The following is a 125,971-nucleotide window of genomic DNA, read 5'->3' on the forward strand; positions in this document are numbered from 1 at the left end:
CATCTTCCTTCTTTTGAGCTAGCGCGACCACATCTTTCAGTTTCACTTTCACTCCCTCAGATAAGCTCGCCACAATCGCAGCTCTGTACATAGCCTGCACTGGGATCGATCTATCATGTCTAATGCCAGTTTTTGCTTGCCAGGTCTCCTTACATCTGTCTAGGTATGACCTCGGGTCCTCATCTTCTTTTGGTTTGACCCCGGACAAAGCTGCCGTGTCAAACGTGTCCTGATTCTCTAATCTCAGTTGTCCCCACAAAACACCTCTTATTTTACCAAACGGGGTCTCATCGGCCATATGCTCTGTCCCAGCCGCCTTTTCGGCTGTAGACAGCATATTCAAAACTCCCATAGCTTTAAACAACGTCCTTATATCTCCCAAACACAACATATCCCCAGCCGTGTACTGTTCAAATTTAGACAGGAAATACTGAACTCCTTTCTTGGGATTGGGTAATTTATCTATCATAGTGTGCAAATCTCTGTGTGTCCACGGTGCATATGTGTGTGCCTGGCTACTCTCTGGTACTGCTACTGGAGGATAATGACCACCAATGGTCGACCTGCCCTTAGCTTTGGACCGCGTAACCATACCGTGCCTGTCATACTGCGCGGGCTCCCCCACCCATTGCTCCAAGTTAGACAGTGTTCGATATTCGTCACCCACCTCCTTCTCCTCTGGGGGAGGAGTTTTTGCTCGTCTTTTCGCGGTACCCTTGTCACTCTCTATTTCCCATTCTAAATTTTCCCCCATCACAATCAATTTATCTCTACAGTCACACACACCTCTATCCTCCCTCTCATCTCTTACAGCATGCTTTTCTAGCTGGCTTTCTCGCTCCTTCTTTAACTTAGCTTCTTCTTGCCTTATGGCTTTCTCCACATCACATGCCACTCTCTCAGCTCTATCCAACGTCTATTCTAGCCGTGTGGAGCCACTCAGACCCATACTCTCAGCCATTTGCCGTTCAATTCTTTGCAATGCATTATTCAACTCGGTTTCTCGAGTTCCCTCGCGCACACATTCTTCAAGTCTCGCCAGTCTTCCCATCATTTTATCCATAGCCACATCTTTAACAACTTCCATTATCACTTGTCTCCCCTCTTCACATCCGCGCTCTCTCACTGATTCTGGACGCTCCGAAGCCCTGTCCATATCAGCGTCACCCAAATCACTCACTTCTCCCACAGACAAAGGCACTATCAGCGCTACAAGTGGATACTGAGGAGCACTGGGATTGCACACTTTTCTACATAGGGAGGGGGCCAAGGAGAGTCTGCCTTTTTTGGTTTTTTGGACTTTTCTTTGGAGTTAATCTTTAGACTAATTTTTACACTTACATTTTTCTGAATGTTCTTACATATGACAGATAAGTTTCTGCTTTTTCCAGTTGGTTTTTACACTTCTGTTTTGTCAAAACTCCACTAGTTTCTAATTTTCTTTTCTCTTTATTGACTTGTGTAACCAAGTGCTTCTCAATATGTTCCCAATCCATCTTATACATGCTGCGATTGTCCGGGTCTGGCCACAACCCTTCAGATCGCATTTTCTCAAAACATTATTTTACATCCAACACTATCTCCGATTTCGCCTTCAGAACAGAGAGCTTCTCCATTACATCAACCAGATAATCTTCCAAACCGTTAATATTATCCATAATATAACTCCAACTTTTCAAACTACTTCCAATTCACTTTTTGCTTAAATTTTATTCAGTAAACCTTATTACTCTATCGTCGTACTCGCAAGCGCTTTAATGCACCAGCACACACACCCCAAGAACAGACCCAAAGTTAATACCTCAACACTCCAAGCAACTGTAACTCAACACAGCCTGCTCGAGTTTTTCTTCCAACACTTATATCATATGTCTACAAAACGTCCTAAACTAAGTTGTAATTTCATACATGGAAAATCTTTATTTTATTTCACTCTATAACCTCTTATAAAATGTTTCTCTTATGCTTGTGTACACAAATGATCCTCCCTGTTCTGTCCTTCAAATAATAAACATCCTTCTTCGGGGCTCATATAATTTACTCAGGTGTCCAAACGTCCTCTCATTTTATTGAAGTCCCTGGAAAGAGGCTTGTATTTATTTATTTGTTATCCTAAGTCCTCAAACCGAGGCACATGAGTGTTGCCCTAATTTATAAAACCCCTCTTTCCTAAGGCTCATATGATTTAACAGGTTCCAAGTCCTCCTTTTCTGAAACTCATATATTTCATCAGATCAAAAAGTCCCCCAAAGAAAGGCCTTACAATGTTTATTATGCCACATATACTCAACCACCAATTTGTATAGGCCTTTATTCAATATAAAGCCATATAATCCATGGAAATCAGCCCAACACTGCAGATTCACACACACACAGCTGTAATTTCACCAACCACACACAGTAATTTAACAAGACACACGGGTGTGTCCTCTAGAGTTCCCAGAACAGTAGGCTACCTACCCCAAGAAAAACAACAAAGGGGCATGTCCTCCAAAGTTCTCTGAACAATGGGCTACCTACCCCAATTATACTAATAAAATAACAAACGGGCACGTCCTCCGAAGTTCCCTGAACAACGGGCTACCTACCCCTATTATACTAAGTTACTGCAGTTACAGGGCATCCACCTATCGACTTTGAGTCGTAGGGCAATCCTCCTGTCTATATATCGAGTTTGTAACATGTATACAATTTTAATACTAAACTTACAGAGAGTATTTCGCTCGACGATTCAGTGACTGAACTTTAATTTAGCCTTTATATTAACATCAGCCAATAGGAGAGAATGGCTCCTTACCTTTTGACAGCTCGGTTTTAATTCAGTCACTGCACGGACGAATTGACCACCTCTCTCATCCTAATTATAGAATTTGACTCCAGTCAAAAACCATCCTTTGCTACCAATTTGTTGGGATTTTTTCTCCTGACCCAGATGGGCCCCAACACTTCCCCGATGAACCTATTGGTTTTGACTGAGTGACCCAAGCAAAGTCTTGACACCAAAAGTTATATTCAGATCAATTTATATAGAATAAAAGTGAGTACAAAATAACCAAAGTATACGTGGTACAAACTCTCCAGTGCACTGGTGCTAGTTGCCTAGAAGTCTACCTAACTCAAGTGGATCCCAGCAGCGTCCGAGCAAAAAGCCTCCCGTGCTGGGCGATGTCCTCCCCTTTCATACTCTTTCTAAGTTTTGGTGACTCCCCCACCTTCGTTGCTCTCCATCGAAAACCACCTGCTCATCTGTAATTGCCTGCCTGCTTATCTAAAAACTGCTTACCTTTCATTTTGCACTGAGGGAGCTCATCCTGTTCTTCTCAAGGCCACTGTGACCTCTTCACTTCTGCTCAGTCTTTCAAAACAGTAAGTTTCGCTTCACCTTTAAGTTTCTTTTTTTTTGCTACAGCCTTAGTGGCTTATTAGTCTTAGACTGGTTTAGATCACATCTAAGTGGGCGTGATTACTATGTTGCAATAGTACTTCTTCCTCCACACATCAAAAAATAACTTGTGGTGTCCTCCAAGGATCAATTCGTGGGCCTTTACTGTTCAACCTACTGTATATATGCTTCCATTATCACATATCATTAAAAAACATGGTATTAATTATCACCAATATGCAGATGACACTCAATTTTACATTACTCTAAAACTAAAGCCCTAAAATTAATTAGCTCACAGTTTGAGTCCATAGGAAACACACAGACATGGATGCCTGACAATTTTCTGCAATTAAATAAAGAGAAGACAGCGGTTTTTGTTTTTGGTAGTGATTCACAATGGAATGATGTTCAGACTTATCTTAGTCAAATGAATGTGAAGGCCAAAAAATGTGTTAAGAATTTAGGCGTCACATTTGATAACGAGCTCAGCTTTAAATCACAAATCATGACTACATGCAGGACAGCTTATTTTTTACATTTGAAACATCACTATAAGGTCCGAGATATGCTCTCTCCTGCTGATAGTTAGAAACTTGTCCATGCATTTATCACATGAAGGCTAGATTATTGTAACACAGTTTTATCTGCCCTCCCAAAGAGCTCCAAAGAGAGAAATTTATTTATATAATGCTTTTTACAACAGTTGTCATTTTAAGTCATTTTTAATCGTTTTGAAATCTGATTTACTTTATCACATTATTTTGTCTATTATTTTAATAATTTGTAATTTCTTTATCTAATTTTATAATGTTTGTTTCCTTTTTATTTTAGTTTTTTTTTGTTTTTTATCATTACTTATTTTTAATGCTTTGTTTCTGTGACGCGGGGACAGAGGCAGCAGGAGGCAGAGGCTGTGAGTGAAAGGCTTTATTGTCCATTGCACAAAAGCAAACACTCAGGCCTCAAGGCAGAATACAACAGAACACAACAGGATACTTAATGAAATGCAGGTAAGTAGCGAGTCCACAGATAAGCGGCGGGTCCGGTGCAGACCCGTAGCGAGGCAAGGGGTGCAGGCTGAATGCGCAGCACTGAACGGCGCGACCTGTGGGGATTTAAAGTGCTCGAGTCCAATTAGTGGCAGGTGCTAATACTCCGGTGATTGGGAATGAAGGAGTGTCCGGGAATGAGAGGGCATGCTCTGTGTTGGAGTAGGCGTGTGTGATAGGGAAGGAGTGTGTGTGCGCGCCCTCTGGTGGCGTCTGGGCTGACCCACCGTGACAGTTTCATTTATTCTGTTAAGCACTTTGAATTGCATGTATGTATGGAAGGTGCTATAAAAATAAAGAGTATTAATAATAATAATAATAATGTTACAACTCGACATCTGTGACCTCAGGAAGATTATTGCCAAAGAATTTAATTAATGTGTTACATGATTAATTAAAATTGAAATAAAAATTAACAATAAGACTAGGAAAAAAAAAACCAAACAAGGATACAGAATAGAGTAGAATACATATTAAAATCCAGTTTTATTCCTGTGTCTTCGGTTCCTGTGGTTAATCCAAGTCCTGTCGAGTGTCATGTTCAACAGTCTGGGTCATCTTCTTGTCATCGTCAGTTTAATGTTCTGTGCTTTGGTGTCGTGTCTAATTCCGTTCCGGTGTCTACTTCTGTCTCTGTCTGTTATCCTGGTTCTGGTCCCCCATCCTAGTCCACCTGTCTCTGCATTCGGCCTGGTTTCTGTTTCTTCTGTGTGTCCATTCTACCTCATCCATACGTCTATTTATTTGCCTGTTTAGTTGTATGTCTGGTCTTTGTTTTTTTCAAGGGGGGGGGGGGGGGGGGGTCTTGTCATGTCCTGCCCCCTCCATGGCAAAGCATCCTCATGTCTTTACATTTTCATGTCTTTGGTTTTCTTCCTGGGTTATTTTTCCAAGTGTCCTGTGTGTTTGCCTTGCTTCTCCACTCCCTTGTTAGAAATCCACATCCTGTTGCATGTCACCTGTGTCTAGCAGAGTTGCGAATTTCTTCTGAGTATTTAAACCCACTGTGTTTTATTCCTGGATGTTGATTATTGTTTGTGTCACAGTATATCCATTTTCCTTGTGTATTCATCTCTGCACTGTAGTCATGTTATATTTCAAATGTGGCCGGATACTGTATGGCAGAATAGGACAGAATGATCAAACACACACTCATGGAGGAGTGTAAACAGGAGTTTAAACGTAATCACAAACACAACCTGCCTTCAAATTCTGTGCACAAACACAATCAGTGTGAACAATGTGATCATCATATACACACACACACGATGCCCACATGGCATTATTGGCTTTTTTACCAATGAGTTTACATAAGTTTTTATAACACTAGTTAAATGTTGGAATGGAAACTTTGCATAAAAGATAGAGATCTAGTGATAGTGATAAAACACCTCCAGAATGTAAGTGAAACTAAGTGATCACTGAGTTTCTGCTGATTGGATTAGTGTATCATTTCCCTGGTGTATTGGGAAATTAAGAGTGGGGTCATTGAATGCTCGCAGAAATACATCACATCTAACATTGATGTGATGGGTAGAGCAGACTGTGACTGTTAGTAAAAGCATGGATTCAATCATGGAGAGGCTCACAGCTGTACAGGCGAAGTTGGATCAGTTGGGAGACCACTGACTTAAGAGGAGTTTTCTCGTGCTCAAACTGAACATGCACAACACATGGGTAATGATGCATCTTCTTGACTGTGTTCATTTGGTCATGCATTAGGTTTGGTTTAAACTTTGGTTTTAATATTACTGATATTGGACTTTGGATACTGGAAAATGTAGGTTTTTATGATTAAAAGCCTGTTATATTGTTATATGGTCAGTTTTCTGGTGTTAGAAATGTCAGGTGCTGTTATAGATTATATATTTCTTGTACAATAATTACATTTATAAATGCTTTTCTTGAGAATACTCCGTTAATGGGTATGCTGCTAGTTTAAGAGTATACTACCATTGAGCTGATTTAAATTTTTAATTCTACATGAACATTCAGCCTTCGTAGAGAGAAGATAGACCATATTACACCAGTTTTAATTTCCCTTCACTGGTTTCTAGCTCTCATTCTTAATTTGTGTATAAGGCATGACATGATTCAGTATTATATCTCTAACCTACTTGAATCCCTTGGGCATATTTTATAGTAGGTCCTATATCAGTATGTTGACTTTATACTTGTTGTTATACAACATTTTGGTCCTTTAAATACTGAGCACTATGCAGTAAATATAATCTATTCATTTACAGTTTTTTATTACTGCTAACATGCGTTTCCCAATACTTGAGATACATTTTCAAAACTCTAAACACAGCAACACATTTGCCTCATACAAATAGCCAAATAGTTAATATGCTGTTTATATCCATTTTCTTAACTAAATACCAACTCTGCATTTCTGTAACACTGGGTGCGGGCGGAGGAACGAGGCAAGAAGTCCGACGCGAACACAGTCGTTACTTTATTTGGAGTGATAATAGCGCAGACAGCGCACATATAACAAAACACTTACACGCAAGACTCAAATACAAACACAAGACACTGCATGAACGCACGTTAAATAGACAAACTACATAAGCCCCAGGTGATCACGAGACAAGCCACAGGTGAGACGGATGAATACACACACACACACACACACACACACACATGGAACTACATAGACGAACATGAACACACGCCCCAAGGGGAGGGGTCCGGGGCTGTAGCATGACAATTTCACAATGCAAAAAAAAAAGTTTTCTCTTGATACACCAACTTTGTTAAAACACAGCAAACCTGGTTCAGTATTCAATCATTCTTTCAAACACTAGCACAGATTCTCTATTCGAGATGAACATAGTCAATCACTGCACAACCACTGTAAAAAAAAAACATTTGATGGCAATACAGAAACAGTATTACATGTAATTTACTCTCTCCCAGCAAACAACAGACATTTTACAGTAACATTGTCACGGTACGGCAGGCCCCCTACTGGTCGCCTCTGTCCACAGCGGCAGTTGTCCCGTTGTTGTGTTGTTGTGTTCATCCCTCAGGTGGGCGCGGCCCGCGATCCGTCTCACCTGAGGGTCGTTTGTCTATGTAAGGAATGCCACCTGATCTCCACCTAACCAGCCTCACCTGACGCTCATCACCACACCCCCTGTATCTCTACTTAAACGCCCACATTCCACTTCCTAGTCGCGAAGTATTGCCGACTCATGCCGCGTACCAAGCCTTTCTATTACCTGTCTGCTTTCCTGTGTTCCGACCCTCGCTTACGTCCCCGACCTCGTCTCCTGCCTAGTCCCTCTGTACCTCCCGACTTCGGCTCCCCCGGTATGACCCTGGACCGTCCTGACCACGCCAAGACAACGCAGTTGTTACTAGTCATAGTGCTCGTGATACACCTGCCTGTGTTTGTACCAACGTTTCATTTCAATAAAAGCGGTGTTCTTCCGCATTTGGATCCCTCTCTGCCTGTTCAATACGTTACAGTCTATATATGTCTTGTCTTTGTACCAGTTGACCGCTGGTCATTATATCCTTCATTTGGATCGTGACACGGGTTTTGGTTTGTGCACTTTTTCTATTAAACCATACTGAGACTTGGCCTGATCGGTTCCTTTTTTTTTTTTGCTCACCCTGCCCACCACAAACATCTGTTGTTTTCTTAGTTAATTTTGACTGTAATCCGCTTCATTTTGACTTTTTCTTCAAATGTACATTTTTGGCAAAATACTGTCTACACATTGAGTGTCAGGGCTGGGATGCCACGCCTTCTACCTCCACAAGAGGCACCCGAGTCAGTCCTAGACTCGCTGGGCGCAATCAGCGGTGATCCGTTTCAGCCGTTTCTAGGGCTTCTTAAGGAAGCTTGGTGAAACGGATCACTGCTTATTCTTTTTGGTCATGCCAGTACGTTGTCAGCCCTTCTCCGCTTTCTCTGGTGTTGCATTTCGTTGTAAGGTGTCTTGCCACCTTAATCTCTCTCACTTACCTATTACTTATTAGAGTGTCTACCTCCTGCGCCTCTTACTGGCCCTTCTCAAGTTTTCCCCCAGCTATCTCTCTTCCTATCGGTTACTCTTTTATTTTGGGAAGGGTTTTGTTTTGTTGCAGTGTTCGCCTGCTGCCAGTCTTCCCCTGGCGTCCTTAGTTCCATTTTTACGCGTTGAAGTTATTCCGCGTTCTTTCCGTTGTCTTTGTTAGTTTCTCTCCCGTGTGTTCACGGTTTGGTTTATTTTGCGCGTCGAGTTTTCCGCGTCCTTTTAGTTTCGTTTTCGCGCGTTGAGTTTATTCCTCGTCATTTTTGAGTTTCGTTTTGCTACGGTGTGTGTATGCAGAGTGACTTTTTCGTTTTGTTCGTGTGTGCTTATTTCATACACACAGTCCTACTTATAAGCATTTATCCCAATTGGTTCCTAATGGCATTTGGGTTCAATACTCCCTTCATTTTCTTACGCTGTGTGTACCGGTCTGTACACCCCGCGTTACATTGAGTGATATTTACTGTTAGGTACTCTATGGAATGTAGATTTGACAAAAAAGGAGTCAGTATCAGTTTTGGAGTAAAGGTTATATTTTACTGTACTGGGGTCATTACTGTAAATTGTAGCATAACCCAAAAAAGAATTACCATAACTGTAAACATAATTAGCCATGGTCCCATATGTGTAAAAATACACATACAAAAAAGCCACACAAGGGAAAAAAACAGGATACAAAACTGAACAGACTTGTTATGTGTAATCTAAACGGTCTTCAGCAGTTGGCCACATGTTTTCATCCTCATCAAATCTGATGTTGGCCCTTGCCATGCACCTGGGATAGAAAAGCTTGGTATGCCTTATTCACCCCTGGCAGTCTTCAGCTGAAATATCTCTGCAGCCGAGATCCATTGCATCCACAAGGGACATTTGATCATGGGGCCAATGATCATATACCTTCCAGACTGAAAAAAGTTCCTTAGTGGCGTTGAGGAAAGGTGAACAGGGCGGGAGAAAAAGGGACATCACTCTTGGATGGTCTATAAACCAGTTTGTGATGACATGAGAATGACAGAATGCTACATTGTCCCATCACAAATGTCCTTGTGTTTCCTCCCACCTGTTCCCTTTCTGCTTCTGGAACCAGTTGTTAGTAGAGTTCATTCAAAAATGAAAGAAGGAGGTCACTGTTATAGGGACCAATCTGGCATTTGTGAAGGACCAAACCAGCACTTGAGATTGCAGGACAAATTGTTATATTTGCTCCTCTCTGACCCGGTACATTACTGTACTTTATTTTATTTCATTGATATATATGTGCAAAAAACTGTGTATTACAGTAATAGCTTTTCAGCTGCCTTTGTTTTTGCAGAACTTTGCATTTTATACAATATTTAAGGTTTTGACATGCCGTGTGCAAGCACTTGGAAATAAGACAAAAATGATCCAGAATTTTGTTATTGGATAACCATGTTGTAATGTTTGCGAGGGACAGGTGTGACGCAAATGCAAGTTTACGGAGGTTTAATAAAGACAACAAGAAATAAAACAATAACCAACTAGGTAATACTCTTAGAAGAAACACAGAGAGAACAATCATACAAAAGACCACGACGTAACGGAATACAGCACTTAACACAAAACAAGGGGCTATGTTAAACTCTAGGGAGAGGACACAACCAAAACGGACACACTAAACAACCGAGTACATGGATACATGAGAACATACAAACTAACAACCGTAAACACATGAACAGCAATGGATACAGGGGCAACGAGATACAAGAAACACTAAGGCACAACAGCATAACCAAACAGACAACGATAGATGAACCACCTACAAATACTAAAGACAGGGAACACACAATGAAAATACAAACGCTAAATACAGGGCACTAGACTAACGAATGAGAATATGAGAAAGGACAGAAGGAAGCAAGACAGAGAAGCGACGAGGGAATGAAACACTCGGGGTTCTTTATACACAGAGACAAGACGGTGAAACAAGACTCAGGTGTGTGGGTACTAACGATGAGGGCGTGACAGACAGACGGAGGAACGAATGGGAGCGGGGAGCTAGGCGGGACCAGGGAGGAGGGAGGGGCTGGACGTGACACATGTGTATATAAAAAATTTAAGCCTTATAGAAACATGTTAAATGACTGCATTTTGTGCAAAAACAGCATGAATTGTACTAATTGTATAGCCACTGAAGACTGATGTTGTGTTCACTGTGTTTAGAGTTTTGAAAATGTGACTACAGATTGGACAAACGCATGTTAGCAGTCGTAAAAAACTGTAAACACTGGACTACTCTCACATACTGATTATTACACTAGATCACTTTCTTGTACAGTGATTTACTTAAGCACTTGCTATGAGTGGTACTTAAACTTGTGATGTGCTTAAGTGAGGTATTTTGTGTGGCCGTGTCATGGGTGATGATGTTAATTGTGTAAATTTTTGTGTCCATATATATATATATATATATATATATATATATATATATATATATATATATATATATATATGTATGTGTGTGTGTGTGTGTGTGTGTGTGTGTGTGTGTGTGAGAGAGAGAGAGAGAGAACATTGATGGAGATATTTAAAAAATCCAGCATGTGTGTATGTACAAAGTGAGAGTATAGTCAGTAACTCACTGTAGTTTCTCCAGTTTACAGTGTGGGTCCTCCAGTAGAGCAGAGAACTGCTTCACTCCTGAGTCTCCTGGTTTATTCCAGCTCAGATTCAGATCTCTCAGATGTGGTGAGTGGTTTGACCTCAGAGCTAAAGCCAGAGCAGCAAAGCCTTCATCTGTAATACTGCAGCCAGACAGACTGTAGAGAGAAAGAAATGTCACACACACACACATATCATAAGTACAAAAACACAGGGAAAGCACTCACAATATCGCACATAGTCACGTACACCCAAATATGTGCCCACAAACAACACATACAGGTACAGTCCCTGAAGTAAGTTCTGTTGCTTATCCATATTGTGGAAACAAAAGCTTATAACCTGACTTTGAATTCATCGATTGGTTTTTAGAAATGACTCATATGAAAGCGGAAACCCTCCCAAATGAGATTTAATTTACGAAAATAAATTTGCTTCACTGCAGAAATATTGATAATTTAATGAACACAGAAAGGTCAGGTGTGTGAGTGTGTTTGAGAGAGAGAGAGAGAGAGAGATAAAGCTAGAGATGGAAATAGTGAGAATGAGGGGTATATAGTAATATGTGCATGAATGACAGATATCTAGCACTAAAGAGGTATACAGTAAGATTGTGTGTGTGTGTGTCAGATAAAGATCCAGGAACAAAGTCAAATAGTCAAAATGTGTTTGTGATAGATAGGCCTGTCACGATAACAAAATTTTCAGAATGATATATTGTCCCAGAAATTATTGCGATAAACCATAATATTGTCATTTTAAAGTGCCATTATAGATTTTTTTTTCTTGCTTCTGGGCTCCCCAAAGGAGCTTTAAGACAATGTGCCACAATAATAATACAGTAGCATAATAATACAATTACACCAGTTTGCAGTAATGTATTGTAAAGCTCATGTATGGGGTCATATTTGAAATGAAAATGAAATGAACCTTTATTGTCATTACACATTGTACTTGTACATTGCGCAACGAAATTGGTTTACAACCCCCCCTCTTGGTGCAATAGAAAATAGAATTTTTTATAAAATTAAATAGAAAAATCAAAAATATAAACAATTTAAATTACTAAAAGCTATGTATTGCAAATTTGTGTTTTAGCATATAAACAATTTAAATTAATAAAAGTTATGTATTGCACATTTGTGTTTTAGCAGCAATGTAGTGCGCATTTGTAAAAGCAGCATAAGTTTATTTCACTTGTCTCTGTAGGCAGACAGTGCATCTGCCTACCAGTGAACTGTATGGTCTTTGTTTAACAGGGATATGGCCCTGTTATAAAAACTGCCCCTCAAGCGGTTTGTCCTTGTTTTGAGGTGTCGGTATCGTCTGCCCGAGGGCAGAAGTTCAAACATCTTGTGTCCTGGGTGTATACTGTCCTTGGTGATCGTGTGAGCCCTCCTGAGACACCGAGTTCTGTAGAGGTCTTCCAGGAAGGGGAGAGAGTGTCTGATGACCTTCTACGCCGTGTTTATGATTCTCTGTAGGGCCTTTTTGTGTGCGATGGTACAACTGGAGAACCACACAGAGATGCAGTACGCCAGGGCGCTCTCCATGGAGCAGCGGTAGAAGACAGTCAGCAGTTTCTTTTCCAAGTTCAGCTTTTTAAGGGTCCTTAGGAAATAGAGACACTGCTGGGCCTTCTTCACTACTGCTGAGGTGTTTGAACCCCACTGGAGATCTGCATCCATGTACACCCCCAGGAACTTGAAGTGTTGATGATCCAAGTTGTTCTCCGAGCACCACTCCACTAGCCGTTGAACCTCCTCCCTGTATGGCCTTTCATTGCCATCAGAGATCAGTCCGACCAGAGTGGTGTCATCAGAGAACTTGATTGTGACGTTGTCCGAGTGGCTGCTGACACAGTCATAGGTGTACAGAGTGTAGAGGAATGGGCTCAGCACACAGCCCTGTGGAGAGCCGGTGTTAATGCTGAGTGCTGTGGAGAGATGTGAGCCCACTCTGACTCCCTGTGCACGGTCTGAGGGGAAGTTTCTTATCCATCTGCAGATGGTGTAAGGAAGACCAATGTCCATAAGTTTGACAATCAGTCTGTCTGGGAGTATAGTGTTAAAAGCAGAGCAAAAATCAACAAAGAGCAGCCTGGCATAGTGTCCCTACAGTTCCAGGTGGGAGATGGTGGCATGGAGCGCTGTTGTTATGGCATCTTCTGTTGATCTGTTTGCTCTGTACGCAAACTGAAGTGGATCGAGGGTAACTGGGAGGCAGGACCTGATGTGGTGCCTCACCAGATGACTGGTGTCAGGGTGACTGGTCTGAAATCATTTAGGCCGCCGATGCTGGCCTGTTTTGGGATTGGCACAATTGTGGCTGATTTCAGACATGGCGGGATGAAGGACTGGGATAGGGATGCATTGAAGATCTTGGTAAAGACTCCAGCCACCTGGTCTGCACATTCTCTGAGGACCCATCCAGTGACGCCATCTGGTCCAGCAGCCTTCCTGGGGTTCACCGCCTTCAATGTTCTCGTCACCTCGTGTTCCTCCACCGTGAAGCTATAATCGCTGCAGTCGAATGGTGTAGCTGCTGCTGTTCCTGAACTTTCCTTGTCAAAACGTGCAAAGAAGTGGTCCAGCCGCTCCGCCAGAGTTGGGTCATTGTTTGCCTTTGCTGTGTTGCTGGTCTTGTAGTGGGTGAGATGTTGGACCCCCTGCCACATTTGCCTTGCGTTGTTGTTGTTGAAGTGGTCCTCTATCTGCCTTTTGTAATCCAATTTGGCTTTCCTAATCCCCCTCTTCAGGTCAGCTCTGGTGGCGCTGTACTGTGCCTTATCGCCTGACCTGAAAGCTGTGTCACATTGCCTCAGAAGGACCTGGACTTCTTTATTCATCCAGGGTCTCTGGTTGGAGTAGATCCGGCAACGTTTGTCCACAGTGACGTTTTCTACACAGAAAGCACATAATTGGTGTACACCTCCAGATCCTCATGCTCGAATACAGTCCAGTCTGTACTCTCAAGACCAGCTTGTAGCTGCAGCAGTGATTCCTCAGGCCATGTTTTCACTGTATTTGAGCTTGACCACATATCTGTAGTGGCAGAGTAAAATGAGATGTCTTTAATCTCCTTCAGAATGCCATCTTTCACTTCATTATATACAGTTGGAATGGCAGTTTGGGAGATATAGGTTTTCTTTGGCAGTTCATACTGCTTGTCAAATCTTTGCAGCATGTTTATAAATTTTTTTTTTCAACCGTATTTAACGGCAGACTCTCTTTGGCTATATAGCAAGTTAAGCCTGGTTTATACTTGATGCGAGTGGCGCGAGGGTCCGTGCAGCGAAAATGACGTAATCACGGTGGCTCCGCCCTTGCGCGAAGGCCTCGTGTGCTGTCAATTCGCGAGGTCGTGCACCTCTCGAATTTTGTAACTTCGCACCCACCGCGCCTCAGCGCAATGAACAAAGTCATGTTTGCAGGGTTCATACATCTTTACAAGGTGGAATTCAAGCACTTGTACGACACTTTAAAGGTCCATTTCAATATTTCCCAGCACGTTAAACTTAATTAAGGTAAATATTTATACATATACTCAAAATGATTTGAAATAATTCGTTTTTTATCACATTATTTAATGGTTGTTTATTTTCAAAACGCTCAATCTTAACGTCTTCACGTTCTCTCATGTTTCGTCCTGAAATTACAAGAGGCTCGTATTTTGTATAAGAGAACTGTTCAGTCAGATAGCTATTGGCGCATTTCCACACGGGCCTGCTTGGTGCGGTATGGTTCGATTCGCGATGGTTTGTGAGTGTTTCCATTAGTACCAGGTACAAGTTTGCCGATACCTTCAGGTACTTTTTTCGTACCTACTCGCTCGAGGTTCTAACCGTTCCAAAGCGGAAAACTTCTGTGACGTGGAGGAACAGCATGACACTGATTGGCCAGGGAGTGTTGTCACAGGTTGCGTCACAGGAGAGTGACTCCTCTGCTATCGCCAACTTGTCCATTGTTGTACGGTGTTGTGGTCGCATACAAATGATGTCACGACACTACAACCCGCGCGCTAACAGCGACTCCACCCACATTGTGGTGGTCCACCATTGTAATGGAAATACAACGCTACCGTACCGCTCCGTATCGAACCGTACTGCGCCAAGCAGGCCCGTGTGGAAATGCGCCATATTTGTTGTGAAACAAACAAATTGGAAATTGGACTACTGTTGGGACAAGGAGGATGAGGAAAGGGAGGAAGAGGGTTCTGAAGCTGAAGGAGAGGAGGCAGAGCAGGAAGGTGGAGGTTAGAGTTGGTTACGTTGAATGTGGGCTCTATGACTGGTAACGGAAGAGAGCTAGCTGATGGAGGTGATGGAGAGGAGGAAGATAGATATACTGTGTGTACAGGAGACCAAGTGGAAGGGGAGCAAGGCCAGGAGCATTGGTGGTGGCTTCAAACTATTTTATCATGGTGTAGACAGGAAGAGGAATGGAGTAGAAGTAATCCTGAAGGATGAGTTTAATAAGAGTGTAATGGAGGTAAAGCGAGTAAGTGACAGGGTGATCTGTGTAAAGTTAGAGATTGATGGGGTAATGATGAATGTCATCAGTGCTTATGCTCCCCAGGTAGGTTGTGATTTGGAGAAGAAAGAAGATTTCTGGAGAGAGTTAGATGAAGTCGTTTTGCAGGTTCCTAAAGAAGAGTGGTTATTGGAGCAGATTTAAATGGACATGTTGGTGGAGGGAACAGTGGTGATGAGGAGGTGTTGGGTAGATATGGTGTTAATGTAAGGAATACGGAAGGACAAATGGTGGTAGATTTTGCTAAAAGGATAAAGATGGCTGTAGTTAACACTTAATTTAAGAAAAAGGAAGAGCACAGGATAACGTATAAGAGTGGGGGAAGATGCACACAGGTCGACTATATCATCTGTAGGAGACGATACCTGAAAGAGGTTAGTGATTGCAAGGTGTTTCCAGGGGAGAGTGTAGCTAAACAGCATAGGATGGTGATATGTAGGATGGTTTTGGAGGTGAAGAAGAGGAAGAGAGTGAGAGCGGAACCTAAGGTCAGGTGGTGGAAGTTAAATGACGAGGACTGTGGTGTAAAATTCAGAAATGAGGTGAGGCAGGTACTGGGTAATGGTGGTGTTCTGGATAGCTTGGATGAGACTTCAAATGCAGTGAGGGATGTGGCTAGGAAGGTACTTGGTGTGACCTCAGGACAGAGGAAGATAGACAAGGAGTCGTGGTGGAATGATGAAGTTCAGGAAAGTTTGAGAGGAAAGCGGTTGGCTAAAAAGAATTGGGATTTTCAGCAAGATGAGGAAAGTAGACAGAGGTACAAGAAGATGTGCCGTAAGGCAAAGAGAGCAGTGGCAGAAGCTAATGAGAAGGCATATAGCAAGCTGTATGAGAAGTTGGACACTAAGGAAGGGGAAAGGGATCTGTACAGATTGGCCAGACAGGGAAACCGTGATGGGCAGGATGTGCAGCAGGTTAGGATGATAAAGGATAAAGATGGAAATGTGTTGTGTGGTGAGGAGAGTGTCTTGGGAAGGTGGAAGGAGTATTTTGAGGAACTGAGGAATCAAGAGAATGAAAGGAAAAGAAGGTTAGATGAGGTAGAGTTTGTGAATCAGGAAGTTCCTCAGGTGAGCAAGGAGGAAGTAATGGCTGCAATTCGGAGAATGAAGTGTGGTAAGGCAGATGGACCAGATGATATTGCAGTGGAGGCATGGAAATGTTTGGGAGAGACAGCAGTGGAGTTTTTGACTGGGTTATTTAACAGAATCTTGGAAGGTCAGAAGATGCCTGAGGAGTGGAAATGAAGCATAATGGTGCAGATTTTCAAGAATAAGGGTGATGTTCAGAGCTGTAGTAATTACAGGGGAATAAAGTTGATAAGTCACAGCCTGAAAATCTGGGAAAGAGTACTGGAAGCTAGGCTTAGAGGAGAGGTAGAGATCTGTGAGCAGCAGTATGGTTTCATGCCAGCTAAATGCACCACAGATGCTATGTTTGCTTTGAGAGTGTTAATGGAGAAGTATAGGGAAGGACAGAAGGAGTTACATTGTGTGTTTGTTGACTTAAGAGAAAGCTTATGATAGAGTACCGAGACAGGAGCTGTGATACTGTATGAGGAAGTCAGGAGTAGGGCTGAACGATTAATTGCATTTGCGATAATCTCGCGATATTTTAAAACGCGATTCTCTAATCGCACAGGCTGCGATTTAAACTGGTCACGTGACTTGGGAGCGAGCCGAGCCGAGGACAAATGGAGCAAACCCGAGCAGGAGGCAGGGAGGTGGAGAAGTGAAGTTAACACAGCGCACTTTAACTTGTTGCACAATGGCTTCAGGCTCGACAGAAGCTGACACAACTGAAAGTCTAATACCAAAGAGGGGCAGCACATCAGTTGTGTGAAATTACTTTGGCTTTTAAAAAGATGCTGTTCAACGTCAGGTACTGTGTAAAACGTGTCTTGCTACTGTTGCTACGACGCGAGGTAACACTACAAACCTTCTTCAGCATTAAAAAAACACCACAAAGCCTCGTATGATATTTGTAAGGCTAAAATGCCAACGACCAGTGCTGCATCTTCAAATACGCCAAAGTGTTTCTCTGCGCTTATACAGCCTTAGTATGCGGTGAGCAGCTAAATACCGTAAAATCACGCATATAGGCGCAATACGATTTAAAGCACGGATGAATCGCGAAAGCACGGATAGCTTGACCGTGGTCCAGCAGACAGGGTTCACTGATCGAACCATTTGAAAGTGTAACTCCTTATGGATGTAATTGGAAGCGGCACGCTGAAATAACTCGGGCAGTAACGGAGTTCATAGTGAAAGACATGATGTCCGTTAATATAGTGAACAAGCCCGGCTTCATGGCTTTGTTAAACACACTGGGTATGCGCTACCAAATGCCCTCACACACATATTTTAGCCAAGTTGCTATACCTGCAGGGTTGCCAACTCTTACACATTGAGCGTCTTAGACTAAAAAGTTACTAGTTCGCTCTGGCGCCAACCACAGGCGATCGAACGATCACGATATAATAATAATACTTAAATTTAGTCCATTTTACCCCCCCCCCCCCCCCATCATAACAACAAATTACGTTCGCCACCCACTCCAGATTCATCCAGATTCAAGTCTCACTCCAAGCGATCTTGAAAAGTTGGCAACCCTGTATCTGAGCTGTATAAAAAATGCCGAAACAGAGTTTCCTGAAAACAATGGAAAAAATTGCGATTTTAAATCGCAATCGCAATTTATAGATAAAAAATTGCAATTAGATTATTTTCCAAAATCGTTCAGCCCTAGTCAGGAGTAACAGAAAAGTATGTGAGGGTAGTGCAGGATATATATGCAAACAGTGTGACAGCAGTGAGATGTGCGGTAGGAATGACAGATGGGTTTAAAGTTGGGGTAGGGCTACATCAGGGATCAGTCCTGAGTCCCGTCCTGTTGACAATTGTTATGGACAGACTGATGGACGAGGTTAGGCAGGAGTCCCCTTGGATTATGATGTTTGCTGATGACATTGTGATCTGTAGTGAGAGTAGGGAGCAGGTGGAGGTGAGCTTGGAAAGATGGAGATATGCTTTGGAGAGCAGGGCAATGAAAGTGAGCAGGAGTAAAACAGAGTACATGTGTGTGAATGAGAGGGCAGACGGTGGACAGGTCCAGTTACAAGAAGTTGATTTGGTGAAGGTTGACGAGTTTACCTACTTAGGGTCGAGGGTACAGAGTAATGGAGGAAGTGAAAGAGAGGTAAAGAAGAGAGTGCAGGCAGGGCGGTGTGGATGGCATAAAGTGTCTGGGGTTATCTGTGATAGAAGGGTGTCTGCTAGAATGAAAGGAAAGATGTATAGGGCAGTAGTGAGACCTGCTATGATGTATGGACTGGAGACAGTGGCACTGACAAAGAGACAGGTGAGGGAAATGGAGGTGTCTGAGATGCAGATGTTGAGATTCTCATGTGGAGTGACAAGGAAGGATAGAAATTAGTTTCTTAGAGGATCAGCATGTGTAGCATGTTTTGGAGATAAAGTTAGAGAAGCGAGATTGAGATGGTTTGGACATGTACAGAGGAGGGAGGAGAGGTATATTGGTAGGAGGGTCTTGAGGATGGAACTTCCAGGCAAGAGGAGGAGAGGTAGACCTAAGAGGAGGTTTATGGATGCAGTGGTAGAGGATATGAGAGTGGCTGGTGTGTCAGTGGAGGACACGCAAGTCAGGGCCAGATGGAGGAGTTTCATCCACTGTGGCGACCTCTAAATGGGAATTGCCGAAAGAAGAAAAAGAAGAAGAAGAAGAAGAAGAAGAAGATGCTCTCCGTGTACTTTACTCATTTCCTAAACGGTAGATGTCGCTCTCTGATCACAGATTCGTCTTCCCCATAAGGGGGGTGGGGTGCGAGAGAGCAGCACTGCGTGCCTTTCAGAAATCTAACGTAGTTGCGGTTTATTCTCATGTAAACAATTTTGCACAGAAACCCAATGGCCAATTATCGACATCAGCAAAAATGATCGTGGTCAAAAAAATTATCGTACGATAAGTCGATAATGTAATTATCGTGACAGGCCTAGTGATAGATAATGCTTGTGTGAGAACACTGTAAGTGCACATGTCCGAGTCAGCATGTGGTACAGAGACAGAAACAGTGTTTTTGTGAGAGTGTATATGTACGCACAAACACACTAATGCCCATTCATTTGTCCACTAATGCCCATTCATCAACAGTCAGTAACTTACTATAATTAAAAGTGTTGTATATTGTTTGTTTCTAGTTTTGATTCAATTGGTATCAAATACATTCACTCTAGATAATGCATGTGTATCTGTAAGTGTGTGTGAGTGTGTGGACACACGTGTGTATGTCTGTGTGTGTGTGTGTGACAGAGACACTAATACCATTGCAATGTGTATGCAGCTGTGTGTGTGGAAAAGAAACAGGAACAGAGAACATAGCATGTGTGTGCATAAATAGACAGTAACACACTGAAGTTTCTCCAGTTTACAGTGTGGATCCTCCAGTAGAGCAGAGAGCAGCTTCACTCCTGAGTCTCCTGGTTCACTGAGGTTCAGATACAGCTCTCTCAGGTGTGATGAGGGGTTTGACCTCAGAGCTGAACACAGAACAGCACAGCCTTCCTCTTGAATACTGCAGTTAGACAGCCTGCAAAGAGAAGGAGAAAAACTTAGATACAACTGTTCATCCCCCCAGAACAGGCTCTCTAATGAACACATACACCCACAAACACACTAACGCCTATTGGTATGTCCCTTGTCTAGGTGAAAGCCATAACAAAATGTATGTGTATAACCTGTGTGTAACGGGCGCGAGGGAGTTGAGGATACAAAGACGAGGTGCGTTCAAATAAAGGCTACGTTTATTAAGCTGGACGCAGGACATGCTCACGGCGTGCTGGAACAGCAGTCAAACACAACTTTGAAAGACACACTCACGGCGTGTTTCATTAACAACAATCACTAACGTTAAACACACAGATCACATTAAAGACGAGCACCAAATGATACACACACACACACTATATACATGTAGCCTAACAAGCACCGCGTGAAACACATTAGTCTAACAAGACAAGTGAACACACACACACACCCAGCCACACCCACGGACGTACATACAGTGAGTCCAAGAAGTATTTGATCCCTTGCTGATTTTCTTCGTTGCCCCACTAATAAAGACATGATCATTCTATACTTTTAATGGTAGATATATTCTTACATGGAGAGACAGAATATTAAAAAGAAAATCCAGAAAATAAATCTAAGGAATATATATTTTGATTGATTTGTATTTCATGGAGTGAAATAAGTATTTGATCCCTTAGTATTCATTAGCAGTTCTGGCTTTTACAGACCAGTTAGACACTCCCAATCAACTTGTTACCTGACCTGAAGCCACCTGTTTTCACTAATCACTTGTGTGAAAAACACCTGTCCACAGAATCAGACAGATCACACAGATTTCAAGTCTGCAACATGGGTAAAACCAAAGAGCTGTCACAGGACCTCAGAGTCAGAATTGTTGACCTTCACAAAGCTGGAATGGGCTACAAAAAGATTAGTAAGGTGTTGGATGTGAAAGTAACAACTATTGGTGCAATTATCAGAAAGTTTAAAGAGTATAACATGACAATCAACAGACCTCGGCCCGGTGCTCCAAAGAAGATTTCGCCTCGTGGGGTGGCAATGATGCTGAGAACGGTCAGAAATCGTCCTGCAACCACTGAAGGCAGCTGGGACCACAGTTTGCAATGAAACAATTGGCAACACTTTGCGCAACAATGGATTCACATCCTGCAGTGCCCGAAAGGTACCCCTGCTGACGAGAGCACACGTGGAGGCGCGCCTCAAGTATGCCAATGATCATTTGAAAGATGAACCAAGTTATTGGGAGAAGGTTTTGTGGTCAGACGAGACCAAAATTGAACTTTTTGGCCTCAACTCCACCCGCCATGTGTGGAGGAAGAAAAATGCTGCCTATGACCCCAAGAACACTGTGCCCACCGTCAAGCATGGAGGTGGAAGCATAATGTTTTGGGGGTGTTTCTCTGCCAAGGGTACAGGGCTACTACACCGCATCACTGGGAAGATGGATGGAGCCATGTACCGCACAATCCTGAGGGACAACCTCCTCCCCTCTGCCAGGGATCTGAAAATGGGCAGTGGTTGGGTCTTCCAACATGATAACGACCCTAAACATACAGCAAAGGCAACAAAGGATTGGCTCAAGAAACATCACATTAAGGTCATGGAGTGGCCCAGCCAGTCGCCAGACCTCAATCCGATCGAAAATCTATGGAGGGAGCTGAAGGTCAGAGTTGCCAAGCGACAGCCCACCAATCTTCATGATTTAGAGAGGATCTGCAAAGAAGAGTGGGCCAAAATTCCCCCTGGTGTGTGTGCTAAACTTGTGGTTAACTACAACAAATGTCTCACCGCTGTGCTTGCAAACAAAGGCTTTGCCACTAAGTATTGAGTGTGTTTGGCAAGAGGGATCAAATACTTATTTTCCTCATTGAAATACAAATTAATTAAAATATATTCTTTAAAATTATATTCTGGATGTTTGTTTTGATATTCTGTCTCTCCATGTAAGAATATATCTACCATTAAAAGTATAGAATGATCATGTCTTTATTAGTGGGCCAACGAAGAAAATCAGCAAGGGATCAAATACTTCTTGGACTCACTGTATAAAGACATGGACTACATTAACACACGCCCGAAGGGAGGGGTTCGGGGCTGTAGCGTGACACTGTGCAGGTATGGGTAATGGAATAAATGAGAATAAAGGGACCAATTTATCTGAATATATATATATATATATATATATATATATATATAGTATATATATATATATATCTATAATTAGAGCTGAGCGATATGGCCCTCCAAAAAAATCTTCGATAAATTTTTTTTAAATCTGTAACGATCCAACATCTGAGGGATCAGGAAAAAGACACGACTGCGAGGAAGATGAGACCGGAGAACGCTCAGGGACCTCAGAGAGAGGAGATAAAGACATTGTGCCTAAACACAGACTCGAGACTCGTTTACGAGAACGACGAGGCATGCTGATCAAAACCTCCTTTATTCAGACATTAACAGGACACAAGACTCAAGAATAATCTACTGACGCTCACGCCACAAAACAAGAAACAAGATTAACAAAACTAGACCAGACTTGAACAACTAATCCAGATAAACATTTTAGGTAAGAAGAAACTATCACCATGTAGAACACAAGACGTACATAATATGAACTCTTACTTCAACACATCACTACTCGACAGACAAACAAACAAGCACATTATCAATACATGATCCTATCAAACATCCAGACGTACGACACGATAAAACAAAACTAAGAAACGTCAACGATCATACACACCATCAATCACTGAACACATACATAAAATAATCAAATCACATAAACCAGACAAGACGTTCACAACTATATCAGGAGACAACTCGCTACTTGCATCAGACATACCACGGAGCAGGATTACGGTTTTACCAGGAAGTTACAAACACACAGAAACTTCTAATGATCAAACCTCTAACGCAATAACCTAAAAAACTAGCACATAAGGACGCAACAAGAATAACCCACAACTACTGAATGAAAGACTGCGTTTAAATACATACCAAAGAAATTGAAACAAGACACAGGTGAAATCAATTACAACCAAAGGGCAGAACAGGGCGTAGAATTAAACATAAAACAAAACAAAGAGACACAGAAAACATGGAAAGGAATGCAAACTGATCAATCAATGAAGGACATGGTATAACCGTGACAAAATCCGATTTTCGATTTTAATAGATTTATTTTCCTCTACTAAAAAACTGGTAAAGGAATGGTAAATGATAAAGGAATGGTTTAAAAAAAATTAATTTATTTTTCACTTAAATTTCCCCTTTGGGGTTAAAGTGCAACCAGAAACAAGCAAAAAACCTGCTTCTCACCCGTCTCACCTGAGGGTCGTTTGTTTGCCTATATATGTCTTGTCTTTGTACCAGTTGACCGCTGGTCATTATATCCTTAATTTGGAGATATTGCATGGGTTTTTGGTTTGCACACTTTCTATTAAACCATCCTTTTTCCCTGAGACTTGGCGTGATTGCTTCCTTTTAGTTGCTCACCCCTGCCCATCACAAGAACATTTAGTAACTTTTAGAAGGCTTTCTACAACATAGTTTAAGCACTGACAATGTACCCTCAAATGTACTGACAAAGTACCCTCAAACTTAAAATAAATAAATAAAACACACCCTCAAAAAATAAATAGATATAAATAATTTGGTGCCCTTTTAAATAAAATGGAAAACAAATACAATTTAACAATTGTTGCATGTTGCGTACTGACAGTCACGCTGTCTACATTCTGATTAAGAACAGGGCTGCCCTCACTTTAGCCTAAATTCACTTTTCAAACCTGGAATACAAAGCAACATTAAAATTGGTCAGGTAAATGTTCATTCCCCTGTTTTTGAGGGGTGTTTCTTTATACTACCACATATTGTTTCGGACGCCTCCACCACCGTTTGCGCAGATTCGCGCGAGGTGTGCGGAGCCGCGCGCTACGGTCACTCGCGAAAGTATAATCCATTGAAGCGGGTTCGGTAACTGAGGCAGAAACTGCTTAATCCAAAATATCCCGCAGAGGGAAACTTTATTCACAACGCAACTAAACAATAGTACTCTTCGCTCTCTCCCTCTACGGTTTCAAACACACCTTACAGCGAGGACTTGTTTGGTCTACATCTGACGTCGCAAAACCGAACCAACTCCAGATCACGGAGCTAGTTGCTCTTTTCTTGGGCACAAGCTCTGCCCAAGTGTGTGTGTGTGTGTGTATTGAGGGCGGATGGGTGGGAGGTGCTAAACTCACTGAACTATGGGAGCCTACAGTGCAGCGTCGGTGGTGAAAATTAAAACTTAGAAAATCGATTTTCTTAAAAACACATCGTCCTTAACTGTAAATTTGAATTAATAAAGGCGGCATGGTGGTGTGGTGGTTAGCACTGTCGCCGCACAGCGAGGCGGTCTGGGTTCGATTCAGCGGTTCGGATGATGGATGGATGGATGGATGGATATACAAATACACTGGCAATCGTCAGGAGTGGTAGTGCCAAAATAAACAAAATCCTCCCCTCTAGAAAACAATCTCTGATCCAAAACAAAAGAGTACCATCCTATCCTTTCCTGCAAACAGACACAAACCCACAGTAAAACAAAAAGGCACCACTCCCTACACCCAGTGACTATGTACAGGTACTCATCAACAACTCCAACAGGGCTCACACAAGACTAACAACGGCACTGTAACAAATGGAGACAACACACATAGAGACAGGAGAGGTTATCAAAGATACACAGTCTACATTCAACATACAGTAGGTCCTCACTCCAAGGTATCAGCACAGCACAACATAGACACAAAGTCGTTCACTAAACTGTCACACACTAATGAGCCGTCTTGCATCTCTCTCTGTCTCTGGGGTGTTCCCCTGGCCTGAGTGGATGGGCGGAGCCAGCCACAGGCGTAAGGTGTTAGTCAAGTACAGGCTCAGGAGGCATATCTGCCAGTACAGGATGTAACACCATGCATGCACGCACACACTCACACAAAAGTGACACACAAAATATATGTCAATCAAAACCACACACTATGACACACACCCACACAGTCCTTCCCTGATTCACAATTAGTTTTGTTAGTGACCACAATTAGTGACCATGAACATAGTACGCTGTGATTCTGGATCCTTGCCGAGCCAGTATCAGATTGTAGCTGTTGTTGTGTTCTGCTCAAACAAGTGGTGTGTGTTTAGGATGTCGTTGTTGCTTTGTTTGAAGGTCAGTCCAGGTTGATGTGATGATCTGAGTACTTGGCAGTTGAAGCAATGGACCATGAACATAGTACGCTGTGCTTCTGGATCCTTGCCGAGCCAGTATCAGTTCGTAGATGTTGCAGTGTTCTAATAGTGGTTGGTTGGTTAATAATATGCACGGTTATGGTTGTTGGAGAGAAGATGGGCGGTAGGGCCTTGTGAGGAGTATGGGAGTGGCATAGGATATTTCACCATCTTATCCTGTGTTTAAGTATAATCTATTCTCTAGGCTACCTAGTGACCGCTGCGAACAGGGCAGTTGACAACAAAGGAAAGTCTTTGTGGCAGCTTGGAGAGACAGCTGACAAGGGGGAATAGACCCCACCGGGGCTGTCATGGGCTAGCTACTCATGATGGCGGCACTTGCGGAAATATCCGTGTGCGTACAACCTTAAGAGCTACAAAGAGACTTAAGAAAACAATACCCCTTGAGTCTGCGAGAGCTGGGGTGGAAGATGACTCACAGGATGGTCACATGGCTACGAACTCTGGAATGGAATCGACAATGAGAAAAAGCTCTAGCACAAAGGTATCTGCCGCGGTAGGAGGTGAGATGCAGGAGTGTGTCTGTGGATGGAAGAAGGTTACGTCACTTAGAGGGCTGAGGATTCATCAAAGTAAGAAGAGATGTTTGGAGGTGGTAGTGCAGGGGCACCGCATTGAAAAGTACTTCTTACAGAGTAGTTCGAATCAGTCGGTTGAAGTCCAGCGGCAGGTTGTACACCACAGCCCGCAGGATATCAGTACCTCTGTTGCTAAGGAAGTGAACTGCAGTAAAGACATACAGGATGATAAGTCTGAGGTTCATCAGATGAGAAGCAGAAGGCTGGCGAAGGAGAAGAGTTTTGTCCAGAGAAATAAGGTAAAATGGCCCGCAGCAGTAGATAAAGCAGGCTGGAGGAGCGTAAATGATGATCTTAGAGGTTTACTGGCTAGTCTGAAAGGGTCAGCGGAAAGTAAATTGAATAGATTAGGTGGAGTCATTTATGAGTATGGATTGGCTAGGTTTGGGAAAGTACAGGTGAGGGAAAAAAAGCAAGAGTCTGTGAAATCTAGGCGACAGGTAGAAATAGCTGGGCTTGTCCAGGAGTTGAGAGCTCTGAGAAAACAGTGGAAGAGGGCAATGGATAAGGATAAAGAGGGTATCAATTGGCTACAGAGAGATCTGAAGAGTAGGTTAGCAACTTTAAGGAGGGCAGAGGTGTTAAGGAAAAGGAGAAGGAAGAAGGAACATGCTAGGGCAGCCTTCTTCAGAAATCCCTTTGGGTTTGTAAAGACTTTATTTAGCAAAGAGAAGTCTGGTAGACTAAATGTGGAAAGAAAGATATTAGAAGAGTACTTTGAATGTATGTATAGTGATAAGGATAAGGACAAGGAGTTGGAGCTCCCAGCAGACATTCCACCAGTGGGCACAATGGGGGGCTGCATGGATGTCAGCCTCCCAAAGTGGAAGGAAGTGCAAAATGTGGTTCGCCATGCAAAGGCTGGATCTGCGCCAGGGCCTAATGGTGTGACGTATCAAGTGTATAAGAATGCACCTGATGTCCTGAAGTTTTTGTGGAGAATGATGGTCATAATGTGGAAAAAAGGGACTATCCCAAAAGAGTGGAGGAGAGCAGTGGGCATCCTGATTCCAAAAGAAAAGGATTCCAAGGAGATTGAGCAGTTTCGACCAATAAGTCTCCTTAATGTAGAAGGTAAAATCTTCTTTAGTGTAGTAGCAAGGAGATTAGTAGAGTACCTAAAAGTAAATAAATTAATTGACACCTCAGTTCAAAAGGCAGGGATTCCTGGTTTTGCAGGTTGTTTGGAACATAGTAGTATGATCTGGAGTCAGATCCAGGCAGCGAAGAGAGAGGGTAGGGACCTACATGTGGTGTTTTTAGACCTAGCTAATGCTTTTGGGTCCGTGCCGCATAGCCTAATATGGAAGGCGTTTGAATATTTTCAGGTGCCAGCAAATATTACTAGGCTGGTTAAGGCATACTTTGAGGATATTCAGTTATGTTTTAATACAGGAGAATTTGTTACAGCATGGCAAAGGTTGGAAATGGGTATAATGGCCGGATGCACCATTTCGCCTTTGGCATTTACTATGGCCATGGAGGTGATAATTAGGGCCTCAAAGTGGGTGGTAGGCGGTGAAAGACTGCGAGATGGGTTACGGCTACCTCCAATTAGGGCATACATGGATGACATGACAACACTAACAACGACAGTACCTTGCACTCGGCGGTTATTGGAAAAAATACAGGGAAATCTTAGGTGGGCTAGGATGAAGGTAAAGCCTAATAAATCTAGAAGTATATCAATAGTTAAAGGCAAGTTGGTGCAGGAGAGCTTTTGTATGGAAGGGGAGTGTATACCATCGGTACAGGAGAAGCCAGTTAAAAGTTTGGGCAGATGGTATAGTGCAGCATTAAATGATAAGGAGCAGGTGGCGATCTTAAAGACAGAATTGGTGCAGGCAATTAATAGAATAGAGAAGTCGCTGTTACCAGGAAAATTAAAATTATGGTGTATCCAGTTTGGCTTGCTTCCTCGTATTAGATGGCCACTGACAATTTATGAGGTACCTATCACAGAGGTTGAGAGGTTGGAAAGGATTTTGAATAAAACAATAAGGAAATGGTTAGGTTTGCCACGTTGTTTAAGTATTGTAGCATTATATGGAAAAGGCATACTAGAACTACCTATGACTAGCTTAGTTGAGGAATTTAAATGTGCGAGGGTGAGTCGAGAGGTGATTCTATTAGGATCTAAGGATAATGTCGTAAGAAAAGCAGCATCAGTGGCTAAGGTAGGGAGGAAGTGGAATCCACGGGTAGCGGCGCAAGCGGCCGAAAGCGCGTTAGTGTTGCGCGATATAGTAGGCTATGTCCAATGTGGAAAAGCGGGCTTTGGATCAGGTGACTCATGGAAAACATTTAATAAGGCCATGTCACCAGAGAGAAGGCGAATGGTAGTGAGTTTTATAAGGGAACAGGAAGAAGATGCTCGACGTGCATTAGCAGCGTCTCAGGCAAAACAAGGCCAATGGCTTCGTTGGCAGAGTGTAGAAAATAGGCGGCTCACCTGGCAGGAAATTTGGGTGATGGACGCGGGGCGCATCAAGTTTCTACTTGGAGCAACATATGATGTCCTTCCAACTCCTCAAAACCTCGCACAGTGGGTAGGTGAAGATCCTAAATGTAAGTTGTGCACGGGAGTTGGCTCGCTAAAGCACATTTTGTCCGCATGCCATGTTAGTTTGTCACAGGGGCGATATACATGGAGGCACAATCAAGTTCTAAGTGTGCTAGCGTGTTTATTTGATAAGAAGCGCTTAGAGGTTAATGCATTGACTAGTGTTGGTAATCGGTACGCAAGTAGGTTTGTGAGGGAGGGTAAATGTGCAGGAGAACGCGATTGTGCCGTTGATGTTGGCAGGTGGGGTGAAGCACGAGATTGGAAACTTCTAGTAGATATAGGGAGAAAACTACAGGTTCCGGAGTGCATAGCAGTAACTTCATTGAGGCCCGATATGGTGTTGTACTCGGAAAGTAAACGGATTGTTTACTTTATCGAATTAACGGTTCCGTTTGAAGACGCGGTTGATGAAGCATTTGAGAGGAAAAAGTTAAAATACGCTGACTTGGTGGCTAATGTGCGAGAACGCGGATGGCAGGCGCACATAAGACCAGTAGAAGTAGGTGCTAGGGGCTTTGTGGCTAAATCTATGACATCGTTGTTAACACAGTTCTGCCTTAGAGGGAGAAAGTTAAGATCAGCTGTGAAGGAGCTGTCGGTGGTAGCTGAAAGAGCTAGCCAATGGCTGTGGATTAAGAGGGCACAGACTACTTGGGGGCATGCCCCATAAAGGTGGCTTGACCGGTCTTATGAGTGAGACGTTGGGAAGGTGAAATGGGTAACATAAAAGGTGGTTGAACAGCAAGCTTTGAGGGGGGTGAGGCTGGGACGCCAGCCCTCACCGTTGAGCCTCCTGGAGGTGTTGTGGGCTCAAATCAATGAAACACCAACGAAGGGAGGTGCCCACCTGATGACCCCAGTGAAGAGCTTGTAAGTGGTTGTGGGCGTCGCTGTTACTTTGCGTGAAGGTCTGTCTAGGGCTGTGTTGTGGTCTGAGTACTTGGCAGTTGAGGCAAGTGACCATGAACATAGTACGCTGTGATTCTGGATCCTTGCCGAGCCAGTATCAGATTGTAGCTGTTGTTGTGTTCTGCTCAAACAACTGGTGCGTGTTTAGGATGTCGTTGTTGCTTTGTTTGAAGGTCGCTGATACTTTGCGTGAAGGTCTGTCTAGGGCTGTGTTGTGGTCTGAGTACATGGCAGTTGAGGCAAGTGACCATGAACATAGTACGCTGTGATTCTGGATCCTTGCCGAGCCAGTATCAGATTGTAGCTGTTGTTGTGTTCTGCTCAAACAACTGGTGTGTGTTAAGGATGTCGTTGTTGCTTTGTTTGAAGGTCAGTCCAGGTTGATGTGATGATCTGAGTACTTGGCAGTTGAAGCAATGGACCATGAACATAGTACGCTGTGCTTCTGGATCCTTGCCGAGCCAGTATCAGTTCGTAGATGTTGCAGTGTTCTAATAGTGGTTGGTTGGTTAATAATATGCACGGTTATGGTTGTTGGAGAGAAGATGGGCGGTAGGGCCTTGTGAGGAGTATGGGAGTGGCATAGGATATTTCACCATCTTATCCTGTGTTTAAGTATAATGTTTGTGGTTCTGTTTTTTCTGGTATTGGTGCAGGAGTCAACATTTTTTGATTGGGTATTTGTGTGAGTGAGAAAGACACTGCAAAGGTCTGTGTATGATTGTGTGCCTGTGTGTGTATGTATATAAAACAGTAAGTCATTTACTCACTGTAGTATTTCCAGTGTACAGTGTGGATCTTCCAGTAACGCAGAGAGCTGTTTCAGTCCTGAGTCTCCTGATTTATTCCAGTTCAGATTCAGCTCTGTCAGGTGTGATGAGGGATTTGATCTCAGAGCTGAAACCAGAACAGCACAGCCTTCCTCTCTAATACTGCAGCCAGACAGACTGCAGAGAGAATAAAAACACCTTACTTACAGCTCAACACACGCACTTCCCCAGAATATGTTTTGTAGTTGTTTTTGTTGTTTGTTTCTGGTTTTGCTGCAAGTGGTATCAAATCATTTCTTCATAGATACTGTGTGTGCATTTGTAAGTGTGTGTGAGTGTGTGGTCATGCGAGTGCATGTGTGTATGTACGGGAGAAACACGAACACCATTACAATGTGTGTGCATAAGTGCAAAGGTGGTGTAGGTATGCACACGTGTGTGTATAACGCGACAGTCAGTCCGTAACTCACTGAAGTTTCTCCAGTTTACAGTGTGGATCCTCCAGTAGAACAGAGAGCTGCTTCACTCCTGAGTCTCCTAGTTCATTGTTGCTCAGATACAGTTCTTTCAGGTGTGATAAAGGGTTTGACCTCAGAGCTGAACACATAGCAGCACAGCCTTCCTCTATAATGCTGCAGTTATACAGACTGCAGAAATGAGGAGACAGACTGACACTTAGAGCTCAACTCACTCACACATAAAGAGAAATAACACTAAATACATAAAGCTTTGATCTGCTAGAAAATAATCTTGCAAAAGAGAGTTCAAAAGAGATATATGTGACACTGCTCAAACTCACACCCAGTTCAGTTGTAAGAGTGTCTCTCTAACAGACACAAAAATGCACAGTTGTGTGTGTTTCTGTGTGTTAGAGGGAAACAAGAGTTTGTGCATTTGTGTAATACAGAGTCAGTAATACAGAAAGTCAGTAACTCACTGTAGTTTCTCCAGTGTACATTGTGGATCCTCCAGTAGAGCAGAGAGCTGCTTCACTCCTGAGTCTCCTGGTGTACTGGAATTCAGATTCAGGTCTCTCAAGTGTGATGAGGGATTTGACCTCAGAGCTGAAGCCAGAGCAACACAACCTTCCTCTGTAATTCTGCAGCCAGACAGACTGTAGAGAAGTGAAAAACTCCTAACACGTACTGCTCAGCATACACAGTCTCTAAATCTTACACAAAATATCTCTTACACACATAGGCACAAAGAATAACAGTAGTCTATATGCATAAACATTGGATTTACTGGAAAACAATCATATTGTATAGAAATGAAATTAGCAGAACACTGCTCACACACACAGACACAGATTTCAGTTGTGTGTCTCTCATATACACAAACACAAATGTAAGAAGATTACTACACAAACTGAAAACATTCTTTAGAAGCACAAACTTGATGTCACAAAACTCACAAGAATAAGTGAATATCAGAATCATAGTCATATTTGTTGCTACACAAGTCTGAAGGCTCAAACACACACAAACAGACACAAACATGCACTTAGACAAATTTACGTACACACAGAAAAAGAAAAACAGAAAAGGAGAATAGGAATGCACACCAAAAAATTAAAAAGGCCAATACACAGACATATGGTCAAACACGCATGAGTACACATATAGACACATAGGTAAACTCACAAAAATGCAGACAGATCAACACAGAAACTGATAAACACAAAGATGCATATACCTAAGGACAAAACACTCCTCACAACTCAGTAAGCACTCAGAATTTGTCAGTGATGCACATACAGGTATATGCACACACACACACACACACACACACAGTGATGGGGTATGCATATAAAAAGACATTTAATCAGTAACTCACTGTAGTTTCTCCAGTTTGCAGTGTGGATCCTCCATTAGAGCAGATAACTGCTTCACTCCTGAGTCTCCTGGTTTATTGTAGTTCAGATTCAGCTCTCTCAGGTGTGACGAGGGGTTTGATCTCAGAGCTGAACACAGAACAGCACAGCCTTCCTCTGTAATACTGCAGCCAGACAGTCTGCAGAGAGGAGAAAAAATTCTCAAACTTAACCTTCAACCCTTGAATAACTGAACATCATGGCTAAGCTGGGTACCAGTCGTAGCACACTACAAAGACCACGTGGAGTACACATCCTGTGTCATATCAAAGACTCGGGCTGCTGGTGATGGTGTAATGGTTTGCAAGATATTTTCTTGGCACACTTTGGGCCCCTTTTGAGTCCTTCATTTATGCCTCACGTTGTACAGCTAATCGCCTCATCCCTCTTACTGAAATGGTAAGTACTCACTGTCTGTATCTATTCTGTGTGTGTGTGTGTGTGTGTGTGTGTGTGTGTTGATCTCTAGATAATACTTCTAAATCTACTGATTCAGATGAACATGTTCATATGAGCAAAGTATGCACCCCACAAACACAAAGCTCCTTTGTAACAGGTGTTTGGTGGGCACTGCAGTGAGTCAGAGGAAAGACAGGACAGAGACACTTTAGGATTAATGATTTGGTCATAATGATTACATAATGATTAGGTACATATTACATTAGTAACAAAAGTGTACAGACACACTTTACAGCATATTTTACAATGGAGTTAATTTTGTGCTGACCCCAAAGCAGGAATGTGTTTATGGAAAATACTCACACAGCTTTTCTGGATGTTTTAACCACTGGCAGCAGGCGCAGTAGACATTCCTCTGATGGTTCATATTTCCACAGGTCAAATTCATCCAGATCCTCTTCGGAGTTCAGCAACACAAACACCAGAGCTGACCACTGAGCAGGAGAGAATCTCGTTCCATGGAGACGACGGTTACCTCCTCTCTTCAGGTATGTTTGGACTTCCTGCACTAGAGAATGATCATTCAGTTCATTCAGACAGTGGAAAAGGTTGATGGATTTCTCTGGAGAGGGATTCTCCCTGATCTTCTTCTTGATGTACTTGACTGTTTCCTCTTTGCGGTGAGAGCTGCTTCCTGTCTGTGTCAGTAGGCCTCGTAAGAGAGTCTGATTGGACTCCAGTGAGAGACCGAGCAGAAAGCGAAGGAAAATGTCCAGATATCCATTTTCACTTTGTAAGGCCTTGTCCACTGCATTCTTGAGAAAGTCATACATAGTTTTTGATCTTTTAAACCCAAGTTGTGGGGTTTGCTGTTTTAACACATTTCTGTTTGATATGAAGGATATAAATACATATAAAGCAGCCAAAAATTCCTGAACGCTCAGATGTACAAAGCTGAACACCTTCCCCAGGTGCAGCCTAAACTCTTCTCTGAAAATTTGCGTACACACTCCTGAGTACACTGACACTTCATTCACATCAATGCCACACTCTCTCAGGTCTTCCTCATAGAAGATCAGGTTTCCCTTTTGCAGCTGTTCAAAAGCTAGTTTCCCCAATACCTCAATTCTCTCTCTATTCTGGTGAGAGTCAGAGTCAATTTTTCCATGGTACTTTCTGTCCTTGTGTTTGATTTGAAAGATCAGGAAGTGTGTGAACATCTGAGTCAGAGTCTTGGGGATCTCTCCACTCTCTGCTTCACTAAATATTCTCTCTAGAACAGTGGCTGCAATCCAACAGAAGACTGGAATGTGGCACATGATGTAAAGACTTCTTGATGACTTCATGTGTGTGATGATTCTATTGGCCAGGTTCTGATCACTGATTCTCTTCCTGAAGTACTCCTCTTTCTGAAGGTCACCGAACCCTCGTACCTCTGTTACCAGGTCAACACACTCAGGAGGGATCTGATTGGCTGCTGCTGGTCTAGAGGTGATCCAGATGAGAGCAGAAGGAAGCAGTTTCTGCTTGATGAGGTTTGTCAGCAGCACATCCACTGCGGTCGACTCTGTTACATCACATAATCTCTCATTATTCTGGAAATCTAGAGGAAGTCGACACTCATCCAGACCATCAAAGATGAACATAACTTTGTAAGCATCAGAATCTACTAATTGTAACTGTTTCGTTTCAGGGAAAAAAACATGAAGCAGATCCATCAGACTGAACTTTTTCTCCTTCATCAAATTCAGCTCCCTAAAAGGAAGTGGAAATATGAAGAGGACATCCTGATTTGCTTTTCCTTCAGCCCAGTCCAGAATGAACTTCTGCACAGACACTGTCTTTCCAATTCCAGCAATTCCTTTAGTTAGCACTCTTTTGACTGGTTTGTGTTTAAATAGGTCATTGTATTTGATGGGTGTCTCCTGCATTACAGGTCTCCTGGATGCTGTCTCAATCTGTCTCACCTCATGTTCATTATTGACCTCTCCACTCCCTCCCTCTGTGATGTAGAGCTCTGTGTAGATCTCATTTAGAAGGGCGGAGGTTCCATGCTGTGAGATTCCTTCATGAAATTCCTTATACTCCTTTACTAGTTTGGATTTATGGAGATTAGATTTTTCAATCCATCCTGAAAAGTACTCTAAGAACAAATAACAAACTTCAGTTATAACCCACGATTATTAGTTTTCACACACACCTGTTCCTTGTTGGCTTTCTTTTGTTCTTCATTATTTAAAGAAATGTTTCTGAGTTATAGGGACTTTAGTTATCAGGGGAAAGGGCTAAGTACCGGTAGATCTGAGTGTTGTCTGCATAGCTATGGTACAATAACCTAGAATCTTGTATTTGTTCAAGTGTACACATATTTAAAGTAAATAGCCCTATAATTGCACATTGTGGAACACCACAAGTCACTGCCACAGAAACCTTAGTTTCTATTTCAACAAAATATTTGCTGCCTTACAGGTGTAACGACCCCTCCATATAACTAGGCAGAAGGAGAGGCGGGAACAATATAGAAATGTTGGCAGAGTGGCAGAGTAAATTCATCAAATAATTTAAACACACTACAAAGACATAAGTGTAGTGAATTATATATTAACGGCTGTTAACCGTGACACAATCTGACATATATAGGAAATAAGGGGAAACTGTGTGATGACGGCACCAGAGAAAGAAAAAAAGAAAATAAATACCTCACAAAGTACTACACTACTCTTTCCTAACATAAGCAAAATTATAAAGATTACAAAATTACAAAAATTAGCCCCCTTACCTAATGTATCTGTACATTCAATACATGTAAAGGGCGCCCCATCTTACCTGCCCAGAACCCACATGTCACTGTCACCAAGAAATCACTATGAGGTAATTTGTCACAAGCAGATTTCATAATCTCCATATGCGGTGGAAGGTGAGGACTCAAACCAACATAGACTTTTATTTAATTAGCAGTGATTTGTATAAACAGACCTTCACTGAGAGCAGGAGTCCCTGAAGAGCCCCCAGTTTGAACTGTGCTGGTGCTGGAACTGGACTTTTCCTGAGCTGGCAGAGAGAACATTGGAGAATCAGAACTTAATTATTGATAATAACTTTATTCTTATCTCTCTCTGTTCAATAATAATGGAGGAACCCTGGATCTAGTGTGGAGGATTCACAGACTGAAAAGTTTGGGCTGTTCTAGTCATAAACCATGTATGTATATAAAGCCAAACACACATCTCTTACTTCCGTATGTAATGTTCAGTGTCACTGGTGCATTAATGTGATTCCCATGCAGTACAGGAGCAGAGATGTTCCCTCCTGTCTGAGCTGAGATGTTGGTCTGCATTAATTCATCCATTTGCAACATGTGCTGCTATTTCCTATCATCCACACATCAGAAGACATAGAAGCCTGAACAAGGAGCACACAAGGTTGTACACACACACACACACACACACACACACACACACACACACACACACACACACACACACACACACATTTTATTATCTTAACAATGTTATTATATTAAATATTAAAACAATACTAAATAATAAATATTACTAAATGTTGCATGGCTCACTAGAGAGAGAAAGGAAAACTTTTTCTGGCTTGATTTTTACAGTTTAAACAAAACGTAGTTCTTAGTTTGGCTACTGTTTACAAGCAAATGTAAAATATCATCCATTAAGAAAGTTGATTCTATTAGGTGTGAACAACTTAACTGTTCCTTGTGTAGTCCAGGTTCACGTAATTATTCAAGTCCAGCTCCAATTCAGAAAAGTACAATGTTTTTTTTGCTTAAATGGATCTTTATTCATCAGATCCGATGAGAGTTGTACTTCCACTTTAAACCAGACTGAACTAGTTCAGCCTCCAGATAAGGAAGTGCAAGGTTAGCTTTCAAACATTAATCCAGGAAATATTTCCTACTGGAACATGGTGTAAAGTGAAGACGGACATAAACAGTGAAAGTTTTTTTTATTGAGGGCACACCTCATCGATTCAAGAAAAATAATTAGAGTAACATGGAAACATAAACAATGTGTGTAGGTGTATCCCCATGACACCTTTACCAAAAGATTTGAATGTGTCTCCTTTTGGCCATACCAATACCAGAACATTGATAGGACATTTTAACGGCCCTTTATCGATGATGTCTGTCATTGAAAACTTCTTTTGAGTATATATAGTACTCACTTGTGCAAGTTCACAGTGCTATGTGCATTGTGTTTCTAAGATTTTGAGGATAGATAAAAAATTTGTAACTTAATTCGTAGTGAATATCACTATAATTAACTTTTTTCGTAGTGAATATCACTATAATAAAGAGAATATCACTATAGGGAATATCAGTAAAACCCATCCTACGCGTCCTCTGATACGTATCTATAATAAGGAGATTCCTCTCTGTTAAACGTATAAATACATGTTGGATTTAAAGTGCAGCCTTTAAAGTGAAACATGCTCTTCTTGAGCCGCTGTGACGTCTGTGCAAAACACCTCAACGTCTGCCGGCAGGTCTCCTGATACCTCTACCTATCCCCCAGCGGCCCTGGTCTCACCTCTCCATTGATTTTGTTACTGATCTCCCCAGGTCTCAAGGAAACACATGTATCCTGGTGGTAATCGACCATTTCTCAAAGGGTTGCCACTTGATCGCTCTCCCAAAGATTCCCACTGCCATGGAGACGGCGGAGGCCATCTTCTCCCAAGTGTTCCGGCTGTACGGGCTTCCCGAAGACATCGTGTCGGACCGGGGACCCCAGTTCACCTCAAATGTGTGGCAATCTTTCTGCAAACTGTTGGAACATCTCGGTGAGCCTGACGTCTGGCTACCATCCCCAGAGCAATGGGCAGGTGAAGTGCCTGAACCAGGAGATAGGCCACTTCCTCAGGTCCTATTGCAGTGACAGGCAGGGGGAATGGAGTCGTTTCCTGCCCTGGGCTGAATATGCCCAGAACTCCCTCACACACTCATCCATGGGTTTGACCCCTTTTCAGTGTGTTCTAGGGTTTCAGCCTCCCATGTTCCCGTGGTTGGGTGAGCCCTCTGATCTACTGGCAGTGACTGACTGGTTTTGTCGGAGTAAGCGGCCCTGGGAGGGACCGCGAGACTTCGGATGGCTATCCGTCACCAGAAGATACAGGCTGACCGCCACAGAAGGGCGGCTCCCACATACTCACCAGGTCAGATGGTGTGGCTCTCCACCAGGGACCTCAGCCTGAAGACTACGTGCCGCAAGTTAAACCCCCTCTATGCGGGTCCTTTGAGGTCCTGAGTCAGGTTAACCCCGTTACTTAGAAGTTGAAGCTGCCGCCTTCTTACTGTATATCGCCCACCTTTCACATCTCCTTGCTTAAGTCCGCACAGCCCTCCAGTTTGTCTCCCGACCAGCAGTCGTCCCTGCCGCCTCTGTTGGACATAGACGGTGGCCCGGTCTACTGGTTGAACAAGCTCCTGGATTCCCACAGGCGGGGATGTGTGTTACAGTACTTGGTGGACTTGGAGGGATATGGACCAGTGGAGCGTAGCTGGGTCGATGCCCACAAGGTCCTAGACATCACCATGATCCATGATTTCCACGCTGCCCACCTGGATCGCCCTGCGCCATGGCCCCGGGGCCATCCCCATCGTCGTGTCTCTTATCGTCGTGTCGTGTTAAGGGGGGCCGATGTCAGGAATGGCAATCACGCCCGTGACCGCCAGAGGGCGCCATCGCCGGAATATTAACCAGCACACCTGACTCCAATAATCCACTCACCACACCCTAATTAAGGACTCTGTACATAACACACCAGTGCAAAGTATTGCCTCTCCGAGTGTCTCTACCAAGCCTTATTCTTGTATTGCTCTGACTGTGATTCTGGTTTTTTTATCCTTGCACTGGCCTTTTGATATCCTCCTTTTTGCCGAGCCCTTTTTGTACCTCTGCCTGCCGTTCGGAAGTCTTTTCTGGTTTTGACTATTAGCTGCCTGGTTTTTTGACTCTCCCTTTTGCCTCGCCCTTATGTGCTGCTGCCTGCCTTCCCTACAGGGTTGTCCCCTTTTGGGACCGCTGTTAGGTATTTTTCCATATTAAAACATGTCTTAAGCCTGCTTATGGATCTTTCTTCCCCCCCCTACGATTTGAAATACAGCATTTTCACAGCTGATGACGGAGTTCCATTTTCGCATCAACAGGCCATCCTACAAAAATAATGCAACCTGTTTATCTTTCAGCTCATCAAGGCTACACACAGACTGAAAACACTTGATTAAACTGGCGTCTTGTTTCTGAGCAAAAACTTCTCTGGTAAAATTACCTTGATTTTCAACTAACTTATTTTTGCGGTCAAGTTTAGTTTACGCATTGAGTATTTCTGCGATCTTTCTTTTGTTTTCTTAATTTTTGTCTTTTCTTAATTTTTGAGTTTATATATAATTTTATTTTTTCTACGCGTCGAGTTCTGTTATCACATGTATTCTGTTATCGCCTTTATTTCTCCCTCATTTATTAGAGTATTTCTGTTTCCACGCATTGTATTTATTCCGCATTATTTAAGTTGGAGTTTTTTCCCATTCCACTGTGTCTGTTTGCCTCCCTCACTCTACAGCAGGAGTGACCAACCTGCGTCTCGCGAGCCGTATGCGGCTCTTTGCCTGGTTTCATGCGGCTCCCCAGCCGGTCCACACTCTCACCTGCACTAACGGTTTGTGTTGTGGCCCGGTTACCTCATCAGTTCTGAGGGCGACATACTGCTACATCTTCGTGGTGCGCGGTTTGTTTACAAGCCTAGCGAGCCGCTAATACTTTAAAAACTGGGGTAGTGGAAAATGATTTTTTACTTAATACTTAATTTGTGTCCATTTTACATCCCCCCGCTAATAATTTACATTCGCCACTCCCCCCGTCAACAATTTATAATCGCCGCCGCCACCCCCCCCCCCCCCCCCCCCCATCTCACTCCAAGTGATCTTGCCAACCCTCGTGATGTTCAAGCATGCCCATGTATGTTGTGGCTCTTTGCAGTGACACAGTAAAAAAAAGTGGCTCTTGGTCTCTGACGGGTTGGCCACCCCTGCGCTACAGCATTCATTGTGGTTACTCATGGTGCAAGCCAGCACTTGGATCTCAGTGTCCTCACACCGTGGTTACATCTTCTGTAACTCACCACGTTACAGGCTTGAGAGCATGTGTGTTCTCTGCTTCAGTGCTTGTGTTGGTCTTCCATACTGCTGGTGTCCTTATGTGCCACCAGTGATGTCATTCAATTCTCCTACGTCTTGCGAGTAACCCCAACTATAAGAAGTCTGCCGGGGATGCTGCTTGACATGCCTTGCAAGGTATTGGTCTGGTTGGTGTTGACAAAAAGCTGGTATTTTATTGGCATAAGCACATGGGTTTGAGAGATAAATGGTCACATAGGAGTTTAGTATGAGTAAATTTTGTAGCCTGTGAAGTGCATCTCCTTTTAATGTTTTCTTTGTGGAATGATTTTCCTTTACAGCAGAATGTAATGTGAGTGAATGTAGCTACTAATGCTACGAATATTGGTAAGAGAAAATAAATGAACAAATGTCATTTGTCACGTGATCGAAATTTTTATTTACAAATACTAGACGTGCTGCGTTTGAGTCGGATACATAAGATGTCTGTATGGTGCTGGAGACCATACAGACAATAGAATCATTTTTGCTGGTTTTGCATGTACAATGTACAACCAAAGAATGGGTGTGTGAAATCCATGGGATAGTGAAATTCAAACACTCCCTATATACAATCCCTACTCCCTTACTATTTGCACTCCCTATATACGTCACGTCTACCAGCTATCCCACATCAGGCCACCAGAGGTCCTCATCTCCAGAATATTAATCGAGCACCTGTTTCTCATTGCAGAACCCTACTTATGTCATCCCAGAGTCCTCTGATTTCCCTGGCTTACATCATACATTCCTGTGCTGTCCTTGTCAGACAGACAGCCAGTTAGTTAGATGGGGAGTACACTGCCAAACTCATTGTCTCGCATTGTCCTGTTTAACTACGAGTAGAAAGCTCTACAGTATTGTCTCAGGTTTATCTCCCTTCAGAATACGTAGATTTTAGTGATGTGTTTAACAATTCCCAATGTGTTTAGCAACTACCTCCTCATCATCCATGGGATTGTGGAATTCAGCTATTACTCCCGCTAAAAGTCTAGTGTACCCTTTGTCGATTCCCGAAAAAGATGCGTTAGAAAACTACATACAAGGCACACTTAACAATAAAACAGCGGGTTACATCAATTGACGCACATCAGAACTTTTCGTCATGACTACTTAATACGCGTTTGTAGGAAAAATCTGAAAAAAATTTGACTTATTTATTTAGCATGCTTAGTTGAAAAACAAAGACAATAGTTGTGTGCATTATACAGCAGTATAAAGGACAAGAAACATGTGCAGTCGTCATTGTAATGCACAAAAATGGCCTAACGGAAAAGTATCACAGCTAGAAAGATTGCACCTCAGTCAACAATCTATCACATCATCAAGAACTTCAAGGAGAGATGTTCCATTGTTGCCAAAAAAGCTCCAGGGTGCCCAAGAAAGACCAGTGTTGTATAAAGTATTAGAGACCCATACTTGAGTAAAAGTACAAGTACTCAAGTAATCAAAAAATTGACTTGATGTCACGTAAGGCCGCGCCCCCCTCCCTTAGCTGTCGCTCCGGATTCCCTCGTGTCTGTGTTCCTTGCCCGTTTATCCCGCCCTGCTCGTTTGTCTCGATAATTCCCTATTGTCTACCACGCCCCTGTGTCATTGCCGTCACCTGTTCCTTGTTTAAAGTTCTGTGTATTTATAATCCCTGAGTATCCCTTGTCCTTTGTCGGTTATTTTGGTTGTCCGTGTTGTTCAAGTTTTTGATTCTGATCGCCTGTTATTCTCGTTCCCTGTGTCTCCCTGCCTTGTTCGCATTTCCCTGTTTTCGTCGTGCCTGTCTATGCTTGTTATTCGGACTGCCCTCCCGTTATGACCCCGGACTGCTTCTCTGACTCCGATGATGGTATGCCCTGTAATAAATCTCGCTCTTCTCAGCATTTGTGTCCATCCCCTCGCTCCGCAGCGCGAGCTGCGTTACACTTGAGTAGAAGTTGAAGTGTTCTTTAAAAACTTTACTTAAGTAGAAGTACTGAAGTATTCAGCATTTTTTGTACTTAAATATTGCAAGTAGTTTTTTTCTAAAATTTATTACTCAAGTAATGAAAGTAAAAAGTACAAGTATTGTGTTTTGAATTAATTAAAGAAAGCCGTCAAAGTTTGATTATCAATTGTTTTTATATATCTCTTACAAATCAAAGATGTCAAAGACCACAAACACTGTATGTTCTGTATGTACAAACAAGTAGCAACTTAAAAAACTGGGCTTAACACCTCGTACACAAAAAACAGATACTATGTCCCTCTAAGTCGTAGGTTTGACGCAGAAGTACAAATTTGCCTTAATTTAGCTGAGAAAATGAGTTGTATTTTGGACGTAAAATCCGTTTGTTGGATTCTAAGGGTGAGCCTACTGCCCTGCGTTTACCCCCAATAAATGCCCTTACCCTAAAAAACACTACACTATCAAAATGGGCACATGATTAGTCAGCATGAAAAGAGACACGGCTTAATGTTGCTAAAAACACAACATCGCCTTTACAGGGTTGCCAACTCTCACGCATTGAGCGTGAGACACACGCATTTGACCGTTTTCACACGCTCTCACACCACGCTTTCGATATCTCACGCCGAAAAAAAATATCTAGTTTATTTACCTCTGATCCACATCTATGATTCAATGAGTTACTAGTTTGCTCTGGCGCCAACCACCGACGATGGATAGATCTTGATATAACACTTAATTCGTGTTCATTTTATGCTGATTCCCATGCAGTACAGGAGCACAGTCGTTTCCTTCTGTCTGAGCTGTCATGTTGGTCTGCATTAATTCATCCATTTGGACAATATGCTGCAGATTCCTTTATTTGTTTGACTCCACAAGTCAGAAGACACACAAGCTTGAACAGGAAACACACACACACATGCACCTGTGTAACGTTCTGCGCGACGCAAAGCATGGAGGTGGACACAAACGCTGAGAAGAGCAAAATTTATTACAGGGAATTCTATAATCGAAGTTGTAGTCACAAGTTGGGGTCAAAACGGGAGAGCCATCCACATGAGACAAGTACATGGGCATGACGAACACAGAACAGAGCACAGAAACAACAGATATAGCAAATACCACGACAGCAGCGAGGGTAGAAAACACCAATCCACAATCGAACATGAAACCACAAGAGAACGAATAAACGACCAGGGGCTAGGGAAACACAGGGACTATAAGTACATGGAACTAACAAGACACAGCTGAGGACGATAACAACACTGGTGTGGCAGACAGAGGGAAACCAGGGCAACAGACAAGCAGGGCAGGGCTAACGGGCCAGGAACAACACAGACACGGAGAACAGAGACACTGGAGTGACAGCAAAGAGAGGGGGGCGTAGCCCTACGTGACAACCTGGTTACCTTAGAGCAGGGTGCTACCTGTGTTTAAATGAACTTACTCAGGGCAAAGTCTTGTTTTTCTAATGTGCATTATAAATGACAACATCTCCATTTCATCCTGGAAACATGAGGTTGAATAACTGGGGCTTATAATTAGAAAACACTAATTAGTCACTGCAGTATTTTTTAGTTGAATCTTTGCAACATAAATTATCTTTTTTTCCTGACTGAGATGCTGCATGACATGTGAAAAAGGAAAACTTTAATGCAAACTGTTCATCAAAAATCCTTGTGAATTAATTTCTCATCATTTTAAGTTTGAGTTTAAATTTTTATAGTAGCAACAAACTCAGCTTAGTTCAGCTCCTTTGTTCATGATGTGAAAATAGCTTTTAACTCAAATGTTTACAGTTAACAAACTTTACTCTGTTAACTGAGACCAACTGGACTGTTCCTTGTGTAGTACGTACTGAGTACTTACCATGTTACTATGTTACCTATATGGTATTTACCAGGGGTGGAAAGTAACTAATTACATTTACTCACATTACTGTAATTGAGTACTTTTTATGAGTAATTTGTAATTTTCTGAGTAGTTTTTGAAATATGTAATTTTTACTTTTACTTGAGTACATTTTGACCCAAGTAGTTTTACTTCACTACATTTGAACGCCCTCACATTACTGAGTAAAAAAATATTGATGGTGAAAAATTAAATGCAGGCAGAAATTTAAACTTCTGAGTCCCAGAACTGAAGGCCAATTGCATGGCCTTGCCTTGCGCGCACCCTTTCCATTGTCTCATAATCAGGTCGTAATCTGGTGCACTTATTTCCAAAAGGATGAGATTGGGATCCTGTGGACATTTTATTGTGAAAAGTGGAATCCTGTGGGCACTGCATTTTGAATAGTTGGATCCTGTGAGCGTTTTAAATAGTGGAATCCTGTGCGCATTTTGTTTTATTTTGAGATGTTGGGTCCTGTGGTCATTTTATATTTTATTTTGAGTTGTGGCAACCTTTGGGCATTTTATTGTGAATAGTGGTGGGCACTGTATTTTAAATAGTTGGATCCTGTGAGCACTTACTTTTAAATTGTGGGATCCTATGAGTATTTTTTAATTTTTGATGTGGGATCCTGTGGGCATTTTATTGTGAGTAGTGGGATCCTGTTGCATTTTAGTTTGATTTGTGGCATCTTGTGGGCACTTAATTTTGTGTGCATTTTGTTTTTTAAATAATTTGTAATTTAAATGTCTTTATTCTTATCATGGTGTTGTCTGTTGGACAATAGGACTGAAAATTGTTTTCACTTTATGGTACAGGTTGTGACTGTCCTTGTGCTGTGAAGAAGTATGTTCCTGAGCCCAGCTGATCTTTTTGCAAGTGTGGATGTGCACTTAAATACACTTTGAAATTGATTAAAACAACTTGTGCTGAATTTGGTTCATGATTCATCCATGCATTAAATAACTGAAAGTAACTAAGTAACTTTTACTCAAAGTACATTTTAAATGAAGTAATTTTGTACTTTTACTCGAGTAAATTTTGAGATGGGTAATTTTACTTTTACTCTGAGTAAATTTTAGGCAAAGTAATGATACTTTTACTCAATTACAATTTTTCATTACTCTTTCCACCTCTGGTATTTACATTCATCTACTCATAAAATGGATCTGCTGAGAGTTTTACTTCCACTGTAGACCAGATTGAACTGGTTCAGACATCAGAGAAGGAATTACAGTGTGAGCTGTCAACAATTTTTTATTTTATTTCCTGCCGTAATGTGGATTGAGATGATGTCAGATGCAAACACTGAGATGAGCGACATCTTATGAGCTCCAGTATAAAAAAAACATTAAAATATGGTCACATGTTCTGAATAAATGTGTTTGGACAGAACAACACCAGAACATTGTCAAGACATTTTATAACTCCTTATGAGGTCTGAAAATCTGGAAAATTTTACTAGTTTTTAATACTTTTAAAATTTCTCTTCATGAAATGCTTTTATTTTCACTCACATTTCACTAAATTGTAAATTTTGTATTTGTAAACTCATTTTATTCTGTAAAATCAGTGCAGTTCAGATGCCATGCCATGTTGCTCATTTGGGCAGAAAAACATTTGTGAATTAATGTTGCGAGTTTCATACAAACTGCACAGCATTGATAAAATACAGTAAATGCACCTGAAATATTTTGCATATTTTGTTGAGTGATACATATTTTATTGTTAATTCTTTTCATGAAGCAACATTGTCACAGTACAGAGGCCCCTGGCCAGCCTCCTCCATCAGCAGTGGCAGTATTCTATGTTGTCCTGTTGTTGTTTGTTTCATGTTTGTCCCATCAGGGAGTTGTCCACTTCAGGGTCGTTTGTCTGTCTACATATGTGTAACGCAGCACCCGCTGCAGAGTGAGGAGGCGGACACAAATGCTGAGGAGAGCGAGATTTAATAAAGGGAATTCCAAAATCAGGGTCAAACAGAAAGGCGTTGGTCAAATCCGAGAGGGAGTCTGAACACGAAACACGTAGAGGCATGACAGAACGAAAACCAGAACCAAAACATGGGTAGAACAAGGAAACAAACGAAACAACCAGGAAATTGAAACACAGAGCGACTGGGCAGCGAAGACGAGAAGTACTCACGAACAGCAACACAGAATCAGGATAACACTGGCATGAGTACAGAAACACAAAACCACCGATACAGACATGGGAGACACAGGGACTAATATACATGGAACTAAACGAGACACAGCTGATAACGATAATGACATGGGCGTGGCAGACAGACAGAAAACAGGGCAACAGACAAGCCAGGTGGGGCTAACGGGCAAGGAACAACAGAGACACAAGGAACAGAGACACCGGAGTGACAGCGAGGAGAGGGGGGCGTAGCCCTACGTGACAATATGTCTTGTCTTTGTACCAGCTGGCTATTGTATCCTTGATTCAATTGTCACGGGTTTTGCGTTGGTGCACTTTGTTAATTAAATCCTCCATTTTCCCTGAGACTGGTGTGATCACTTCCTTCTTTTTTGCACTTTTTTGTCACAGAATAACCAGCCAACTTTTGGAAGCCGCCAGTCTCGTTTTTCTTTTCCCTTTTTTCATGGTCATGTCTCGTGGTGTTTGTTTGCAAACAACAATGTGTATGTTTAAATGTTTTCAAAAAGGGAAGAGTAAGTGTGTAGCCATTTTCACCACTGGCCATGTCTTGTGTTTATGTGTAAACTGTGGTTTCACGATATACTGTATGTTGTCCATTTTGTCGACAGATTGCAACTCCTGGGTTGAGTGGAGTAGTCCACTCTGCAAGGAGCTTTCCTGAAAGGGTAGGTCTCCCAAGGAGGCTGGGGTGACCTCATGCTTGAGGCAGGGATCAGCCCAGAGAAGAGAGGTAGATCCGGGAGGGGGACAGCCACTCCCCGGGGAGGTAGCCTGCACATGCATACTATTGTAGTGGAGAAAGTAGAAGATTTTCCATTCCCTTGCTCTAAGGGCCTACTGTCACAATCACAGGAAGCGCATCCCCTAATAAAGTTTGAAACTAGCCGTCTCGGGTCCTTTACGATTCCTGCAGCACGAAGTAAAACATGCCAAGAAAGGCTTTCTACCCAGCACCCTTCCGCTGGGAACCCGAAGCTCACAACCCCAGCAAGGATAGTTCCTCATAAATTTAAGGAACCAAGCTTCTTATCTGACTCTGCAGAAGACATGTTTCACCACCAACTGCCATCCCCTATTTAGGGCCTCTGTTGCTTAGCATTCCTAACCACAAAGCATCGCTTTTGGAATTTACGAACAGACCTATATCCAAGAATGCTAAAATTGATTCTTATAACTCTATACTCTGGGATAGGTACTGGGTTTTAACCCCTTTTAGAGGAAGCAACTCTTCAAGACCATTCGAAAGACACCAAACTTGGAATTATTCTCATAAAGAAAAGGATAAATTATAGCTAAAGAATACAGGATTATTTGATCAAGGAGCCAGCAGTATTCAGTAACTAGACAACTCTGTACTGTGCTATCAGGACTGGTGTTTGAACATGAAGATTAAATCCTGTCTCATTATTATTGAAATGATTATGTGAACTGTATTCCATATTAATGCATATATATTATTGATCATATTTACCCAACAACCCCCCCATTATTTACTTATGGGACTAATATCACATCTCTTTTAAATGTGTATGTATTAATCTGGTTATTGTTACTACTAAATTGATTACCTCCTCAGCTCCAGTATGGTGAGTTAAGGAAGCCTGATGGCTTTAGAGGAGTGAATACTACTGAAATGCCTTAGCTAATGCACTGACAAACCAATTCTTCTTTATTCCTAAATGATATACCTGCATGAAAACTATACAATCTTCCGTGTGTGTTGATTTGTAATTGAACTTTTCTCTATCTTTGTCATGCAGGTGATAGACCTCGGGTCGTAATAAGCTTTTTCTTTTCTTGTGTAAAGCACTTTTAATTGCCAGTGTGTATGAATGGTGCTATATAAATAAACTTGCCTTGCCTTCTGTGTCTTAGTTGTTGCATTCCTTTTGTCAGAGGTGGACATTCCAGGTTCAGAAAGTAAAAGTCCTCATCAAGATTTTTGCTCAGGCTTCCTGGATTGTGTTGATTCCACTAATTTTACCTGACAATAATTAGAAAATCCAGCAAGTTTGAAGGAGGAAGGAAGACGTTTTACTTTCTGAACCTGGAATGTCTACCTCTGCCTTTTGTTTCCAATTGGAGGGAAATGCATTAACTTTGAATATTCATAGACATGACAGCTAATCCCTCCCTTCTCGCAATGCCATAGGATCAATACTAAAACTTTGTAACCTAGTAAGAAATGTTGGTTGATGGGGTAGTTGGAGTTGGAAAGACATCCCTACAAAAGATGAGCCTGGATTTCCACAGAAACACCAACAGCAAGGGGATCCAAGAATTAAGTATTTAAGTATATTAAGTACAGTCTGACACCTGTTTAGTCTGTGAGTTCATTTAACTTTGGAAAGTACGCGTGGGTTTACTTTGGACCTTAAAATACCACGTATTCCTGCCGGCCCCAGTGGACATCCATCCAAGCCTGGAAGACTCTTGCCCTGAGTAAGACCAACTTCATTCATCATGCCGCTTTGATGCCAGTCTTGTTTGCTGCTATTATTATTCATACTCACTTTAGGATTGGGTATTCTGGCTAAAGTAGTTTGATAAATGCATTTTAGCTAGTTATTTGCTTGCATTTCAGACCCAGCTTTTATCTATATTTAGCATAGATGTAAGACATGCCAGTATCTTCCAACTAATAGTTTCATCTAACCAGTGGTGGACGAAGTACACCAATTATGTACTTGAGTAAAAGTACAGTTACCTTGCATTGAATATTACTCAAGTAAAAGTAAAAGTATTCACCTCAATTTTTTACTTGAGTAGAAGTACAAAAGTATCTGCCTTCAAAAATACTTAAGTATTAAAAGTAAAAGTAAAAACCTTTTTTTTCTTAGCGTCACATCAAAACCCCTAGGCCTACTCGATCAAAAGGTGAACAGGAAACAGTGCCTTACATTTGCCTAGCAAACACAAAATACACAAAACTAGCCTATATTATCCTCACGACATTCATTTCCAAACTTTATCCATATTAATAATTCACACTAGAAAGGTAGACAAGTAGACAAACCGTTTAATATGAAAACATAATTCACCACAAAACAATTTCGAACCGGCCACTTCAGACCTAGCTTGGGGGACTTTTTCTGAGGTATTACGTTGTCCACCACATGGCGGGACAGGGAAGCTAGAAGCTCTAGCACCTAGAACTAGAACTGTGTGCAGCCCAACCAACTGAACTCATAATATTAAACTTAACCGAATAATTAATAATAATTTATATAATAATAATCAGGGTTGCCAACTCTCACGCAATGAGCGTGAGACACACGCATTGACTGTCTTCAACAGAGACCGTCTTCACACGCTCACACGACATACATCCGATTTCTCACACTGAAAAAAACTAGTTTAGGCTATTTACCTCAGATCCATATCTATGATTCAATGAGTTACTAGTTCGCTCTGGCGCCAACCACCGGCGATCGATCGCGATATAACACTTAATTAGTGTCCAACAATTTACACTCGCCGCCACCCCCCGCCAACATTTTACACACATGCTGCCCCCCCCCCCCCGACCCTGATAATAATAATTTTAATAGTAATTTTAATAATTTTTGCTTCGCCTCGCTCATATTTGCTTGCCTTCACCTCCCTCATAGGAATAAATTGCGAAGTTCGTTTCGCTTGGCCAAATTCGTGTGTATGTGTCCCCGGCTTTAATGTTTGATGTGGGACTCTCCTGTGTTAAACTGGCGCTTAGCATCTCCACAGATTGCAATTTGGGTACTAGCACACTGCTTTGGATAAAAGCATCTGTTAAAAGTAGTGTATTTCAGTGTGATATAATTAACCGGGGTATATAAACCACCCTGGTAGTACTCATCTAATGGCGAACTTACTTCGATGTGTTTTTTCAAGTTTGACGGCGAGTTCATAAATGATGACCGCGATGTGTTCTTCGGAATGCAGAGGAGGAATACGAATGACTTTTCTTTTCGAGGAATTCAAACATTTTGGCTAAATAAGGCCAGGGGTGTTGGGGAAAGACATCTGTTGCAGCCATGTCAGATCCTCAGCCATTTAGCATACAAATCTTAATCTCTTACTGAGCGCTGATTGGTTATAGTGTGTGACACGGCACACTTTGACCTGTCGGTATTTTATTAAGCTTCGATTTAAAAATGAAAAAGGAACGAGATGTTTCTGTAAATGTAAAAAAGTTTCGCTTTGAAATGTAGTGAAGTAAAAGTATAAAGTCTTACCAAATAAAAGTACTTGAGTAAAGTACAGATACATGGAAATGTTACTTAAGTACAGTAACGAATTACATTTACTTAGTTACTGTCCACCACTGCATCTAACGGATGAGCTTTTGGGTTGGTGAACATTGCTTTAAATGGTCTGTGGAGTTTTCTGTTTAATAGTTAGTTTGTTTCTTCCTCTGATTCAGGTAATAACTCTCTGAACCTAAACCAAGTTTTCGACCTCATGCGTCGTATGCATTATAACATTAAATTGTTTATCTATGTGATCGACTGGGGTGTGGTTTTTGTCTGTTGACGGCCTAGTCAGTCTAGGACTCTGCCCAGGGTAGTTTGCCGATCTATGTCTTGTCTATGCACCAGTTGACTGCTGGTTATTGTACCTTTAATTTAGACTATGTCACAGGTTTTCCTTCTCTACTTCCTTCTTTTTTACACTCACTAGCACTTAAGAATGGTGACCGGTGTCGGGCAGAGGAGGATGGGTTCCCCCCTGAGTCTTGGTTCCTCTCAAGGTTTCTTTCTCATGCAAAAAAACTAGGGAGTTTTTCCTTGCCACTGTCGCTCTTGGCTTGCTCTCTGGGGGCTAGGACTCGTCACTTGTAAAGCTGCTTTGTGACAACTACTGTTGTAAAAAGCACTGTATAAATAAAATTTGATTTGATTTGAAGAATTCATTGCAAATTGTGTGGTTTGCAAGAGATTTGTATTGCGTCAGTTCGGGGGCACTTCCTCTCATAGAAAGGCAAAACAAGAATGACAGATTAAAAGCATTGTATTGAAGTATTTTTGAAATTTCATATGTACAATCAAAAACCAGATAGCAAGTGTGTTTCCATTTTCTATGTTCTTTTTTTGTGTATGTTGGACTCTTCCCTGTCATACATAGATAAAGTCCATCAGCCCATACCAGAAATGAGTATCATCCACATCAAGGACTTTTATCAGTGGAGTGCGGGAATCTAGCATAAGCCAGGCGGCCAGGCTTCTGATGCTACACTTAGGACTGGTCATTCCCTACCATGAATATTTGTGTTATGTACAGTTGTGATCAAATTTATTCAACCCCCACTGAAATAAAGTGTTTTGGCCAGTTTGACATTGATTTTGATCATTTCAGTCATCTTATTTACAATTATATCAAAGAGGCACTTATAAATTAGACAAACATAACATAATATTTATGATGGAATAACCACAAATGTCTTTACTGTGCTCACATCATTATCAGTTTTATTCAACCCCCTAGTGACATTATTTTTTAGTACTTAGTACAACATCCTTTTCCAGTTATGACAGCTTTCAAGCGTGAAGCATAGCTTGACACAAGTGTCTTGCAGCGACCTATGGGTATCTTAGCCCATTCTTCATGGGCAAAAGCCTCCAGTTCAGTCACATTCTTAGGCTTGCGCACTGCAACTGCCTTCTTTAGGTCCCACCAGAGGTTCTCAATTGGATTTAAGTCTGGTGATTGCGATGGCCACTCTAGAATGTTCCAGCCTTTCATGTTCAACCATGCTCTAGTGGACTTGGATGTGTGCTTCGGATCATTGTCCTGTTGGAAGGTCCAACGTCTCCCAAGCCGCAGGTTTGTGACTGACTCCATCACATTTTCCTCCAAGATCTCCTGGTACTGAAGGGAATTCATGGTACCCTGCACACGTTGAAGCTTTCCTGTACCATTAGAAGCAAAACAGCACCAAAGCATAATTGACCCCCCGCCATGCTTCACAGTAGGCAAGGTGTTCTTTTGTTCATAAGCCTGGTTCTTCCTTCTCCAAACATAGCGCTGGTCCATTGTCCCAAACAGTTCTAATTTAGTTTCCAAAACCTGTTCCAAAACCTTTGTGGCTTGTCCACATGACTTTTGGCATACTGCAGTCGACTTTTCTTGTTCTTTGGAGTCAGCAAGGGGGTGCGTCTGGGCGTTCTGGCATGGAGGTCTTCGTTATGCAGTGCGCGCCTTATTGTCTGAGCTGAAACTTCAGTGCCCACATCTGACAGGTCTTTTTTCAGTTCCTTAGCAGTCACGCGGGGATTTTTCTCCACATTACGCTTCAGGTAGCGCACAGCAGTCGCGGTCAGGATCTTCTTTCTGCCACGACCAGGTAACGTTTCCACTGTGCCCTTTAACTTGAACTTGCGAATGATACTTCCGATAGTGTCTCTTGGAATATTTAACAACTTCGCAATCTTTTTATATCCATTGCCATTCTTGTGAAGAGCAATAACCTCTTCTCTTGTCTTCTGGGACCATTCTCTTGCCTTCACCATGCTTGGAAACACACCAGTAGATGTCTAGAAGGAGCTGAGTATCACAGTCCTTTTAAATCTGCCTAATTGGTGCTTATCATGCTTGATTGCTGCTCGTTGACATCCACAGATGTTTTCAATACCTGATGGAAAACACTGGAATGAACCTCTGTTCTTAGGAGTGGTAGTCGTAAAGGGGTTGAATAATTGTGTCAATGAAGAAATCACAAAAAGGCCATTTAATACTTTATGACAAAAAAAATTGATGCTATCTTAGTTGCATTTAGTTCTTTAACAAGTCCTTGTAAGATTTCATTATGAACACAATTACAAATGTGCACTGAATTCCATAAAACCCTTCGCAGCATTGGGGGTTGAATAAATTTGATCACAACTGTATAATGCCCTAAAGTGTCTCATATGTCTATAGTTATCTGCTATTAATGTGAACAAAACGTGCACTTTGGAGTAGGAGTTAGGTTGTCGGTAATTAAATGGCTATTGAATAGATGTGATTTAAATTATTGTTTTAACGTTTCATGATCCTTTCTCACATTATGTACAAATCAACCTGGGTAGTGGGTTGTTACAAGATGATAATGTTCTTTGGGCATGGACTACCTATACAGCCTTACAGCACCACATATACAGTGACGAATACAGAGTAGATTTGCATGGCTCCTGTGAAAGGATGACGTGCTAAATTATGAAATGTCCATTGTTTTGGGGCCAATACAGTCATCAGAACTCCTATAGAAGGCTCAGGTACTTATCAATTATTAGGGCAGTCATGGCCTGGCGGTTAGGGAACTGGTCTTGTGACCGGAGGGTCATGGGTTCGATTCCCAGACCTAAGGCCATGACTGAGGTGCCCTTGAGCAAGGCACCTAACCCCAACTGCTCCCCGGGCGCCGGGCTAGGGCTGCTCACCGCTCTGGGCACGTGTGATCCACAGCCCCCTAGTAATCACTAGTGTGTGTGTGTGTGTGTGTTCTGACTGCACAGCTGGGTTAAAAGCGGAGGACAAATTTAGATTGGGGTGTAAAAATCACAATTGACAAAATATGGCACATTTACATTTTTACATTTACATACCTCCTCTCATGTGATGATTTAGCCATCTGTGTTCCTTTTCTTTACTCGACCAGGGCCCCTTGTTGAAAGAAGTTTACACAAGAACTCCTCATCATTGTTAGCAGTTGTCTAACCTCCAACTCCTCCCAACCAATCCCCCACTAACTCATAATTTATGATCTACTACAGAAATTAGCAGTAATTTGTACTGGGATGCTTCCCATTACAGTAACGTCTCCACTGGACACAGGTCCAAATCCGATCAACACAAAAACATCAGTAAAAATCCCTAATATCCTTACATTTAATATTTCACCTCATGCTTTAGGCCAACGTGGTTCATTCTGATCTTTATTCTTCCCCCCAATGTAAAGATCATGTAATGTGCATTTTGCATGCAACAAAATAATCTATGATGTACTCAAAATTCCTGCCGCAGACATTTTCAGTGGACAGAGCAGCCAAATCATTAAGTATAAGGTTAGGGTCTTCTGAAGGAATAATTTTGTTTAGGAAGACTGCCTATTTTTCACTTTTGAGCTCTCCTTTTTGTGCTTGAACTTATCTAACATCTTGTAGAAATTATGTAGAAATTATTCCCAAAATTTCAGATTCCACATTAATGAAACATACACTGTGATTGAGTTTCACTGAACAGTGGAGGTTGGGTAGCTTAACTGCTAGACCACACAGCAAAGAGCATTTCTCCACACACGATACACACCCCTCTGCCTCACACTCATTTACGTTTCTAACCACATTCTGATGTAACCACGCTGTAGTTCCTCTTTTCTGTCACTCAAGCAGACAGTGCCTATCTATTGCTGAATGGGTAGTTACAAGGTTTTTACTTTATCATTCTTAAAATGTGTTTAAGCCAGTGTTCAACATCTTGAACTTCCAATATCAAATGTTGTTTAAGCCGTCTTAACACTTAATACAACAGATTAGTCATGTAGTTGGATTAACAATTATTGATAACATACATCTAAATGTTTATACAGTCAAGCATGCTGTTGTAATGCTGGAGGCATCATAAAAGAAGAAACAGTGGGCGAGGATGGCAGAGGGTTACCCTTAATGTCCATACTTAAATATAATACAGAGGGATTTCCATACTATCCATACTTAAATGTAATACAGAGGGATATCTATGGTGTGATTTTTGTTTCAATAGTTCCACAAAAGCAAAAGTAAATCCAAGAGCAGAAAGTATATGTTATGAATGCAAAACTGAAAAAAATATATCAAAAGTATATATTTTTTATATAATTGGTTATTTGAAACTTATTTTCGTTTGCATTTTGACAAGTTTTTGGTTCCATTGTTTTAGTTTTTTTGGATTTTCCCAGTAAAGCCTGCTTTATACCTCCGGACACGGACGAATTTCGTCCGTCCGTACCAAACGTAGCCTCCGTAGGGGGCCACTATACCTCTTTCCGTTTCCAACGTTGTTATGATTTTTTTTAATACATCCTCTAGAGGGCAGTATAGTCAAATTTCCGGCACCAGCGCACCAGCAATCTCCTCCCAGCTGTTTTTGCATCGCTGTTTATCGCGATGACCTGGCACCGTAGCAGAATGTAGCCTCTAACCAACTCGCAAAGTTTCTCTTCTAACTCGAGCGTCATTTTTTAAAGTCCAGTACTCTTCTTCATTGATTTTCCCGAATTGGTGTACGCCCGATGCTTCTGACTCTCTACTGCCCCCTGATTTGCGGATTATATTGCTCCGTTACTACGGATTCGTAAGCGCTCTGGCAACGGACCCACTGACGGATGAAACGACCTCCGGAACCGGACGAAAGGGTCCGTATCCGTAATTACCGTAGGGTGTGAATGGGCCTTAAGGTCTTTTGCTTCTGGAATCTCTCTTTGCTTCTGGTTCGTTTTTTGCTTCTGACTTTTGGAACACATTTCACGTGTGGGAGGGTCTTAGATGAAGGCGTTCCTCTGCAATCTCCATTGGTCACTGATTCCGGACTGACACAGAGCTCTGAGACCGCCTCTGGGACCAAGCCACGCCCACCCCACCAGCCTCCCAGCGTTTTCAAACGTGGCGGAACGCGGTGGTTCTGTTTCACAGTAGCATGTAAACTAAGTTTTACCATAAAAGTTTATACAAAGGTTATAATTAATTGGTAAATGGTCTGTAGATATTGCAAATGTACACTGTATAATAACTACATTAAGCATGGCAGTTAATATTTAGCACACTTCCAGCGCGAGCTTTTTAAAAATTTAGTGAACTGGATGCAGGCATGAAAATCTGTCACCTTGCAGCGAAATTCGCCGTTTTTGAAGTATTTTGCGGTAAAACAAACTCTTATGAAAAATAGGTAGATAGTAAAATAAGAAACAAGATTTTTTTGTAGTTCTAAATGATGAACCCTGGTATTTTTTACACTCATTTTTGCCGCTGATGTTATTTATTGGTTCATTAAGATGTAATGGTTTTGACTGAGCCATCTGGAATGGCGAAAGCGGCTCGCGTTTACGGATCTGGCTCCATATATTGACAAGACAGGTCAATATTTTTCAGCGCGACATTACCGTGAGAGAAGTCAACAGGGAAGAGCGTGTTTAAAGCTAGCCTTTAAATTATTTTTAATTTAATCGCTGCTGTAGCTTCTGTCACCGTTTTGCTACATTCACAATAGTAGCGACTAGTTACTCGCTCCTCCTGGATCATTCGCTAGCGTCCCCGCGGGTCTAAAGTGAGAAGGAAATTAATCCGCACTCTGCGTTTCAATGGACTACTCTTCTTACTCGCACCCCTCCAAGTTAAAATCTTTTTGTTTTTATCTCTGAGTCCGACAGTGTCTGAATGTCATGTCTGACATGTATTATGTTTAGTATCTCTATGTTCAATGGTTCAATGAATATTGTTCACTTCTTAATAAAATATGGACAGCACAAGATGCATGTGATGTGTGTTTGTGTGTGGTACCTGCAGAACACTGAAAAACTGTGAGTGAACAAAGCTGGTTGTATATAGGGTGGCCACTTTTCAGTATTGCTTTAATTTTGGTATTTGGCTTTAATTTTGGTATTTTTTACTATTATGGATTTTACTATATTTGGCATCACCTCTCGTACACCAGCTGCCCCCCACCCCCCGTCCGTCGCCATACCAGATATTGCAAATACTCATATTTCTTCCACACATCAATGTTCTCTCCATCCAGTTCACTAAAATTTTAAAAAGCTCGTGCTGGTGAGCATGCTTAATGTAGTTATTATACAGTGTACATTTGCAATATCTACAGACCATTTACCAATTAATTATAACCTTTGTATAAACTTTTATGGTAAAACTTAGTTTACATGCTACTGTGAAACAGAACCACCGCGTTCCGCCATGTTTGAAAACGCTGGGAGGCTGGTGGGGTGGGCGTGGCTTGGTCCCAGAGGCGGTCTCAGAGCTCTGTGTCAGTCCGGAATCAGTGACCAATGGAGATTGCAGAGGAAGACCCTCCCACACGTGAAATGTGTTCCAAAAGTCAGAAGCAAAAAACGAACCAGAAGCAAAGAGAGATTCCAGAAGCAAAAGACCTTACTGGGAAAATCCAAAAAAACTAAAACAATGGAACCAAAAACTTGTCAAAATGCAAACGAAAATAAGTTTCAAATAACCAATTATATAAAAAATATATACTTTTGATATATTTTTTTCTGTTTTGCATTCATAACATATACTTTCTGCTCTTGGATTTACTTTTGCTTTTGTGGAACTATTGAAACAAAAATCACACCATAGATATCCATACTGTTCATACTTAAATATAATAGAGGGATAGCCATACTGTCCATACTTAAATATAATACAGAGGGATATCCATACTGTCCATGCTTAAATATAATACAGAGGGATACCCTTACTGTCCATACTTAAATATAATACAGAGGGATATCCATACTGTCCATACTTAAATATAATACAGAGGGATATCCATACTGTTCATACTTAAAATATAATAGAGGGATAGCCATACTGTCCATACCTAAATATAATACAGAGGGATATCCATACTGTCCATACTTAAATATTATACAGAGGGATACCCTTACTGTCCATACTTAAATATAATACAGAGGGATACCCATACTGTCCATCAGGCCCGTTGACAGTCTTGCTGGGGCCCGGGACAAGAAAGTTTCATGTGCCCCCCCCCAAATCTTACGTCATTTGAATTTTCTCTGTAGCAGACAATCCTTGTGTTAGGTCATATAGTATATATTATAGCCACACATCAAAGCTGTTTCTGACAGCTGACTGGTTTATACTTGACGCGTCGCGAGGGTCCGCACGGCAAAAAAGACGTAATCGCAGTGGCACCGCCCGTGCGTGAGGGTGTACACCTCTCAAATTTTGTAACTTGGCGCGCACCGCACTTCATCGCGATGTTTGCCGGGTTCATACACCTTTACAAGGTGGAATTAAAGCACTTGTATGTCACTTTCAAGGTCAATTTCAATATTTCCCAGAACGTTAAACTTAAATAAGTTAAACATGTATACTTTTGTATTTTCTTTGTATTTTCTTTTTGTATTTTCTTTGCTCATCTTTAATTTCTTCACTCACTCCAACCCAATTAGCGTTTTAGCGCCCTAACATCACCCAGGAGGATGACTAAACAACAAACTCGTCCTAAGGCGGGGCCCACCTGTGTTCGGGGCCCCCCCGCAGTGCGTGCCTTGCATGCCCCTCCCCTACGCCAGTGGGCGCGGCACTCGCGAAGTTACAAAATTCGAGAGGTGCACGACCTCACAAATCGACAGTGTGTCGACAGCCACAGCGATTACGTCATTTTCGCTCGCGATGCGTCAAGTTTAAACCAGGCTTAAGCCTGTCGTTTTAATGCCTGTTCGGTTTTCATAAGCCTCGGATGTTTAAAACGTTCGTCCCCCGTCAACAAATCACGTCCCCCCCCCGTCTACAAATTACTTTCGCTATCCGTTCGTGGGGCGTGGATTTTCACCTTCTTCTGAGGTGGGGAATGATAGAAAAAGTTTGAGAACCACTGGGTTAGCCTAAAATTAGCTAAAAATCTATCTCAGGTTAGCATAATATTTGCTCAGATGTACCCCAGGTCAGCCTAATATTGCAAGGAACCTGTAGACACTGTTTTATTGATACCAATTGAGTCCTGCTCCCTCAGGTTCAGCTATATCAAAAAGGGATATGGACTGATTTTGACATGCAGCTTTTGTCAAGAGAACATAACCGATCTGCTGGCAGTGTTGTGTTCATTGAAGTATGTCAGTGCTCAGAAGAAAAAGTGATTCCCAGAGATAGGGATGCACTTGTTTGGTAGCAAGAACTTAAACCAACCTTCCCAGCACTGAGCAAACTAGCAGTGAGATACCTGGGAATTACTGCCACTTCTGTGCTGGCAGAGAGGTTCTTTTCAAAGGCAGGAGAAGTTCTGAGCAAAAAATGGAACAGACTAAAGAGTAAATCTATTGTTCCTTAACAGAAACTTATGAATGAGTGAAAGTGTTATTTAAATGTTCAGTGTTTTTCATGATAACATGTTAATCTATTATGAATTAAGATGTAAGTTAATTTTTATAGTTGTTTTTAATAATTAAATTTAATATGGTTTTAATATTTAACTTATTTTTGTGTGCATGAAAGACCAATATATAAATATTTAGTTAGATTTTCTCCTGTTTGGTTTTTCTGTTGTATAAGCTCAGCTATTTTGTAAATGTAAATACCTCAAAATACTTAAGTTTACAATAAAATTAAAAATTACTTTGATGTATTTTTTATGAAGTTATGATTTGAAATGCACTATTTTTTTAGATTTACCAGACACATTAGGTGTATTTGCAGAAAGTGTCTGTACTGGATCGGTATCATCAATAGCTACCAGCCTCAATTTTACTCTGTATAGGTATTGGAAAGGAAATCTGTGATATCAAACATCACTAATGAGTAGTATTGCAGCCTAATACAAAACAAAAATGCTACCATGTGTACTAAAAGCCGGACAGGAAGTTTGATGTTTATATCACATTATTTTACACAAGATTATTAGCTGGTTGCAAAAAATTAATCTGATTATTGCATGACTCATTTAAACCCAGAATTGTCCCATTATCTGATTGTCAAAGTGCAAGCAAATGTTTTGATTGGAGTTACCAGATTATTAAGTACATGTAAATAGACTCATTGCTTAAGTGCTACCTTTGTAGGATCAATTATTCTGCCCGCTGTAAACCTACATGGATTCCAACTGAAAATGCCTAGGATTGGTTCATGAATCTTTACATGTGACCAGAAACTGACATTGATATGTGGCTACCTGTTTTGGACACCAGCAAAATGCACTAAGGAAAGCCTACAAAAACCTTGAGTGGTCATACTTCAGATCAGGATTTGTAGGTGAAAATGCTGTGACCAGGACACCAGTAGATAGACTGGTTGAATGTGAACAGGTTTGTGCAGATGGTTTTATTACATTTTATTTGGCCAACTGAAAGCGACATAGACTGGCTTTGTTTGTACCTGACACTACCACTATCTAAATATTTGTACAGGTAAACAATATTTTTCCAAATATTAAATATAAATTCTTGTGATTTTAATGTACGGTTTTAATGTAAGGTAATTTGGCAATCTATCTAATCTTGGGATGTCTTGAATATGGCCTTTTCTCTAGCTTTTGTGGTCTGTAAAAAGATCCGCATTCATACACATTTATTTCGTATTTGTTTTTGTGTTTCCACAACATTAACACTATATGCTAATACTGCCATTCGTTCTGTTTGTTCAGTGGGTATAACTACAGTGACTCTCTGTGATATAACCTGTGCATACCATCTATTGTGGTGGTAACACTAATATAGCCATGATACAATAGCAAAACTTCCAACTTGTTAGAAGGAAATGAAATCATTTTGTAGAGTTGTATATGTATATATCATGCATCATATTCAGTTTTTTAGATTATTTTCTTGTCAGCTACCTATTGGTGTCACAACTTGCATATTAAAAACTGAAGAAAAAGTGAAGTGGCAGTGAATAGTTTGTGAAGGCCTGCTGGGTACCAGGAGTGCTGCATTAATTTTATAGCACACAATCAGTTTAGTTTCAGGGTCAGTGAAAACAAATACATTTCATAACATTTTAAGTGATATAAAGTGACAGCTGATTTTTAATGGTTTTTTTTATTTTATTGCAGCCCCAGTCTTAGAAATACACACCCACACATTTCACTAACCTGTACTACAACATCCAAAAGAATTATCTTCGGTACTTAAGACTTGACCTCTTAAGTACCCAAAAGATCCACTCAATGTTCTGGTATTGAAGTGTCCATACCACACATTTATATATGTGTGTGTGCGTGTGTGATGTTTCCATGTCTCACTTTAATGGCCTTTTGACCCTGGACCATTTATATATTTACTACTCTCCATTTGCCCTCAATAAAAATAATTTTGAGTTTGAGTTTTTAACACGCACTTCCTGTGATGGCTGAACTAGTTCAGTCTGGTTTAAAGTGGAAGTGAAACTCTCAACGGATTCATTGCGTGAGGAGAAAATTAATCATTTTTGGAGAGAAACACAGTAAGTATACAAACTGCAGCAGGAAATTGTAAATTATATGAACCAGCAATACACAAGAAACAGTTCAGATGATCTCAGCAAACAGATAAAAACTAACATAACTTCTGAGTCAAAAGCTACTTTCAGATGGACACAGTAGCTGAATTAATATATAAAATCAAGTCAGGTCAACTTAAAATAATAAGGAAGCTTAGTTAACAACATTTTTCCAACAACTTGTGGCTCATGTATCCTAGTTCTGCATCTCAGTTAGGAAAAGATTATTTACCTTGAATTAAAGCTAAACTTAATTACCTTATAAGAAAACTGACTGTTCTATAAAAACAACACTTGTACTCTGAGTACATTTAAACACAGATAAGACTTGTCTCTTTATCTAAGGTAAACACCTGTGTGTGTCTGCTCCCTGTTCAGGGTTTCAGTGTATTCTGACATGTGAATGAAATAAAGGAAACAGCAGCACATTGTAAAAATGGATGAAATAGTGCAGACCAACATCACAGCTCAGACAGGAGGGAACGTCAGTGCTCCCGTACTGCACGGAAATCAGATTCAGGGATCAGTGACACTGAACATTACATATGGAGGTAAGAGATGAATCTGTTCAAATAAGCATCTTTCAGCACAGCACACTGTTGATATATATTATGACTTGGTGTGTATGTGTGTGTGAGAAAGAAATATATTAAAGTACACAGTTTCCAGAGAAACAGCACATTTCAGACAGCACGTTTCAAAAAATTCTTAGGGTATGTTGAATTCTGACCTATCTGCTATGTAGGATGCATTCTTTGAGCAGATGTAAGTTGTAAGTTGCTCTGCTAAATAGCCTAAATGTAAATGCAATAAAGTACGACAGGATGGAAGAAGGGAGGAGGAAGTTTAAGGAGAGAAGAAAAAAATACTAAATAGCTTATGTGGATGACTCGTATGTGGATGACAAGCATACACATACAGTAGGATGACTTTGCCGAAGTTTCTTCTAAGGAGAAAGAATAGACTGAAATACCTCTCTGCAGTTCTTGGTTCTCTGCTGTATCAGCATAGGGCTTCCGTTAGCCAGAGGGGGGATGGTTTTGGACCCCCTGAGTCTTGGTTCCTCTCAAGGTTTCTTTCTCATGCTCATAGGGAGTTTTTCTTTGCCACTGTCGCCCTTGGCTTGCTCACTGGGGGCTTGGACTCGGACACTTGTAAAGCTGCTTTGTGACAACAACTGTTGTAAAAAGCGCTATATAAAAAAAATTATTAATTTTTTTGATTGATAGGGCAGATCCTGTAAGCGTAGGGGAGGGAGGGCGCAAAAGATGATTGATGAAGAGAGCATGAAGAGGAAAGTATGTGTCCAGCGAGAGAGAAGAAAGATGGTCCTGGTGAGGAAGGGAAGACAATGTGGTACGGAATGTCACAAGAGTTGATGGACTACAGATTGGGACAGAAGGTAGAAGAATGTGTGGTGCACAGAAGTGGCAGAAAGGGAGAAGGAAAAGGATAGAAAATGATGGTGTGAGAGGTACAGAGTGTGATGGTGGAAGGAGGCAGGCACGACGAACGAAAAGTAGTGCAACATAGAACGTTAAATGTGACGAATGTGAAGTTCAGCGCAGCAGTGCAAGCACTTTAAATAAGCCTCTCACTCAGGCACGAACTTTAGACAAAGACGAGCACGAGACATTGCGCGAACGCACATTAAATAGGTGATGAACACATTCCCCAGTGATCACGAGACAAGGCACAGGTGAGACTAACGAACACGCTCACAAACAACCCACACCCACGGAACTACAAACATGGACATGGAGCTGTCATCGTGACAGGGTGACTGTGATGTCTCTTGTTCTAGAGGCCTAATGACGACAGCAGTGGAACAATGGGGGAAGAATGTAGTTTGTTGTGTGTGTATGTGTGTGTGTGTATATATATATATAGTGGTGGGACTTTAACGCGTTAATTTCGATTAATTTACGCACTAAAAATATTAACGCATGAGACAATGGAAAATTAACGCACTAAGGAAAAATTTACGCACTAAAAATATTAACGCATGAGACACTTTTGCACCGTGGAATGTTTCTCAGTGCACGAGTTCTAGACATACAGATTATATGGATGCACAATAAGATGAGCATGATAGAGATGACTGAAGAGGCTACGCTGGTGGATGGGAAATTTAAATATAAGAAACTTCCAGATGGAAGTACAAACAAAAATAGTGTTATTTGCACTTTATGTAGGAAGGAGTTCGTTATCACAGGAGCACTTTCACCCTTCGTTACCACCTCAACGCAAAACATGTTGGGGCTAACGCGCAAGTCAGTAATGATAACTTATCTGATAAATGTATTCCTAGTACGATAGGGAGAACAAACATCCGTATTTCACATCCTGTCCCGGGCGTCGCGGGTTTTTTTTAAGTGAGAAAATGTCCTGGGGTCAGTTTCCCAAAACGTTCTTAGCGCTAAGTACTTCGTAACCTCGTTCTTACGTACGAGGTTAAGAAGTACTTAGCGCTAAGAACGTTTTGGGAAACTCACCCCTGGATTTTAAATGACCTTCATTGGACCATTAAGACTGGATTAAACTTTCGCGAGTGACCGTAGCGCGCGACTCCGCACGCGTTTATACATGACGCGTCACATTATTTGCAGTGTTGTTCGCTCTCTGTGGTCAAAGATAAAGGCTTACAAGAAGCGCTGCACATTGCGTCAACTGATGCAAGTTACGAACTACCGTCCAGAAAGACAATGTCGAAGAAAATCCAGCAGCTGTATGATGAGGAAAGGGAAGTAAAACAGGTTATTGTGAAGAGCGCCACAAATGTGGCTCTGACTGGGGATCACTGGACCTCTGTTAGCAACAAGAATTATCTTGGTGTGACAGCTCATATTATAGATGATGAATCTATAGATGATGAAGATCCAGTCATTTGCTTTGAGCATGCAGAAGACCACTTCTAGGCACTATGGAGATCCCTGTGGCAGAGGCCTGGGAAATTAAAGAAAAATATACCATCTAAAATGGTATTAAAAAACATCTTCTGATTTAAGCAGCACTGATTGTGAATCAATTTCACCTGATCTTGTGCAAATGGAATAGACAACAGGTAGAAATGAGAGGCAATTAGCAAGACCCCCCCTATAAAGGAGTGGTTCTGCAGGTGGGGACCACAGACCACTTCTCAGTACCTATGCTTTCTGGCTGATGTTTTGGTCACTTTTGAATGTTGGTGGTCTTTTCACACTCATGGTAGCATGAGACGGACTCTACCACCCACACAAGTGGCTCAGGTAGTGCAGCTCATCCAGGATGGCACATCAATGCGAGCTGTGGCAAGAAGGTTTGCTGTGTCTGTCAGCATAGTGTCCAGAGGCTGGAGGCGCTTCCAAGAGACAGGCCAGTACACCAGGAGACGTGGAGGAGGCCGTAGGAGGGCAACAACCCAGCAGCAGGACCGCTACCTCCGCCTTTGTGCAAGAAGGAACAGGAGGAGCACTGCCAGAGCCCTGCAAAATGACCTCCAGCAGGCCACAAATGTGCATGTGTCTACACAAACGGTTAGAAACCGACTCCATGAGGATGGTATGAGGGCCCGACATCCACAGATGGGGGTTGTGCTCACAGCCCAACACCGTGCAGGACGCTTGGCATTTGCCAGAGAACACCAGGATTGGCAAATTCACCACTGGCGCCTTGTGCTCTTCACAGATGAAAGCAGGTTCACACTGAGCATGTGACAGACGTGACAGAGTCTGGAGACGCTGTGGAGAGCGATCTGCTGCCTGCAACATCCTTCAGCATGACCGGTTTGGCAGTGGGTCAGTAATGGTGTGGGGTGGCATTTCTTTGGAGGGTCGCACAGCCCTCCATGTGCTCACCATTAGGTACCGAGATGAGATCCTCAGACCCCTTGTGAGACCATATGCTGGTGCGGTTGGCCCTGGGTTCCTCCTAATGCAGGACAATGCTATACCTCATGTGGCTGGAGTGTGTCAGCAGTTCCTGCAAGATGAAGGCATTGAAGCTATGGACTGGCCCGCCCGTTCCCCAGACCTGAATCTGATTGAGCACATCTGGGACATCATGTCTTGCTCCATCCACCAACGTCACGTTGCACCACAGACTGTCCAGGAATTGGCGGATGCTTTAGTCCAGGTCTGGGAGGAGAGCCCTCAGGAGACCATCTGCCACCTCATCAGGAGCATGCCCAGGCATTGTTGGGAGGTCATACAGGCACGTGGAGGCCACACACAATACTGAGCCTCATTTTGACTTGTTTTAAGGACATTACATCAAAGTTGGATCAGCCTGTAGTGTGTTTTTCCACTTTAATTTTGTGTCTGGCTCCAAATCCAGGCCTCCATTGGTTAATAAATTTGATTTCCATTGATGATTTTTGTGTGATTTTGTTGTCAGCACATTCAACTTTGTACAGAACAAAGTATTCAATGAGAATATTTCATTCATTCAGATCTAGGATGTGTTATTTGAGTGTTCCCTTTATTTTTTTGAGCAATATATATATGTAAAATGTATCTAACAAGCGCAAAGAAATGTTGGGGTAATACAAAAGTCATGTTTAAAAAACTGTAAACCACGGTCAAATAGCCTCTCTTCAGAGCATGCTACCATGTATCTAATGATATTTGTACACTAAACAAATTACAGATATTATTTAAAGTATTCCAGATATACAGTATTTACAAACTATTTCAACATTTTTAGAGCACTTCTTAAAACTTTGTTATTTCTAAGACTGGAGCTAAACTTTTCTAGCTACCTACAGTCTCACCATACACAGAACAACAATGACCAGAACAACGATGATTGATAGATAGCTAGATACCTCGACCCCAAGAATTCTACACACAAAGTCAGTACACATCAAACACAACATTTAATCTGGTCAAGTTCTGATTCTCCAATGTTCTTTTGAAAAAGTTCAGGAAAAGTCCAGTTCCAGCACCAGCACAGTTCAGACTGGAGACTCTTCAGGGACTCCTGCTCTCAGTGAAGGTCTGTTTATAATATACATTAATTTACATATGGAAATTAGCTGCTAGTTTTTTGTAGTCTTTCAAGTCAAATTTGTCCTTAATATAAATTGTTCACCCTGGAATATAATGTAATTTATCCCTGACCATGGTGTGTGACAACTGGTACATGTTACTTCGCAGACAAGTATTATTTAGGAGAGGAGGAACTGATCAGAAAATAACTGATATTTTTCTAAAACACAATTGAATTATATTAAAATTATTTTTGCAGAATGGATAAAAAAATCCAAACTCCACAAATCCAACCTGAAGAAGGAGTATAATGAATTTCATGAAGGAATCTCGCAGCATGGAAGCTCAACCCTTCTGAATGAGATCTACACAGAGCTCTACATCACAGAGGGAGGGAGTGGAGACGTCAATAATGAACATGAGGTGAGACAGATTGAGACAGCATCCAGGAGACCAGCAACACAGGAAACACCCATCAAATGTAATGACCTATTTAAAGACAAACCTATCAAAAGAGTGCTAACTAAAGGAATTGCTGGAATTGGAAAGACAGTGTCTGTGCAGAAGTTCATTCTGGACTGGGCTGAAGGAAGAGCCAATCAGGATGTCCTCTTCATATTTCCACTTCCTTTTAGAGAGCTGAATTTGATGAAGGAGAAAAAGTTCAGTTTGGTTGATCTGATTAATTACTTTTTCCCAGAAATAAAACAATTACAATTAATAGACTGTGATGCTTACAAAGTCATTTTCATCTTTGATGGTCTGGATGAATGTCGACTTCCTCTAGATTTCCAGAATAATGAGAGATTATGTGATGTAACAGAGTCAACCTCAGTGGATGTGCTGCTAACAAACCTCATCAAGCAGAAACTGCTTCCCTCTGCTCTTCTCTGGATCACCTCTAGACCAGCAGCAACCAATCTGATCCCTCCTGAGTGTGTTGACCTGGTAACAGAGGTACGAGGGTTCAGTGATCCTCAGAAAGAGGAGTACTTCAGGAAGAGAATCAGTGATCAGAACCTGGCCAATAGAATCATCACACACATGAAGTCCTCAAGAAGTCTCTACATCATGTGCCACATTCCAGTCTTCTGTTGGATTGCAGCCACTGTTCTAGATAGATTGTTGGGTAAAGCAGAGAGTGGAGAGATCCCCAAAACTCTGACTCAAATGTTCACACATTTCCTAATCTTTCAGATCAAACACAAAGACAGAAAGTACCATGGAAAAACTGATTCTGTTCCTCATCAAACTAGAGAGAGAATTCTGGTATTGGGAAAACTGGCCTTCCAGCAGCTGGAAGAGGGAAACCTGATCTTCTATGAGGAAGACCTGAGAGAGTGTGGCATCGATGTGAATGAAGTGTCATTGTACTCAGGAGTGTGTACTCAAATCTTTAGGGAAGAGTATAGGTTGCACCTGGGAAAGGTGTTCAGCTTTGTACATCTGAGCGTTCAGGAGTTTCTGGCTGCTTTATATGTATTTCTCCACTTCATCTCTAACAAAAAAAATGTTTTGGAACAGCAAACCACTGGATTCCTACGTGGGTTTCAGAGATCAAAATCATTGTCAGATTTATTTAAGAATGCAGTGGACAAGGCTTTACAGAGTGAGAATGGACACCTGGACCTTTTCCTCCGCTTCCTTCTTGGTCTCTCACTGGAGTCCAATCAGACTCTCTTACGAGGCCTCCTGAAACGAAGCAGCTGCAATAGCAAAGCAAAAACAATTAAGTACATTAAAGAGAAGATCAGAGAGAATCCCTCTGCAGAGAAATCCATCAACCTGTTCCACTGTCTGAATGAACTAAATGACCATTCTCTAGTGCAGGAAGTCCAAACATATCTGAGCAAAAGAGGCAACTATCATCTCATTGGAGCGAGACTCTCTCCTGTGCAGTGGTCTGCTCTTGTGTTTGTGTTACTGAACTCAGAAGAAGAGCTACATGAGTTTGACCTGAAGAAATATGACCCATCAGAGGAATGTCTACTGAGATTGCTGCCAGTGGTCACAGCATCCAGAAAGGTTGTGTGAGTATTTTCCTTCATAAACGTCTTACTGTATTTGCCAAAAGCATCATAAGACTTGGTACAGATGCACTGTAAATGTAATACAATGAGTGTGCTATGTGTAACGTGATGTGCATGTTGTGAACAAGTGAGGGGAAGTCTTTATGAGTAACATGGACGAACAGACAGAGCGTGATAGAAAGACATTGTCAAGGGAGGGCAAAACATAAAGGTTTAAATACACATAAAATACTTCTTGTTAATGAAGGGAAAACAAGAGACCGGTGAAACAGGCTAATTTTGCTTTTTATTTATTTCTTTTTCTCTACAGAAGCCTCTCTGCTTATCTTTAGTTTGTTGAAGCGAAGCTTCTTTCTCTATTAATTAACATGAACTTTTGACTGCACCCACGAGAGCTGTTATCTCAGGCTCAGGTGGTGCTCTGCAGCTGGGTCCTGCCTGAGAGACCCAGCAGATGGAGCAGGACTACAGCAGGGTGGAGGGTGGAGGGGACTGTGTGATATGATAAGGCACAAATATTCACATTTTCTTGTGCATCAGAGAGATCTATGAAAATATGTAGAGAAAGACAATAGAGTGTGATGTGAGACAGATAGGTGATTGTTGTCTATATGCATTGCTTTCAGTGGTGACTGGCCAATATGGGGCGCTAGGTTGCCGCCCCCTTAATATTGTTCCGATATTAAAATGAGTTCACTATAAACTGTGATAGTGAGGAAATTATTTAGTCACACTGTGTGTCTAATAGCCATGTTTGAATTTATTACAAGCGTAAACACATAATTGTATTTAATTGCTTACATTGTGCACATTTCCTGTGTGCGGGCGCTGGTCTAATGAGTGCATGTAGATGCATAAACTTTTGCCAAGCAGGTGATCTGAGGCTGCAGTTTAATTGGTTGGTTTCAGATTTTCCATGAAGCGCAGCTGTCTGCGCCCTGGACACACCCACTCTTGTTGGTAGTGTCAGTCAGCTACGGTTCGTTAAAGCTAGGTTTATGCTTTCGTGAGTGACCGTAGCGCGCGACTCCGCCCACCTCACGCGAACCTCCAACGTAACTCGGTTCACGTTGAATATCAGCATGATGTCAGTAACTCATTACTTACATTACTCTAATCTTACCACTTTTTTCTAATCTTATTTTTTCAGTAGCCTAACGAGTAATATAACGAGTTACTATTTCCAGTCCAGTAATCAGATTAAAGTTACTTATCCAAGTAACTGTGTGTTACTATTTTTATTTTCCTTAGTAAAAATATAGATTTTTTCTTTATGCTTGGCTCAGTTATACTTTTGCTTCTGACCATAGTGCTCGACTCCGCACGATGCACGCGAACCTGTGAGAGCGCGAGCGCATTTTACACGTCATTCTGTGCAGTGTTCTCCATAACAATACATGGTAGTGTAAAGAAATACTCCTCAAAAACATTGAGGAACATTTACCGGACCAATTTTAATGTTGCATTGTGTTCCAGGTTTGAAAAGTGCTGGAATTTTGGCTAACAGTCTACTTAAAAATGCTTGAAATTGTAATGGTATTTCATTTTCATCAAATAACTGTCTGACTGAATAGTTTGCTTGTATTGCATTTACAAAAATATTTACAAATAATACAGCGCATTGACACAAACCTAATGTCCTAAACCTAAAGTTACTGAAGTAACTTGTAATCTAACATAGTTACTTTTAAAATCAAGTAATAGGTATCATAACTAAATTACTTTTAAAAGGAGTAATCAGTAATCATATTACTTTTTCAAGGTAACTAAGCCATCACTGTGTATACATTCTTACATTAGCGTCTCGCCATATGATAACTCTGACAGCGTCAGAAAACAAAACCAATCCAACATTGTCAGATCAAACAGGTGTAGAAAAGAGAAGGCAAGATGCAAAATCCAGAATACAGTCCTAGGTCAGAGTAAAGGGTAAACAGTCCTCTTCAGGGTGCTTTCTCACCACTATCGCCTCTGGCTTGATCTATTGGGACTTGGACCCGGATGTCTACAGCAGCTTTGTGACAACAGCTGTTGAACAAAACACTATATAAAGAAACTTTATCTGTAAAATCAGTATGATGTATATGAGCGAGTCTAAACTGAGGTGAAGTGCGTTTCCAGAGGATGTTTCAGACAGAAACGTTCATCAGCTGCTTCTGTGCTTATGAATTTGCTGGAGAAGGAACAAAATATATTCGAATAAGTAAAAGTTTAAATCATTGCATCATTCAACAGGGTACTAAAATTCTAACAGTGTAAGCCAGTCCAGTGGAGCAGATCAGTGTAGTGAGCTGAAGGGTGTAGCAGTGGGTGTGAGTTATGTATGTATGAGTTAGAATGGTTAAGTATGCAAGGTTTGCAGAGGGACATATTATTGCTTCAGGCAACGCGTGAAATGGTACCTCGTTACGAAGAAAGCTGAGATTGATATTAACATTTTGGTACACACATTCATTCTCATCAGATATGACTTTTCAATATTCTATACAGTAAAACCAGTCTATGAGTCCTATGGCCTCTGAGTGTGCTTTGATTATTGTGTTTACATTTTTGTTTGTGACTGCATGTGCCTTGTGACTGCATGTGCCTTGTGTGTGTGTGTGTGTGTGTGTGTGTGTGTGTGTGTGTGTGTGTGTGTGTGTGTGTGTGTGTGTGTGTGTGTGTGTGTGTGTGTGTTTATACACGTGGTTGTAAGTGCGGCAAGCATGAACAGTTTTTCTCCATCTCTCTACAGTCTGTCTAACTGCAGTATTACAGAGGAAGGCTGTGCTGCTCTGGCTTCAGCTCTGAGGTCAAACCCCTCATCACACCTGAGAAAGTTAAAACTGAACTACAATAAACTAGGAGACTCCGGAGTAAAGAGGCTCTCTGCTATACTGAAGGATCCACACTGTAAATTGGAAAAACTACAGTGAGTTAGTGTTATTTACTATTCATTATACACACATACTGTAAATCACTGTATCTTCCGCATACACACACACACACACATTAAGGTGTTTATTTCAGTAAAACACAGACACACATGTACACCAAACCTTTCTTTCACAGCCAAAGACCAATGCACGTATATACTGTACACACACAATACACACAAACAACAAATATATAAAATCAAAAAGAAACATGAAGAAAACACAAAAATATACAAAATTAATTGTAAAATAGGGAAAGTGCATGTGTTTGTACATCCTAGTGTACAGATGTTTTATTACAGACATTTTGTTTGCGTGTGCCTGTGTGTGTGTGTCCATGTGCACGTGCCTGCCTGTGTGCATGCTTGTATGCATGTAAGTGTATGTGTGTGTAGTAACAATACATTGAAATGCAATGCTCTGTGATTTTATTTTGACATATGCATTTGTAATGTAGAAATTATTAGAGAGTGAATGAACTGAGTGTGCATGTGTGTCTGTGCATCAGTGTGTGGTTTTGAAAAATATTTAGTGTTTGTGTGCCTCTGTTAGTGAGAGACATTGTGTGTGCATGTGTGTTTGTGCATTTGTATGTTTTTGTGTGTACGGTAATGTGTGTCTGTGTGTAAGAAACATTTTTTGTTTGAATGGAAAATTGTGTGGGTGACGTGTACAGTTTTTATGTATAAAGACGTGTGTAGATTGTGTGTGTTGGGGGAGGGGGGTAGAGTGTGTACACCATTACAACAAAAATGGAAGTTAGAGTTATGGTGTGCATATGACAGAATGTTTGCATTTTTGTGTGTGCGTCTATGTGTGTGTCTATGTGTGTCTCTTTACAGGCTGTCTACCTGCAGTATTACAGATGAAGGCTTTGTTGCTCTGGCTTCAGCTCTGAGGTCAAACCCCACATCACACCTGAGAGAGCTGAATCTGAGCTACAATAAACCAGGAGACTCAGGAGTGAAGCAGCTCTCTGCTCTACTGGAGGATCCACACTGTAAACTGGAGAAACTACAGTGAGTTACTGATACACTGTGTTTCTCTCTCTGTCTCTCTCACAAAGACACACATAGGTGGGGTGTGGGTAGGCCTGTGCATGTTTGTGTGTGCACAAGCATGTGTGAGTGCTGTCTATACCTGTGTGTATTTGTGTGCGTGGTAATGTTTGTGTTTGTGTGTGTGTGTGTGTTTGTTTGTGATAGAGAAATATTGTGTTTGTGTGTGTGTGTTTGTGATACAGAAATATTGTTTTTGCTTTTTTGTTTGGTTATTTATGTGTTTTGTTTTTTTGTGTGTACATGTGTATGTGTGGTTGTGTTTGAGAGTTGTCTGTTCCTGTGTCTTTTGGGCATGTGGTAATGTGTGTGGGAGATGTGTGTTTGCATGTGTGGCATGTGCAAGTGATTTAATGTGTGTGTTTGTATTTTAGTTTGTGTGTATTGTGCGGGCTGCCCAATGGAGGATGGGTTCCCTTTTGAGTCTTGGTCCCCCCAATGTTTCTTGCTAATACCCAACATCATAGGGAGTTTTTCCTTACCACTGTCACCTCTGGCTTGCTCATTAGGTTTGTGACAACATGTGTTATAAAAAATGCTATATAAATAAATTTGACTTGACTTGAATTGACTAAAATTTTGATGTAAAAAGTATGACAAGCTTTTCTCCTGTCTGCAGGCTGTATAACTGCAGTATTCCAGAGGAAGGTTGTGCTGCTCTGGCTTCAGGTCTGAGATCAAACCCTTCATCACACCTGAGAGAACTGAATCTGAATCGCAATAGACCAGGAGACTCAGGAGTGAAGCAGCTCTCTGTTCTACTGGAGGATCCACACTGTACACTGGAGATACTGCAGTGAGTTACTGACTTATTGTCTCACACACTGTCTCTGTCTCTCTCTATCACACAAACACATACATATGCAGACCAACACTGTCTGCATATGTGTTTGTTTCTTGAGCATGTGTGCCTGTATGGCTGTGTGTGTTTGTGTGTGTAGCGGGCTTGTGTCTGTGTGTGTCTATCTCTGTTGACTTGACTCTGCCCCTTGAGACTCTCTGCGTTGTGTAATAATAATAATAATAATAATAATCTTTATTTGTATAGCACCTTTCATACATACATGCAACTCAAAGTGCTTTACAGTATAAATAAAAGAAACATAAAAAGGAGAAGACAAAAAGAAAATGTTAGAAGAAATTAAAGTAAAATAACATAAAATGTAAAAAAGTAAAGTAAACAATATAATAAAAAAGTAAAGTAAATAAAACTAATTAAGATAATTACAACAGATTTAGCTCACCCACGCTCTCTAGAACAACAAACACTCACACAGAGTGCGACCTTCACTCTCACTGGTTTTATTCGAACTGTGTGCTCGTCGGCCCACAGTTATGCACGGCCACCTGGTGCTCGACTCCCAGCCGAGGGTGAAATTCCCAATCACTCAGTTACCCTACCTGATAACCACCAATGGTGCCACCTGTATACCCCCCCCCCATGGAGTTCGACCGCCAAACCTCTCGACTCTTGTCGAGTTAGATCCCCGATCCTGACAGTTCCCTATGAACTGCGTCTGGCGTCGCCTGTGTAAACACGTACCAGGAGAGAAGTCACAACCTCTGCAATAAGTTTCTGCTGAGGAGAGAGACAAAGTTTAACTAAAAGCAGATCTATAGAGGAAGTAAATATAAGAAGATAAAAATAAAATATTAAAATTAAAGATAAAAAGAAATAATTAAATAAAGTGACAAATTATAAAATAATAGACTAGAGTTTCTTAACTAAAAGCAGATCTAAACAGGAATGTTTTGAGACTGTTCTTGAAACTATTCAGGGATGAAATGCCTCTGAGCTCTTCAGGAAGAGAATTCCAGAGCTTTGGGCCATAGTGGCTAAAAGCACCCTCGCCAATCTTTAATCGGCATCTAGGAATCACCAGTAGATTACTGTTTGAAGACCTCAGAGACCTGACTGGAACATATTTAACCATCATTTCCCTGAGGTAAAGAGGGGCAAGACCATGAAGACATTTAAAAACCAAGACTAGAACCTTAAAATCTATCCTAAAGCTGACAGGTAACCAGTGCAGTGAGTGGAGTGCAGGTGTAATATGATCTCCCTTTCTCCTGCGGGTCTAGAGCAGATAGAAATAGAGCTCTTTGGAAGAGCAGATAGAACAGCATTACAATAATCTAGCCTTGATATGATAAATGCATGGACAAGTTTTTCACAATCAGCAAGAGTGGGCATATCTCGGACCTTAGCAATGTTTCGAAGGTGAAAATAAGCTGTCTTGCATGTAGTCATGATGTGTGATTTGAAGCTGAGCTCATTATCAAAGGTGACGCCCAGGTTCTTAACACATTGTCTGGCATTCAGATTCATTTGATTTAAATAGGTCTGGACATCATTCCTTTGTGAATCACTGCCAAGAACAAGAACCTCTGTCTTCTGTTTATTTAATTGCAGAAAATTGTCAGACATCCATGTCTGTATATCATCTATGCAGTCAAACAGTGAGCAAATTGATTTTAGTGCCTTAGGTTCTAGAGAAATGTAAAGTTGAGTGTCATCTGCATATTGATGATAACTAATACCATGTTCATTAATGATATGTGGTAACGGAAGCATATACAGGTTGAATAGTAATGGCCCATGAATTGATCCTTGGGGGACGCCACAAGTTATTTTTTGACGTGTGGAGGAAGAGGTACCTAATGCTACATAGTAATCACGCCCAGTTAGGTATGATCTAAACCAGTCTAAGACTAAGCCACTAAGGCCTACCCAACTCTGTAGTCGATCAAGAAGAATTTCATGATCAACCGTGTCAAAAGCGGCGCTTAAATCCAGCAGAAAAAGGACTGAGAGTTTGCCTGCATCCTTATTCAATCTCAAGTCATTTACTACCTTAACTTGGCTGTTTCAGTGCTGTGGAGAGATCTGAAACCAGATTGAAAAGTGTCATTTATTTGATTTACTTTTACATAATCATTCAACTGGATTGACACAACTTTTTCAATGATTTTGCTAAGAAAGGAAAGGTTAGATATAGGTCGATAATTATTGAGAATTGTGGAATCAAGATTTCTGTTCTTTAATAGTGGTTTAACCATTGCTGTTTTAAAAAAATTTGGGAATTCACCCAATTGCAGAGACTGATTAACAATCGTTAGAACTTCATTTTCTAATGAGCTCAGAACCTGCTTGAAAAAGCATGTAAAGGGTCCAGTTCACAAGTAGAGGATTTTAGTGATGAAATCACATCAAGTAGTGTTACCATGTCAACTTCTTGGAAATAAGACATATTAAAGTTAGGCTGAGTAACTGATATAAGGGTTGATAGTCTATTAGTGCTTGTTGCTATGTTCTGCCTTATACTAGTAATCTTGTCCCTAAAAAATATTGCAAACTCATCACATTTTTCAACTGAAACAGTCTCAGGGAAGACACAGGAGGTGGGGTTTACTAGCTGATCTATACTTCTGAACAGGACAGCCGAGTTATTATTTGATGAATTGATTTCACTTCACTGTTGTAATTGTGCAATGTTGTTTTAAAAATATCAAAATGTACTTGCAATTTTGACCTTCGCCAACGTCTCTCAGCCTGCCTACAATCTTGCCTAAATTTTACAATAGAAGGAGTGTTTCTCCAGGGCATCTTAATTTGACCAGTAATCAGGATAGAAAGACTGGACATGTTCTGCCATATGACAAAGTTAATTTCTCCTTCTCTCTCTCCTGTGCATCAAAATGAGAATGGCAAAAAGTACAGCATTGGATGAGTTCACTTAAATTCTCTGCCTCACACACACAAGCAGCTCTCCTGACTCTGCGAACTGAGTCTTCACAATTAAAACATTCAAAGCTATAAAATAAATTCCTGCACAATACATATAAGACAGAGACCTCCAATTATGGCACATTTCTTTCCCTTTTTTAACATCAAATCTTATTAAATTAATACAATTTAAAATGAACAATAAAACATTTCAATTAAAACAATTTACTGTGCATCAAAATGAGAGTGGCAAAAAGTACAACATTGGATGAGTTCACTGAAATTCTCTGTCTCACACACACAAGCAGCTGAGAAGAAAAGCACACCATTTTAGCCTAATAACTGGTAGCCGAACCTCCATTAACTCATGAAATCTGCTGCACGGATTAAGAATCACCCTCTACGCTAAGTACATGCACACAAAAACACCAACATCTCGATACTAAAATACATTTCACATAACTTATTCAGTGCATTATAAGTGCTTAAACAACTTTAAAACAATACTTTATGAAGAGCACAGAAATCACCCACCTCTCCTCAGTGAAATTTAAAGCAAACTGAGGAGAGAGAAGAACCGCAGGGATAATGAGAAAACAGCGCGACAAAATAAGTGTCCTCCTCCCTGATCGCTTTATTGTCACGGTACGGCGGGCCCGCTACTGGTCGACCCCGTCTACAGTGGCAGCTGTCCTGTCAAGGGTTGCTTGTGTTCGTCCCTTGGGTGGGCGGAGCCCGTGATCCATCTCACCTGAGGGTCGTTTGTTTGTCTATATATGTCTTGTCTTTGTACCAGTTGACCGCTGGTTATTATATCCTTAATTTGGATAGAGTCACAGGTTTTTGGTTTGCGCACTTTACTATTAAACCATACATTTTCCCTGAGACTTGGCGTGATTGCTTCCATTTTATTTAGCTCACCCTGCCCCTCACACTTATACTCAGAATAGTAACATAAAATTGTCAAAAAAAAATCTTACTAAAATAACAAAGATAAATGAGGAAGGATTTTATGTGAAATAGAAATTAGAAAAATAATTTCTTTTATTCTTATTCGCTATACGTGCAACAACAAATAGTTGTTGAGTGATTCAGTGAGTGAGTGAGTGATTCTTTGAAATTGAATTATTCTTATGACATTGTAGAGATTGTGTTTTGTAAAGAACATTTGGAGATTATATACTGATCTTCATTTTGTGTGTGTGTGTGTGTGTGTGTGTGTGTGTGTGTGTGTGTGTGTGTGTGTATTTGAGAATATGAATGTGCTTGTATTAAAATGAGAGGAACACCATTACAATGTGTGCTTGTGCTAGAGCAGGGCAGGGGTGCCCAATACGTCGATCGCAAACTACTGGTCGATCGCGAAGGAAGTGTGGGTAGATCGCATGACATTAAAAAGTAGGAGATGAATGACAGGCTATCATCCATCTGCACTGATGGTTGTATTTTGATTGACATACAGGGTAGCCAATCTGACGTCTGTACTTCTGACAACCTACGCATGCGCGTTAAACCGCGCTAACTTGTTCAGTTACCTTGCAGCGTAGCTAGCCTCCAATTTATTTAAACTAAATACAACAAAGGATATAAAAATGAGTGCTGTAGCTGGTCCGAGTAAGTAGCCTAAAACCTACCACTTCATACAGAATACAGAAGTGCATTTTCCTCATCTGTCAGTGTGCTGTTGCTATTCCTGTTGCTGCATTTTCCGACTGTTCATGAAAACTATGACTGACTTTCCTGAGGTGAAAGAACTAACATCCCAGTTGTCTGAACAGCAGTTATTTATCTCACATCTGACCACAAAAGCTAAATCACTTTCAGCTGAGTCACTTAATTGTTAAACACAAGAAATCCTTCCAAGATGGCGAGATGATAAGAGCAGGGTTGCCAACTCTCATGCATTGAGCGTGAGACACACGCATTTGACCGTTTTCACACGCTCTCACACCACACTTCCGATATCTCATGCGGAAAAAAAAAATCCAGTTTTTTTACCTCTGATCCATATCTATGATTCAATGAGTTACTAGTTCGCTCTGGCGCCAACCACCGGCGATCGTTAGATTGCGATATAACACTTAATTTGTGTCCATTTTACGTTCGCCACCCCCCCCCCCCCCCCCCCCCCCCGCTCAACAACTTACGTTCGCCCCCCCCCCCCCCCCTCCCCGCTCAACAATTTTACACTCCCCACCTCCTCCAGGTTAAAATCTCACTCCAAGCGAACGTCAAAAGTTGGCAACCCTGTAAGAGGCATTTCTTAAAGCTGCTAATTACTTGTTCCGAGACATTTAAAACAAATATGAAATATAATCTTCAATCAAAGCTCTCCAGCTATCGAGGAATACAGTCACACGGCGCTCTGAAACCATGGTCGAGGATTTGACCCAGAAACTTTGGAAGGACTGTGAGTGTTTCTCACTACAATTAGCGATACTTTAATAAATAAAATACTTTATTTATCCTAAAAGGAAAAAAGGAAAAGGAAGGAAAGAATACACACTATTAAATAATAATAACTTAAATAATCATAATATAGAAGAAATACATTTCTTTAGCATTTTTATTGTATGTAGATCATTTTGACTTGCTCATCTTATAAGTAGCCTGCAAGCTGAAAAGGTTTGGGCACCCCTGTGCTAGAATGTAGTGATCTGTGTGTGTGTGTGTGTGTGTGTGTGTGTGTGTGTGTGTGTGTGTGTGTGTGTGTGTGTGTGTGTGTGTTTGTTTTTGTGTTGAACTGTAAGTCTGAGGAGTTTTTCTCCTTCTCTCTGTAGGCTGTCTTACTGCAGTATTAAAGAGGAAGGCTGTGCTGTTCTGGCTTCAGCTCTGAGGTCAAACCCCTCATCTCACCTGAGAGAGTTAAAACTGAACTACAGTAAACCTGGAGACTCAGGAGTGAAGCAGCTCTCTGCTCTACTAGAAGATCCACAATGTAAAATAGAGAAACTACAGTGAGTTACTGACTTACTGTTTCTTTATCCACACAGTCACATACCATTGTATCTTTATAAAAACATAAACACAGACATAAGTGTTTCTCTCTCACACACAGATATAGATATGCGTGTGTATTGAACTGTAAGTGTGAGTATTTTTCTCCTCTCTGCAGGTTGTCTAACTGCAGTATTACAGAGGAAGGCTGTGCTGCTCTGGCTTCAGCTCTGAGATCAAACCCCTCATCACACCTGAGAGAGCTGAATCTGAACTTCAGTGAACCAGGAGACTCAGGAGTGAAACAGCTCTCTGCTCTACTGGAGTATCCACACTGTAATCTGGAGACACTACAGTGAGTTACTGTCCCACACGTACAATACCAAGGGAGAAATAATTTAATAACAATTCCACCTAAATCAGAAATAAACAAAAAAAATAGTTGCAAACATTTTTCCAAATGAATTGTAAGTCAGGGGATGTTTGTGTCATACTGTGTGGTTGTGTCATATACTTTTGTCTGTATGTGTCCGATAGCAATTTTTGTTTACACTTACATTTATGTATTAGGGTGTTTGTGTGTATGGGCTGTTGATTCTTGTTTTTGTGCATGTGGTAATATGTGGCTGACATTGTATTTGCATTTGTGTGTTTTGTAAGTGAGTTTATCTCCTTCTCTTTGCAGGCTGTCTTGGTGCAGAATTACAGAGGAAGGCTGTGCTGCTCTGGCTTCAGCTCTGAGGACAAACCCCTCATCACACCTGATGGAGCTGAATCTGAACCACAATAAACCAGGAGACTCAGGAGTGAAGCAGCTCGCTGCTCTACTGGAGGAACCACACTGTACACTGGAGATACTAGAGTGAGTTACTGTCTGTGTTTATTTATACCCCCTACCACCCACACACAAACACACACACAAGTGAGTCAAAGGAAAGCAACACCTGAAATGAATTAGATGAGAGAGATAGAGAATGAGAATGAGCAAGACAGAAGAGTAAGTTTCCCTGTCAGCAGGTTTCTTCACGTTCTGTGTAGCCACACCCCTTTTGTTACAGCTGTTTGTCTTCAATTAAGTTTTGTATTTAGTCTCTTGATTTCTGGTTTGAGGGAGGGTCAATGTTTGAAGATTTTTTTATATGTGCGTTTAGGTTTCGTTCTATACTTGCCTCCGCCAAATTGTACCATATTTAGAATATTTAATAATTAATCTTTAAATTAATTAAGAATAAATATGTCAGGTAATCATTATCGTGAAATAAAAAAACAAATTTCTATTAATATTCTGAGAAAATGCTGTAACCTAAAGATTGTTAACACAATTAGACACAATATTTTAAAAACAGGCATGATTAATTATTTATTCATTGCTGTGAGTAAATTATAGGATACCAGACAACTCAAAGAAATTATGCAAATAAAGTTTAAAAGAATTACAAGTATTATGATTATAGTTAGTTTTAATATATAAAATATTTAATAAATATTTTGTGTTGGATTATTAGGACATACATTTTGTGCTTTTGTTCATGTATTACACCTTACGCCGTAAGGCAGCCAAGATGAACCAGATCATCTGACCACCTGTACCGGCTCAAAAAAAACCCCACTTTCTTATATTTCTGATAAAATTTTAACTTAATCAGAATAAAGATAAAATACTGAATTTATCCTCTGAAGCTCTTCCGATGTCTGAAATACAGGCGGTCCCCGGGTTACGACGTTGATCCGTCGTAAATCGATTTTCGGTTTAAATCGGAACATACGTAGGCTACAAACTGTACGTAAATAACGTACTATACGCAGTTATCCTATCCTAAAGCTAGCCTTTTGGCAAATACCTTTATCCATAGCTGCGTTTAACTAATCCTGACGCCGCGCACACCAAACACCAAGTTCCGTTTACGACGCAGAACCACTTGGGTCCAAACGAGGCTTTAAACAGTAAATGGGAGATGTGTAGTAACCACAAAAAATCGTAACTCGGGAACCTCGTAACCCCTGGACTGCCTGTATGATGTTTATGCATTAATGTCTTCGGCACGACCAATCAAGTTGAAAACATTAACTGACCAAAATAAACTGGACTTAAGGCTGAAGGGAGGTAGCTTTTTTAAGTAAAGTCCGAAAATCAGAAAGCGAAATGACCCGCAAGTCAATCAAATGACACCGCCGTCATCCATCCAGCACTGATTATCCAGTGAGAGGATCATATTTCAGCCTCAAAACAGACAGCACGCGCATGTGTGTGGTTTATTATTATGATTTGACGAATTTTTCCGTCAATATTTTTAATATAAAATATATATAAAATATGTTTTTTTCTCGCGGACATGTCGGTACGCCGGAATTGTGGCGTGGCGCCTGAAAACTACCAGGCCTGTAAATATGTATGTCTGTATGTATGTTTGTATGTCTCCTATTTTGTATTTGTGATTTGTACGTATGGATATTCCTCTGTCTTTGTCTAGTCATCTTTGTAGTTAAGCTGTGTTCCTGGTGTCATATTTCAGCTGTGGTAAAGTGTATTTAATGAATTGTAAATCATGTCTTCTAGTTCATTGTATGTGTAGTTTTCCTGTAAATCTTTACTAGTTTGTGTCTGTAGTATTGTTTGGTCATTCCCCCGTCTCTGTATGTCTTATAGGTATAGTATGCTCTATCCATGTACTGTTTATGTGACGCGGGTATAGAGGTGGCAGGAGGAAGAGGCTGCAAACTGAAAGCTTTATTGTCCATAATAAAAGAAACACAAAGACGCGGGCTAAAAGGCAATAACCATGGAGATAGGAGCAATTACCAATGTCCAAAGAGGCAGACCAAGGACGAGGAGACTTCCAAGAAGAGAAGACGACAGCTGTCCTTGAATGTGAGGCAAAGGCTCAACAATGTGCAGCTCTGAACTGCACAACCTGTGGACTTAACTGCTGTGTGAAATAGGGAACAGGTGTCAATAGTGTGGTGATTGGGATCTGGGGAGTGGTTTGGTGACTGAAGGTGTGTGCCTAGCTGAAGTGGGCGTGTGTGAGTCAGCTGCCCCTCGTCACTGGTTGACACCCAAACTTTGTCTCCCACCTTGTATGGAGGTGCCTCACTCCTCCTGCCATGTGCCTTGAGCTCGTTGCACTGCTGCGTCCAGTCACTGATGGTTGTCCGCCCAGACCCTCTCGCTTCTCTTACACCAGTCCTCATTGGCGGGCTGGTCTGATGAGGCAGCGTTCCAGGGGTATTGGGGAGGCTGGCGACCCAGCATGCTCTCAAATGGTGTCTTACCCATACTGGACTGCATGAGGGAATGCTGCAATAGGCCCGCAGAAATTGCCCCAACTCCTGATTGACCCGCTCTACCTGGCCGTGAGACTGACAGTGATAAACTTTGACATGAATTACATTCATAGAAGTGAGGTGAACTGCGGTCCCCTATCTGATACAATGTCCTCAGGTAAACTGATCTGCCAAAACACATGCCAGAATAGCAGGTACGCAGTCTCCCACACCATGGGAGAAAAGTCCCCGTTATAAAATCCAGAGCGATGTATGTCCATGGCTTCTTGGGGACTGGCAAGGGGAGTAGCTTACCAGCAGGAGGCGTGAGTGGCACTTTGCTCCATGTGCATTCCGGGCAGAAAGCCATGTGAGTCAGGATATCACGGTGCATCCCCGGCCACCAGTAACGAGCCCCCGGCAGCTGTGACATGCGGGTGGAGCCTGGGTGTCCTGTCCCCAGGGATGAATGAGCCCAACTAATCAAATCAAATCAAATTAAATCAAATATATTTGTATAGCGCTTTTCACAACATATATTGTCACAAAGCGCTTTACAGGATTTACAAGGTTAACAATTACTATTGGTCCAAATCCCTAATGAGCAAGCCAAAGGCGACAGTGGCAAGGAAAAACTCCCTAGATGGTGGGGAATAGGAAGAAACCTTGGGAGGACCAAGACTCAAGAGGGAACCCATCCTCCATTGGGCGGCCCGTTAACACACAAATTATACAAAAACAAATTATGCAGAATAATACACAAGTTACAAACAAATCACACAATCAGGCTAAGTATAAGGTAACTAGAATGAAAGTTCTGGGTGTTGATATTGTCAATGTAAATGTCTTATGATTAATGCCAGGTTTTCATTCCGTGTCGGAGCGATGATACTGGAATTGTAGGCTCCAACTGCAGTGTTACTCCCCAAGTGAACCTCAGAGAAGAAAGATATGTGATGTGGTAAATATGTAACAGATTATTCAAATGCCAAACTAAACAGATAAGTCTTTAGTTGAGTTTTAAACATTGAGACTGTGTCTGAGTCCCGAATAAAGGCAGGAAGATTATTCCACAGTTGTGGAGCTTTAAAAGAAAAGGCTCTTCCACCTGCTGTGATCTTTTTGATCCTAGGAACAGTTAATAAGCCTGCGTCCTGTGAACGAAGTGAACGTGCTGGATTGTAATGATCAATAAGTTCACTAAGATACTCTGGAGCTAAGCCATGCAGTGTTTTATATGTTAATAAAAGTATTTTATAGTCAATACAGAATCTAACTGGCAGCCAATGTAATGACGATAGTACGGGACTAATGTGATCAAATTTTTTAGTTTTCGTTAAAACTCGCACTGCTGCGTTCTGAACCAGCTGGAGTTTGTTTATCGATTTACCAGAACATCCAGCTAGAAGACTATTGCAATAATCTAGGCGAGGGGATATGAATGCATGGATTAGCTTTTCCACATCACTAGTATTTAATATATTTCTAATTTTAGCAATGTTGCGTAAGTGAAAGAACGCTACCCTAGTTATATTATTAATGTGTGAATCGAACGAGAGATCTGGGTCTATTGTGACACCTAAGTTCTTTACATCTGAGCTGGGGGTTATAGTAAAGGAATGTAGATTCAACGCTACATTACGTATCTTGTCACTCGCTGCCCTAGACCCAACTATTATTAGCTCTGTTTTATCTGGATTTAGTGCTAGAAAGTTACACGCCATCCAATGTTTTATCTCTTCTACACACTTCTCGATTTTACTGTTTACACCTAAATCATCGGGTTTAGCCGATAAATATAGTTGGGTGTCGTCTGCGTAGGAGTGGAAACTGATGTCGTGCTTATGCATAATCTCGCCTTAGGGTAACATGTAAAGTGTAAATAGAAGTGGTCCTAGGACTGTCCCTTGTGGGACACCATATTTAACCTGAACAGATTTAGATGTTTTATTATTAACACTTACACATTGGAAGCGGTCGGTCAGATATGATCTAAACCAGGAAAGTGCAACTCATTTAAAACCTACTGTGTTTTCTAGTCGATCCAGCAAAATGTTGTGGTCTACAGTATCAAAAGCTGCGCTAAGATCTAACAGTATAAGGAACGAGATGAGCCCATTATCTGACGATATCAGTAAATCATTCACTACTCTGAGTAAAGCTGTTTCAGTGCTGTGGTTCGGTCTAAATCCTGATTGGAACTTTTCATGGATACTATTTGATTGGAGATAATGGTTTAACTGATTGTAAACTGCTTTTTCTAGAATTTTAGAGATAAATGGGAGATTAGAAATTGGTCTATAGTTGGCTAGAATCTGCGGATCGAGATTCTGTTTTTTAATCAAGGGTCTAATCAACAGCTGTGTGCTGCGCGGGAGGAACATAATTACAGTGAGGTGAACAGTGCTGATTGGGGTTAGCAGCAGTGATGGCTCTGTCTATGTCCCACTCCACTGCACCAATAAAGCACTTCGGTTCCTCCCTCGTAGATTCGGTACTGTCGGGGAACGAGCGAGGGAGATCATTGGCGCAGGTGTTCCTCTCTCCCAGATGGTAAGTCACCTGACACTGGAAGCGAGAGAAAAAGAGTGACCACCGCGCCTGGTGCGCATTCAGCCTCAGTACCCTTTAGGTACTCTAAATTCTTGTGGTCTGTGATAACCGTAAGAGGATGTCCCGCCCAATCCAGCCAGTGTCTCCATTCCTCAAATGTGAGATGCATGGACAGCAGTTCACAGTCTCCAAATCCATAATTGCATTCCACTGGGCTCAGTTTATTGGGTAAGCGATCGGTTTCAGACCACTAGACCACTAGAGGGGGCTCGTACCGTGTATAAGGCATGGTCCATCCCACCACAGCCTCCACCTTGCCGGGTTGCATGTGCACGGAGTCTGGCCTGATGGTGTAGCCTAGGAAGTTCACCTCCCTGAGGTGGAACTCGCACTTTTCGAGCTTGCAATACAAGCGATTGCACAGGAGTGTGCCAAAAACTGCTCACACATCATGCACATGTTGGTCTAAGGCAGTGGTTCCCAAAGTGGAGGGCGCGCCCCCTAGTTGGGGCGTGGAGCTATTGCAAGGGGGGCGCGGAGCTTGGAAGTAAAGCCTGGTTTTATTTTGGCGAGTGACCGTAGCGCGTGACTCCGCCCACCTCGCACGACCCTGCACGAACGGTGGAGGCGTTTATACTTGCGCGAGCTTCACTGCAGTGTTCTCCGAAACGATAGGTGGCGATAGGTGGCAGTGGAGAATAAAAAGCCCCTGCAAAACCGGTGAAAGAACATTTTTACCTGATGCTACACCAGGCATCAAAATAAATAAATATATATACACACACTATATATATATATATATATAATATATATATATATATATATATATATATATATATATATATATATATATGTAGATAGAAATATACATCTATGAATCTGCGCGAATGGTGGAGGCGTTTATACTAGCCGCATCACATTCTTTGTAGTGTTCTCCTAAACGATATGTGGTAGTATAAAGAAACACCCCTCAAAAACAGGGGAAGAAACATTTACCTGACAAATTTTAATGTTGCTTTGTGTTTCAGGTTTGAAAAGTGCTGGAATTTAGGCTAAAGTACTTGAAAATGCTTGAAATTGTAACTACTTCATTTCACAACAAATATCTGTCTGACTGAACAGTTCTCTTGAATTATGTTAACAAATATGAGCCTCTTGTAATTCCAGGACGAAACATGAGAGAACGTGAAGACGTTAACATTGGGCATTTTGAAAATAAATAACCATTAAATAATGTGATTAAAAAGCGAATTATTTCGAGTATATGTATAAATATTTAACTTAATTAAGTATAGCGTTCTGGGAAATATTGAAATGGACCTTTAAAGTGACGTACAAGTGCTTTAATTCCACCTTATAAAGGTGTATGAACCCTGCAAATATGACTTTGTTCATTGCGCTGAGGCGCGGAGGTGCACGGCCTCGAGAATCGACAGTGCGCGAGTCCTCGTGCGGAGCCACCGCGATTACGTCATTTTCGCCGCTCGGACCCTCGTGACGCGTCAAGTATAAACCAGGCTTAAAACATGTGCACATGTGTCAATATGGGGGTGTGTGTGTAGGGGGGGCGCAAAAATATTCTTATCTACTAAAGGGGGGCACGGCAGAAAAAGCTGACATACTGGCCCATGACCCGCTCCTCCTCTTGGGACAACGGATAGACTCGACTCCTAGGTGGCATCATTCCCTCCTTATGTTTGCTACATTGGGGCTCTCAATAGTGGTGGACTGGACTACGACCCTGTGTCTGCACCGAACGCATCTGTGGGGTGTGGTCCATTTTATTATTCACCCAGTTCCCCTAGTGTGATGGAGTGATGGAGGTGTGGGAGAATGTAAAAGGAAATGTGCTCTGTATGACTCCGAACACTAAGACGAACATAAGCGGGGTGATACTGCATGGTGCCTCCACCCATAGGCCTGCCATCCAGTGCTTGCACCCACCTCTTTCTCTCCAAGGCCTTCAGGGGCACACCCAGCCTCTCTGCCATGCTCTACTCCATCACGTTGCCTGAGGCTCCTGAGTCCACTAAGGCAGAAACTTATTTGGTGACTGAGGGTGTGTGCCTGGCTGAAGTGGGCATGTGTGACTGTGAGTCAGGGTAACATCTAGTGTAGAGTGACCAAACATCCATATTTCCCAGGACATGTCCGTATTTCACGTCTGGGTTTTATTAAAAAAGTGAGGAAATGTCCTGGTTTTTAAATTACTTTCATTGGACTATCATTTGTTATTGGAGTTTTTGTTTTTGTTTTTTTGGTTTTAATAAACCAACTGTAAATATGATATTGTAGGATTACGTAGGCCTATGTTAAGTGAGTGCATGCCACAGTATATGTCCCGCACACCCCCTCACCCCCCTAACTGGACTATAAGGACAACTGATTACAAGTAATCAGTAAACATTCTGATCTCAGACCAGCTGCTTGAACTTAAGTGTGGACTAAAATGCGTGAAAAGTTTCTAAATGTATCGAAACTGCATGACGTAACGAAACCTAATTTTGGAACAGTCACATGACTTTCCCCTTTTGATACGTACTTCGAAACAGTGTTTTCGGAACACTGAGATTCAAATGAATCGATTATGTTCAATTCCACATTTCAAGTTTTACATCACTATGGATTTGACCCTGGCCTGTTTTTATGACCCTGATTTTGGATTGCCCTTTATGACACCTTGTTCTTCTTAGCACATGCATCCGCCTCATCGCTCCGAGATGCCACAGCCATTACAGATGTGTTAGTACACACACAAAATACCAAGCTGTCTGAGTTTTTCCTCCTTCTCTCTGCAGGCTGTCTAACTGCAGTATTAGAGAAGAAGGCTGTGCTGCTCTGGCTTCTTCCATAAGATCACAGCCCTTATCACACCTGATAGAACTGAATCTGAATCGCAATAAACCAGGAGACTCAGGAGTGAAGCAGTTCTGTGCCCTACTGGTGGATCCACACTGTAAACTGGTGATACTACAGTGAGTAGTCTCTTTCATTCACACACACACTCACACACACCATCACTGTCTGCATGCGTATGTTTCCCTATCTGTTTTAGTCTCGCGCGTGCACACACGGGTGTGTGTGCATATGTGCACCATCACTGTCTGTCTGACACTTATTATGACGTTGGTTCTCTCTCTCACATGTGCATGCATGTGTATTACTGGTTGTAAGTATCACTTACACTGTATTTGGGTTCTGGAGATTTGCTGTCTTGGTCACAACAATATGTTTACTTATGCAACAGAAACTCAGACCTTTTGCTGGAATAACTATAGACAATTATCAATTACAAAGATAACAAGTAAAAGCTTAATTGCTATGCTTTTATTATTATCTGGCATTCATCCAAATCCTGGTCCTTTCAATTGTAATATACCAGCTGAATTTAATAACATGTCAGGGCTACACATTTTGCATATAAATGCTCGTAGCTTGCTCGCAAAATTGGACATGGTCAAAATTTGGGTAAATCCATCAGGTGCTGATATTATTGTTGTCTCCGAGACCTGGCTGTCAAATTCTATAACTGATAATGATGTGGCTATAAATGGGTTTAATTTTTATCATACAGATCGTCCAACGAAAGGTGGTGGAGTTGCAATATATGTAAAGTCTCACTATATGACCCAAGTCTTGGTTACTAAATCATTGTCCAGACAATTTGATATTTTAGTATTAAACCTCAGTCTGTGTCATGAACCAAGGAGTTTGAAGCAACAAAGTGTTTGTTAAAACAATTGAGCATCTCTTCTTTATCTGACACTAAACTAGAATCAATTACTAATTTAGAGGGAAGCTCTCCTGAATGAGAATTACCAGAAATAGATGTAATCATTTTCCAAAATGTACACGGATCATTTAAATACAGACTGGGGCAGTCATGGCCTGGCGGTTAGGGAACTGGACTTGTGACCGGAGGGTCGTGGGTTCGATTCCCAGACAGGCCATGACTGAGGTGCCCTTGAGCAAGGCACCTAACCCCAACTGCTCCCCGGGCGCCGGGCTAGGGCTGCCCACCGCTCTGGGCACGTGTGATCCACAGCCCCCTAGTAATCACTAGTGTGTGTGTGTGTGTTCTGACTGCACAGATGGGTTAAAAGCGGAGGACAAATTTCGATTGGGGTGTAAAAATCACAATTGACAAAATATGGCACATTTCATTTCACATTTCAATTTCAAAATAATTTGTTGTTTCAGATAAATAATAGTTGCTTTATGCTTTTTTACAGAAAGCAGTACTTTTATTTCGGAGCTGACGGAAACGTAACCAATCAGCATCTCACCCAGACTTTTTCGCCTTAGCCCATAGCTGGTCCCTTTTATGTAAAAACGTTTTCAGTTCAGGAGTAAACCAAGGGCTGACGCAACTTTTTACCCTAAACACTTTAAAAGGGTCATGTTTATACGTTCCCAATTAAAACAATAAAGGTCCCAAAGGAATGCCTGTTCACTGAATTTTTTAAGACTTCTTTTTGTAATAATATTGGCCTTAGCTTTTAGCAGTTTTGTATCCCTAATTGCACCAACCACACAGTGATCACTTAGGTCATTAGCAAAGACCCCTGTAGCAGTATATTTGTGTGGCATATTAGTAATTATCAAATCAAGAAGGGTTGATTTATCTAAATTCTTAGCATTCGGGCGGGTAGGAGTATTTATGATCTGAGTCAGATTCAAGGATAAGCAATGTGCTTTTAAGTCATCAGACACAGAAGTCAACCAGTCCCAGTTTAAATCACCTATCAGAAGAATTTCCTTAAAATGCACTTCACATAAAATCTGAAATCCAGAGTGTCACTGGGGGCAGATGGGGGTCTATAGCACCCAACCACTGTTAAAGACTGAGTCATCAAGTTATCTTGATATATCTAGGGGAGTCCCACAAGGGTCAATTTTAGGGCCTACTCTTTTTACTGTTTATATCAATAATTTGGCCTATGGTCTTACAAATGCAGCTGTGCATTTTTATGCTGATGACTCGGTTATTTATTGCCATGCAAAATCGGTTGCCCTTGTTTTTGAGCATCTGAAATCTGCTTTTGATATTATTCAATCTCAATTATTACAACTTTGTCTATTATTCAAGTAAGACTAAGGGAATGTTATGGTTTCTGCTACTTTTATGAGTCTGTTAGACTATGGGGATATTGTGGATATGAAAGCCTCAGCCCGCTCATTGCGAATGTTGGATGCTGTCTACCATGGAGCTCTTAGATTTATCACAGGCACTAAAGCTTTCACACATCATTGTACGTTATATTCTTTAGTAAATTGGCCTTCTGTACACAATCGTAGACTTCTACATTGGTACACATTTATTTACAAATCTATTCTGCATCTGGTACCATCATATTTGGCATGTTATTTCTTACGTAAACAGCAACATCCTAGCCTTCGCTCCCAAGACTTTATTACATTCAGTGTTCCGTCGGTTCGTTCTGAACTTGGCAAAAAGGCATTCTCTTTCTCTGGTCCCTCCATCTGGAACATGCTTCAGCGGAATCAGAAGAGTATATAGTTATATTGAAAGATCTGGAAAATACATTTATAGGCACTTGCACTTGTTTTAAATGAAAGTTTATTCCTTGACGATACTGCATGTAAATTGTAATGATTTGTATGTATATGTATTTTGTATAACTTTTTACATTGCTGTTTAAAAAAAAAACAGGTCTCTCTTGTAAATGAGTCTGCAAGCCTCCAGAGATTATCCTGTCTAAATAAAGTAATAATAATAATAATGCCCGCACATAATAACAATTAATTGTGTAAATTGTGTGTGCACATCTGTTTGTTGGTATGTGTGAGTGGTAAATATGAGGAGTGTTAACAGTTACATTTTAAACATGTACCACTTCATGTGTGCTTGCATTTTTGTCTATACAAAGTTGTTTGAGGAGTTTTTCCTCCATTCTCTACAGGCTGTCTAACTGCGGTATTCAAGAGGAAGGCTGTGCTGCTCTGGCTTCAGCTCTGAGATCAAACCCCTCATCACACCTCAGAAAGCTGAATCTGAACCACAATAAACCAGGAAACTTGGGAGTGAAGCAACTCTCTGCACTGCTGGAGGATCCACACAGTATGCTAGAGGTGCTAACGTAAGTTGTTGACTTACTTTACTAAAATGACAAACTGGTTCCTCCTGCTATTAATTCCAAAGCACTTTGCCTGCACAGTTGATTAAGGACTTCTGTCTGAAACATGATGTTTATCTGAAAACGTTCTGCATTTTACGACAATTTATAATATTTCTAAATATCTTACCCAAGTACGCTGCAATAACTTTCCTGGAATCCCCCCCCCCCCAACACATACACTTAATTTATCTCTATATCTCTTAATGACACGCGCACACACACCCACGGCATACTGTGTTTGTGATGTTTAGGGGTGTAGCTTTGTTTCTGAATGTGTGGATGTGTGAGGGAGAGTGTGTTTGACATGTAGTTTATCTCCTTTGCAGACTGTCTTGGTGCAGAATTACAGAGGAAGACTGTGCTACTTTGGCATCAGCTCTGAGGTCAAACCCCTCATCACACCTCAGAGAACTGAATCTGAGCCACAATAAACCAGGAGATTCAGGAGTGAAGCAGCTCTCTGCTCTACTGGAGGATCCACACTGTAAACTTGAGAAACTAGAGTGAGTTGACTTACTGTCTCTTTATACACACACTCACACTCGTATATATCACTGTCTCCATCTCTAGTTCTCTGTCTTTTTCACGCACAATCATTACTGTCTTTCTCACACACACACACTGTATGTCCCATTCTCTGCCAGGTCTTTTTCTACTCTTACCTATAGACCGTGCTCACTGAGCCTGTACATGGATAGATAGTACTGATAGTGATGTTTCCCTATCTTGTAACTCCCTTTTAAGAACCACACAGCACCTCGCAAGGTCAAAATTTTTTAAAGCCAAAATCACAACCAGTGTCACCCATGACTGCGTGGAGCTACTAGTCAAGACACAATTGAGCACCATAAACTCTAGGCGATCTTTTAAACCCATCACTAGACCTTAATCAGTCTAGAGGGAGATGTCACATGACCCCGAATCCAGTTGTTTATCTGTCATTAAGCCATCTTCTGGACAACCTGAGAATAAAACCAGAGCTGCCAACCCACAGACATACTGAGTACAGCAATGGCCGAGACGGAATAAAAAGTGATCCCACTGAAATCAAAACCACTGAGTCATAACTATCTTTGTTCCCTGGGACTTTAACTGACCCACAGCCCTGATACTGGGTAAAACCACAAAAACCAAACTATTAAACCATAACATAAATGTTTCAACCCTTCACACCAAAGCTTTATCAAAACACATGTGCATGTGTCATGTCTCACCCTTCTGTCAATCATGTCAGGGTTTTGTTTTTCCCTTAGTTTGGTTATGCCCTTGGTTTAACACTTTCTCATTTGGTTTGCTCATTAGTTCATGTATACACCATGTGTTTGTTCTTGGGTTGTGGGTTATTCTTATTGTACTGGTGTTTTTGTAGTTATTCATCTGGAGTATTGTGTTATTTGATTCTATGCTTAGAGTTATATTGCAAGTAAAGTTTAGTTTTCATATTAATTCTTGTTTGTGTCCATTCTTGGTTTGGAGTTCAGAGAACGGTGTGTTGAGTAATTGTGTTCTCATTGGCTTAGAGTACTTTTGTGAGTAGCGTTTAGTGCCTGGGATATTTGTGTCGTTTGGCTTGTTTTCATATTAATATGAGTTATAATGTTGTGTGGTTTTCCGGTTTCACTCGTTCAAGTAAAGTCTTTCATGGGTTGTCTGGCTAACAGCTTCATGTTACACTTAGTAAGGCTTGTATATTTCCTTTGGGTTAAAATTTCGACTACAGTTTTCTGTGTTTGCTTGTCGTGTTAATTATTAAATGTCTTTTCATATTCCAGTTATTTCTCTGGAGCAGTGTTACGGTCCTTAGTGCAGAATAGCTCGTTCTAAAAGGACGCAACATAAATAACCAAAACATCACACAGCAAGGTTCATTCATACATGGTTCTTTTATCTTATTTGTTTTGTACTTTCTAATTTCCATTTCCAATTACATCATACAACATCATACAAAAATAACACAACATAAGAAGACAGGATTGGATGGGCTCGTGCCAAAATAACAACCAAAAACAAGCTAAAGGCCTCCCCTGCTTTAACTACCCTAAAGCAAAAGAAACAACCAAAACACAGATCAATCGTCCCTAACTCCCTATTCGCTCACAAAACAGGAGAAAACGGCGATTAAAATAAATAGGCACTTACCCAAACAAAAATACAAACGAAACAACAACTTATCAAAAGAACATGGACCCACAAGATCTGATTATGACTGTATGACTAACAACTCATAAGGTGCATTAAAACACTATTTAGCTCTTAGCGCCTGAAGTATGGAGTACCAATATCTCGAATTGGCGGTCAAACATACAGACACAATTCAGAAACCTACTCTGCAGAAACCTACTTGGCAATGTAACATCTCGTAAGGTGCGTTAAACTCCTGTCTAGCTCTCAACGGCCGTTGTAGGGAGTAATATCTCAAATCGGCGGTACCCGAACATACACAAAACCACAACTCAAAACCCTACTGTAATGTATTAGCAAAAGAGGACCGCGTGGTGAACTGACAAACATCACACCACGGGCCACCATACGAAAAGCACAAACTCTTTAAAAAGGGGAACCAATTACTAAACAGCCAATCCCGTTGTTCCGTCGTCAAATGGAAGCAGCACCTGTCTTCCATATCGTCTTCATACTCGCCCTCCAATGGAAAACCTGCAAAAGAACATGCTAGTACACAACAAGAAATCCAGGCACGTAACAAGCAGGGCTAATCAACTATATTTTTCTGCAGGCCAAATTTGGCAGATAGCTCTGACCTGTGGTCTGGGGTGGGGGGGGGGCGAACGTGATTTGTTGATGGGGGGGGAGGGGGTGGCGAACGTAACACTCGTGACGGAGTGTTTTTTCAATAGCCCTGAAATAAATGCTCCAGTTTAAAATGAATTCTCCCATCAAAATTAAAAAATATTTTGAACAATTTATTCTGGGTCCGAATGGGATGGCATTATATACATATCTCATAAGTCTCGCTAGTTCAGGGATCAAGACTTGCAACAATAAAGTGTCTACCATCTTATGTAAAACCCCATTGGTTAAAGATCAATCCCCTTGGCATATGTGTCTGCCTATCAATAGTGCAACATTAGTGTGTGTGTGTGTGTGTGTGTGTGGTTTGATTGCTGACTGAACACGTGTCTAATGATTCTGTCCTATACTTTGTGTTGCAGCATCTGGACACCAAATACCTAACCTGATTCAGGTCTTGCAGAGTAGAGGATGACCAAAGACGCATATGACTCTACATGACTCTCCATAGTGATGTGCATTAGTGGTGAAGACATTTATTCAGATGAGCATTTACATAGTCTCACTGGTTTCATTTTTTATTAGTTTAACAGTTAAAAATTAATTAATACGGTATTTACTGTTCTACTTGTATTATGTACATTATGCTAATTTCTTATCGCTGTCCTTATCTAATCCTACCTTATTCTTTCTGTCCTTTCATTGTATTCAATTGTATGTTATTGTATTGTATTTCTGCTGTAAAGTACTTTTTGTATTGCTCCTACATAAAGATGCTATATAAATGAGGATATTATTAGTACTGTGACTGTTTTGTCACTTCCTTGTTTTCCTTCATTGTGCGTTTCCTTTTCTGTCAGTTTCACGCCTCCTTGTTCAGCTGTCTGACCTTCGCCCATCCATCTCACCTGTTTGTGCTCTATCACTTGTTATTCTGACTATTTTTCTTAGTTCGCTCTTTGTTATTCTCGTTACTCTGTTGTGTTAGTCAAGTCTCGTCATTCATCGACTACTATTGTTTGTATATTGGCCTCTGTTTGTGAGGTACGGTGGATTTCAGGGTGCAGTATTTGATTTCTGGCAGTATATAATTTCATTTATAAAATGAATACTGTGTAATTGTATAACTTAAGCTCACTAGCTACAATTTAAGATAACCAGCTGTTTTTTATGGTCTGAAGCTTTTTTATAATTTGTAATGTCACCTGATAGTTCATACAATTAAACTTTACTAAACAATAATAAAACCAATTAGAAGCATACTGATTAACAAACCTTGTATATTGTTAATAAATTGTTCACTTTACCTCTTGTAAGAAAATCTGAGATCTTGCCTGTCCAAGAACAATAAGAAGTGCTTGTCTTAATTGTTGCTGTTTGCTTGCAGCTGCCGTCTATTTAGTGTAAGGGAATTTGATCTACTGTCCTTGACACTCAATCAGAACACTGACATTCAGTTCACTGCTCCTCAGTTAGAACCTCTGTCTCTCTCCCTCTCTCTCCCTGTACTTTTCCACTACCCCTAGATCCAGTCTACTGTACTCCTCTCCTGATAAGAACACCAGTCTGTTACGGAACAGCTCTGGACCCCTCCCTGTGGGCGTGTGTTTACGTCGTCTGCCGTCTGCGTCAGTGGATCCTCGTGGGTGTGGTTGTTTGTGTGTGTTCATCCATCCCACCTGTGGCTCGTCTCGTAATCACTCGGGGCTCATGTGTTCTGTCTATTTAATGTGCGTTCGCGCAGTGTCTTGTGCTTGTCGTTATCTGATTCTCCACGTTACGTGTATATGTAGGTGTTTCTGTGTGCGCTGTCTTGCGCTTCTGTGAATAAAGCAGTGACGTTGGCTGCAAAAGCAAGGATCCGTGTCTCGTCCTTCATGCTGCACCCCAACGTTACACAGTCATACATGTTTTATTATTCTTACCCAAATTTGTTGACACATCATCTTTATTCTGTATTTAACTACATGTATTATTAAACTTTAGAATTTTCCTGACACCTGTGTGTTGTGAATCTGTTCTCCTGGCCAGCTACGGACTGAACAAATTTATAATCCTGTCTATGAACCCTGAAGGCTATGATCTACATCTATAAATTATTTCAGAAACCTTAACACTTAGCTCTTCTTCTAGAGCAAAAATAATTAGCAGAATCCATTTTGCTGAAACGCTGAGGTGACGCTAGCAGCTGATGACCGTAAACACCAGTCCCATGTGGGGAGGCGGGAACAAGGCGTGATGCAAACGCAGTCTCTCTATGTACACTCTGTATAAGTTCAATAAATATCAGAATCAGAATCAGTGTAACGTACTGATTAGGCAGACAAGGATCCAAGTGTGGATAATAGCCGCTTTTATTGAAACAGCGATTACAGGGAGATCAAATAGGCGAGTAACTCTGTTCAAGGGGTGTAGTGCAGGAGTGATGTGATCGTAGTCAGGAAGGTCCAGGGTCACGCCGATGAGACAGAAGCCAGGAGGTACAAAGGGACTAGGCAGGGGACGAGGTCTAGGAGGAGAGCAGAGGTCGGTACACGGGAGAGCAGTAACACTGAGAAAATGCTTGGTATGTGGCATGGCAACAATACTTCGCAACCAGGAAGAGAGAGGAGGAAGCTTAAATAGTTGCAAAAGGGGAGGGGCGATGAGCGACAGGTGAACCGCATCACACGGATATCATGTGCTGTTCCTGACAGTACCCCCCCTCTGACGAGCGGCTCCAGCCGCAACAGATCGGTTAGATGGGGGCCGGCCACGACGCCTGGGAGCAGGGAAGTTAGGATGAGCAGCGTGGAATTCAGCGATGAGAGGAGGGTCCAACACATCTCGCGCGGGGACCCATGTCCGTTCCTCGGGACCATAGCCCTCCCACTCAATGAGATACTGAAGCCCACCCCGACGCCGACGGGACTCCAGGATGTCCTGAATGAGGTAGGCAGGGCGACCGTCGAGCTCCAGCGGCTCAGGTGGCTTGGCGAGCGGCGCGGCAGCAGACATGGGGCTGTAAAACACAGGCTTAAGCAGTGAAACATGAAAGACAGGATGTATGCGATACTGAGGAGGGAGCTGCAATTTATAGGTCACCGCATTGACTCGACTCAGGACCTTGAAGGGCCCGATGTACTTCGAGCTGAGCTTCTTACAATTCTGTCGCAGGTTCAGGTTTCGGGTGGACAACCACACTCTCTGACCCGGGTGGTAGACCAGAGTGGGCAGGCGGCGACGGTCAGCATGGAGCCTCCGAGTATGCAGGGCACGGCGTAGGTGTACGTGGGCCTGCTTCCATGTTCGCGCGCTGTTCTTGAACCAGTCGTCCAACGCCGGGACGTCTGATGGCGTATTGTCCCACGGAAAGAAAGCAGGTTGATAGCCATATACACATTGGAATGGGGTCATCTTGGTGGAAGAATGCATAAGTGAATTACGGGCATATTCAGCCCAGGGTAAGTACTTGCTCCAGCTGGTTTGAGAGACACAGTATCGCCTTAGGAATCCCCCTATTTCTTGATTCACTCTTTCCACTTCCCCGTTAGACTGAGGGTGATACCCGGAGGTAAGGCTGACTGCGACCCCGAGCAATTTGCAGAACTGTCTCCACAACTGTGAGGTGAATTGGACTCCGCAATCTGAGACAATATCTTCTGGTAACCCGAAGACGCGGAAAACGAACGTAAAAACGGCTTGGGCTGTTTCCGTGGCAGTGGGCAGCCCAGGAAAGGGAATCAAGCGACACATTTTCGAGAATTTGTCGACTATGACTAAAACGACAACAATACTTCGCAACCAGGAAGAGAGAGGAGGAAGCTTAAATAGTTGCAAAAGGGGAGGGGCGATGAGCGACAGGTGAACCGCATCACACGGATATCATGTGCTGTTCCTGACAATCAGAATACTTTATTAATCCCAGGGGGAAATTGCTTTTTTTACAGTGCCACTATTTGCGTATTATTTTAATAAAATATTTATTTTAATAAAACACTTCTATAAAATATAAAAATATGTACAAATAAAGAATAAACATCCTAATATTGAATTTAAAATAAAATTTAATATAAGTAGGTATTGCACATAATATGTAATAAATAAAGAATAAACACCCTAATATTGAATTTAAAATCAAATGTAAAATAAGTAGGTATTGCACATATGTAATAAAATAAAATAAAATTAACAATAAAATAAAATAAACTGATAATAAACAGATAATAAACAGTAGTGTCCTGTATTGTGTCATGTATTGAGGGAGGAGTTATAGAGCTTCATGGCCACATGTAGGAATGACCTCCTGTGTCGCTCTGTGGTACATTTTGGTGTGATGAGACGAGCGGTGAATGTGCTCCCATGTCTCATCACTAGATTGTGTAGTGAATGGGAGACATTGTTCATAGTGGCATGCAGTCTTGACAGCGTCCTTCTATCAGAGACTGCATCCAAAGAGTCAAGCTCCACACCCACTACATCACCGGCCCTGCATATTAATTTATTGAGTCTGTTGGCTCAGTCTGCTACCCCAGCACGTGATTGCAAAGAGGATAGCACTCGCCACCACAGACTCATAAAAGACTTTTAGCATGACCTGACAGATGTTAAAGGACCTCAGGCGCCTCAACAAGTAGAGACGACTTTGTCCCTTTTTGTAAAGGGCGTCAGTGTTCTTAGCCCAGTCCAGTTTATTATCGATGTGGACCCCTAGATATTTATAGTCCACGACAGTGTCCACACTGACCCCATTGATGGACACAGGGGTCAACGGTGCCATGTTCCTCCTTAGATCCACCACTAGTTTTTAGTCTTTGTCACATTGAGCTGTAGATGGTTCAGCTCACACCATGTGACAAAGTCCTTCACCGTCGCCCTGTACTCATCCTCCTCACCCCTGCTGATACATCCAACTATTGCAGAGTCATCAGAAACCTTCTGGAGGTGGCAGGTCTCTGTGCAGTAGCTGAAGTCCGTGGTGTAGAGGGTGAAGAGGAAGGGAGAGAGGACCGTTCCCTGTGGTGCTCCAGTGCTGCTGACCACCATGTCAGACACACAGTGCTGAAGACGTACATACTGTGGTCTTCCAGTCAGGTAGTCAACAATCCAGGACACGAGGGGGGCATTTACTTGCATCGCATTCAGTTTCTCACCCAAAGGAGCAGGCCGAATAGTGTTAAACGCACTGGAGAAGTCAAAAAACATGACTCTCACAGTGCTGGCCGGCTTGTCCAGGTGAGCATACACTCGATTAAGCAGGTACAGTAGATTATGGCGTCCTCAACTCCGAGGCGAGGTTGATGGACCATGGGCCGGAGTTGATCCAGGACTAGCCTTTCAAAGGTCTTCATGAAGTGGGACGTCAGTGCTACTGGCCTGTAATCCTTGATGTCGCTTGGTCTTGGCATCTTTGGTACAGGAACAATGCAAGATGTCTTCCACATCACCGGGACCGTCTGGAGACTCAGGCTCATATTGAAGATGTGACTCAGTACTCCACATAGCTGTTTGGCACAAGCTTTATCAAATTTAAATATCACATTACTTCTGCAAGTGTATTTTGTGTATTTAATGTGATGCATTTAAGAGATTTAGATTAAGTGGAAAAAGTTTTTCTTTTTTGTGCGTGGTAGAGTGTCTGTTTACCCCCTTAACTGAACCAAAACTTCTGCCCCTGGTGGATGGAGGTCTGTGGCATTGATTGGATAAAACCTGGAGCTGGACATGCTACTGCAGTTTTATAAACTCACTCTTTACAACTGTGGTGAATCATTATATAGAACATGTGTTTACAGTAGGTGTGTTCTGAGGTTTAGGAATGTACAACTACCATAACCATAAATACGTGTAGGCAAAAGCTGCTCAAAGTTTTCTTTATTCATTAGAGGGCTGAGAAAATGGTAAAAGAAATTGCATTTTTCTTTATTTTGCAAATAAATAAATAAAAGTACATTGTGAACATGGTGAGAGAGAGAGAGAGAGCTTGAGTAGGCGCGTCACGCTCTACAGAGCGCGCGCATTGGTGGGTTCTGTCCGTTTGTTTGTGTTTTCTGTCTTTGCGTGTTCGTTTGTCCTAGCGTGTAGCGTGATTTGTTTTATGTAATTCCTCACTTGCACCCCTCTTTACTGTGTGTGGGGAGGGGCCCATTTGAGGTCCCGTGCCACTAAGTGTGGCACGGAGGGCGTCTTAGGCACGTAAATGTTATATGTTGTGTTTGTATTTTGTTATTCCCCGGAGGGGCCCCCCCTAAATATGTTTTTGGGGGGGAGCTATGGGGTTCCTGAGCCAGGAAGGTGGCTCAGAAGGCGCTGCTCCGTCAGGAGACCTGACCTGTGGGAGGGACCCCTGAGCAGGTAGGAGCCCCTGTACCCCTTTGTGTAGGCAGAGGATGCCTGGGGTGTATGGACAGGGGGTCTCCTCATGCCAAGAAGGGGTCCCCTCCCCCCTGGGTAAAGGGGGGTCAAAGGTCAGAGTAGGTGCGCGTTATGTGTTGCATGTTGTCTGTGTGCGTGTGTGTGTGATGTGTTGCAGGTTGCTCCTGGTGGTGGTCTGCGGTAATCCCGGACCTTGTGGGGTCTCCAGGAGGAGACCCTCACCTTTGAGCTTGGGGTGACCAGCGTGCCCCTGTTGCGCATTGCCAGGGCCCTGGTCTCTGGCGCTCCTGGGTTGGGTGGAGGAGTCCACCGTGCGATGAGGAGCCCGGGAGGGGTTCACTCCCCAGGAGGCTGGGGTGACCCCTAGCGAAAAGGGCAGGGGTCAGCTCCTAGCGAAGAGGTAGGTTCAGGAGGTTGTCGGTGGAAGCCGTGGCCGCACCCCAGTGTGGCGGCCTGCACACATCCACACCTGTGACGTGTGTTGGGCCATGTGTCCGCGCACAGCGGTGGGGCTCAAGCGGCCTAAGGCCGGTTAGGGCGTGAGGGCCCTGTGACCGACCGGGTCATGGTTTCCATCTTGTTGATGGCCCAGTCGGTCCAGGGTCCCTGCCTTGTCAGCGTCCAGTGACGAGGAGCATATGTGTGTTTTGTTTTTCAGCTCCAGGACGGCAGGGAACGGGTCCTTGTCTTGTCCCCGCCCTCCCTCCCCTTTGTTGTGTTTTGTGTGCTGCCGCTGTAAGCCGCACATCCGGAGGGGAGTGCGGCTTTGGGGGGGGGGTCTGTCACATTGTGGGGGGGACCCCTGCCGGTCGCCCCCGTTTACAGCGGCAGCTGTCCTGTTTTGGTCACGTGATGTTCGTCCCTCAGGTGGGCGGGACCCGTGATCCGTCTCACCTGAGGGTCGGTTGTTCGTCTATATATGTCTTGTCTTTGTACCAGTTGAACGCTGGTTATTAGATCCTTAATTTGGATCTATTGCATGGGTTTTGGGTTTGCACATTTTCTATTAAACCATCCTCTTTCCCTGAGACTTCCTTTTTAGTTGCTCACCCCGCCCGTCACATTTATACTTCTTTTATAAGAGATTCTGGTCTAAATAGTGGGGTGGTGCAGGTATAGCTATTGGCCTACTGCAGGGGTACTCAAATAGAAATGATGACGGGCCACATTTTATTTTTTCAATCACTGAAGGGGCCGGTTACGGGGGGGGGGCGAACGTTAACTGTCGACCGGGGGGTGGCGAACGCATTTGGGCATCTGCTACCTGTTTGTTGTTGCCATAAAGGCAATCCCCGGCATCGTCTTGAGATCGTGGTGCGCGATTTCAAAATAAGAGCGGATAGTGCGATTGAAAAAAAAAGATTCCTAAAAAAATAACACTTTTCAAAACAGCTTGCGGGCCAGAAATAGATAGCCCGCGGGCCGCATGTGGCCCGTGGGCCGCTATTTGAGTATGCGGGGCCTACTGTTTTCCAGAGAGAATTGTTAATACAAAAGCTGAATGATACAGTTAATGAATGAATATTTTTTTAATTGAAAGAAAGCTTTGTTTAAAAATGTAACTTTGAACCTTATTTAAAATTAAAAACTGTACCAGATCCAAGAAGATTCAAGTCAAATAGTAATTTTACGTGCAGTGTTTTGTAGGTCCTCTGTCACTGCATTCTGGCTTTGGCTCTCATGAGTCTGAGCTGTAGAAAAAAAAGAACTGATTAAAATTGTAGGTGTTTTGCTGATTGTGCTAGTGACATTCATATTATACAGATGTGCAGTGTTGTGAATAACGCCGTTAAAAATAACGGCGTCATTTTGTCAGTAACGGGATAATATAATTAATTACTTTTCATGTCATTACAACGCCGTTGACATTACTGGTCATTAAAAGCGGTGCGTTACTATATATTGATATACTAACAGTAATGCGAGCGGACCCCTGCCCAGGCTAGTGAGGAGTAACAGATCTTGATAGGTCACAGTTCTTGGTGTTTAACTTAAGTCAGTAAGCGATTGGCTGAGGCATTTAGCCTTATGGTAGCCAATCAGATCCAGTGTTTTTACACGCGCGCCGAAGCACACCAGTGACACACGACACAAATGGAGAAGAGGCAGAAATGGCGAGTCAGGGGCAAGAAAATACTTCCTGAATGTCTACCAGACTGGGTATTTGATTTATTTAATTAAGAATAGAGGTTTTATTGTTAAGTTTACTTCTGTTGTGAACAAACCAGTTGTCTCAGGTTGAGAGAATTTAATTTAATTTGACATTATTATGCACTTTATATAGTGTAACTGTTTACTTTTGCTTTTTTTTTTTTTTTACAAAGATTTGGGATTTTAAAGGATTTTATCCTGCACTGGTCTGTTGATGTGCAATAAATATCAAAAGTTAAACACCTTTCTGATCTACTCATTTCGACTGTGAAAACTGCTTTTTCAAAAAATCCTTATTCATTGGCATATAACTTTTTTAAAAAACTGTAATGCAAATAGTTACTTTCCCTGGTAACGAGTTACTTTTATTATAGAGTAATTCAGTTACAAACTCAGTTACTTTTTTGAACAAGTAGTGAGTAACTATAATTACTTTTTTTAAAGTAACGTTCCCAACACTGCAGATGTGTGACATGACACATGGTTCAAACATCGGTCTTTGGACTCAACACCAAGAATTTTGTTGACAGCTATTGGTCAGTGACCCTCAGAACATTTCTACAACCAACTTATGAGCTTCTACTGCCAATTTAATGACTTTCTACTGCTGTTTACATTTATTAATGTAAATCCTGTGATGACAGAGTATTTCTTGATGACTGCGCTTTTATTCCACTGTGTGTAAGATATAGAGGCATAGAGGAAAAGTTCTTACCTCGAGCTCTGTAATATTTTAGCCCCAATATGATGGACACTAGCAGATATACAGAGACAACCAGTAGGCTGCTGAATACCCCAAGAACTGGGAGTGATGTTTCTGAATAAAACACACACACACACACACACACACACACACACACACACACACACACACACACACACAAAGTATTTCAATGTAAGCACTCTCCATTAAATGACTTTAAACTATGGATAAGGACACAGTTATAAAATATGTTTCCTACTACTGGAGAAGATATTGTGTGGTTAACCATGTGTGGTTGGTTTTTAAACATTCTGGGATTGGAGTACTGGGACTTATGAAATTGGATGAGGTGTAATAGCACTGCTCTGACTTCAACTTCTGGCTATTAGGGGGCCTAGGAAAGAGAGGGGCATATATTTATAGGGCCCTGATTATGAGCCCCTACCAGGGGGCCCTAGAGATGAGCAGGGCATACCAATAGAGGGCCCTTAATCATGAGGGACCCAGCCTTTGACTTCCATAGAAGTCATTTACCATGGTTCTTTGACTTTTTAGGAACCTACAAATTGGCAGGCAAGCTACCAAATATGCGATTCAGGCCCTTACTTAATGTTTCTGAATTTGTATTGATTCCAAAATAATTATGTTAATTAATTAATAATAAATTAAACTGCTCTTAATTGCAGACACCAATTAGTTTAGCAATTTTACAATTATTTAAATTTAATTCAAGCAAATTGTCTGATGAATGCAATTTTTTTTCCCACTTCCACCCCCTCTCTTCGGAGGACTATTGATACTTTATTGTTATTGTTTATTCAATTATTCAATCCTATAAACAGTGTCACGTATGACCATGCCCCCCTCCGTTAGCTGTCACTCCAAACTCCCTCGTGTCTGTGTTTCGTACCTGTTTACCCCGCCCCGCTCGTTCGTCTCTGTGATTACCTTGTTTGTTACCACGCCCCGTGTTATTACCGTCACCTGCCCCTCGTTAGATTCCTTGTATTTAAGCCCCTGAGTCTCCCTTGTCCTTTGTCTGGTATTTTGTTTGATTGGTTTGACTAAGTTCTTGTTCAGCGTTGTACCCGACCGTTTTGTGTCCCTGTCTTTTGATTCCTCGCCTGTTACTCGTGTTCCCCTGTTTTGTAATGCCCGTGTTTGCATGTTTTTCGGACTGCCCTCCTGTGATCGACCCTGCCTGGCTTTCTGACGATGAGTATGGTTACACATAGATAAATTTAATATATTTAAATGCAGGGGGGGGGGGGGGGGGATGTACAAAGGGAGAAGAAAAAGGGGGTGTAAAGGGAGATAGAAAAAAAAGGAAGAGGGGTGTGACGTTCGGCGAGGGACGAAGGACGAGACACGAAATCCTCCACTTCTAACAGACGTCAAGTTTATTTTACATAAATTGCGCAATAGCGCACGTAGAAACAAATAACACAACGTGTAAACATTAGACAACGACGAGCACAGGACACTGCGCGAGCGCACATTAAATAGACAAACCACATTAGCCCCACGTGATTACGAGACGATTCACAGGTAAGACACATTATTCACACGACATAGCCATCACCACGGAGTTCCACTGACACAGACAAAGCACGTGGACTACGTATACACACGCCCAAAGGGGAGGGGCCGGGGTCCTCAATGTGACAAGGGGGTTATACATATATATAAATATATAATATAATATAGTATAATATAATGCAATATAGTATAATATAATATAACACAATATAATACAATACTATATAATATATATTGAATGCTATTTTTGACAATATTAAATTTTTGACAAAAATTAAATTTTCCATGATACTGATATCAAACTCACACTCGATGTACGAGCTGAGTCAGCTAAGTCTCTTTGGAAAAATTATGCACAGCTGAGAGAGACATTGAATGACGTCTAAAGATGTGGAGGGGAAATGTGTAACTCGAAGTGAAGCCTCTGCACTCTGTGTCAAATTGGACACGTTGGAGATGGCCTTCATGACATAATTCTGGGACACATTACTACAGAGGTTCCAACCCACAAGCCTTTAGTTGCAGAAGCATGATGTTGACAATATGTAGAGTTACACAACTTCTCTTGTCTTTACAAGACTTTGTGGAAGCACAGAGAGATAAGTTTGAGGTGTTTGAAGGGGCAGCTTTAAATGTCGCTACTGTTGTCTCCCAAGAGTACAGGCATGACCTCCAGCGTACAAAGAAGAGCAAAATTATGTCTGATGATACTGCAGAGCAAGGTGTAGCATTTAACAGAAAGGAGAAGTTTCTGATCAAAACTTTCAATGTTGACACTGACAAAATTGTGTCCTGTCTCAAACATCCTTTGAATGAATACATACACTTAAATGAGCTATTTGATGTTATTTTCATGCCTAGCAATATGTCCAACAGTGAGCTCACTCTAAATGCTATCCTTAATCTGTCCTCGGTTTGATCTCTTCAGACAGAGCTGATTCATTGTTATAGATGTTGTGTATCACTTTTAAAATCCATCATAATTGGGTAAAGAAATGTTAATGTTAATGTTACAGTAACAAGAGAAGAAGTAGGTTTGCATTTCACAGCTCTGATAACATAGATATTAACTGTAATTACTGCTGTTTGAGATGAAGCACACAGTTCAGTTGTTACCATAGTAACTACTTACCTTTACCAGAGAGACGCACTCTGTTACTGTCCTGTGATGATTTTGGTCTGTAATCGCTCTCTCCTCTACACCAGTACTGATCCTGGTCTGCTGGTGAGCTGATGGTGAAGGTGTTTATCTTAGACTGATGGACTGAAGTCTTACTGCTGCCTTTATACCACTGATACCTCCAGTTACCGGAAGACTCTATTTCACACATCAGAGTGACTGACTCTCCAGTGAACACAGGACTCTGAGACTCCACAGTCAGTGTAGCAGTGGGTAATGCTTTAAGATGAAAAAAGGAACAGGGATGTCAGGGATGTTGGAACACAGGACAGGTCCTGTTCGATGTTTTATCCACTCACACACAGCAGATACAGTGCATCACTTTTAAGATCCATTATACAAATATGTGAAATGACCTGGTAAAACTAAGACATGAAAAAAGAGCATTTCAGAGCATTTTACAGATCCAGTACCTTGCAGTGCAACTGTAATTGCTGTACTGTACCAGCTCGAGCGGCTAACATGCTATCGGGTGGACCGATCTCTTGCTGCAGGCGGTAAGACCCGCGGTGGCGGGCACTGTGTTTATATTAGCAATGTTTGGTGTCGTAACGCTGTTGTGGACTGCAAATTCTGTTCACCGGTAGTAGAACTGATGGTTATGAAGTGCCGATCGTTCTATCTACCGAGAGATTTCTCAGCTGTGCTGATCACTGTGATCTATCTCCGTCTGAGCTCCAACAACAACATCAGGAGTGAGGCACTAAATGAACTGTACCAGCACATCAGTGAACAGCAGACAGCACACCCGGATGTTTTTCTCATCCTGGCTGGAGATTTTATTCACGCAGATCCAAAAAGTGTGTTTTCTGGTCTATATAAACACATAAACTTTCCAACTCGCTGTAACAAAACACGACACCAGGTATTCACCACAAGTAGAGGGGCCTACAAAGCCTCCCCCCTCCCCCACCTTGGCGCTTCTGATCACCTCACCATTATGCTAATGCCAGCCTACAGACCACTGGTTAAAGTCACCAAACCAGTTCTTAAGCAGGTACGAGTGTGGCTGGATGGTTCCTCAGAGGCATTTCAGGACTTACAGCACAACAGACTGGAATATGTTTAGAGAGGCTGCTACTCACAACTCCAAAACAGACATTCATGAATACACAGAAACTGTCTTGACCTACATCACCAAGTGCATTGATGATGTGACTGACCTCAAAACCATCACTGTACGTGCTAATCAAAAGCCATGGCTGACAGGAGAGGTCGACAGGCTCCTGAAGGCCAGAAATGCTGCCTTTACAGCACGAGACCAGGAAGGCCTGAAGACAGCTAGGGCCAACCTGTCACTTGGCATCAGGGAAGCGAAGAGGCAGTACTCTAAGAGGATATCTCAACTCTAAGAGGTGTTTTTCCTTGCCACTGTCGCCCTTGGCTTGCTCACTGGGGGCTAGGACTCGGCACTTGTAAAGCTGCTTTGTGACAACAACTGTTGTAAAAAGCGCTATATAAATAAAATTTGATTGATTGATTGACAACAAAATGCATGGGGACACAGTGTGTGCCATGCTGTTGACTAAGTTAAAATTATTTGAAAATAATAAATAAAGAATACAGGGTTGCCAACTTTTGACGTTCGCTTGGAGTGAGATTTTAACCTGGAGCCGGTGGCGAGTGTATTTTGTTGTGCGGGGGGGGGAGGGAAAGTTGTTGAGCGGGGGGGGGGGGGGGGGGGGCGAACGTAAAATGGACACAGATTCAGTGTTATATCGCCGGTGGATGGCGCCAGAGCTAGCAAACTAGTAACGTATTGAATCATATATGTGGATCTGAGGTAAATAAACTGGAAAACTGGATATTTTTTTCGCGTGAGATATCGGAAGTGTGGCGTGAGAGCGTGTGAAAACGGTCAAATGCGTGTGTCTCACGCTCAATGCGTGAGAGTTGACAACCCTGGGAATAATGAAATCAGCATCACATTTTATTTTCATGTAATGACAGTGATCTTACCATGTACAGTGAGGAAAACAGAGTTACTGTACTGTGATTTTGTAGGTCCATCATGTCTCTGTCCTCTACACTGGTATTCATTCCCATTAACTCCAACATCTGCCCTGATGATGAAAGTGTCTCCTTGTAAAGTGGCAAACACAGGCTGAGACACTGCAGTCCACTGACTCTGTGCTGTCTTCATAAACCACAAATATGTCCATCCATCATAACCCTGAACATCACACTTCAGAATGACCGACTCTCCAGGGAACACGGGACTCTGAGGATTCATTGTCAGTGTAGTTATGGGTAAATCTGTAGAAGGAGATAGAGAACACTGAATTTTACAGCAGATTGGACCCAGTGTCTTTCTATTTACATTTAATACAAAGGTTAGACCTTTCATTCATTCTTATCTGTTAATCATTGTGTTTTGTGGTTATGATCTGGAGATTATATGGGGATCAGCTTATGATTGGATGTGTATCTGTCACGTTACAGCCTCTGGCCCCTCCCTTTTGGGCGTGTGTCTACGTTGTCTACATCCAGTCGTCTGCGTCTGTGGATCTCCGTGAGTGCGGTTATGCCTTAATGTTTTCTTCCGTCTCACCTGTGGCTCGTCTCGTCCTCACTCGGGAATTATGTGGTTTGTCTATTTATGTGCGTTCGCGCAGTGTCCTGTGCTCGTCTTTGTTTGTGTCTCGCCACACTTAAGTGTTCTGTGTGCACTGTCTGCGCTCTATTGTTGAGATTAAAAGTGACGTTTTTGCATCTAAATGTGGCACTCGTGCCTCGTCCTTCGCCCTGACGCAAGTGTTACAAAATACTATGAGCCTGTGACTGAGTCACTTCATTAATCTATTCAGTACCACATTAGTACTACTTTGTCCAGTAAAGTAACATTTGTAATTAGGACAGTAATTATCTTTTATATCACTTATAATCAGTGTTGCGAATAACGCCGTTAAAAAGTAACGCCCTAATAAAAACGGCGTCATTTTGTCAGTAACGGGATACTATAATTAATTACTTTTCCTGTTGTTACAACGCCGTTGACGTTACTGGTCATTAAAAGCGGTGCATTACTATATATTGATATACTAACAGTAATCCGATCGGATCGCTGCCCAGGCTAGTGAGCAGTAACAGATCTCGATAGGTCACAGTTCTCAATGTAACACCTGTTTAACTTAACAAGTCAGTAAGCGATTGGCTAAGGCAGCGTTATGGTAGCCAATCAGAGCCAGTCTTTTTACATGCGTGCCGAAGCACACCAGTGACACGTGACACAAACGGAGAAGAGGCAGAAATGGCGAGTCAGGAGCGAGCCGAAGAAAAATTTGCATTTTCAAGGTGGCGAGATAGGGTTGCCACCTAGGTCTGACAAAAAACAAGGACCCTGTCATACTGACACAGGGTGGCGGGGGTGGCGAGTGTAATTTTTTTTTGGTGCATGTTTGTTGCTGTTGTTGTTGTTGTTACCACACCCCCTTGTTAGAAGTTTTCACCTATCTCTCATTTCCCCTTCATTAACATGTGTTGTTTGTCTCTCTTGACTTCCCCTTCCCCTTGCTCACAAAACCATCTGACCACAATAATATCAACATACAAAATTAAACGTCCACCTAACCTTTCTTATCTAACCACAATATCATCATATCAAGAAAACTAAACACAATCCTCTAGCAACCCTACACCTGTGCAGTATGACAGACATACCCAAAGATTTTGGTTTCAGAACAGCCTCAAAATCAAAATTTCAGGGAACTCATTCAACTCTGAGTGGAAAGAACTTAACTGAAGTGCCTTCACAGTTAACTTTGAGAGCCATCACCAACTGAGTGCTGATAATAACCTGTGTAGTTAATTTTGTATTGACTGCCTGGTTCAAAATGATTAGACTGCAAACACTGCATTATTTCCAGAAGTATGATGTAAAGTCATTAATTCGGTCCGCCCCAGACTCCTTTCTGGGGCTCGTTAGTTTTTACGTTAGTCTGTGTCTGTGTGCAATTACGTTCATATGTGTTAGTAGTTGGTACAGGCTTTTTTGTAATTAAAAAATTGTCTGATTCACAATATGTTTGGACTACAGTAATGTGATGGAGGGTTTTTTGCTTTGTTTTTTTTTCTTGGTTTTTACTCATGTAGTAGTAGTCAAGGTTACCCACAGAAGATATAAAACTCTCGTGGCCATGAGCTTCTTACTAGTCAAATACAACATCATATGCTATGATGTATCAGACAATTTTCTTTTCTTTCATGATGAATAAGTGGAGACTCACCGCGCACTGTGATGTAAACAGTATTACTGAACAATCCACATCCATAATCACACCAGTATTCTCCACTGTCGAATGTGTTGAGTGATGTGATAGTGCATGTGCATCCTATAACTGGTCCCCAGATATGTTCTTGTGAACATGCTGACAACCCATACTGTGTCCTTCGCCTCATTGTACATTCATTGCAGTACTTCATACAGCTCAGTGAGAGAGCGTCACCAATAAAGTGGGGATTGATGACGTAATTGATCGCACATGCTGCAGGAGACAATTATTTTAAACAGAAAAGACTATTTCTGTTATGACATCGTATAGCTTAAGTGTGCAGTTGTATTATCACTCAATAAAACACAGTTATTATCATTCAGACTGGATTTACCCAAACATTTAAATCAATTGTATATATATTAAACAGTAAACAAAATATAAATCACCTTGAGCAAGCCAAGATTGAACAAAATAAATCAGCCCTAAAAAAGAGAAACAGAATACATGAAATTGAGCACGCAAAACATGAAAGTGAGAGCAAAACATTTCAGACACAGAATATTAACAAAAACAAAAAAACACAAAGAACTGTATCAAACAATCTCAATTTTCCAACATTACACAGCAGGGGTGTCATGGTGTGCCAGGTATCCAGCTCATGGGACACACACACCAAACACACACACTGTAACGCCACAGGCATCATGGAGCAAAGAGGCAGATGCAAACACTGAGAAAAGCGTGATTTTATAAAGGGTATTCCATACTCTGGGTCATAAAGGCCATTGTCATTGGTCAAATCCAATAGTGAGTCCTAAACATTAGACAACCGACACATAAAGACATACTGAAACACAAAAGTACAAACCGTAACAAGAAGCTGTGAATAGAAAACAATGATCAGCACATGATATTTTAGATTTTAGTGTTCCCACCACTAAAATACGTTTGGTGGTGAACGTAAGTTGTTGAGCGGGGGGGGGGGGGGGGGGGGGGGGGGGGTGTTGAACGTTGTTGTATTTCGCGATCAATCGCAAGCGGAGGGCGACATACTGTATATATATGGATCAGAGGTAAATAAACCTGATTTTTTTTTTTTCGCCGTGTGAAATTGGAAGTGTGGCGTGAGAGCGTGTGAAGACGGTAAAATGCGTGAGACTTGAGAACACTGAGGGAATGTGGTTCATATTTCACTGTAAATAGGACAGAATTAAACCAAAATAAACATAAAATTAATATAATTAATACTTCAATACTTGTTAATATACTGGAGATCTCTGTTCCTTTTTTGGGACAGTACTTTTGTACTGGTATAGTGACAGTGCCAATGCCAAAATGTACTAAACTGGTTGTCACAATATAGCCCGGAGCCCTCTTTTTGAGCATGTGTTTGTGTCGTCTCCGTCTAGTTACGTCCATATGTGTACTTCCGTGAGTGTGGGTTTGTGTGAGTGTGTTCATTGGCCTCACTTGTGGCTCGTCTTGTCATCACTCGGGGTTTGCATTGTTCATCTGTGCGTTTACGCAGTGTTCTGTGCTCGTCTTTGTCTGAGTCTGCTTCGTGCATGTTATGTGTTAATGCTGTGAGTGTTTGCGCTACAGCCTATGTTAATAAACGTCTGTGTGTAAACCTGCAACTTGTCTCCGCATCTCCCAGTGGGGAACCGTCAGGGCCCTCTACGCCCTCTCAGAGGGCCTAAAATATTCTTAAAACATAAATATATAATTTTAAAATCTACTTACAGTTTGACAAGCAACATTTAAACAATTACAAAAATATAAGCAAATAAATTATTCACCCGTGTCTATTCAATCTGTGTTGGAAGATGATAAGTTAAGTGGAAGCCTGTGAGCCTGTGTCTCTGGTGTATATACACACACACACACACATGTGTATACACGGTCTATGCTTCAAGTAAATTTCGTTCAATTCACTAAACTACTAACTAGCTAGCACAAGTCGCTAACCTGAGAGGATTTAAAGTTAACATTTGACTAGCCAAATATCTAACTGAGCTACTTACCGAAATAACTGCAAAGAACTTGACCCTAATGGTCTGTTACAACAATTTACTGCAGAACAAGACATTGAGCTGTGGTATAAAGAAACTTTTGACGTTTTACAAAATAAACAAAGGTTAAAGGTTTTATTACTGCTGTAGAGAGTTTTGATAGAGCTTTGCTGTTGAGCGTGTTCACGTTTGAGCGGCTGGTATTAGATGTCAATCAACGCAGCTATTAACTGTCAATCACCTTATCGCCACACCCCTTTAAGTAACACTTATTAACTTCCATAAAATCTGTTTATCGTAGAGAAAAACACTGGGAGAGATACTAACGCAATGGGGTCTTATAGAATTGACAAAATATAATTGCTCAAAAAACTTATTTTACGTGTAATAAAAATTCAAATTTCTCGTCCGGCCAGTTCACTTACATGGGAATGAGCAGGGTTAAAAGTTGTATTGCAGCCAGCCACTAGAGGGCAGCTGACACACGGAGGCTTCACTTTCCACTTATATATACGGTATCTGGTACAAACCCAGCAATGTGTGAGACAGTTCATGTTTTTTGTAACATTGTTATAGTATCATTATTAATAAAACGGATCAATGTTTCCTGTATTCTAATTTCTTGTGTTCTCTGGAACCATAGAAGCTCAATCTTTAGTAAAATACACTAAATGTCAGGGCTGGCTCCAGGGTTGTGCCATCTACCACCACCGGGGGGAGCTCACAGACCAGCTCTTGTCAACATAATCAGTCTTTCTCCCTACTTAAGTAAGGCAGATGCTGTGTCTCACTGCTGAGTTGTTTGTAGCCCTATGCTATCAGCTTCTACTGGATTTGGGATGTGTTCCAGAGCGGTGGAAAGAAACTACTGTAATTCCTATCTCAAAGAAAGCGCATGCAAAAGAACTGGGGGACTTTAGACCAGTTGCTCTGACATCAATTTTGTGTAAGTGCATGGACAGGGTAGTGGTAGCCCATATGGAAAAATGTATTTCAGACAAGCTGGATCCGCTACAATTTGCCTAAGGCGTGGTGTTGAGGATGCAAGTCTTACACTTCTAAATACTGTCACGAAACATCTGGACACCACAAAATCGCAAATAAGGATTCTATTCATGGATTTTTCTTCAGCATTTAACACAGTTGATATAAATATTCTGCTACAATGTCTTTCAGATTTTAACCTTTACTCATCATTGCTTTTATGGACACAACTTTTTAAAGGACAGGCCACAACAGGTGCTTTTTAATGGTTGCAAATCTACAAAGCTTGTATTAAGCACGGGTCTTCCACAAGGCTGTGTCTTATCGCCTGTCCTCTTCTCCGTCTATACGAACAGCATTACATGCAACAGTGAAGGAATGACACTTTTTAAATATGCTGATGACACGGCTCTGGTGGCCTCAGTAAAAACATCGGAGGATCTGTCTCAGTACCAGCAGACAGTCAGCGTTTTGAGTTTTTCACCTGGAACTGAACATATCTAAAATGAAAGAATTGTGCTGTGGAAATGGAGGAGCCATTTATATATACTGATTTATATATCTGGGAATGGAGATTGACAATCGCCTGTCCTTAGTAAATCATAGCAACACTATTTATAAGAAGGCACAGCAGACTTAATTTGCTGAGTAAGCTCAGGACTTTTAATGTAAACACAGACATCTTAACAGTTGTCTATCGATCACTCATTGAATCTATCCTCACTTTCAACATCACATCTTGGTACAATTTTCTTATAGTCAAATATAAAACACAACTGTCCTGTATTATCAGACAAGGAAGTAAAATTATAGGTTCACTACAGACACCATTACAAGCATTGTATGAGCGAGCAGTGATTAGGAAAGCTACCCTGATCACTACAGACCCATCACATCCATTACACACACACACACACAATTTCAGTTACTTCCATCAGGAAGGAGATATAAAGTCCCATTGGCTCGGAAGAATGTGTATAGGAGATCTTTTGTTCCTTCGGCAACTACAATTCTGAACTCAAAATAGGTAGTATTCTAACATTTATAAGTGTCATATTGTATGAGATGGATTTTTGTTGTGATTTTGTGTATATTTGTGATCTTCAGACAGACAATAAAGACTTCTTATCTTATCTATGCTCTTGCAGTCTCTCTCTCGCTCTCTCTCTCTCTCTCTCTTTCTCACTCAGTATCGTGCTGCGCATTGGTGTCTTGTCACCACTCTCTCTCAGTGTCTGTGTATCTCACTCCTGTGTCACTCTCTCTGGACTACCTCAAATCTTCCTTTGATGTTCGTTCCTCTATATAGTTACCTGGTTATTTTGGGAAGGGTTTTTTGTTTCAGCATTTTCTCTCAACAGTGAAACTACTTCCCCCACATTGAGGTTTTCTGTGTACTACTGTTATATCTGTTTTTTCCCCATACCGTGTATGGTGTTTTTTTAGTCTCGTTTCCCGCATTGCTTTTTGGTGCAGGTCTCAGTTATAGGTTGTTTTGTGGATTGGCACTTAGCACATTCGCCCGTTTAATTTTAATCCCTTACAGTGTTATGGGGAAGTGAAAGAAGATATCTATCCATCTATCTAAAAATATATTGATGTTATCCCTCATCACGTAAGTCTCCCCTTAAAACTGGTAAAACTGTGTTTACCAGAGTGCAATGCAAGCACCCAAATAAATGTGTATGCCATGTACATCATGTTGCTGCAAGGATTTGTGGGAGTTATATCCTCTTTCTGCATGATGCAGACACAATGACATCATTGGTGGCCTTTCAGTATTTCAATGGTAATTCCTGCATCATTTCAAAGCTATGGCATTATATACAGACGGATCCTGTGAATTGTCACAAAATGTTTTAGATAATGGACTGCTCATCCACTAACCAAGGGAAAGCAATCTGTATTCACATGTCCTGTGAGGATAGACTGAGGACCTATGGGTAGTGCTGTTAGCACCTAGTGTTGTTCTAATGTAGGGTTTTTCTAATGTACATGCTTGAGAAATCTTTAATACTGTACACTCTGAGCCAATATGGCTTATTATTCTGCAACTGTCATTGGGAACCAAGCTGTGAGAAAATAGTCATCACAGCTATTTTCCATCTGTTACACATCTGTTACTTCTCTTTATGACATACATTGATGTCATCATATCTTTGCCCACTGTTTATAAAATAGCTCAGTGGTTTCCCAAAATGCAAGGTGGATCTGTTCTACTACTAATAGCAACCACCTACTGCTTAACATTTTGTATCAAGTTAAACATGTACTTAAATAATATACACATACAATGACCAAGTGAACAAATATCACTCTTCTTACAGTGTCTGGCCAACAGATCTTTTGTATTAAATGCCCATATAAGCTCAGATTTAAAGTGCCTTACTGAAACACTGTTATTGCAACAATCGTTGATCTGTTTCTAGATGAATGTGTTTCAATGTAATGCAAGATTGATTAACGAGCTTGCATTTGTTACTATGCACACAGGATATGGGTGCTAACAGAACTTTACTTTTTGTTACAATACTGTGCATAGCCACTTTCTTACAGCTTGGGCTGTGACCCAGGCTAAATTGGCCTATTCTTCGGTCTTTTGTAGTAGTAGATGTCAGTTTTTAAGATGGCACAGGAGAGCTCCTTAGTAGCAGTTTTGGCACATATGAGCGAGTTAAGTGAGTGACTTGGACAGCCAACACTGTATATGTGAGGGGCATGTGCTTTCGCTCTTTCACTCTCAACTGCTGAATCTTGCACAATCCTACACAACTGGAACATTCAAAGCTTTTGTCATGCATGGATGATTCAATGCAGTTGAAGATGTTCTCAGCACACTGGCATGTCTACCATAATACTGTATGACCTGTTTATTTGCGCGGAGTAACTTGTACACATGGTCCTTGCCTGAGTGCCTACACACACTGCATGACACAATAAAATATGTGAAATACACCTCAGCTGTGGCAACCTTCTCCATTAGACCTTGCTTTTCTGGGGAGAAGAACTGAGATATATTGGATCAGCCTTTCCATGCGCTTTGCCTCTCTATCATGCTGTTGTTCCAGAATGACATATAAGCATAAGAAATTTCCTTGCTTTTTCACTATTTACTCATTTACTTTCTCTGTTCAGCAGGCAACACCAAGTGAACACCATCATTGCATAATTGGCCATACTAGCCAACTAATTGAGAAGGGTAATATGTATATTTGTGACGTTAACTCGCTTCAACTCACCTTTTATAATTATTTAGCCCGCCGTGGGCAATACTAAAATCACTATGGCTGCTGGCAAGACATTCATTGTTTTTCATGTTTATCAAACATGGGCACACATTCGAGTAGTCAGAGGTGAAAAAAGTTTTATATTTTCTGTTTTTGGAAGGCCCTGCATGGCTTTGCCTTTCTTTCTCTCTCTCTCTCTCTCTCTCCCTCCTGCATGGGATTGGGAGAAAATCTGTGTCGCGTGCATGCACATTTGTGTGCACTCTACACCATGTGTTCTATATTCCAGGGGATATTATCTGACTTGCAGTCATGAGGGATCCACTATGTATATAGTATAATATGCGGGAGCCTCCTGGTAGTCCGGCAGACTTGGGATGTCCACCTATTTCTAATGCTCTCTCATCGTAGCATCTTGTCTGTGTCTCACACCTTTACACTTTGTATTTGCTACGTGTTTTCCAATGGATATTTATTATTTATCAACTTACAATAAAAAGTGAGTTCAAGTGTCAAGTTTGTTCAAAAAAAAAAAAGTAAAAGACCAACACAAACTCAAACATACCAAATCTAGAGGCTACTAAATAAAAAATTGACTTTAAACATTACAAATAAATCTGGGTGCATTCTACTTTCTAAACCTGGAATGTCCACCTCTGCTTGGGATCCTCAGACTGGATATTACCAACTTCATACAGCACCACTCACTCTAATGAAGACATGAAGAGAACATTTACTCACAGAGAATCACAGGGAGTGGACTGCGCTCCATACTGTCCCAGTAATGACAGACTGACTGAACAGACTGACTTTCCTGGATTCTAACAGTGACTGTTAGTGAGACAGGGAGATGAAAGAGGGGGAGTGCTTCCTGTTTTACATTCACTCTGCAGTCTGTGATGTGACAGATAGAACATACTGAGGTCACCCTTCACCATAATCAACGTAATATTAGTTTGAATTTGAGGCATAACCAATTAAGAAATACCTTGTATGAGCAAGGGAAAATTTTAATTGCTATTATATATATGCACATTTAAAAATACAAGACACAAACTGCATGGTTCCTGTGTATATTTGTAACATTTGTAAAATTTGTATTTGTGTAATATACACAGACACTGTCACGTTACGGCCCCTGACCCCTCGCTTTTGGGCATGTGTTTATGTTGTCTACGTCTAGTCGTCTGCGTCTGTGGATCTCCTTGGGTGTTACGTTCAAATGTGTTCGTCGGTCTCACCTGTGGCTCGTCTTGTAATCACTCGGGGCTTATGTGGTTTGTCTATTTAATGTGCGTTCGCGCAGTGTCCTGTGCTCATCTTTAACCCCTAGATGCATAGCTGGGTCTAAAATGATCCGTGAAGGTTGTTTTCCTGAAATATCTTCACAATGAAAAATTGTTATCTTTTCATGTTCCAGGTATTCCTCAAAAAACATGTTTTTGACATAATGCCATTTACATTTTTAACTTACCTTTTATAAATTTTAAGAAATTGTAGCTTTTGTATTACTACCCCAAGCTTCCATCAGTGGGTCAAAAATGACCCGCATGAATTTTCTATGGAATCCAATGGGAACCTTTGATTCTTATCAAAGGTGGCTTTCACAAACAAATCAAAAGTGGACCACACATACTATTTGAGAAGTTTCATCCCTCAGGAAGATTATTTTACACAGCAAGAGCTGATACATGTAAGTATAATCTTCATAATAATATGACATGAATATTAATAATAATAATATTCTGTGTGTCTTTCATGACTGTTATTATTTATCAACAAATTAGCCTACTTTATAACTAACTCTAGCAAGCTAAGCTAGCTAACATTACCTAACTACCTAAGCTAACTAACATTACCATATTTAGTGCCTATATGCCAGGATGTAAATACATTAAATACAGTGGCATATGCCAGGATGTAAATACATTAAGAGCCCACCGTTTGTTTTACGGTATTAACTTCGTTTCTCTGTATTTCCAGCTCATCCAAATCATTGTTTGTAAGAGTGACAAACCTTGGCTCAGTGGAGGAATCAGGCTGGTAATTTATAGCTTCATCCTCCAGTTTCAGATCGAAACAAATGCTTTCGAAGCCAATAGATTTAACGAACTCCCTGTAATTCATTTTGATATTGTTGCTGCTTGTTTGTAGTTGCGCTGTTTGGCTTGTAAACGCTGCTTCGTTGGCAGGTTACCTGTATGTGGCAGAGTAATACATGGAGCGCTTCGTTTACAGTGCATTATCGGCTAATAATGGCACTCCTAGATCGCCTCTCAGCCAATCACATTATAGGGTCGGAAATAACTGTGCTATAATTTTAAGTATGACGATCTTTTCTCCTGTCTGCAGGCTGTATAACTGCAGCATTCCAGAGGAAGGCTGTGCTGCTCTGGCTTCAGCTCTGAGATCAAACCCCTCATCACACCTAAGAGAACTGAACCTGAACCACAGTAAACCAGGAGACTTAGGGGTGAAGCAGATCTCTGCTCTACTGGAAGATCCAAACTGTACACTGGAGATACTAGAGTGAGTTACTGTCTGTGTTTATTTATACCCCCTACCACCCACACACAAACACACACACAAGTGAGTCAAAGGAAAGCAACACCTGAAATGAATTAGATGAGAGAGATAGAGAATGAGAATGAGCAAGACAGAAGAGTAAGTTTCCCTGTCAGCAGGTTTCTTCACGTTCTGTGTAGCCACACCCCTTTTGTTACAGCTGTTTGTCTTCGATTAAGTTTTGTATTTAGTCTCTTAGTTTCTGGTTTGAGGGTGGGTCAATGTTTGAAGATTTTTTTATATGTGCTGTTATGGCTTTAACTTCTGTCAACCAATTTAGCCCAGTGCGTTCGTTTGATGCAAAAGAGATAGCAGGAACAACATACCAAAATTATTACAATAGCAAAAGGCCTTTATTAAAACAGAGATATATCTGGGGATCTCACACATTCTAGCATTTACATCAGAGAGATCCGAAGTTCTAACAAGCAGGTTTATATACTACTGCTCCACCCCTTCAGTCCTCTTCCATGGTCCCAGTGTCTCAGACTGATAAGGTGTCATTACAGGTAATTGTTGCAAGTCACCTTCTGTGGAGATTATCAATATAGAACATATTCTACAGACACTTCACTCCCTATAGACCAAACTGTTCTCTGTTGCAACAATATGCTATAAGGCCCCTTGTGAGGCCCTTCTAAGATTATGAATAAACTTTAATAGTCTATGGCAGCAATTATTTATCTAATTAATAATTATATATCTAATTTTAATATAAATTTTATTGATGAGCAAAATATATTTTTGCTAATGTTATTGCTAAGAAAAAAACTAATTTTCTCAACAGTGCTTATATGCGTTTAGGTTTCATTCTATACTTGCCTCTGACATACGCAGTCTCATTGCTTGCTGTGCGTAACTCTGTTTCGCAGTGTTGTACTGATACATCTTCTGATGCATAGCTAGGGCACATCATCAGTGATGTTACCTGAGGTCATCGGGTGTTTCGGGTCTTTCAAACATCCTACACCCTCACTCAGGCGACCCAGCCGAGGTTGATCAGGTCTCGGCTTGTGCCCTAGCAGCACTCGACCACGGCTCCCCTCTTCTTATCCAGAGCCACCTAGAGGATTTTTCTGCTGCCTCTGTGCTGTTAAAGATGGCTCTCCTCCTTCTCCCTCCTGTGATGCCGAGTACAGTATAGGCTCTGTACAGAGACTGCCCTGCAAAGCCCCTGCACCCTACCTCCACAGGCAAGCATCTAGCCTTCCAGCCTTTTTTGTGGCAGTCACTTACCAGGCTGTCGTACTTCGCCCTCTTCCGCTCAAAGGCCTCCTACATGCGCTCTTCACATGGCACAGTGAGCTCTAACATAATGGTGGCCTTCGTTGCTTCTGACACCAGCACAATGTCAGGTCTGAGGGTGGTCTGAGCAATATGTTGGGGAAACTTCAGTTGGCTGCCCAAGTCCACTGATAGCTGCCAATCCTGTGCGGTGTTGAGAAGCCCTGGTGTTTCCTTGGCTGTTGCTGGCTTCTCTCCAGCTTTGATGAAATTGATGATTTTCTTCACAGGCTTTGACCTCCGGCAGATGGTAATAGCACTACAGATGCTCTCTGCAATTGTCTTGAGCACCTGGTCATGCCGCCATCAGTATCTGCCTTCCCCTAGAGCTTTTGGGCAGCAACTGAGTATGTGCTCAAGGGTCCCTCTCCTTTGGCATAGGGGGCAAGCTGGAGAATCCACCAGGCCCCAGCAGTGCAGGTTGGATGGACTGGGGAGTACATCATAGACCGCTTGTACCAGGAACTTGATACGGTGTGGCTCTGCCTGCCATAGCTCTGCCCACGAGATCTTCCTTTCCGCTACTTGCTCCCATCTAGTCCAAGCACCTCCCCACTAGTCCAAGCATTCTCATCCCCACTGCCCTGCTGGATCTTTCCTCCTCCACCGCTGCTCTCAACTCCTCCTGGAATAATTGCCTCCGCTCTGGCCCCTGAGCCTTGTCAAACCGGACCAAAAGGTGGTTCCTAGTCCAGCCCTGCCTCTGGATACTGTTCCCACCAGGACTTTGTGGCGCAGACGAGACTCAGCCTGCTCCACTGCAGTCACTGCTCTCCACTTCCTGCCGGTCTTTACTGATACTCCTGCTCCAGCTACCTTTGGATCTGCTGACTCTCGAAGTTGCAGAACCTCCCTCGCACGCAAAACCTTAAACTCCTCCTCGATGGATTTCAGGGGGAGTGTCAGTTTGCCGGTGTTTCCATAGAGGGCGATGCTGCTCAAGCTCCTTGGCAATCCTAACCATCTCCTCAGGTAGCGACTGACTCTCCTTTCCAGCTCTGAGATGGTGGTGATCGGAAACTCATAGAGTAGCAGAGGCCACAGTATCCTTGGCAGAATCCCGTGCTGATAAATCCACGCCTTAAATTTCCCTGGAAGGCCCGTCTTATCCACACTCAGCAACCATCCATCTAGCTCTTCACAGGTGGTCTTGATAGAGGCCCTATCTCTGAGGCTGCTGTCAAAAAACTTCCCCAAGCTCTTGATTGGCTTCTCAGTGTTGGTCGGGATTGGGGTTCCTGCGATAGAGAAGCGAAACTTCTCTGCCACTCTGCCTCTCTTCAAGACCACAGATCTTGATTTGGACGGTTTGAATGACATCCTGGCCCATGTCATCAAACTCTCCAGTCCTGCTAAGAGCCACCTGCCTCCAGGCACTGACTCCGTGGTCACTGTCAGGTCATCCATGAAGGCACGAATTGGTGGCTGGCGGACTCCAGACTTGGACTTGGGACCTCTGCACTCTGGCTCTGCAGCTTTCACAAGCATATTCATAGCCAAGGCAAACAGGATCACTGATATGGTGCAGCCTGTGATGATACCTTTCTCCAGCCTGTGCCACTCTGATGTAACTGGCCCTGAGGAGACCCTCAGGCTGAAGACTGAAGTGTAAATAGATTTGTATGTCTCCTGTTTTATACTTGTTATTTGTATGTATGGATATTCATCGGTCTTTGTCTAGTCATTTGTGTAGTTAAGCTGTGTTCCTGGTGTCATATTTCAGCTGTGTTAAAGTGTATTTAATGAATTGTAAATCATGTCTTCTAGTTCATTGTATGTGTAGTTTTCCTGTCAATCTTCACTAGTTTGCGTCTGTAGTATTGTTTGGTCATTCCCCGGTCTCTGTATGTCTTATAGGTATAATATGCTCTATCCATGTACTGTTTATGTGACGCGGGTATAGAGGTGGCAGGAGGAAGAGGCTGCAAACTGAAAGCTTTATTGTCCATAATAAAAGAAACACAAAGACTCAGGCCAAAAGGCAATAACCATGTAGATAGGAGCACTTAGCAATGTCCAAAGAGGCAGACCAAGGACGAGGAGACTTTGGATGCAAGGCAAAGGCTCAACAATGTGCAGCTCTGAACTGCAAGACCTGTGGGCTTAACTGCTGTGTGTGAAATAGGGAACAGGTGTCAAAAGTTTGGTGATTGGGACCTGGGGAGTGGTTTGGTGACTGAAAGTGTGTGCCTAGCTGAAGTGGGCGTGTGTGTGAGTCAGCCCCCCTCGTCACTGGTTGACACCCAAACTTTGTCTCCCACCTTGTATGGAGGGGGCCTCACTCCTCCTGCCATGTGCCTTGAGCTCGTTGCACTGCTGCGTCCAGTCACTGATGGTTGTCCGCCCAGACCCTCTCGCTTCTCTTACACCAGTCCTCAATGGCGGGCTGATCTGATGAGGCAGCGTTCCAGGGGTATTGGGGAGGCTGGAGACCCAGCACGCTCTCAAATGGTGTCTTACCCATACTGGACTGGGTGAGGGAATTCTGCGTATACTCCGCCCATGTCAGGAGCATGCACCAGGTGTCAGAGTGCTTGCTGCATTAGGCCCACAGAAATTGCCCCAACTCCTGATTGACTCGCTCTACCTGGCCGTTAGCTTGCAGGTGGTAACCTGAAGTAAGACTGACAGTGATGTTGAATTTTGACATGAATTACACTCATACACGCGAGGTGAACTGCGGTCCCCTATCTGATACAATGTCCTCAGGTAAACCGAACTGCCTAAACACATTCCGGAATAGCAGGTACGCAGTCTTCCACACCATGGGTAAGCTGGCTAGGAGCAGGAAACGCACCATCTTGGAGAACCTGTCAACCACCACTAGGATTGTGGTGTTACCCTCCTAGTGAAGGAGGAAAGTCCGTTATAAAATCCAGACCGATATGTGTCCATGGCTGCTTGGGAACTGGCAAGGGGAGTAGCTTACCAGCAGGGGGCGTGAGTGGCACTTTGCTCCATGTGCACTACGGGCAGGAAACCATGTGAGTCAGGATATCACGGTGCATCCCCGGCCTCCAGTAACGAGCCCCCAGCAGCTGTGACATGCGGGTAGAGCCTGGGTGTCCTGTCCCCAGGGATGAATGAGCCCAACTAATCAAAGCTGTGTGCTGCGCGGCAGGCACATACTTACAGTGAGGTGAACAGTGCTGATGGGGGTTAGCAGCAGCAATGGCTCTGTCTATGTCCCATTCCACTGCACAGGAGTGTGCCAAAGACTGCACACACATCATGCAGGGGCAGTCAGGGGCAGTCATTTTTCAACAAGCAAACAGATAAAAACAAACTTCCTTCAAAGAGAACATGTCCTGTAAATAAATAAAGTATGAAAATGTAAATGAATAAAGTAATAAAGGTTTGAAAAGTGCTGGAATTTAGGCTAAAGTACTTGAAAATGCTTGAAATTGTAACGACTTCGTTTCACAACAAATAGCTGTCTGACTGAACAGTTCTCTTGTATTACGTTAACAAATACGAGCCTGAGAGAACGAAACATGAGAGACGAAACATGAGAGAACGTGAAGACGTTAAGATTGGGCGTTTTGAAAATAAACAACCATTAAATAATGTGAATAAAAAAAGCGAATTATTTCGAATCATTTCGACTATATGTATAAATATTTAACTTAATTAAGTTTAACTGGTGTGCGCAGTTACAAAATTCGAGAGGTGCACGACCTTGCGAATCGACAGCGTGCGACGCCCTCGCGCACGGGCAGAGCCACTGCGATTATGTCATTTTCGCCGTGCAGACCCTCGCCGCTTGTGTGCGCTGCAGTGACTTCGCGGGATACCGTTGCATTGTGGGGAATGTAGTTTGTGCGTGCAAAACACCATCGGGCGGTTGTGGCCTGTGGGCCGGTCCTAATAGTAATTAAATATCATCCAGGGGGCCATAGATAATCAATTTGCGGGCCGGTGTGCTATACATGGATAGATAGTACTGATAGTGATGTTTCCGTATGTTGTAACTCCCTTTTAAAAACCACACAGCACCTCGCAAGGTGTAAATTTGGAAAGCCAAAATCACAACCAGTGTCATCCATGACCGCATGGAGCTACTAGTCAAGACACAATGGAGCACCATAAATGTGAAATGTACCATATTTTTGACAATTGTGATTTTTACACCCCAATCGAAATTTGTCCTCCGCTTTGAACCCATCTTTGGTTAGGGGGGCTGTGGATCACACATGCCCAGGGCGGTGGGCAGCCCTAGCCCGGCGCCCGGGGAGCAGTTGGGGTTAGGTGCCTTGCTCAAGGGCACCTCAGTCATGGCCTGTCTGGGAATCGAACCCACGACCCTCCGGTCACAAGACCAGTTCCCTAACCGCCAGGCCATGACTGCCCCTGCACCATAAACTCGAGGCGATCGTTTAAACCCATCACTAGACCTTAATCAGTCTAGAGGGAGATGTCACATGACCCCCAATCCAGTTGTTTATCTGTCATTAAGCCATCTTCTGGACAACCGGAGAACAGCTGCCAACCCACAGACATACTGAACACAGCAATGGCCGAGACGGAATAAAAAGTGATCCCACTGAAATCAAAACCACTGAGTCATCACCATCTTTGTTCCAATTTAACTGACCCACAGCGCTGATACTACGTAAAACCACAAAAAACCAAACTATTAAACCATAACATAAATGTTTCAATCCTTCACATTAAAGCCTTGTCAAAACACATGTGCATGTGTCATGTTTCACCCCTCCCCTTCTGTCAATCATGTCATGGTTTTGTTTTTCCCTTAGTTTGGTTATGCCCTTGGTTTAACCCTTTCAGCTGAGTTATATTGCAAGTAACGTTTAGTTTTCATGTTAATTCTTGTTTGTGTCCATTCTTGATTTGGAGTTCAGAGAACGGTGTGTTGAATAATTGTGTTCTCATTGGCTTAGAGTACTTTTGTAGGTAACCTTTAGTGCCTGGGATATTTGTGTCGTTTGGTTTGTTTTCATAATAATATGAGTTCTAATGTGTGGTTTTCTGGTTTCATTCGTTTAAGTAAAGTCTTTCATGGGTTGTCTGGTTAACAGCTTCATGTTACACTTGGTAAGGCTTGTATATTTCCTTTGGGTTAAAATTTCCACTACAGTTTTCTGTGTTTGCTTGTCGTGTTAATTATTAAACATCTTTTCATATTCCGGTTATTTCTCTGGAGTGTTTGTGTATACATGTTTGAAGAATATACATATCTCATAAGTCTTGCTAGTTCAGGGATCAAGACTTGCCGGTCTTGCAACAATAAAGTGTCTACCATTTTATGTAAAACCCCATTGGTTAAGGATCAATCCCCTTGACATCCCCTTGTCCGCCTATCAATAGTGCAACATTAGAGTTTGTGTATGTGTGTGTGTGTGGTATGATTGCTGACTGAACACGTGTCTAATGATTCTGTCCTATACTTTGTGTTGCAGCATCTGGACACCAAATACCTAACCTGATTCAGGTCTTGCACAGTAGAGGATGACCAAAGACGCACATGACTCTACAGCAGTGGCGATTGCTTTAAGACTGCAAGGAAAGCTCAGCTTCCCCTAAAATGTAAAAAAACAAGTGATCAAACATATACTGTTGTGTGTACGTCATTGATTAAATATGCGCTACAACGCGCTCAACTTTTGTTCAGGATCAGCTTCTTATCACTGGTAACGACGCGGCTTTCCTCTCACTCAGTCCCGCAGCTTCACGGTGCTTTAAACGGTGTGGACGCTGAGCGTCTACAGAGTTCAATAGCGAAGCAAAAAGTGCAGCGAAACGAGACGAGCCATTGGATAAATGCTGGGCTTTGTCCCGCCCATTGGACGCTCAACGTCTCTGGGGGTCTATGGGGCAGTGGGCTGGCCTCGGCTGGCCCAGACGCTCAGCTTCTGCATGATGATTGGATGATCTGTCTGAGGCTGAATCCTTTTTTGATTGACAGCGAAATAGCGAATCAGCGATCTTTTGGTGTAAACCTCCGCGGGAGCATTTAATTTTAATTTTTTTTTATTTTCATTCTGTTCTGAGTTGAACCAGAGATTTTCCTAATCCTTTTAGCGACATTTTCCTCATTAAAAACGACTAGTGACAAATCGAGCTTCTATTTCTGGTGGTTTTTGAGCTTCCCCTCCTTGAAAGACCAGCATCCGCCACTGCTCTACAGGACTCTCCATAGTGATGTGCATTAGTAGTGAAGACATTTATTCAGATGAGCATTTACATAGTCTCACTGGTTTCATTTTTTATTAGTTTAACAGTTAAAAATTAATTAATACTGTATTTACTGTTCTACTTGTACTATTATGCTAATTTCTTATCGCTGTCCTTATCTAATCCTACCTTATTCTTTCTGTCCTTTCATTGTATTCAATTGTATGTTATTGTATTGTATTTCTGCTGTAAAGTACTTTTTGTATTGCTCCTACATAAAGATGCTATATAAATGAGGATATTAATAGTACTGTGACTGTTTTGTCACTTC

General features: G+C 41.8%; 2 protein-coding genes, 1 non-coding gene and 1 pseudogene across 13 annotated transcripts; 2 read left to right on the plus strand and 2 right to left on the minus strand.

The window, feature by feature from the left end:
- Nucleotides 1-4,222: 4,222 nt before the first annotated feature.
- On the minus strand, nt 4,223-62,105 carry LOC143481333 (NACHT, LRR and PYD domains-containing protein 12-like). 6 transcript variants are annotated; one of them, XM_076979312.1, is made up of 12 exons: nt 36,331-36,839; nt 35,849-36,016; nt 35,591-35,660; nt 34,582-34,757; nt 32,978-34,369; nt 32,179-32,355; nt 31,280-31,456; nt 30,813-30,989; nt 30,343-30,519; nt 20,046-20,222; nt 11,063-11,239; nt 4,223-5,548 (listed from the first exon to the last, which is right to left on the minus strand). In XM_076979312.1, exons 4-12 carry the CDS (start codon nt 34,644-34,646, stop codon nt 5,503-5,505), a joined length of 2,565 nt encoding a protein of 854 aa, XP_076835427.1. In that variant the 5' UTR covers nt 34,647-34,757; nt 35,591-35,660; nt 35,849-36,016; nt 36,331-36,839; the 3' UTR covers nt 4,223-5,502. The 6 variants fall into 6 exon arrangements, with proteins under 6 accessions (XP_076835427.1, XP_076835426.1, XP_076835424.1 ...); XM_076979311.1 differs by having other exon boundaries at nt 35,591-35,665; XM_076979309.1 differs by lacking the exon at nt 36,331-36,839 and adding an exon at nt 61,927-62,105 and having other exon boundaries at nt 32,978-34,757; nt 35,591-35,665.
- Nucleotides 47,746-95,289, plus strand: LOC143481331 (NACHT, LRR and PYD domains-containing protein 12-like). Of its 6 annotated transcripts, none has more exons than XM_076979301.1 (14): nt 47,746-48,237; nt 61,332-61,504; nt 65,853-65,927; nt 66,180-67,950; nt 70,685-70,861; nt 71,708-71,884; nt 72,543-72,719; nt 78,431-78,607; nt 78,766-78,942; nt 79,273-79,449; nt 87,203-87,379; nt 90,329-90,505; nt 90,871-91,047; nt 93,715-95,289. In XM_076979301.1, exons 2-14 carry the CDS (start codon nt 61,390-61,392, stop codon nt 93,734-93,736), a joined length of 3,576 nt encoding a protein of 1,191 aa, XP_076835416.1. In that variant the 5' UTR covers nt 47,746-48,237; nt 61,332-61,389; the 3' UTR covers nt 93,737-95,289. The 6 variants fall into 6 exon arrangements, with proteins under 6 accessions (XP_076835416.1, XP_076835417.1, XP_076835419.1 ...); XM_076979302.1 differs by lacking the exon at nt 47,746-48,237 and adding an exon at nt 52,100-52,117; XM_076979300.1 differs by lacking the exon at nt 47,746-48,237 and adding an exon at nt 60,561-60,917.
- Nucleotides 52,884-52,988, plus strand: LOC143482471 (U6 spliceosomal RNA). Its single transcript, XR_013122234.1, has one exon. It is a non-coding gene; the product is annotated as a U6 spliceosomal RNA (small nuclear RNA).
- A 23,931-nt stretch (nt 95,290-119,220) lies between the features above and the next one.
- Nucleotides 119,221-121,969, minus strand: LOC143482346 (uncharacterized; annotated as a pseudogene).
- Between the last annotated feature and the right edge of the window lie 4,002 nt (nt 121,970-125,971).

The sequence above is a fragment of the Brachyhypopomus gauderio genome, chromosome 18 (assembly GCF_052324685.1).
Source record: "Brachyhypopomus gauderio isolate BG-103 chromosome 18, BGAUD_0.2, whole genome shotgun sequence".
Lineage (NCBI taxonomy): Eukaryota > Metazoa > Chordata > Actinopteri > Gymnotiformes > Hypopomidae > Brachyhypopomus > Brachyhypopomus gauderio.

What these genes read in the sequence shown, in the direction of transcription:
- LOC143481333 (XM_076979309.1), bottom strand. Translation starts at nt 35,972, where the DNA reads ATGTTGCAAATGGATGAATTAATGCAGACCAACATCTCAGCTCAGACA. An exon ending in AAAACATCCAGAAAAGCTGT is followed by an intron (nt 32,356 to 32,977) that starts GTGAGTATTTTC and finishes TCCTCTCTGCAG; the next exon opens with ACTGTCTGGCTGCAGTATTA. An exon ending in TGTACACTGGAGAAACTACA is followed by an intron (nt 30,990 to 31,279) that starts GTGAGTTACTGA and finishes TCATTTCTGCAG; the next exon opens with TCTGTATAACTGCAGCATTA.
- LOC143481331 (XM_076979301.1), top strand. Translation starts at nt 61,390, where the DNA reads ATGGATGAAATAGTGCAGACCAACATCACAGCTCAGACAGGAGGGAAC. An exon ending in TGTACACTGGAGATACTGCA is followed by an intron (nt 72,720 to 78,430) that starts GTGAGTTACTGA and finishes TTCTCTCTGTAG; the next exon opens with GCTGTCTTACTGCAGTATTA. An exon ending in TGTAAACTTGAGAAACTAGA is followed by an intron (nt 91,048 to 93,714) that starts GTGAGTTGACTT and finishes TTTGTGTTGCAG; the next exon opens with CATCTGGACACCAAATACCT.